The following is a 144,179-nucleotide window of genomic DNA, read 5'->3' on the forward strand; positions in this document are numbered from 1 at the left end:
CTACTACAGAAAATGACAATATTTTGAAATAACTTTTCCATTGAGACCAACTTCCACTGAGCTTAGGAACAATTGCATAGCCTGTCCCTATGCTGTACTGTGGGTAGAAATGAATGATGTGCCAGTGTCCTCAGCCAACCACACTCCACTCAATCACAGTTAGCAAAGTATTAAATCTGACATAAGTCCAGCTGATAATGAACCCAAATACACTGACGTCAAGAAGGCAGACAACTGTCCCACTGTTTATGATGCTTCATTTTTGCAGCTCAGCAGGGTTATGTCCTCCTACGTGTCAAATGAGTGTGCAGTGCACACACCATATCAATACACCCACCTACAAGAGGAAGCCAAGCCATTGGATTCATTCCGTGTATCTACAGTCACTAAATATTTGCAGTGAGTGAAAACACATATTCAGATTACAGCTTTCCCCTGCTGAAATTCATGTTTAAATAATTTTCAACTTCCTTTTTAATTATATGCCTTGGAGCCTGCTTTCCAGATTGAATCTGTACTCTAGGCAGGCTGGATCTGTGCTAGAACAGCATGTGTCATTTCAGCAGGTATCTGGTATGAGATGGCACCCAGAAAGCTGCCTTCTGCAAGGGAGGATGAAATGCAGGAGGAAAAGACGAGGGGCTGAGGACCCAGTACAAGCTAACAAGGTGAGCAGATTTGGATATCTATGTTTGTGCAGAGCAGCAAATTGCCACAGGTGAGGTAAGCCTCTGATTCTCAGCTCCAGTCAGCAATGACAGCTTGAAATGGGAGGGTAACTAAAGCCAGCTCAGTCTTTTGAGGACAGAATTTGCCCTGTCGGTTCAAATTCAGAAAGGCAGATGCAGAAGCTGCTGCAAATGTCCTGAAATTTTGGCCTGTCCTTTTAAAACAATGCAAGTGACATGAGTAGGGCCAGCTGAGGAAGTGAAGAAGACAGAAAGACTCTGACAGCCAATAACCCCATCAGGGCTTCCCATTACACAAATTCTCACCAAGTGAGACAACACTCAGAGGGACAAAGAAATCAGTTAATTGTTTTCCCTTGAATAAATCACATGCATCTCTTGTCAAATGAACCACTCTTTCCTGTACGCCTTGAAAAATCACTTTTTATGATTCCATGATCACATCTTATAAAAAGAATCACATTCAACTGTCTCTGCAATATAACTACAGCTGAAGATTGAATCTAATATGTCTGATGGTTATGGGAAGCAAAGTCCTAAATCCCTTTATCATTTCAATTTTCCATGTATAATTTACATGAGACTATTATTAAAGGATGGCTGTTGGTTGTCTGAAGTTTAATTTCCAGAAGTATTGTCTTCAAAGCTCCACTTCCAAAAAGCAACAAAGAAATTTGTTTTCCCCATTGAAAACTTCTCCTGATTCAGGGAAATATTGGAATTGTTTGTTATTAAACCTTCTGGGTGAAAATTATCTTCCACAGGCAAGCAAACACAGTAGGTACCAACAATATGCACCTACAGACTTCCAGTTACTCAGTGTGGGAGCAGAACTGAAGAATTTCTTCTTTTGGTCGCAATTATTTTTTCCCCTTTGCTTCTCTATAGCTTCCTCTGTAAGAAAAGTAATATTTGCTGTCATAGCTTCAGCCTCACTATGTAAGTTAAAAACATGTCCTGTCTCCATTACATGATTACAGGCAGACTTTCAGCTCTGATAGTCTATGAGCTAAAGTCGAGGAACGTGCGCCAGCTGTTACAAAACAGTTTTCCTGGAAAATAGCCACAGGACCAGCAGTCAAACTAGGACATTCTACATACAAGGAAGAATAAAATAAAAAAAAATAAAAAAAAAAATAAAAACAAAAAACGTAGCAGTACAACACATGATTTTAATAAAGTCAGGAATGCCATGAAATGTCCAGAAGAAAACATGTCTATACTAACCACTAAATTTCATTAAATCCATGAACATTCACTGCAAGAAGAGCACCATGGCACTGAAACACTCACCCCAACATCTTCACTTTCTATTAAAATCTGCTGTAGAAATTCAGGTGTCTTTCTGTCCTGTTGCAACTTAGATACTTGCTCATCTGAGTATCTGAGGACATCACAATATGGGATGTCTCACATCCATCACATGTTCTTTGTTCTCTCATCATCTCCCCATGGAGGGGGAGTATGCGGCGCCAGGCCTCTTGTTTTCCTAGGGATTGTTGGGGTTTTTTTCTGGTTTTGTCTGCACATGTTTCTGCAGACTGGATAAAGCAAGGTCACAAAGCATTTGGAGTGGAAGACTATGAGGCTTGTGATAGTCTTTAGCTTCTTAGGCTTTTGTTTTAACTTATGGAGAGCTTCCCTAAGGCTTTGTTTCCCTCCCAGACGAGTTTTATCCAAATGGAAAAATGCTCTCTTGAGCCAGAGGAGCAAAACAATCAGTGTCCACCACCAGAATGCCATTTATGTAGCTTTCTAGAAACTTCAGTGGAAAAACCCTGGGTGTTACCTAAAAAATACAAGAGAGGAGTCATGGCTTGGTCCCATTTCTGATTAGAAATTACTAAGTCATATGATCCTCACACTATGAACCATGAAAACAAAAAGTACTGTAGCTTTTATTTAACACCCAAACCAACTTTTGCAACAAATGTTCACACTATTTCACTTCAGGAGAGAGCTCTGCTGACTAAGACCCAACTCCCATGCGTTTATAGGCTGGGCATTCAGAGCTAGGAGCCTACTCATCCTCCCAGAAATCCAGGCTCTTATGCCAGTGTCTTCATGCCAGCATGAAGACAAATCATATCAACACTAACCACAGACCTACATACAAATAAGAATGAATTTAAGGACATACTAACCATAATATTATGTAAAATTCAGGAAAAGCTGTTGCAAGATGTGACAACACTGCATGGCCATGATTGCTGGCATAGATCATGAGAGGAAGGAGGATGTTTAGTCAGCTTGTCCAGGATGTAGTGAGAGCTGTTGGCAGCTGGAAGGACAGTTTTGGGCAGTCAGGGAAATTGCAGGTGGATTAAACATTTTGGAGGGTCTGGGTATCACAGTTGCAGGAGATTGAGCAGCTGAGAGGACAAGGGGTCTGTGAATACTCTCATCATGGCTGGGAGGGGCTTGTCTTAGACTGTCTCTGGATGACCCTGTGAATTTTAATGGCAAAGCCAAGCCATTCTGACACACAGAACTGACAGTGCAGAAGCTAAGGCACATGGGAGGGCATTGCTGCTTGTTTAGGTTTGGCATTTTGGGGATTCTGTTGCAAATTGCCCAATGGAACTACTGTACCCAGTGGCTGAGGTCCACAGTGTGCTACTGAATAATAAATCAAAGAAAATGAAGTGTGTTTGTGTTTGTAAACACGTGAATTAGTTATTTTGAAGATTCAAAACAAAGTTAATTGTTCTAGAAGCAAGAAAGCTTACATTTAAGACAATAAATACAATGTCAGACCATCAAGAATAGCGGGGAGAATCACATGTTTAGCACATGCAAATCAAGGTTTTTAATGTTATCAGAGGAGAAGGGCTTTCGAGAAATGTAAAGTATCCTGATTTGACTTGAGCATAAGTATTCCCTTAAAAACACTAACCAGTTAGGTAAAAATCTACAGAATACTATTTTGCACAAACCTTTTATCCTAGATACGAGTGAAATGGGAGTAATTTCATGATGAGATGTACTCTACCCTATGTTCCCTAAAGAGGAGTCAGTCCTAACTCAAACCTTCATCCATGAAAGCACCCCTGTTATAATTTATTTTGTACAGGCATGAGCATTTCACCGTACATTGCAAGCACCAGTTCAAGCCATGATATTCCTGCTGTGCTTCTAAACATTCTTAGATGTGTTTGGACAGGGCAATACAGGTTAATTGTAACTTTACCAGTTATATATTGCAAACAAAACACTGACAATAAAACATGAGACAGAAAATCAATATGGTTACAGACAAATTAATTATCAATGGTATATGGAGTTAAAAATAATGGAATGAGATCATCCACTTAGTTGTTTTCAATGGTCTGTGCCTCTGTGGTTCTCTTTTGAGTTTAGAAAATTATCCATAGGTCTGCAAAAGCAGAATAATTGCCTGTTCAGTCAAGCTCCTTTCTCCTTCTGCATTGTAAACTCAAACACACTTCACCAGACTCAGTCATAGTCCTGTGCCTCAGATTACATCAGTTCCTGGCTTGCTGGGTCCTCCCAGTGCTCTCATGCCTTGTTATTTTAAATGAAATGTGTACATCCAATTTCCAAGTTTTTCCCACTTCCTGCTCAGGTGCCCAGCAGCGAAACCTCCCTAACTATTCTGCTGACCTTCACCTCCACAAAGCCCTGCTCTTTCTCATTGCCTTCCCATCATTTCCGTGGCCTGGGTTTCATTCCCATGCATTCCTTGTTCTCTCCTTGCTTCTTTTGGCCTATCTCCTATTTTGCATCCTCCACATCACCCAGGCTTTCTGAAGTTCTTCAAACTCGTTTGAAGGGCTTCCATATCTCCATCCCACCTGCAGCTCCCACAATCTCCTCTGCTACATGCCTTTAGGTCAGGTTTCCAACTGGAATGGTACAGTTACAGACCATCCCTTTCCCAAGACACAAGCAGATGTCTTTGGGCCAAATCCGAATCTGATATGCATCAGCTTGGCTCTCCTGATTTCAGGGGAAGGCTGCAGGCTCCAAGCAGCTGAACAGCTCACAGGCAGCTTCGCCCAAGGGGATGACTGCACCACATCACACTGAGAAGTTCTCATTACCCCAGTAATGGCTATGGCTAGTTCTGCCTAAAGGCCAAAGACAGGAGCTGGTATATTATGTTTTTATAGTTGTGGGTCATTCACAGTTCTGTCAGATACACAATAATCACAACAGACTTTGTTTGGCTGTTTTCAAAAACTTGGAATTGCTTGCGGGAAAAGGGTAAAAAGCAACAAAAGGACTTAATTAAAGCGTATTCACTGAGGTCACCGAGTTATGACACATACATTTGGTTTAAAAATACATTTTTGTTCATTGTCACAAAAACTGGCAATTCCGATTTACAAGGCCAATTTCTGCCTGCTGACTCCGCTGTTCAGTTTGGAGTCTCCCTTCGTGCCAGCATGTAAGAGCAGTGGCCTCCTGCAACCAACATTTACGTAGGACAAAGTGTGATTTTCCAGGTTCTCCTCCCTCCTGGATTACCAAACTTTAATTAACAGGACTCAGAGGTCAGTAACTCAGACTTTCCACATTAAGAGATGCTTTCATCAACAAATGATGGCTCTGATGGTGCCGCAGGCGCAGCCCTGGGACAGCAGGAGGTGATGACGGCGAGTCAGCCCAAGAGCAGCCCTGGGAGGCTGAGCTGCTCAGAGACAGCCCCGGCAGCACAGAGGCCCCTTCCCCGGGCAGAGGCTGTGTCAGAAGCAGCAGCGTGTTCCCGCAGGTGCCCGCAGCAGCCCCGCCGTGCCCCGAGCGCTGCCCGTGGGAGCGGGGAGCGGCTGGGAGCTCCACCCGCACACCTGGGCACAGGCGGGCTCAGCATCCTCGCTCCTCGGCACGGACACACTGATCTGCCCCGACAGGTTTCTCTCCCCAGCTGCAAGATGACTGGAATATTCTCAGATGATAGGTCTCTGAGCAAGATGAATGAGTTAAGAGCCAGGGCCAAGCCCTCAGCTGAGGAGACTTAGAGTCACGCTGATTTCATGCAATATGGAGATTTTGGGTGGTTTCCCCCCTGTACTTCCCTACAAAACAAAACTGTTGTCTTCTAGAAGCAAACTTGACTGGAGATTATTCTATTGATTTGGCTACCTTTTTTTCTTTTCTTTTTTTTTACTCCCTTCTTTTTACAGATTATAACCTGATAAATTTTAAATTTTAAAAATTCATTGCTTACATAACTTCCTGTGTGCCATCCTGACTAATGAAAGCCAGCAAATCTCAAAGTAAAACCCGCATGAACAATGGTGCTACAAATGAAGAAAGAAGACACTTAGCAGAAAGTTGCCAAGAGAGGCTGTGAGATGCCAGATAAAAGCCAGGGATGTATCTGAGGAAACAAGGCAACTGCAAGAGATAAGAAGGCAGATATAGAGATTTAAGCTCAAGAAATAAAGCAGGTTTTTGTAAATCTGGACAAAGATATAAAGACAAAGATGAGAGAGAAAACCAGGAAGAACAATATGGAATTTATCAAGACAACACTGAACAAACAAAACAAAACTTGAAAGTATGGTAGTAGAAAGAAAGCACAAGAGAGGGAAATAACATTTTATTGCAGTGCTGAGAAAAAGGCAGAACTCTGTAAGTGACAGGGCACAAATCATTAAAAGAACTGAAGTATTCTACAGAGACTTGGAGTCCTGCGTTTATAGCAACTAGCCAAGAAAAGAGTTTTTGCCTTCAAAAAGCACTCTGAATTCACAAATGAATGAAATGCGTGGCCTGACCAAAGCGTACAGTAGGTCAAGGCACTGGCAGGCAGTTGCCTTTGATAATCCATGCAACAGCCTGTCAGACAGCAGTGTGCTCTTTCTGATGTCTGTTTAGTGTCCTGTATAAAAAAGAGCTGTTGGTTCGCTTGCAGGAGATACTTGTCTCTCTTACAAAGAATACCAGGGTGGTTGGCACAACCAATTCTCTGAGCAAAGGCGCTGAGATGACTGGGCACAGAGATTTTTTTTTTTAATAATACGGGCCACAGATATAGAGATATTGTGAATGAGCAAATGCAGAATCACAGTTACAAATATATAGCATGACCCCCACTAGGAAGGTCATTGAAGACTGTTTCAGAAAATTTCAGCAAGCTGCCATGAAGTGCCTAAACCAGCCTACAGCACCAGTCTTCCACATTTGATTGTCAGCCCCCAAATATGACCATAGCAGCAATGTGTGGGATCAGAACAAAGGTCTGCACCTTTTTTTCTCCAGCAGTGCCCAAATACAGGAGCATGTGAAGGATCGAAGATCAAGGCAGCATATACAATATTTCTGTAGTCTTCCAGTCCCTAGCCCTTTGTGCCTCAGCAGCCTCCTAGGCCAAAGTTGGCTTCTGTGTATTCAGGAATCCTCAATTTCCTTTCTGCAAGCTTGCAAAGCCTTCCCTTTAAGGCATATAAACCTTTATAAAGAGATGAATCAAGGAGTGCTTTGGCTTACCTGCATATAGGATGAAAAATCACTTCTGACCTTCTCCAGCCATCATAATTTCATCCATCCCCATCAACAAACATGTTTTTACGAACCTCAAATATCTTTTTCATGGTCTGCAGAGATCCTTTCTTAATTGTTTTCTTTCCATATGTTGCATCTTCCCTGTAGACTCTCTCTGAATAAAAACCACGATGAACCACTTGAAAAAGTAAATACCACCAATGGTCTTTGTATCTAATCTGAGGACCAGTGGAAAGCAGTTTTGTATCCGTGTTAATGGGGTGGGGGGAGGGGTTTAATGATAGAGGGAAGCAAAATGGAAAACATCTTTTTCAGAAAAAGAAGGCAGGAGAGATTTGAGAGTACATTGAAATTAACTTATTTGGGCCTGACATATGTGTAGAAATGCAATGCAGGTGTAATAGCATTTCTGTAATATAAATATTCTGTACAAAGAGAAGATCAGAAGAGGTCTCCTCGACTCTTATGAAGCCCCATCATGCTGAAGAAGCGCAGCAAAACAGGCAGAAGATGCCAAATCTCCGACCAACCCATCTTTCCTACTGTCTTATCACACCGGTCCAGGTTGCCACTGCACCAAAAGTCAAAGTCCCTTAGGGAATAGCAGCAAGATCTGCTTTCCTCTGAGCTACTCGGGTAGCTTCATTTCCCTCTTACTCTATCTGGGAAGAGGTGATTTTGCACTGCCCTTATCTTAACCTCCATTAAACCATCTTTAACTCCACAGTGCCCCTTAATTTTAGTAAGATCAGCCACAGATTAAGACACTATTCAGTACTGGACTGACCCGACCCTCCACTTTTGCCTCTAAGAATTAAAGCCTGGGGAGTGTTTCACAGGTATTTAACAGCTGGTACCTGTTACCACCCCATCACAGATACTTAAGAGGCCAATCTATTTGTTTATAGTATTCATTTATCCTAGCCTAAGCAGTCAAGTGCTAACCTGCCTGGGGAGAACACCAACAGTGGCAGAGCACTAATGGACAAAGAAAAACCCGAGAAAACCAAGACAAAACCTTAAAGCTTCTTTACCATCACTTACAATCCTTTGCCACCAGCTCCGGGGTAATTGCTAACACCGTAGGTATGGGCTCCATTTTAGGCCAATCGGGCAAGCTGCAAGGGGTAAACACTTGGGCTGGATCTCGGAGCTTCTGCCGATTTTTGCCACCTACAGATCTGGTCTGAGATCTGCTGTTTTCCCGCGACAAACGCGAGAAAGAATATGTCTTATGCATCCTGCTAGCATTCGAGCAAACATCGTGTTTAATATTAGAAGCCAGTATGCATGTGGTTGCTTAGGAATGAGAAACATCCTTTTGCTATGCCCTCCGATATGCACAGGGTTGCTGTGGGATGTTTTTGTGCATTCTACTTGAGCAGTTACCAGGGTCTAGAGTCCACGGGAACATGACATTGTAATCTTGGTCATGTTTTATTTATGGGAAGTAGCGCAGCAGATAGGGTGTGTTAACAAACAAAGATGATTGCTTCAGGGGCACTCTCTCGTCCTGAGGTAATTAAGACAAAGTAGTTTCACTGGTTGGGGGATTCATACTGCAGACAACCTTTCCCTTGCTAAAATGATCTGCAGCAACCAGGCCAAAAAGGCTAAATCAGAAGCAACGTGGGTAGTGTTTTATCTTTGGTGAAAGGTGCATCATTAAATGACACTGACATAAATTATACTTCTTAAAAATCCATAGAACATTAAAAGCTACTGAGAAGAAAATGTCATTCTCAGAGATGTGCAGATTTTCAGCTGGAGAAATATCCAAAGAATTACTGCTACAGCCCAGCATCCCTTTCACATCTTGAACTGAAAACAGTAACTGTCACCAAGGCCACCCTAACCACAAACCCTGAGAGATGCTGGCCTGACAAAACATGTAAACTCAGAGTCAGGCTCAGCTGTCAAAGAATCTCAGCATCACAAGGGAAATCTATTCCACCATCAAAGGTCACAACTCAGAGACCTATGGCTGCTCACATTTGTTGGTTATTTGCAAAGTGTATGGCTGTGATCACAGCCCTGCAGTACTTGCTCCAGAGGAACAGAGAAACACACACAAGGCACAGCACAGGTTTAACTGGGAAATACACAAAGCCCCTCCTCTTTGTCCATTGTCTTTTCTCTCTTCTTTTATCTCTAGCCCCATCCCTTCCACTGCAGCATGTCCAGTTACAAAACTTCCCCCTTCTCCCTCTCCACAGCAGGTCAGCTTCTCCTGGTTAAGGGCAGGTGCCTCGGCTGGCCGGGCTCAGGCTGATCCCATGTGGTCTAATGCAGTCATGCTGTGCTCACACTGAAAGTGGAGAACGGCCTTGCTCCCTGAAGTTTTTAGCTGGCCCACTGAAACCAACGGGACATTTTTCACTGATTTAGACAAGCTCTGGGTGAAGTTTCTTTGGTGGAAAAACCTAATTTCTTACACCTTGAGATATAAAAACGATGCCATAAAAACATGTCTCCCAAAGGATGCCCCTGTGACTAAGGAATAAGATCAAAACCCACCAGAGCAGAACTTGGAAGAGATGCACAAAATTTCTGGTAAGTTCATAGAATATTTTGTATGACCTTCAACAAATAAGTTTACCTTTCTGTGCTTCAGATCCCCATTCGCAAAACTATATAATAGGTTTTTCTCTTACTGTTTATACATGCTGCCCAAAGATATTAGGTCTCTCACAAAATCAGATGTAGCGAGCTCCAGCTCTGCTTTTCTGGGACAGTTATGAGCATTTGGGGCATTTCAGAGGCATCAACCATAAAGTAATTATAGATTAATTCAAGATTCCCCTATTTCCTATTTCACTAATAGGCTACGTTTGCTGTATAGAATGCTTACAGCATTGCTGCTGTCTTCTGTCACCATTAACCCAGAAGAGTGGCCTGCTCAGAGCAGAGACAATTTGAAAGGAAAGAATAAATACACTTAGTGAAACCCTGACAGGTACCTTTCACACCTTTCCAGGGAAAGACATTAATTGCCCCCTTTACTTTTAACTGTCCTATGTTGATATTTTAAAATAGATCAATATAGTAAAAACCAGTACCTTGATTGCTTGAACTGTATGTTTAATTAGGCTAATTTGCATTTTTATCTGAGTTAATTTAAGGGCTAAAATCAGGTCTGGTGAAAGAGGGGAGAATTCTTCCAAAGGTTATGTTACATTAGCTTACACCAGGTCTGAATCTGGTCCACAAGATTCAGAAAAAAGTCTTTTCTTATGTTTGATGAAGCTTGGGTGAAGGCCAGGTTGCCATTGAACTTCCTTGTTTAATAAACATTAAAAAAAAAAAACCAAACAAAAAATCTTGCTCTTTTAAGATGCCATTAAAGGGAGCCATGATCACTGATTTGTGAGGAAAGGTTTGCCAAGGAAAGGTTCTGCTGGTGGCATAAGGTGAAATTCCTTATGAAGATGCAGTGGATTTGTTTCTTCTTCCAGATACCATGGAATCACATGTAACCACAGAGGGGGAGAACACCTTTACAACATTCTTTTTCCTACTTGAAAAGCGTTGCCTTCCTCCTTACTTTGGCTCCTTCTGATCATATTTGAAAAATGATCCAAACTATTTCAGTATTTCCTCATCCAACACAGTTTCCTTTGCTCCCTTTAAGACAGCCTTCCAGACTTCCTGGATTTTTCCTGATTCATATAAGCTGAACCCACAGCTGGATGTTTAAAGTCCTCACTGATGCTGGGCAGAGTGCACATCACACCATTTGCAGGCTACTCACATTGATGCATGCCATGGTGGTATCTGGGTTTTTTTGCAAGAGCATATTGCTGTCTCCCTGTTACTTATGATCCTTCATACCCCTTTTTTTTTCTCTGACCAATGGCTGTTTAGTAAATTAGTCAAATAGTAAGATCACTTTGAACACCACCATCAGCTTTACACAGTGTTGATTTTTCACAACCTGGTTTGGTGTGCAAATATATATCCTCAGTCTATCACCCAAGGATGTCATGAAATCAAATTTAATTGCACAGAACTGGCCCTAGTACTGACCCCTTAAAACCTGCTCTATTTTGAGAGTGGCTCCTCCAAGATGACTTTGTTCCCTTCAAGCTGTATGTGTCTCTCTCCTCCTGAACAGAAAAGGTGCCTTGAAAAGAAAATTGGGATCATGTAGTACTACAAGTAAACTGAGATATGATATTTGGCTGGTAGACACAGAGGCAAGCTGAACAACACTTTACTTGTAGGTATGCAGGTTGTTCTGGTGTTCTTTGCACTCAGAGGATCTGAATTTATTTTTCTTTAAGCTTCTCTTTCACTTTAGCAGCTATTATGTGGGACAACTGCAGAAGCAGATCAGCAGACCCCTGGGCCAGAAGTGCTTCACAGATCAAGAAACTTCACTTGAGGCACAATTACCTGTACAAATTACATCACATTAGCAGTTTAGGGAGAAATCAATGTCCAGTCTTGCTGGGCCAAAGAAAGAAGGACTGAAACTTCATCTGTGGGAAAACAGCATGGTGAAGAGAAATATACTGGTTACATGGAGGGATCATTCATCACCAGGTTAAAGTGGTAGCATGAAATCACATTGGAATAACAGCTAACAAAAGAAGCAGTCTGAGTATGGAAAATCATGTGAACTCTCTGGCCAAGGTTTTTGCATATCAAGACAAGTATATACTTCTGGGAAAAATTGCTTGAGAGATTACATCAGACTGAAATGACAAAAAAGTTACTTCATTCTGCTGGCTGATCATTCACATACCTCACAGAAGTTCCTACTGACATGCACAGTTGGCTTAATTTGCCAACAGTTACTGCTTTCCACACTACTCCTTTGGAGGATTGACTTATTGGGAACTGACATTCAGTATTGCAAAGCAATCAGGTAATGTGGTTTAAAACACCTCTTGCTTTGAAGAGTCTGAAAAACATGGTACTCTTTTTAAAAAATATATCCAATATTAAATCCATTTACCAAGCTGAGTTGGATTGCACAAATTGGAAAATCACTCTCAGTTGATAAGTAAATATGCCTCTCTGCCTTGGCACAACAGAGCAATGCTGATTTACATCATCACATAGCCCACTTTAGTTTGCTCCCCCACAAAGCAGAATTAGAATGTTCATTTCTCTAACTTACTATTAAAAAAGGAAAAAAAATCAGCTTTTAAAATCCACACCTGGGAAGACAATCCATCTTCATGGACACGTCCCCATCTCCACTGGTCATTACCACTGTTCTGCATACATCTGCTGTGGAGTATCTCAGGGTGATGGAAGGACAAGACATTCTACAGCCATCATCACACATATATTGTAGAACAAGGTGTGCCAATTGCAGTTGTACTGCTGAAGTCCTCTATTTTACTCTGATTAGCTTGACCTGTCAGTAGAGAACTGGTTAATCTACCTGCCTTTGCACTAGAGGGGACAAGGAGCACCTATGCAAGCTATACTGCCACTCTTTTATAGAAAGAATAAACTATGGCAGTGGAGTAAACTGCAAATGTTTCGCATATCAAACTTCAAAACTAGTGCATACATAGCAACATTTCCATCAGAGAACATTTTTCACGCAGTGACATGAATTTTTGACTAAAAATACATTTTCCTCAACAAGAAAGTTCATGGTTTTTGTCACTTGTAGATTGGGCATTTTAAACAGCTACGATTTCATACTATTACTTCAAGTCTTTGCAATAAGCCAAATTGTACATCTAAATTTCAAACTCCTGCAGGTAGAGAGAGGTATCCACCAGGGTGTCATTCCAAGAGTTTCATAGGACTACTGGAACATTTACAAGCCATATTGATCTGAAGATAATTCTGCAGCCTTTCACATCTAGTGAATGGTCAAAATACTGTCTTTGCCACATGCTGCTTACCCTGAATTTGCATTATCTGTTGGGTACAGTGATGGACTTCTCCATCAGAAATATATAGAGTTAGGAGTTATGTCTCTCTTTAATAAAGATGAGGTTAAGCCACAAACTGAAACAGGATGGATATGGTATTTCAATTTCTCTAAAATGTTCAGACACTAAAAGCAATAATTTAAGACATTGGAATATGAGCAGAATAATATCTATGAGAGCAGGATAATATCTATGACGATAATTTTTTTTCTAAAATAGCTTTGGACCACTGCCTTATTTTCAATATTCATTTAGAAATGTAAAGCTTGTTAAAAATCAGTGGGTCTTAGAATTCAAGTTACCTTTAAAATGCGATTGAAAATCCCATTTCACTTAAGTATTTTGAAATGTCTAACAATCCTGATTCATCAATGATCCTCCAACACATTCCTTATATCTGAACATGATTACCATGTGAAACATGATTTCTTCCCCTTGTTTATATCTCTTAACATCTCCTTACCTCTCCTCTTCTAATTCTGTAATTGTGTCATTTTGTTCTGTCAGCCATTTGGGAATATTTTACTGGAATGGTGCTTTTTCTCTGTGAAGCTGCATTATGTTACATCGTTGCTAAGAATTCAAAGTATTCTGTAATAAGCGTCTGGATTCTGATTAGATTGCTTCAGCCACATCCTGAATAGAAACTGCTATTGCTATCAATATCAATTTTCCTTGGTTTTGCTTCTAGTTCATATTGGAAATATATTACATGAAGACTCTACTCCTTTGGCCTCTTTTCTCACTCCAGCAATTCTTCTCACCATCACATGACAGAGAGTTAAATGAGGAGAGTTTGTCCTGAGTTCTTTGTTCTGTGCTTTATGTCTACTTGTCTTTCTCAAATTATCTTCAGTTTGTCTCTCTACAGCTCACCCTGTTGGGAAGACCTATTTAACATGATGAGTGAAGTCCCACGTGTAGTTTTATGAAGTTTTATGTAGTTTTTATCCATCTTCACGTATGAATTAATAAATACAGTGGGGGAAAGAATTATCAACATACCTCCTACTGGTACTTTGCTACTGTGAAATTTAGTATATACCAGATTATCTTGGGTAGTCATTGAACTTTGCTTTATGATCTATTGGTTTCTAGTGAAAAATAGCATTTTAGATGTTTTAATAGCGTCTAGTAGAATGTTATATAGACATTGTCCACATGCAGTGGCTGCTCCAAATGTGATTTGTAGAGGGGAAACAAGGGTTCTTCATTTATCATTGTAATATTCATTTTAAATCAGCTTTGCTAAAGTAACTGGCAATCTTTAGAATGTAGTGTGGTGGACAAAAATGAGCTCAGTTACACTTGTCTGTTAATTGGGAGAAATTCAAACGAAACCACTATTACACTCTAGCTTCTATAGGTACACAGATATCTAAGTTAGGTACAGAGAGATATAGACACTGTTTTTGCACACTTACACACATCTAATGTGTTGCTCATTGGACATCTATTCTTTATGCTTAAAACATTTTTGAAGAGCAATGGGGGTTTTTTGTATTATTGCAATTCCTAGTCAGTTTTCAGGAACAATTAAATCATCATTGTTTTCTTTCACATTCTTATTAGTTTTTATGTTCTCTGATGATACCTATGATTTCTACCATAATCAGCACAGCCACTTGACAACCCTATCAGAAAATACACAAGTGATCTTCACTTGCACCAGAAGTTTGCCACAAATATCCTGACAAAATAAGAAATAGTTTAAAAGATACACATAAAAGGAAATCTGCATCTAACTTTGGTGCAGAGGAAGTAATCTATGAATCAATACCTTGTCTGCCTAATGCAATGGTCTCCTCATTAGTTTGGGAAGCAGAAGAATCAGAACAAATTTTTAAACTAGTGTCACCCTCAAACTGCAGTCCAACAAAGCCCTGAAGTGTGTGTCCACTTTCAGTAAGTTTAATACCTGTGGTTAAAGCCATGGGAAAACGGACAGTGACAAAACTGGATGAAGAATCTTTTTTTACCAGCCTTTTATTCTTTTTTTTTTTCCCCCAGCGTACAATTACATTTGATTCTGTTTTACGTAACAGCTTGTTTAGGAAATGTTCTGAAAGTAGTCTTGCATTGGTAAAGCATTGGCAAATGGAGTGAACTGGTCCTTTCCATCTCTAACATGTGTGATCTGAGAGAATGGTCTGTCAGACAATGAAATGCATGTCATTGAGTAGCTAAAGGTCAGTGTTTAGCTGAGCTAGGAGAATAATTCAGAGCAAATCAACTATTAGGCAAATGTTGCTTCTTTTTTGCTTACAAGTTGTCTGCAAATAGATCACAATTTTCTCAAATATATTCATTATTCAGAATTATTTCCTGAATGATTTTTGTGTGTAATTATTGGTCTGTTCACAGCCTTTCATTTTGGGTGCTTGGTTTTCAAGCTATTTTAATTGGGTGTACAGATCACATGGCATGTTTCTGTCCTTTGGTAGGCTAAATGTAACTCTTGGACTCTCTGATGGAAAAATCTCAGCTATGGTCTTGTAGTTCAATGATCACTGCCATTCTGTTATATGTTGCTATCATTTATGTAGGTTTCATGTACATAAGACCACTAAACCAGATTTGAGTCCATGGAATACTTAAGCAAATCAGTAGTAAATGTGTTGAATCCAAAGAAGTAATATGGTGTACAACCAGTGTAAATATAAGGAACTTGAGCTATCAAATTTCCTTTATAATATTTTTTCATTATAATTACAGTACTGAGTTTAGTTACCTCTCCTTTCATACCAAAGTTTGATTTCCATTGGTTTCACTTGTATTTCACAAAGATTTTTCTAAGCCCTCTTCCTTTACCAATTATAATGGAGTTCTTGGATTACACAAGCATGTGTGAAACAGGAGTATCCAACCCAAGGATGTCACAAAGCAGCTCATTTGGATTTAGTTGTTTGCAGTTTTATTTGTGTGATTTCTCACATTTTCTCTGTCAAAAGGGCCTAATCCTACTTTTTCCCTCATGCCAATGTGTGTGGGTAATCAGAGCTCTGACAGACATGATCTAGGAGATCCAATGGTGATGCGTTACGGCATTACAGCTTCCAGGAGGTCCAGAATTCTCCTTGCCAGGCAATATAGTGATATAGTTTCCCTAGCAGAGGCAGTAGACAGAGACCCCTTGTACCTCCAAACCCTCCCAGCCACAAGCTGCCATGCACAGCAGTGGTTGCTGCCCCTAAATCTTCGAACACCACATGAACATCTGCAAGGCCTGCAGCGTCTTTACAGCTGACAAAGTGACATGGCAGTGTAAAGCTCGGCTGGAGTGAAGTCATGTTTATGGGGTGTCAAAAACACCCCATTCAAATGCAAACTGTACAAAACTTAGAAGTAAAATGTAACAGCCCTTACAGCTCACTTCAGAAGGCATCCAAAATGAACTTGGCATTTGGGAAATTATAGCGTGAACTATTGCCCAATGTAATTGTCAGTGTCAGGTTCCGATTTCATTTTCACTGTTTTTTCATGAGTGCAACTTTTCAAAGCCTGTAACTTTTATATCACTCTGAAGCCTTGATCCAGCAAAGCACTTACATACATACCTAAATTTAGATTGTAGATTCAGGGAGCTTGAGATCAGGAAGGGACCATCTGTAGGAGTTCTTCTGTAGCACACACCACTTAGCTTCCCCTCCTGACATCTGAGTTGAGCCAAATACTTTAAAGTCCAGGAGCAGTTCCTTTGAAATGAATTTCAATTACCCGCCTGCTTTGAATCAAAAGCCTGTTACATGGTTTGTTGGACCAGGGCCTCCAGGAAACCAGAATCTGGTCTCCAACACTCCAAATCTTTCCTATGCTTTCCAATAATGGTTTGAATAACAATTCTCTTATTTAAGATTTCCATGCATTAGCTAACAGGTTGGCTTGAGAAAGAGCATCAGGACAGTGAACTGCCTCTAGCTGCCAGCTCTTATCCTCAAACTGCAAATTGTGCAAAATTCTGCCTTTAAATGTGCATGTCTTTGCCCCTAGCTGAGGAGCAGGAGCAGATGTTCAGCTGCAGTTACATTTTGGTACTTCTCACATAATACAATTTGTGGCCCAAATTCAGTCCTGGTTGAACTGGTAAGTGTTCTCCCTATTTGCATTGGCATCCAAAAATCAGAATATGGTAACAAACCTGAGTGCATGCACCATACAGCTACATTTATGGAGAGGGACAGAAAAAAACATGAGCAAAGCACTTCTCAGCACCTTCAGAAAACTGAGATAATGGCCCCAAACATAACATAATTTCATATGAGAAATGTAACTGTTTCAAGCATCATTCTACCACTTTCTCTCAAGACTCCTATTCAGGAAATACCTTGCATTTTATTTAAGTCCAAGGGATGTAAGCAGGACTTGAGCATCTGCTTGACATAATTCAGGTTCTCACATATCCTTCTCAAAAAAGATTTATCTCCTGATGGACTCCCATGAGAACTGACAGAAAAAATGGCAGGAGCTCTGTCATCTGTACTGAGGCTTCAACCCCTTGCTCCTTTCTTTTTTCCCCCTTCCCACCCCTCAATGTCAAAAAAACAGGAAAGACAGATTTGGAGATCAAGTCAAATGTCCAATTTATTTTTATAACTTGAAACTGGAACAAACGTTGTTTAGAACGAGCGTACAAATGAAATGGTAGACACATGCTGAACTCAACATTGTGACAATACGGGGAAAAAAAAGAGGCCAAAAATCTTGTACAGAGAATAAAAGGAACAATAAATATTTCACTAAGCCATATTGAAATGACCTCCAGCCATCTCAACATTTTATCCATAATAAAAAAAAAAAGTGCTCTCGTTTTTTAAACAGAGCACAAATACCAAGCAATAATAAATAGTTCCAAACTTGTAGTAAAAGACAAAACCTCCAAGTAAACAACAAAAGCTCATACAATAAGTAATAGAAAAAGGTAATAAAAATATTTTGCCTTGCCGGTACAAATGCAAACAACTTAAACCAATGTTACTTTGCTTTGCAGTTCTAAAATACAAAGAGCACCATAAAAATGAGTTTGCCTGTGATAAACAAAACCTTGGACTGTCTTTTACATAGGACTGGGATGAAATGCTGATTTTTTTTTTTTTTACCCTTTCCTTAAAAATGTTTATTTTTCTTTCCAAAACCAGGTTCCTGCACCTGTCCTGTTGCCAGGGAGTCAACTGGAGTTTTGCTCTGGACTTCAATAGCAGCAGGACCAGACAAAATGAAAGTAATAAATTCAACCTTAAAAAAAAATTTAGAACTTCTTAAAGTGTGAAAAGAACTACGGCAGCATTCTAGCTATGTCCATGTTATATTGTGCTTATGGCCTAGTAAACTACGGCTCTTCTAAGCAAGAAGAAAAGGAGGGCCATTTCAGTATCACTACAGTCTGCAGAAACACAACCCTTGTGCTTTTGGGTGACTTATTGTTAGTTTCAGTGATCTAAGTCACAAAATTAGACATCTGCTGGTGTTAGCTATCCTGGATAATTAAAAATGACAGGGAGACTGAAACTCCAAAACAACTTACAATAAAATGAAAAGTGAAATTCTTTCTAAAATCAATGAATTGTGGACTGAAAATGTGCAGTTAACTTCCAATCTTTGTTGCTCTGACGCAAGTCCAAGAAATTTTTCTGAGTTCTGTGGCACGACTAGATTTTTACAAAAGCCAGAGATCTGAATTTTCACAAAAAAAGTGAAAATGTGTCTTTAAGGAACCACATTCCAACCTCAGTTATGCTGGAATAATCCAGGACTAAGAGTGATGAATAATTCCTGATTTATATCCGTTTAATTGAGATACAGAATTTGTCCAGAAGACTTAAGGGTGTGACGTTCAAGCCAGGCTATCTGATAAGGAGATGGACCAAATTCTCCCTATTGTCACACCCATGCCTCTCCAATTGCTCCAGTGGTTCTGCACCCATGAAAGCAGAATAATTTGGCATGGCAATATATTTTTTCCTTGTTTTTATTTTAAGTGTTACCGTCATTTTCTGCAAGAGCGGTGATCATTTTCTCCTCCCCTTCACTAAAGCATTAGTGCCTCTTCTGCCACGTCTTCCCCTCGACCCCAGCGGGAGAGAGTGTGAGAGAGAGAGAGAAAAAGAACTGCAAAGAAGAGAGACATCAAAAGGTACAGGATTTCATCCCAGTCCCTCAAACATTCAGAAATTTATGGAATGTACAATTAGAAGTGAACAGCAGCAAAGCAGCTAATAACATGGACTGGCAAGACCTGTACACGGAGTCGGTCCTGTTCTGACAGGGAAGAGGAGGGCTGTGCCTGGACTAATTTTACTTCAACCCGATTACAGCTGTACCAACAGCAGGCCATTTCACCATTTTATGTCAAAGTGGATGCAGCAGCTCTCACTTTTTGCTATAAAAAGACTTTCTTCCAGAGGGCAGTGGCAGGGTGTGAGGAGCAGTGAGTGGGGGTTGGCTAGGAGAGGGAAAATGTATTGGACACCTTCTTGTTTGGAAGGAGGGGAAGAAATCTCCTCTCTCTCTCTCTCAAATCTGCAGGGAAGCTGTGGGATGTCACCCCAGACACCTTTCCAGGAACGGAATTTCTTTTCACACAAATAGGCAATATCCATCCAGCCTGGTTCAACCATACCTGGTAAAACCTTGATGCAAGGGGTCCAGGCAACTTTGAAGTTATTTAGAGCCCTGTGGGAACAGCACTTTTTTGTAGGCCATTTCTGACAAAAAAAATATATACACAACTAAAATTGTTTGTGAACAACAACAAGAAAAAAAAGTAAAATAAAAAAGCACTTAATTATTTTGTTTTGTTTCTTTTACTCAAAGGTCGTCTAACAACCCCCTTTTTTCCTGTACAATAAGGACTTCACATACAAATTTTTTTTTATTTTTGCAATATTTTATCCTGCCAAATTAAAAAAATATATTATGGCAGCCTGTTTGTTTGTTTTTATTTTTATTTCCAAATTCACTAACAAAAAGGTACATTAAATCCCTTTAAAAGGACAAGCGTACAGTTAAAAAATTACAAGCTTCAGTAAAAATACAGCAAGTGCCTACATCATATGAATCAACCAATATCAATATCCATTCCAGAAGGGGAAGGGAAGGGGGGAAGGGGAGAAAAAAAGAGAAAAATAGGTACAGGTCAGAAACGTGATTTTTTTTTTCTGCAAAGCAATAACAATATTAAGCACTTTTTTCTACATACTTTTTCTACATGGTGTAGCAATCACCTTTTAATCCCCGAATACAAGATTCTATACATTTTTGAAATAAAAATTCAACACCCAAAGCAGAAAAAAATTTACTAAAACTCAAGACTTTACAGTTACAGTGACAAGAACAAATTTATAGACCCACCATTTAAATTTTACTGCAACATTTTCAAGGAAAAAAGAAAATTTTTTTTTTCTTTCTGGTTTTGTAAAATGCCCAGGCATTCTCCATTATTACAAATACTGGTCCACTTTTACAGTAATCAAGAAATTTTAATATATATAATATATACTAAAACCCCGTCACCAAAAGAAAACAATATACACATGGCCATTATGGCATTTTTTTAATAACCTATTAAGCAAACTTTGAAAAAAAAAAAGATTGCTCAAACACACATACACACAATTTCTTTTTTACCCTTGTATGTATTCAATACTGTAAACGTATTTTAAGACAGAGTGCACTAAATTTAACTTTTAAAAAAAAATTAGCCGTTGTTCCTGAATTGTTTTTTCTCATTCAATCATAGCAACTTGTAATTTGTGTCATTTGAGTTTTAATTCAGCAGTAAATCATTTCCATTCCATTTCCTAAGCAGCGTTGTCCTGAAAAAAAAAAAAGGCTGAGAATAATTCAGCTAATGTATGTCCGAAGTTGTGCTGGGTATACATCTTCATTTGATTGGGTCTTATGGCATTTTCATGTCCACTATCTTCAACCAGTAATTTTTTTTATTTTTATTTTTTTAAGTAAATGTGGCTCTTTTTTTTTTTTCTAAAGAATGTACTTTTCTTGTTTTACTTTTTTTTTTCTTTAAAAGTCTTTCCATTTCACAAAAACATTTTGCATTTGTCTCAAGAGACTCAAATAGGAAGATCAGTTTTCAAGGCACTCACGTCAAATTGAATGGCAGTAGAAAAACTGTCCAATAAATTATTTTTATTTATTTTTCTTTATAGTGCCAGTATTGTGAATGCCATGCTTAGCAACACTGACACTTAATCTCAGCTGTTCCCTTACAGTTTAACCCACCTTTGGGCCAAGTAGAATATGATGTAATTTCTTGTTGAGAAGCCATTTTTCTCTTAACCACAAACAAAAGATTTAAAGTGCGGGTCAACATAATTAAACCTCTAACCATAATTGTCTACTGTTTGCTAATATCAGTTGAAAAAGGCTTTTAAAATTTTGGAATTTGAAAGTAGAGCAGGTGCATTTTTCTTTGCTTTAATTTTTCTCTATCATAATGCTTTTATCTGAGTACAATTCCATTCTGTTCCTAATTAAGTTGGAAAAAATCTTACCGAGTTCAGTAGGAGCAGAATCTTGCTGAGAAAGGTAAATCAACCAGAATTTTTTTTTCCTTCTTTATAATAACATCACTGTACAGCATCTAAGATGGTTCTAATAATTCTATTGATAACGCCTATGAGTTGAGGCTTTTCATTGAGAAATTCACACTTTCCTATCTTCTAGTAATCAACTACAGCAAATATGGACTAAAGTAGATGTTCTAAATTCAAATTTATGATTTTGTGGTTTTAAAAGAAAAAAAAAATATGGCATTTGGCTCCTCTGAGGTTTGAAAATAATATTAAAATGCTCAAGATGTACTTTTATTGTCTCTGGGAAGAATCACGGGAGGGGAAGAGGGAGGGAAAAACACTCCAGAAAGTGACAAACTGGCATCATTATGTTGCCATAGCTTTTAACAAGAAGAAACTATCTGATAGTAATGCACAATTAAGAATGTTTCTAGGTTTTGAGTGCAGCAGCCTTCTGCATCTATGTCTTTTTTGTTGCCATAATTTTAGTGCTGAAATCCATCTAGAAAAGGCCTCTATCTTCAGTGACATTGTCAGTGCTACGTATTTGATCCAATTTCAAAAGAAAGTGCTAATTTTAAAGATTGTTATCCGCTGTACAATTTTGTTTTCCCTAATCTTCAAGGTTATTTAAGAAGAGAAAAGAAAAATAGGAAGGAAGGAAGGAAGGAAGGAAGGAAGGAAGGAAGGAAGGAAGGAAGGAAGGAAGGAAGGAAGGAAGGAAGGAAGGAAGGAAGGAAGGAAGGAAGGAAGGAAGGAAGGAAGGAAGGAAGGAAGGAAGGAAGGAAGGAAGGAAGGAAGGAAGGAAGGAAGGAAGGAAGGAAGGAGAGAAAGAGAGAGAGAGAAAGAAAGAAAGAAAGAAAGAAAGAAAGAAAGAAAGAAAGAAAGAAAGAAAGAAAGAAAGAAAGAAAGAAAGAAAGAAAGAAAGAAAGAAAGAAAGAAAGAAAGAAAGAAAGAAAGAAAGAAAGAAAGAAAGAAAGAAAGAAAGAAAGAAAGAAAGAAAGAAAGAAAGAAAGAAAGAAAGAAAGAAAGAAAGAAAGAAAGAAAGAAAGAAAGAAAGAAAGAAAGAAAAATATTTCAGTTCAAATGCTGGCTTCTTTACAAGAAATTACACACATTTAGCTTAAATTTCAACAAAGCAGCGGCCCAAAAATTATAATTTTAAAAGATATGTTTCTCTCCTACAATGCAAGTAATCTCAGGCTACGACTGGGTAAAATTAAAAAGGGATACCCAACAAAATTTTAAAAGAAATTTAAACAGAAAGAATAAAAAAAAGTACCTGCACATGCCAAAAAATTACAAAAACCCAATAAATACAGAAATTATTGCACAGTTAAAAGGCTCCACAATTTTTACTGCCTTAATCAACCCTCGGGTTTAATAGAACTTTGTAGACACAGGTTATATTTAAGTGCCAGAGTCTGGCACCTTACCATAGTTATGCTAAGTTATGTTTACGGAGGCAAGTTAGGTCATCTTTTCTCAGTTGGCAATAGTTAAACTGTACAAATAAAATGTTACCTAGACCCCTGAAATTTAACCTAGCGGAGGTGGGGACAGGAGGGGATGGGGTGGGGGTGGGGGGGGGGGAACGGGGGGGCCTTAGCTTCTTTCTGCCTGCTCAATTTTGACGTCATTTGTCAGCAAATGTTCTCCATGCCACTTTTTCATGTGTTTCTCCAGGGTGCTGTAAACACTGAAGGGCATCTGGCAAATGTCGCAGCGGTAGACCTCCTTCCCTATCTGGCCATGCGTTTTCATATGGCGCGTCAGCTTACTGCTCTGGGCACATGCATAGTTGCAGAGCTCGCATTTGTAAGGCCGCTCTCCAGTGTGGCTCCGACGGTGTACCGTCAAATTGCTGCAGTTCTTAAAGACCTTGCCACAGTACTCACATGTATCGCTCCTGCGTCCTTCCTTCGAACTGGGTCGCCCGGGGCCGGGTCCACTGATGTGGGGGGTGCTGCCTCCGCTCGCCGTGCCGCTGCGCCCTGAGAGCCCCCCGTCCAGCATGTCCCCCGGCGGAGTGGAGAAACGCAGGCTCCCGTTCTCCGATGAGTGCTCGGAAGAGGTCGCGAAGGGGGATTGTCGGGAGTCTGTGAATCCGAGGAACGGATCCTTCATGAAGTGCCGCGATGCTGCATACCCTACCAGCCACTGGGAGTAAACGTTTTCGGAAGGTATTATCGTTGCTGGTGGCAAGTCCAAATCTTTCTCTACCTTTATTCTTTTAGAGGAATTGTTTAAACTGGGGCTCGTGATAGGTGTTGGCTTGCGGGGGAACAAGTTTGGGAAGGGTTCACCCGGGCCAAAGTTTCTTCCATTGACCGTACCTTCCTCAGTGCGGTCCAGCTCTCCTACCACTGAGTCTTCGTCGCCCGGATCTCTCTGACAGAGGTCTCGAGGACACAAGTCTCGCTGGTCAGAGGACCTTTTCATGAAGCTACTCCTCTTCTGTTTCTCAGCTAACATGTCGTTATATTGCTGAATGGCACCTAGACTTACATTCTCGATGACTTTTCCCAGGACGAGGGATTTCTCATCTGGCAGCGACTTGGAGCCGTTTTCTCGGTTGCGACTCAGCTCTGAGTCCATGCTAAAGCTTGATTCTGGTCGGCTCTCATTTTCAAGCTCCTCTTCCTCCTCCTCCTCCTCTTCCTCTTCTTCGTTGTCATGGCCCAGGGAAGGATCGCTCTCATTCCTGAAATCTGCCTCACTGGATTTCAGTCCCTCTCCAGTGAGCTCACTTGTGCCTGGCTCGGGGGAACTAGTGGTGGACAGGCCATCATCTGACCTGCCTGTCATGGAGCCAGCTTTATGCATATGCGTTTTCATGTGGCGTTTTAGCTTGCTGGCCTGGGAGCAAGCGTGGTCACAGAGCTGACACTTGTAGGGCTTTTCTCCTGTGTGACTGCGCCGGTGCACGATAAGGTTACTCTGGAACTTGAAAGTTTTCCCACAAAATTCACAGGACTTGCTCTTGGCCTGAGGCTGGGGAGGCGTAGTGCTGCTGGGGGGCATGGGGGGCAGTGGCGGGGTGCTCAAAAAAGGTGATTTAGGGCTCGGCTGGAAAGGATTCAACAGACGATGCATAGGGTTGGTGCGACTGGGTGAGACTGGCGGAGGGGTGGAACTGTTTCCTGCCAGCTCTCGAAGCCTTCTGGAGAAATCCATCGCTGGGGACTCAATTGCCATGGGGTTTAAACGCATAACTCTGTCAAAGGCACTGGGATGCTGGGCGACTAACCCCATTTCTTCGGCACTAAGGCGATGTGGATCCAGATGATGACGAGGTGGTGGGCTGAACAGCGGAGGCGTGTTTGGGAGCCGACCCTCACCAAAGCCAGGGTGTTCACGCAAGATGGGTCCTGTCATGCGCAAAAGGTTGAAAGGGTTGTTGTCTCCAAGAAAATTCATCAGCGGGGACTGTGCAACAGTCTCCGGTCCCAGAGGAGGAGGGATGGTGATGCGTGGAGTAAGGGAACTGTTTGAAGGGCTTGTTTCCAGGTAGATGCGGAATCCATGTGTGTTCTGGGCATGCTGAAGCAAGAACCAAGCGCTATTAAAAGGCTGCTTGCATGTTGTGCAAATATAGCTTGAAGGCTCATCTTTACCTATAAAAGAAAAAAAACAGAAAGAACACTTAAAAAATAATACAGCGGAGAACATTAAAATGCAGTTGGCATTCACTTTATTTTGCTAACACATTTCCTCCTTGGCATTTCTGAAAGAAGGATTTAATTGCAACGTATTGACTGATATAAATTGTTGAACAGCACGTTTACTCACCACACTTATTCACTTAACATGTATGACAAATATCACACATACGCATTTGTGCTATATACATTTACATCCTCTAATTTGCAAATAAAACCTTCTTTTATGACGTGTGAGGATCCAAATCCTTTCATGTGTTTATTCCACAAAGAGGAATTTATTTCAAGGGATTTATGACTGCGGACAAAAACCAAGAAAAATGCAGTGTGGTAGGTTTTACAAGGCACCTGTAAGGACCTTCAGTGTCATTTTCACTCTCTCATTTTATATACTTCATGCAGCAGTCCCCTGAGATCTTGCTGAATTTAATTTATACATGCTTAAGTCATGCCAGCACTTCCATTTTTAAAATACTATGTAGATATTTAGCCACAAAAGTCCTATTCAAGTCAACAGGAGCTTGGAAAACATACCCTTGCATAAACCACTTTGACGTTCTTTTTGCCAAAACACCAAGAAGCCACTCAAATGAAACATCCGGTAATCAAAGCCGACAGCACAGTTGCAATTAACAGTAACAAATGTCGGGCCGTGCTTGAACTGGGTCCCAAGAATTTCTGAGCCTGAGCCTGCCCTCCAATGCAGAAATGCTCACCAGAGCCAAAAACATTGTTCTGTTTGCTTTTCTAGTCTCTTGGAACGACTGCATAAAGGTGGAAAGCATTCCTTTAACCTTGATTCAGCTTTACATAAAGGACAGGTGTGGACAAGTCTGCATCACAGTCATAATTTTGCTAGCTAGAAAATTCCGGTCCTGGGCACAATATAAACTATGTGCTATCTGCAAAAAGCACTTCCCTTCTTGCCCCCCTCTCCTTTTTTCAATGCCTCTGCAAGACCCTGAAAAATTCATAAATATGTTTCAACTTCAAAATCATGATCAAGAGTTTGTTTTGTTGTTTGTTTTTAAATTATTAGTAGGCTTCCTGAAAAAAAAACTGCCCATTTTCGAAAATCTAAAATTAATTCCTTGGTTGCTTCTTTGTTTATGATAGCACATGTTTTGTCTAGCAATGGCCTCACTGAACCTAAAGGCACTAAACTTTCTGAAAGTTCAATATTTTAACCAAGCTTCCTGACTGACCCATGATGGAACCCTGATTCAGCCCCTCCACAGGAGCTCAAATCTAAAGCTGAATTAACAGACCCTTTCTAGATGGGAGGCTGCCATTCCCAAAAGCCTGTTGCATAAGCTTGAAAATGAAAGAGTTTATAAAGAGAACAGAACCATGTATCGAAACTACCTTGTAAAGAAGAATGACTCATAGCAGACCAAAAAAAAAAAATTTACACTTGGGCACATCAAGAGAAGCTGATTGAATTCCCCTCTTCTGGCTGTTGCAGGAATGACTGTTGCTAACAAAACCTACAAAACCTTAGACAAGGAGGCTAGAAGATTATCTGCCTACCTATCAGCCTGTCAGTTTATTTAATCTTATCTACCAATATACATCCATAACAGCATAAAGGAAAAAGCATGTATCAGATTGAGACTTATTTACAAAGGCAGGTGATAAATGCAGTGCAACTCTTCATGCACTTATTGATTTAGCAGGGCAATTGCTGTGGATAGCAGCTTTGAACTGTGATTTCAGTGAAGCTGTCTCTTCACAGCCAATAAAAAGTGTACACAGCACAGTGGGCATTTCTGCCTGGCTGACGTGGCCCCCATGCCCTGGCCCCACTCTCTGTGTCTGTACGGGCCAGACGTAGTTGCTTTGATTAATTTCTAACAATCGCTATTGGAAGAAAAAACAAGTTTGGGAACTGCCCTTGGCTTGGAAAAAAGTGCCCGTCACTGCTATTGACATTAATGAAATACATACAAACATGGAAAGGAACTGATACATTACCCCTTAAAAATCTACTCCCTACAGAGGCAGTTGGGAAGTTTTATGTCAGCTTTGCAGCCAAAGCAACAGTAAATGCTCCCATTATTACTTCAAATATTTAAATTTCTGTTTCTTACAGAAATATGATGAAAATGTCTAGACCTTTAACTTTTCTTGCACAGCAACATGTGTACTATAAAAAGTGACAGAAATCACTGAAGCAGACCAAAGTATATAACATACTCTGTCAAAAGCTTTTTTAAACAATATGTTTTACCTCAGCTCACCCTAGAATAGATTTTAATAAAGCCCCTTACGAAGTGTGATCTAATAGCAAATGAAGTGCAGCATCTTACAAGGTCATATATCTTCAAATTAAAGAGTGCTCTGCACCCTTCACCTTCACTTTATCCACTCTAATTAATCAATTTATTACCCACAGCTGTTCAATTCTTTCATTTTTAAAGTCACGGCATACATTCTTTTTTGTTGTGGAGCTTTTTTCTTTAAAAAAAATAAAGTGACTGAGTGTCTGTGTGTATTCTCTTTGCTTAGCTCAAGAACTGACAGGAGGAAGAAAGCAGCTGTGCATTAGGGGACAACAACAGCAACATGTTTACTTCAGAAAAGGCACATACATAAGAAGAAAAATTCCTGAGCAGGCTGAGGATCAAGGCCAACCTAAAACTGAAATGGCTGATTAAAAAAATTACCCTCAAAATGGCAGCTGGCTGGATGCTTGCTATTACATGTTACATGGAACTAAGATATTTTGGTTTGTTCTTTCTCTCCAAAACTTCACCTCCATGAAATTCAAGAGAGGAAAGTAAGTCCCTGTCTTTTTAGTTTTCTTTCAAAAAGACAAAATTAGTGCTACTAGTGATCTAAGATTTATAAGCTAGCAGTCATAAGTCTTCCCTCCCTTCTTTGTTTTGTTTAGCTTTTCTGTTCCTTAGGCTTCCTCTTCAGGAGACTTCAACACAACAGTAAAATTGACTGTAGGCTACCTGGCTACCAATCTGACTGATTCATGAATGTTCATATCTGGATACATATATATATATATATTTTTTTTTTTTTTGCAACCCTCAAAGACTCTCTCCGGACTCCCTGTTTAAAAAAAAGATAGAAAATAAAAAAAAAATGTTAATTACCATATTATCACTTCATGGTTATCTTGCCTAAAAGTTGCCCTGAGCAGTGTAGATGCTCACTTTTAAGAACAGAACAATGTCAAAAAGTCTTTGAAGATCCACTCTGAACATTTTTATGTTCAAAAATTTGCTAAATATTTTAAACATGCCCAGAAACAGCCATGTATTGTGCAAGAATGATTCTTATATTTAATAATGCACCTACACTATAAAAGTCTTTGTTATAAGGCTACTTTTGATACGTAGCTATCTTAATCCCTTGCCACCTGCACTGATGTCTGTCTAAATATCCATTTTATGACAACTAGCTATATAGTCTTTGCCATATGCAGTCTTTATCACTTTAGCATGTGCTTGACTTTGAGCATGTGAGTAATCAACATCAGTGAAACTTAAGCATAGGCTGAAGTGCTCTGTTGGATAGTGATGAAATTATTCATGTGCTTAGAGTCAAACACAAGCCAAGACTTCATTAATACTGTTGGATGAATTGCACATGGTTTCAATCCTACAGTCTGTAACTAGGCATGAATTTTGGGGCTGAGAGCTGAAGTATAATTCTTTATTTTTACAGTAGTCGGTAGATAAAGTGTATGTACAGAGAAGAGACATCCAGGTCACAACTCCTGAGCAATCAGTTGTAGCTTCCAGGCTGCAGTAAAGCCAAACACATACTGCCAGTGCAGACATGATAGAGGTTTGTAGGGCTGAATCTTAAGACCTACTGAAACAGTATTTCAGGTATTCAGAAATACCATTTAAAGGCTAGGAGGGATTATGAAATTAAAGAATGAGAGGACTGGGATAAACCCTAACGTTTGACCTCATCCAGTTCCTGACCTAAAGGATAATAGAGTCATAGAACGGTTTGGATTGGAAGGGACCTCAAAGTTCATCCAGATCCAGCCCTCCTGTCATGGGCAAGGATACTTTTCACTAGATCAGGTTGCTCAGACTTCCATCCAGCCCAGCCTTGAATACTTCTATGCCAGGTGCTCCAACATCCTGCTTCAAAGACCACCAAATGGAGAGTCTACAATCTTTTTAAAGTCTACCTTATTCCTTCTCTCCTTTACCATCATTAAGATTCCCAAAGTGCTTAATCTAAATCTTTCTTCCTGCAATTTAAGATCTTAATATATTGTCCGACCCAGATGTACATGCAAAACACAGGAAACAAGCTAATCTGCACCTCACAGTTATTATCCAACCCAAGGATTTGCAGCTGACCTCTTTGTTTCTTATAGCACCCCCTTCTCCCAATTTGATTTGGACATATTGAGGGAGAATTCACTTTGTATTGGAGTAGTCTGTGGCCATGTTGACTATTTTCAGTGTGAAAAAAAGCTGTCTTCTTTCCAATTTGAATTGCTGAGTTCAACTCCCAACCTTGCTGTATTTTTACCTGAGTGATTAAAAATCTTTCTAGTATCTTCTCCTAAAGCAGGTAGTTATAAACTATGAACTTATTGAACACTCTTGCCTTTTCTGCATATTATGACAAAAGATGTTTTTTTCTAGAAATATTAAAATGTGTTCCCTGATTAGTGCATGACAGATTATGTTCCATTCAAAATGTCAAAGCAATAATGAGCCTTCTTCTCTTTTATGAAGACCTCTAAACAAAGCTGAATTCAGACCCTGCCTCTGAAATTCTTCCTTTACAGGGGACAGTGAGAAAACACAGGTCAGAACAAGACTAGAGTGGGTCTGTAGACATCCACCCCACTGCACCAGTCAGCCTGAATCCCTGACTTATCTGTCCCCTGCAGCCTGACTTGTATCATTTAGTGATATGCAGATCTTCCTTGCCCAGTTGGTACATAGCTTTCTATATACCCTGAATGCTGAGCGCCTTTACCCTGGAGATAAAAATTTCCCTCAAAATATCCTCAGTTATTCTGGATACCATCAAACAATAATCAGTGTGAGATAAGAACTGTTGAGAATTCATTATTTTCTGCTGAGCTACAGTGACATCCAGTGCCTTGTGAATCCTCCCCTCAGCATGCCTGAATAATTCCATTAACTGTAACAGGGAATGAACTCCCCCTCATTTTAATCACCCACCCATAACCCCTGCCAGGACTGCAGTGAAGACCTGCAGTCAGGTCCATATAACCACTGCCATTCTTTACCTCTAGCAGTACTTTCCAGATAATGTTTCTGGTTCCATTTTACAAAGTTACAACAGCAGCAATAAAAACGTTAAGGAATTTTAATGCTGGTTTACTGCACCTTTAGAAGTTCAGGAAAAGTAGAAACTTGCAAGCTTTAAAGAAAGGACACCTTTTATTGTAGCACTCAGGAACAGACATGTATCAGGTTCCTACAATCTTTCCTCCAATATTACTCTCTTCTCCACTACTTGATTTTTAATGAACATTTAAATAATTACTCCTTGTTATAATGACGGTTACTCTAATAATACCAGTAAAGGTAGCATGGATGCTCCATAAAAAACACACCTTTAATTGAATTATTATTAAATTAAAATGCCATAATTGAGAACACAATTTTAACAAGTCTCCTTATAAGACCAGCTGACATTAAAGAGAAGGGCATTAAATACTGGAAAGATTTAGTGTTGCATGGTGAAAAAATATATTGCCATAAGTGGTTTGACAGATCACCCAGACAAGGGCCAAATGCTTTTCAGGTGTCTGCAGTGTGGATCTGCTATGTGACCTATATCAGTTCATGTTTAGTGCTTGATTGGATCTGCAAAAATATCTCTAATATAAGTATTTATGCTGAAGGCGTTTTTTAAGCCATATTATAACTTTAAATTTTCCAAGTTAGCAAGAACTTTTACTCACCTATGTTTGTAATAGAATAAACATTACCTGAGCACATACAATATTGAGAGTTTTACCCTCCCTCCCTGCATTCACTGAGCTGTTTGGAAGTGCTGCTACCTCCATTTCAGAAGGACTGACAGTCTCAATAAAAAAGACAGAAATGTAAAGTAGGGTCTAAGTCTGGGTGTGAATCACCACTGCCAGTCCAATGCCAGTCACTAGCTTTAAACAACAAACACAAAGGTCCCATATCTCTCTCACCTCTCTTCATATTAATTCTGTTTTGATGGCAGCAAGAACTGAGGATGAAAAACAAGCACAACTCCTCCATCCATCCCCAGAGCTAACACAGTTCATCCATCCCTATACTGCCTCATCTAAAGAAAGGGCTCAAGAGAATCTTGCAGCACATCCTGCTGAGGGTTATGGGGACTATCACCAACAGTTCATAAAGTTAGTGTCAATTGGAAGCTAAAGTTGGTATTTTATGACTTAACAAGTCGCCTGCAGTCTCACAACCCACGCACCTCCAATTCTACACTCAGATAAACAGCCCTTGTCTCCTGTAAATCTCAGCCAACCTGAAGTGCATCTCAGTCAAGAAAAGCAGATGAAAGTTTAGGTGTAAAAGCCCAAGCATGAGAGGCCACAGAGCCTGTCATCATCTGGAAATGGGGAATCTCAAGATGAGGTCAGTAAAAGGAAAGAATGTGAAAGGGAAACAAAAATGAAATGTTTTTAAGAGGTGGATGGAAAATCAGGGGTGTCTGAAGAAAGAAGTAATCGTGAGATGTTACTTCTCGTTTACAGAATCCTATTTCCTCCCATACAAGACCCTGCTCTCTTTTCCTACCTTGCCTCTTGATAGCCTATTTCCTCCAGTGCCATCTTCAACAGAAGAAAAATCACGACTTCATGCAATATTCTTCTCCCACACACTGCCTGTATGTTTTACAGCTTTCCCCATCCTCTTTCTACCTTGACTAGTGAGACTGCAAGTTCTCAACAGAGATTATGCAAGAAGCTTTATGCCAAGAGAACCTACACACCCCACAAGACCCTATCATTCTCTGCACTGATTTTGATTAGTGATGTGAATATTCTTGAGAGCATTTTCTACCTGTTGGAAAATATCTACAGTAGTACTGGTTGACACAAATATTAAGAAATATTAATATTACACTACTGTTAGCAATGTACTATTAATTCTTCCTATGCTAAAGACAACTGTCCAACTCCAATTTGACTCCTTGAAAGTCTTAGCGATATCAAGATGATACACCTCACCAAACTCTAATTTTAATTACCCTGCTATGAATTCAAAGTAGCTGTGATGATCACCAAAGCAGACTTTTTCAAATTTTTCCAGATAGATAAACTATATCAATTTGTCACTAACAAGGATCTTAACTAGACTTGCATGAATACACCAAGTTGCAATGCATTTGGTTTTTTTTCATTGAACTTTCCCCAGAAGCATATTATATGCCCTCTCTGGCATTTATACTTATAAAAAAGGAGGAGGCTGCAGGCAGACTACAGCCATGCCTAACACAAACAGATGCTTCCTGCTTCTTAATGGACATGGGCGACCTTTGGCTGAAGCAGCTTGTGTTCAATGGTCTCATTTTCTGTGAGACTTAATCATACCTCAGATCTGTACTGCCAGATTCACATAAATGAACCAAATGCACAGCTCAGTTTAACTTTTAGTGCATTACGAAATGGTAATATTATATTTTTAGGTATAAAATGTCAATAGGCATTTTGGGCAACTTCCTTCTGGATGTCCAATTTCTCATTCCTTAAAAGAACTTCTGGCTTACTGAAGTTAATGTTCAGCCTACAGAAGTATAAGAAATGCTTTTACTTAGTGCAGAAAAGGAAAGAAAAATGCATTGCAGAAGTTGGAACTTGTGACACAAGGATTTTTTACCCAGAAGCACTATTTAAATGGAAGATAAAAAACATGTTTGTCATCTCTGAACACCTTCTCCTAATTGGTGTTAAATCTAAAATGCAAAGGCAATTTATAAAGCAGAGGAAGGGAGAAGTGTGAAAAGTAAGGAGCAAACAGGAAAATCAATATTAAAAGATCAATAGTGAATGAGTTAACTTTTAAATTAGCCCTTTGTGATACAACAGTTTCAACTAACTCCACCTTTAGCATCTAAACAGCTTTGTGTCTTTTAGATAGCTTCTTTGAACCTAAAACATCAACTAGCAGACTGAACGGATGTTTCACAAACCTGCTGCATAAAATAGTGAAAACTATCAGCCAAAATGGGGTTGGCAATACAGAGGGGCACCATATCCACTCGTGAGATTAAAAGACCATAGGACTACCTGTGGTTGCTGGCTTAATATATAGGATCCCATTTACAGCACTCGTGAAAAACCCTTGTACTGCTCAAGGACACTTTCAGGCCTTTTCTTTGCATAAGGTATTCAAATGCATTTGAAATAATGTCAGTCTTTTCTACAACATATGAAATATGCCAGCAGCTTCCCTTTAAATCAGTTTCCTGTAAGCAGTTTTGTTTGAAAACTGGCAAGTGCTGGGATTTTTTTTTTTCCCACAGACTTTTCTAAGGTGCCATTTTCTCATCTTATAGTCAAGAATTCTCAGTAATCTGAATAGGAACTAAACGAAGGGTACATGAAGGAAATTGTCCATGTTATATCATGGAAAAACAAAGAGTAAATCGGGAAACAATAAAAAAAAGCCAAAAGGTGAAAACAAATTTTCCTGGTTTTTCTACCCAGGAGTACTCTGTCTGTTTTACTACAACTATTTCTTAAGGCTATTAGGTGCCTATTCATAGTTAGTAAATAAAATAGCATTTTTGTTTTAATTCATTGCTTCTTTAACAAATGCTAACTCCCATCTCTGCTTCTTTAAATCCACAAAATCTCCACATCCAAGCCTAGGAAGTATTGTAAAGCCTGTAAATCTTGTTTTAATGGAATGTACATTTAGCTATGAGGAGATAATTGACGTTATGGAGGGCCTAGATGCTGAATTATATAGGTTATCTAATACAAAGGGGACTCATTACCGAAGCACTACAAACAAGTAGTAATATATGTATATTGTTCTGAGTGGCGTTATAGCAAAAGTGTTCAGGTCTGCAGGGATTTATAAAACACAAGAAAACAGCAGACATGCACTTGTAAATTTGTCTCATTTGTCTCTGAAGTTAAAGGTTATTCCCTTGATCTGAATTTGTAATAAAAACATGCTAGACTAAGGTTTGTAGAGAATGTTTGAATATGTAAATTGTGTATAATGATAGGCAATTATAGGGTAAAAACTGGACCTTATGAATGTTACAGAATTGCATGGAGCATCAAAGTATTTTCCTTCAGATGAAATATTTATCTTTTATGCATGTTATAAGCACTTTTTCAAAGGTATTCAGCAACCTATTTGAGCAGAGAGTTGACAAAAATCAAACCATTACAGCCAACTAAGACTGTGGGCTTATGCACAGGAGAAGCCACAGCTTTTTACAGAATATACATAATAAATCTCTTGAACTAATGGTTCTGGAGATGGATCCTCAAGGACAAGTTCCACTGATTTCACTCCCTTAGATGAAAGCTGGTCAGATGTTCCCGGATTTTTTTTAAAACGATATGGGGGCGGAAGTGTAGGGAGGGAGACTGCAGAGAATAACTAGGTAAGAATGTGAATTTTCTTGGACTGATTCAATGAAGCTCCATTTTCCCTCCAGTTCATTTCGTTGGCTGCTGTTTTCAGGGAATAATAATAAAATTTAAAAAAAAAAAAAAAGAAAAAAGAAAAAAAAAAAAAAAAAAAAAAAAAAAGAAAAAAAGGATGTTTCATCGAGATAGAAAGGAGTAAAGCCGGGAGATGATACTACAGTTTATGCTACTGAAGATAAGGTTTTCTCCTTCTCTGAGCACGACAGTCTGTTCAGGTTAACCAACTGCAGTGTTAGAATAACTCCAGCCGACTTGTCACAGAGTACAAAAGTCATCAGCAACTGAATGTTCTTTTCTGCACCGCAATTAAGACGAATCAATACGACGTGCCACAAATGGTATTTTACTCTCAATAAGAACTCGGGCTGAGTTTATTCAGAATATTTTAGCGCTTCCCCAGGGGATTTTGGTCCGACGCAGATGGCAAATAAAGTACTCAGCCTAGGGCTAGAGCACATTATGCTAATTCTAATGTCAGATGTACTTTAATATACAGCTCTATTTAATCACCCCATTATTTCACATTTCCATATGAAAAACCTGCGGCACTTCTGCAGAGCTTTCACTCTGCGACAATGCCAGCTTCCTTCAACTAGCTCACTGTGAAAGAGAAAAGAAGACTGGTCATTCTCGCCAGTCAAAATGTTACAGTTTCAAAGTTTCAGTATTCCTGAATTTAAAGTGGGTCTTCCAGTGCAATTAGCAAATCGCTCGGCTAGAATGCTGATATGTACAAAATGCTAAGGAGGTGTGATTGAAAAAAAAAAATAAAAATAACAGCCCTCCCTCTCTAGCTCATCTGCTCGCGCATGCAGACATAGGCAGGCACATATCTCAAATCCGCTTGCAGAACAGTAATAATAAAAATAATGAAAATATTTTCATAGTGCAATTCAACCAATATTCTCAACACTTGTCACTAAAACGTTGCTATTCCCGGCTGTGTGGCTTCCGTTACTTAGAAGAACAGACATGGCTGGCACAGCTGCCAACCTACAGATGTCTCTGAATAAAACCTTCCTTGTGTATCAATAATTTTTGCCTGCAACAAACTACACCTCTAATTAGGTTTTAGAAGCCACACACCTTCAATATGGGCCACTACCCAAATTATCTGCAAATTTACCTTGATGCCCCTTCTCTGGTGACCACAGAATTTGAACCTTGAATGTAAAATAATTTAAAACTGGATTTACATTGAAAGGAATGAAGGAAAAGACTTTGCTGTGGAGCAGTTTTTCAAGCCGTGTAGGCTCTCAATGTGCAGACAGGGAAAGCAGAAGCAGTCCTTGGAGCACCTCTTCAGCATCCAAGCTTTCCCTTCCGAATAATTCTGTGAAGGATGCTTAATTCAGCATGTATGTACAACCACCAGTGAAACGAGTTGCATGGTCTCAACAAAATCTTCCCTCTGTTTGGCATAACTGGAGCTGCATGACAACCAATACTGCTCATCAGGGAGAGCCAGGTCAGGCCTAGATTATACAGAGCTGTTATTAGAGGAATGTATGAAGCATAAGTCGATAATTTTTTAATCATTTCATTAAACCTAAATCATATTTCACTGGGAAAAAAAAATGTATTTAGAAAAGGACATTGTTTTTCCTCCTCCAACCACCCAATCTGCATCCTTTAAAAATTGTTCAACAATGCATGCAGCAGCCAGCACCTGGGGTCACATCTCACCTGGTTTCACTGCTATGCATCAACATTTAAAGATACAGAACTGCACTCTGTGCCTTGACACGACATATGCCACAGCTTCCCTGTCCTAATTTGAACACAGAAGATGATATCCTTCACAATCAAGGCAGAAATTATTACATTTTCAATCTTTCTTTTATTTTTATATGCATACACATATATAAATGTATATGTGCATGTATGCATATATGTGTGTTTATATATGTATAAATATATTATTTGGTCTCTGTTAGACTGTCGATGCATTACGCACAAAGGATAAGGGGGGCTTTGCACAGGGCAGAGATCCATCCTTCCTTAGCTACTTAAACTAGATCTTCAAACACACGATCTTACCATGGGAGAAGTATATGCAACAGTTTCAGCTCGCTGGAAGTTTTGTCTGAATGATAAACACAGCCCAAGTTAATTTAGTAGATTAGGGCAACGTTGAGATTTGTTTAAAGTGAGGTCTGTCACTCTGAAAATGAGCAGTTAAATTAAAAATAAAAATAAAAAAAGATGATGAAATGAATGTTTAATATCCCAATGCAAAGCCCACCAAAGTCAACGTGAATCTTTCTACTGGCTTCAATGGGCTCTGGAAGCAAATCTTCTTCCACATTGGGATTTGTTAGTCTCAAGACACTCTCTTCAATGTAAGGATAAATCTGGTTGTGGTAGTGTAGTTAAAATAAGATAACTGATTTCACAGCAGCTACAAACCTAAAGAAATCAGCTGTAAATATTTTAGAGGAATAAATGGAGACACAGATAGTAAAATATCTTTTGTATCTTTAGTTAAAAGGAAAAACAGTAGAAATATAAGAAATACATAAACCAAAATTAATCCTTGACAATTCTGTTGCTTTTTCTTCTGCTGATACTATGTTGATTTTAGGAAATTAAAAAAGGACAATAGCACTTCTCCCTAGGTCTATCCTTTTTTTTAGTTTACTTCAGATAAACTGACTGCACTCTTAAACTCCATTTTTAAGAATTCTTTTGTTGAGACTAGCAAAACCGTTTTTAATAACCTATTTATCCTTGACAATACACAAATTTGTGGAATCTCATTCAATTTCCATCATTATGGAAATTTTTGAGTGCTAGAATGTTTGCAGACACATCTACACTAAAGGGTTCCTACAGGACTCAGAAGTCCTGCAAAGGAAAATCCAGTCTGAGTGAACAAAGAAGCAAAATGATCAGAAGCTTTAAAAGCCTGAATGGGGAGGGGGCACAAGGGGGGACAAGGGAAGGAGGAAGGTATAAAATACTCAGATGAAAAATAAAACCCGTTAGTTAAAGAGGTAGGGATCTTGAGGGTAGCTTTAGACAAAGCAGTTAAATTGCAATCTATGACTATGAAGTTGCAAAAGATGAATCTCCAATCATACTTCCTGAAGTGCAAAGATAAAAATACCACTTTTTCTCCTTAAATAAGGTGATGTTTTATGTCACTATAACACTGCGGAAAAATAATGCCGATCTTGGCTGAAAAGAAGATCCTAAAAACTTCCTATTTTATTTCTATACAATCCAGATTGGTCACCTAAGAGAAGCATAATTAAACAATTCTAAGCATCCCAACCCCCTGGAGAATGTGCTGCTGAAAAATATTTTTAGAACAATCACTGTAGTAATTCTTCTTAGTTGTAGAAACACTCCAAATCAGAAAGTCAATTTTTCCTCTATTTGCAGAAGTGTGCTGGTTTTCACTGGAAAGGCGCCTGTGTTTTGTTTGGCTGCTGTTCATATACTGCCTTGGCAGGATTTCCTTGGATTGCTTACAGTGAACATTGCTCTTGCATACAGTAGCACTCCCATTTTAACCGTCCCAGCCACACGTTTTCTAATAACACACGGAGAGCTGCAAAATCCCTATAAGCACAGCTCTTTAAAGCAGCAACAGAAGGGGGTGGGGGCGGAGGACCGGAGAGGGGGAGGCTCTGCCCGTTCAAAATCCAGCGCTGCAAACAGAGGATAGTCCTTTTAAAAACAACCAATGTGAATTGTGTTTAAGGAGCAGCTTTCCAGGGAAAGAAAAAACATCTCCGAGAAGATTCAGCTGATTCACCGAATCTGATCTGCACAGGCTGGGCTCTGAGCATCACTGAATTGGGTCCTAAGTACCGTTTACATGCGTCTTTTTTTTTTTTTTTTTTCCCCTGTCCTTCCGAGGGGTGTGCATTTAGCTTAACAATTCGTGGGATTACCTTGCATGTTTGAGACCCTGCACCTGAGCCTGTGTTCCTTGCGTGTCCCATTTTTTTTGCCTCATTCTGGAGAGGCTGGGGTGCATGGAGAACACAGGGCTCCACTGTGAAAACCAAAGGGGCAGGAGAGATAAAAAAGGAGGACATCTATCTCGCTGCAGTAGTACCAGGAAACAAATGCAGCATTTCTACCTACGGCTGAGAAAGAGAGAAAGCCAATAACAAAACCGTTATTCAGCTCCGTGCCCTTTACAAATAGGACTGACTTGTTAGTGGACAGCTGCGGCTCAGCCCCCCTCCACACCATTCCAACTTGCTGCCTTTGCCACCCTGCTTTTGGAGATCAACAGCAATTTGCATCTCCATGCATCTCATTTCTCGTTAAGTAAGTTGATTAATTTGGGCGAGGGAAGTTGTCATTCAAAAAACCAGAAATTTCCACTTGCATAATTTCTCCCTTTCAAAATTGGCCGACCTCCTCCCCACGGATCCAGCCCCCACTTCACACCTCTCTTTCTCCGGGTCCCTTTCTCCCCCATTCCCGCTCCCTCCCTCCCTCTCTTTCCCTCTTTCTCCCTGTTGTTTACAAAGGTTTCATTATGTTTTCAACTAATCAGAAAGGCCTACTAATACACAATTAACATGTGACTATAAAAAAATAGCTTCCAGAAGAAGGAAAAGTAATTAAGTAGAGAATGCTTTTCAGTAAGTGCTTGCTTTAACCCATCGTCAGAGAACAGAGTGTAGGTTAGTCCACAATGGATGGAACAGATGCCAAGGGCGAAATGTTAAAAGCAAATAAAAACGGGCATTATTTTCTTTGGGAATAATAACTATCAACGCCACAAAAACGTACATCACATTGCAGTTGTTTATATCTGACCTCCTCCTCTTTCCTACACTTTTCTGAAGTGCCTTTTCTGCCTATTTCATTAAAATAAATACAAAAATAAAGGTATCATTTATTGCACTTTTGCTTCCAAAGTGACAAGAAACCAAGTGTCTTGGTTTCAGTTGGAATAGAGTTCTTTTTCTTCCTAGTAGCCAGTATAGAGCTGTATTTTGGATTTAGAATGAGGATAATGTGGTTAACATACTGATGTTTTAGTTGTTGCTTACCCAAAGTCAAGGATTTTTCTTCTTCCCATGCTGCCCCACCAGTGAGTGGGCTGGGGATGCACAAAAAGCTGGAAGGGGAAACAGCCAGGACAGCTGACCCCAGCTGACCAAAGGGATACTCCATGCCATATGGCCTCATGTTCAGTATATAAATTACAGGGAAAGCTGGCTGGGGGCTGCTGCTTGTCTATAATCTGGCCGTCGTTCTCTTCACAATAAGCAGTGGGTTTATATTCACATCACCTGTTTTTCTTCAGTTTTACTTCTCTCTGTTGTTATTATTTTCATTTTGATTACAATTTTTCTTATTCTTTCATTTCATTTCAATAATTAAACTGTTCTTATCTTAACCCACAAGTTTTCCTACTTTTACCCTCCCAATTCCCCCTCCCATGCCACTGGAAAGGAGTGAGCAAGTGGCTGTGTGGTGCTTAGCTGCCAACAGGGATTAAACTCAGTGACACCAAATAATCACCATCACTATCAAAATAGCACAACACTGTAGTTTATTAAAAAAATTTTACTTCAAAATATTTTAGGCCTGAATGTACACATAAACTAAGCACCTAGAAAAATCTGCAGGAATTCTGCCCAAGTAATGACAAGGGGTGTTGAACCCTTCTCAAGATGTGCTGTGTTATTACAACACATAGGAACTACAGGAAACAGTTTTAAAGGGTGTAGTGTTTGCAACACTTCAGTTATTAACTTTATATCTGTCTGTTGACACTGTCCTCAGGCTGAGAGCTGCCACACAGGTTGGAAGCCTGCGGACAATAGAATATATATGTGTGTATGTATATTGGGGAGGGGGCTTAAATGAAAGTGTTATCTAAATAGATTCAAATTTTTTTTCTTTTTAAATCCAGGGATTGTCAAAATATGTCCAAATGTTCCCTGTGTTCTTTATGCATTCAGTCAACGTCCACAATAAAAATGGTTCCCTTTGGAAAAATATGTATTCCTTTATATGTCTATCCTCGAAGTAGAGTGTTTGGGATATTATCTGTTTCCCTCCCCTATATGAGTTCTAAAGCAAGCAAGACAGTTGTGTAATTTCAAAACCAAATTCTGCAAGGAGCTCAGTATTTTCAGCAAGATATTAAACACTACTTTGGTCCCACTGAAATCAAGTAGGAGCTGAGAGGTGTTGGGAGGAATAGGTCCTTCAAAGTCACAAAGGACTACACGTAGTAACAGCTCCTTTTCCTTATATTCCTCCCCCCCACCCCATGAATTTATATTCCAAACTATGTATCACATACAGAGTATTTTTTACTATCCAAAATCCCATTAGTTTCATTGGCACTTTAGGTAATAAGATTTGCATGGTAAAAATTCCATTTCTATTAGATTGGGTCCATAGGACTCACCAGCCTGATATGATTGTCAGAGGAAAGGGAGGATGTGTGGGTTTGTTACAATATGAGGATTTGTCCACACAGAATTTGGCACCAGTTTAATCAAAAGGACTCAGTTTAACCAGTGCAAACCCCAGTGTAGCCGCTGTTTCTGTCAGCTTAAAACTGGCTGTATCAGGAAATTTCTCACTGTGCATTTATATAGGTATGCTAAAACAGGTCAGCTGAACTGGAGTGGCAATCAGTTTAAATAATCTATGCCCTGAAGTAGTCTGCATCATCTGTCTGGAAGATTCTTTAGCTGAATTAGTGGAAGGAGGTGTCCTTCCACCAGACCCAAATGATGTTTCACACAGAAGAGAGAGATGATGGCCTCCTGGGATGAACCTCAAAAGATCTGTTTCTGGACAGAGTGAAATCAGTGATATTCTATCAGCCAGACTGCTGCTCTTGTTTTTGTAATAAACTAAACCCTCTGGGTCATGCCCACAGGCAGGAACCCATTTTCAGTCATGGCAACCAGCTGAAACTTAGGGAAAAAGTTTGTGAATCAAGGTAGAAAAAAGTTCACAACTAGACCCTGTCCAGACCTCCCAGCTCCTAACAATCAATGATTTAGAGTCTTTCAGTGCCAGGACTCAATCCAGATCAGCATTTTTATAAACCACCCACCAAATCTTCCTGATTTTTCTTTATTTTCCACACCTCTATTTGTTGTGAACAAAAACCTACATCCTTTGTAGGCCTGCTGCCTGATTCAAGGGTTATTAAACAGGGACACTTGCACTGTCAAGTGCAACCTGAGCAGGTCACAGCAGCAGACCATCGCAAGGTACTCCCTAGAGATGGACAGAAAAATCACGGTGTCTGCTTTTACACAATTCTTTCTTTAAGGAAATCCTTACTGATCCCACAGGAGATTGAATGTAACTAACAGCAAATGGAAAACTTTACCATTGGGCACAAGTTAGATACATAGCTCCTTTCTAGACCATCCTTCCCTTAGTTTGTTTGCTCTTGATTTCTGATTGACTAAAGAGTTTCTTGTCCTGTTCCCAGCTTTGTTAAGGCTTAAACAAAGGAGACATATTCACCAAATGCTAGGAGATGGCTTTGTAAGTACTTTTCTGAGTCTTGGCAGTTTTCCACCTCTTAAGAATACTCTATGACCTGAAAATGAGTCATGGTCTGGAATTTTTTTCTAATACTCATTTCACACATAGTTCTGTTACCTATTATTCATGGCTATAGCTCTCATTCTGAAAATACACCTATTTGTAGCATCAGGCTGATACTGAAGTCTCTTTGTCTTCACGGACTTTGAAACCTCACTCCAAACCTTCTGAAAATGGGGCCTGGAAGGGCTGTCACACTACTGAATCATCCCCAATGTTCCTTGACACTTCAATCATAACTCCTCTACCTGCTCTTTATTTAACTTGCTCATATATTTTTAGTTCTTTTCATCTTTCCTTTTGAAAATATCCTGTCAACATTTTAATCACTTTTGTTGTTCTTCTCTGAATTACCTCCAATTTGACAACACCCTCCAATTAGCAAGGTGCACAAAATCATAGACCATCTTGGGTCTTTGTTCTGTGGAAAAAATAGTTTCCCATTTAGTCTTGCTGTGGATCACATTCTGACTTCAAGAACATCTTGGGATGGTGAAACTAAGGACTGAATTTGGCCCATGTACTTAACTGAGAAGTAAGATTATTTTCCACAGTTCTGTGTCAAGGACCCTGGATGAAGAGCCTTCTCTCCTCTACCCCCGAGTCCAGAAGACAGAGCTGGGTGACAGAGAGGTTGATTGACAGCATTCAGTCTGGACTGTTTTGCCTTTATCACTCAGACAGATGTTTAACTCTACACAGAAGTTATTTTCTAACCAAAACATCATGGCATGCCAGATTTACAGAAAAATTATGTATATGATATATAAAACTATATGGGATGCAAAGCAGGAAGAAGGGCCCTGGACCTGCACAAAGCAGACAGCAATCAGGCTGACTTATAGCCAGAATTTGGTTGAAGATTCCAAATAATCATCCAGGAGTGTCTGACAGGGGACAGACAGTGAGGCTAGCAAGGAATTGTTTGCGGATCTCACTGGGGTATAAGAAGTAATGAGATTTAATTGGGCTACTGACAGTATAGGCTAATTATCAGGAGAACATTTCCTAACTCTGAGGCCAGCAAATCCTTGCAAGGAGCCTCAAGACAGCAACATCTCAGATGAGGAGGAGCACTTCAGAGTAGACAATGATAATGTCCCATTGCCAAAGTCAGGCAGCATTATGAAACTGGCATTTTCTGCTTTCTAAATTTATAGTTGTGATTCACAAAAATGAATCGAGTTGATCCAAGCACCTCATTTAGAAACACTGGACTCAGCATGAGCTGCACACACCCCCTCCAACCTCAACAGAGGCTGTGCCTTATGGGAGCCTCAGTGTGCTCTAGAAATGAGTGTTATCAATTTCAGTCTCTGAAAGATCAGGTCAAAACTGTTAATATCTCATCAGTCACGCGAAATGCATCTCCTTTCCAACACACACCTACAGATTTATTATTAGGGTACTTCAACTCTTTTGTATTTTTAAATCAAGCTGATTCACATACTGTAACATTCATTACATAATTAAAAATATATGATGGTAAAAGGTTTTTTCCTAACTCATTAGGAAAAACATATGATATATATTTATAAATTACATATTATCATCTTTTTAAACCTAATGATGTGTGCTGTCTCAGGCAAAATGACCTGTTACTCAGACTAATTGATGCCATTTCATAACTACAAGCATGGGGTATTTTTATCTAAGCTTGGTCAATTGGCTCTATCCATAAAACGTACTTTGGGTTTTGCTGGGAAGGGGGATAGGAGGGAAACAAGATTGAACATTTGAGTCAATATTTATCCCTTTGTCAAGATGGATGAGGAATGGATAAATCTGGTATAAATGCTTTGTCTACTGAACCTGGCAATATGGACTCTGCTCAGCAGACCTATCTAAGTCAACAAATATTCTCCCAATTAACTAACACGGAATTCTAGGTATGAGGCAAACAAAGTCCTGACTGCTGCAGTGAATTGCATGAACTTTCATGAAGACAAAGATTGACTCCTCCAAGAGGTGAGATAAACACTCAAGGTAACTGAAGTGTTGGGAGAAATAATAAAATAATATTGGGGTTGTCGATCCAAAGATATCTGTTTCTAAAGCCACTTTCTCTACCTAAGATCCCCTGCAAATAGTAGCCTTCAATTCTTCCAAGCCCAAATGCACACACGCTTGTTCTCAACTGTACTGTGATGTTAAAATAAAAGAGAAATTGGAGTAATGCATAACCCTTGCCTTACTAAAGACTAAAATGGAAAAGAGGCATGAAAGCACCCCTAATTCTCTAGCCCTCAAAGCATGGAAAGGAACTTGCATCTTTTTACTCCTCAAATCAAAGAGGACCTATATCAAAGTGGTCACTCCTGCTTCAGCCAATGGGTCTGACCTTCCTCAGAGGCAGGGAGCGCTTTGTCACATCCCCTGCAGAGAGTGGGGTTCTCTGAAAACACAAAGCAGCAACTGGTGGAGGCTGGAGCCATATTCCACACAGCTCTACACTGACAGCTCTCCCTCTTTTGGGTACACTGGTGTGTTTGTGCTAGGTTTTGGAGCTGGAATCAGACCAAGCTCTTCTGCACACCTGGGCTGTGTGCTGAGGAAAGGCTGTGGCTGTGGCATACACAGTTCCAGCAGGACAGGCTAGGGCTGGGAAGCAGCATGAGGACAGCAAAAAGTAACTGCCACTGAAGTACTGCCTGTGACAAAGCTACCAGGCTCTGATGGGGGAAGGCAAGTGGTGGGAAGGGTGACATCAGAAAGCTCTCCAAAGAAAAACACTGTGGAGCTCCATTGAAGATACAGGGAATGAGAGATCTGCGTTCTTCCCTTCAAATCTCATTCTGTGAAACACACAGTCCGTTCATATCTTTCCTATTAATTATAAATCCCTCTTTTGCCAATTTCCCCTTTGTTTTGCCTCCTATTATCAAGCTCTCTTATGGAAGCTTCTGTTTAATTTTTCCACCACTGACTACCAGTCAGAAACTAAGCAGACCAAATTTTTGCCCTATTGTAAATCTACCAGAGCCTTTTACTAGAGATAAATGCCCTGCAGATGCAATAGGAAGCAACAGCATGGTATATGGAAAGATCTGATTTTCATTACTAGAAGGATAGACAGTGCAGATATGGGGTGATTATTATATAATCCACATTTCTATAATGGACAAACAGGAGTCAAACTTGTGTACTTCAGTAATAAAGGGTTTACAAATGGACCTCTTCTATTCATGTAAATAGCTTTCCCCATTCTATTAAGATCCATCTACTGTATGGAGCACTGAGCTAACTGGCAATCTTCAATTGCCACCTCGCGTGTCTGCATTGCATAGTACAATTCCTCCTAGATAAATATCTCGGGAGAAGCAGGAAAACAATTAAAACTAGAAGGTAATAAATGATGAAGAAGCCTATGAACAGCGTGCTGGCCCTCTTCCCAGTCTTCATTCATGCATCAAAAAATCCCATAGCTCTGAGTCTTTGAGAGGGCAGCTGGGCAGTAAGGATGTCCACGGTAATATAAATGGGAATTAGATATGATCGAATGTGCTCATTGCATTTTCAACAGCACATGTAATATTCTCCCCCCTTCCCTCCAGTTCCCCCACCTCTCACCCTGCTACCAGAATAGATGACTAATGATCCTGTAACCAAGCAACGGGGCAATTGAAGAGTTTCAAAGTTCCAGTACATGATAATTTAGCTATGATCATCTGGGTGATCGGGCTCTGACTGGACACATCATCCCTGAGTTAAATACTTCTGCTCTCTCCAAATAGTTTTACCCTGGCAAGGGTTTACAAGGATAGGTGGAGGTAGAATTTTGTCCTCAAAGCTTGGCAGCTCTGTTCATTACTTCTGCTGCTCCCTGACACATGCAAGAGGATGATGACCACAGAGGAAATGAAGATGCATCTACTTGACAGTCACCTGAATAGCAGCAATGGAGGCAGCCCAGTTAATACAGCCATTGTGATACTCCATCAGTGATACCCCAATGAGATTTCGTCCCCAGTGAGCAAGTGCTCATACAGAGTACATCAGTAGGTACACTTAGTGCAGTTTAATCCACCACTGTTATTGTAGTTTGGTTTTTTGTTTGGTTTGTTTTTTTGGTTTTTTTTTTTTTGCATAACACAAGGACATTATTTATAAGAATTAAGTCTCTGGAAACATTTTAAAATACCTAAATCTTTTTCATGGGTCTATTCCAACTGCAGTAGTCCTTTCCACTGGGGAATGTATTGTGAGATAATTGATTTTGATGCCACCACGTGTGCCCTTGCTTTAGACTCAGGACACATAACTCACGTGGGTCAATTATCTCATAGTACAATCCCCAGTGGCAAAGTCTATGGCTTAAAAAGATCCTATGCTAGAAAAAGTATACCATTATCACTGGCTGGCATTTGTTTCTAAAGAAAAATGTATTGGTAAAATTGTTTATTGCTGGCCCACATATACATGCAGATAGATGTGCGTGTATAAAATATATATTGGATATAAAAGGAATATGTTAAATGTATATCTATTTGTACACATATGTCTGTACCTCTCACCACTACAGTATCTTTGATGTAGATGTAGAAAAGTATAATCAGGATTTTTAACTCTTGCCTTGCAAAAAGAGTGTCTCTCATAAGGACATTCAGCTCTAGTCATTTGAGTAAACAAGGCAAATATCTGTAAAAGAAATGCATCCCAGATTCTGCTAATTGTTTTTAAACTCTGAGCTTTATTAAGCCTTCTCAAATCCTAGACTATCCTGATAATACTGAGTTAGCATTCACGTATCATCCATTATTGCCAACTAGCCACCACAGTTGAAAACTATTAGTAATTAAATGTAACTCTATTACATTGAACCAAGATTAAGTTTTCTGGCTGATCATTGAATGGGGGTGGTCAGACATGCATCTGTACATCTCCATTTAGCCACAGACCCAAAAGAATGTGGCAGTATTCTAAAGAAAATTAGTCATAGGTAACTAAACCCCCCACAAAAGACTTGGCAAGCCACGCTAAGATCACACTGCCAAATTCCAAGGGAGTGAGTGCTTTCCAATCCTCAGCAAGTATAGAGGCTAGACTCTTTGGTGACATAGAGTTTAAATCAGTATCAGGTAGGGAATTTGTGCAAACAGTGGCATCTTTACCAGTTTGGGATTCTAGGCTGAGCAGTAAAAGGTAGCTTGCAGATAAGGAGATATGGAAGGAAAATCAGTTAGCTGGAAAACATCACATTCCTTTTCTTTAGCCCAGCTCCTTGGTGCCTCTCCATAAGCAAGCACATTCGGGTTCCAACCTCAGGTTTTAAGTTACATTCAATTTCTGACCCCAGGTGAATGTTGAAAGTATTCACATCTTGTCACTTACAACTCCATTGTTTTTTACCACCTTAAACCCACAAAATATAGCCTCAGCTATTTGAATACCAAACCTCAAGTCAATGTCAGACCCAGTGAGAGATTTGCCAGAGGGACTGAGATCTGCTTAAAGTAAAGACAGCAGAAGAAATTAGGAAAACTATCTTGGGAATGTGCATCAGAGGGACACTTTAAAGCTAAATGAGACCTATCTCCCTTTTCAAAGTCAGGCTGAAAAACAGAGTTTCAAATAAGAAAACATACACTTTGGGAAATTAAGAGGTTAGTGCAGATGGAGTTTTTAATCACTGCTTCTTAATGTAGGTTTATTGGCCACTTTTAAGTAGAGAAAAGAATGCTTAGCAGAAATCATCTCCAGCACGAAGAGCTTCAACTATTAACAACCTCTTCAGGGTGAATAATTACAATCAATAAATTCACCTTCTTCGTCCATGTTAGAATTACTGTGGCTATGAATAGTGTAAATAAGGTGCAGGGATTTGGGTAGTAACCCTGCTTACCACACTGGTCTCTCTGAACTTATATCTCATTGTATTGAGCAGTAATTTACAAAACTAGAGAGATTTTTTTTTAATTGTTAAAAAAAATAAATAAAAACACAAAACCAAATTAAAACTCCCTCCAGATCTTGTGAACTACAAGAGTGAAGGAGGTCAGGTCCTCCTGGAGGATGATGTTTAATAAAACTAGAAAGAAAACAAGAAGGGTAAAAAGAACACTACACAAGAGTGTTCAAGAGCAGAGAACAGAGCACAGCACAGCTGTCAAAGCACTGCCCATTCTCTTCCTTGCTGAGGCACTAACTCCAAACAGTTTGCTGCAGCAAAGAAGTAGATTTAATGAGACAACAGGGTGGGCAGGGCTGTGGTGGCAGGAGGCCTGGCAGACCGTGTGACATGGCACACAGCACCCATGCCAGGAGCACAAGAGCTCCCACCTCCTTACAGGGTGCTGATCCCCTGCTCCCCAGAGAGGTGCCAGTCCCACAGCAGCCATGCAAGCAGCAGAGCCACCCACTCCTGCTCTCCCTCTACCCTTTCTCCTCTGAGGCAAACCCTGGGAAGGGTGCTTGGTGCTCCAGAGCTAGTCTGGTGCTGGAAATGCTGGAGTGGGCTAAAGCAGAAGAGGAATGGAGGATGCTCTGTGGTTCACGCAGTGGTGTTGGGAGGTGCCTCATTCCTGTCTTACAAAAACCAGTTGGAAGCTTCCACAGATGTTGACTGTGCTCCCTAAAACAGGTCACTGATAGTCAGAAAGACCCCTTCCTAAAAGGACTCCTTGGCAGGAGCCAGGGTAAAAAACTCAAGTCCAGAGAGCCCAGGGCAAATCACTGGGAAGTTTCAATACCTCTGGTTTTGACCCAAAATGTGCCCTCCTAAGTGTCAAGAGGGGTGACCAGCATGTCCTATGTTTACTAATATGATTTCTGCTTGATTTACAAAGCTCTCAGTCTCTCTGAGCAGGTTCTGCAGTCGTGCACGCTGCACTTGGAACGCTGCAGGCCCATCAATTCAGCCTGACTCAAATCCTCACTCTGGAGTGATGCTTTGCACCGGGCTATTGTCCACAAACCATTATTTGTCGAAAAACAAACAAAAGGAGAACATTGGAGATACTTTTACATTATACTTTTCTGATTCCTGAAAATGTGAGATAATGAATAAAAATGTTCATTACAGAATTATTCACTTTTCTTTGTGATTCACGTCCCAGTAATTACCGTGACCAGCCTAATAAAAACTGCTACAAAACGAAGGTCAACTAGCAGTTAGAAGTGTTCATTTTCATTTCAATGTATTCATCTCTGGCTCCTAATGGCCTCATTTTCTCCTATGCTCTTTAATAAATACCACTGAATTACAGGTTAAATAGCTAAATTAAATTATTGCAATTACAGCATGCGGAGCACTGAAACTGGTTTACCTTTCCCAGTTCAATTAGAGGGGAAGTTTCAACAGCCTGAGACTCCTGATTGCTGTCAATATTCTGAATCACTAGGAATCCTTACTAAAGGCCAGGTTATTTGGTTACAGACTGGGTAATTTCCACACCCCTCTTCCCTCCTGTATAAAAAGGAATGACTTGAGTGCTCTCAGCTATAACAAAATGAGGCAATCAAAGTATTTTGGGGGAAAGTAACCGCAATGCATAATTGATTCTTTTTGACTGAAGAGAAGGAAGTCTTGAAGTGTCTCAGGCTGAAGGAGAGTATATGAAATGACAACCTCCTTCCTCTAAAGCAGAGGCAAGTACATTTTAATAAATATGAATGCTTAACCTGCCATCGGCCCACAATTATTTTACATGTACAAATTAAAGATGTTCTTCATTATTTAAATATATTCTAGCATTTGTTGATGTTGCCCCTTCCACAGGCTTAATTATTTAACATCCCTTTATAAGAATGAATATCTTAATAATAAGGACTGTTGGAATATAAATTTTAAAAATATAAAAAGGTTTCTTTCCAAAAGATCCCAGAGCATGCAGCGATATTTGTTGTGGAAGAGCTCCCCCTTACTTCTTCACTCTCATCTTTGCAAAAAGCACCAAAAAAAGCTATCAAGAATGGGGGATTCTTTGCTGCAATGATAACAGGACATGAAACACAGGCACTCTCAAATACAGTTAGAACGAGAGACTGAAATATTTTGACTGCTCTGTGCTATTGCTATTTCTAGCATCAAGGGAGAGGGGATCTCTTTGTCTTTCACCAAAATCCACATGTTCAAAGCCACATGTTCTGTACTGCACTTAAACAGAGAAATTATACTGTCACTGGGAGAAAAGTGACCTGGACTATGCAGGTAAAACACTCTACAGGCTTGGATTATTTCTTCTTCAGATACCTACAGGAAGTAGCAAGAAAGGGAATTACTTTGTGCCAAGTTGAGGAGCCACATTAAAACATCTCTACAGCCAAAGTGAAAATATATAAACTCATTAAGGTAATTGGAAGCATACACAAAATCCTGTTATTTTATTATCTCATCTTTGAGATGTTTTGCCATTACAAGAATTTAATTCCCGGTAATCAACTGGATGTAAGCAAGAACAGAAAACAGCCAAAACACTGAAATGAAGTTGGAAATTATTATGAATGTTAAAGAAGAGGACACTGATAGGGGCACAGCTGTGAATTAAAAATGCTACTGAGTCCTTGCATGTGCCACATCAAGGGTATGCAATATTAATATCATTTTGCCAAATGGATTTTAGGCTGGGATTTTCTTGCATGTGGATCCTGCTGCAGTTAACCTTAATGAGCCACAATATTACAATGGTGAGTATTCTCAGTAGTTTGAGCAGAACTGTATCCTACTGTATTTTCTACAAAATATAACCCACACTTCTCATGAATTTGGGTAGAGAGACAGATTCCCCATGTGAATTACCAAGAGAAGATCAAACTGCCAGCAAAGTAACCTACAGCATGGGATCCTGAATGCACGTTACAGCAATGCACGAGTTAATTAGTGGCAGCACCCAGGGCCCTGAAGGAAAGCACAGTACAGTGTGTGAGTGACTCAGCAAAGACAGAAACACAAGTAGAGGGAAAGAATTACCAGGATCACTTCAAAGTCCTGAGTAAAGAGTACAAAAGGGCTCAGTGCTCCTGTGAGTAGAGGAAGACAAGAGGAGTTCTGAAGGTGTGAATTTCTCCGATTCATCCCTCTAAGCAATCTTGAAAGGTTTGTTTCTCCACCCACCCTTCCTCAACCTGAGAGCAGGGTTCAGTTCACATACAACCTTGTGAACTGGACCCTGCAGGGCTTCAACAGTTCTAGACAAAACTGTAGCAATGGAAATGAAATGAGTGTTTTGTGATAGCTGACAAACTAGGTTACCTCCCTCCAACTGTGAAGTGCATCCACCCTACGAGGTATGTTTCCACCACTTTCCACACAGATCTAAGAGGGCATCCTAACACCCCAGGGCTGAGTGACCCATGTCCGGACTTTCATATCTTATTTGTAACCTAGCTGGGATACTCAGGACATGGAAGAGACAGTTGGAAGGCTTTTCTTATGTCTATCATGTTTAAAAACCTCTTTGATGATAACTGTACCAGCCAAACAATTTAGTCAACATGTAAAGCCCACTTCTTCTCACAGAGCCCCACAGATCCTGTCTTACAGATCTGACACGGTTAAAGTTAAAACAAGTTAGAAGACAACAAACTAGAGCTGCTCAGAACATTTTTACCAAAGATTCTTGACAGCTAATATGACCTGTGTTAAGAGCTGAGTTTCAGTGAAGTTTCATCAGAAAGACTGAGAGAGTTGCTAACTGGTGCTGAGCCTCATGTTCAACTCCTCGTGTCAGACTACAAACCGTGTGAGAGAAAAATGCTGAAATATTATTGGTACTCACCCAGAAATCATCAGATATAAAATACCGTGTGTTTGCCTAACAAACTGAGAACAAAGCTTAATTTCTCAGAAATCTCTACATTTGAGTTTCATTCCAGTAGAAAAAAAACCCCACAATTTCAGACCTTTATAATTTTGCAAAATGAACATTTGTTATTTTCAATTCTTAGGATGCAAATCCTTATGAAAAACCTACAGAAGTCACCAAGAACTTTCTGGTGGGTTTAGCAGACCACAGTTTCATACATAGATCATGTGGGGTTTTTTGAGACCACTAGTGCAGGTACCTGAAAAAGTGAAAGAAGATTAATTTTTCTGGGCAATTTCAAGCTTTTATATCACTATGAAGTTCAGGTTTGCACAGCGAGAAGCCAAGGAAAGAATATTAATGAATTAGTAACAGATAGGAAACATAAAAAATATATCTACAATTCCTCGAATTACAGAGACCAATCAAAGCTCAGACAACTTGGAAACATGAGCTAACACCAATTTCTTTTTTACTCTTTGCTTTTACTCAGCAAAGCAAAGTTTGTACCCTGTAGGGTGAAACTTTTATTATACTCCCTAGGGAAGAAGCACCAGCTTGCTGAAGTCACTTGTTCGCTTCTGGCTAAATCACCACTCCCTCCTTCAAGGTGAGGAGAGAGGGCAGTATCACCATAAAGCACTATCGAGATCCCAACAACTTCAAGAGACTCCAAACCAGCCTCTCAGGGCCAGTGGTAAACTGCTTTGCCTGAGGGAGGGTAGCAATAAAATCTGGAGATTTCTTCAGGGCTGACAACTGTATCACTGCAGTCAGATGCAATTACAGAGCTGGAGCAGCCAGCAGGAAAGGGGGTTGACAGTGACCAAGAAGGTGGAAAGGCCTGGGAGAAAGCAGACCAAACATTAGTAATGCAAAGTCAGTGCCTACATTGCTAAATCCATGCGTTACACAAAGGACCTCCTTTGGCAGCCACTACTAAAGATGACTAACATTTGCTCATGCTGACTTCAACGAAAATTAAGTGCCTGAGAAACTGCTACCTAGGGTGAGGAAGGGTACATCTACATGGTACCTGGCAGGCTGACAAAGGCTCACCCTGCCTGCACTCCAGCCTGGCCAGGCACAAGGCAGCACCAATGCAGAGGACCTGTAGCTGTGGTTAGCACAAGCCCAACCTGAGGTAACCAGCCCTGCAGAGAAGCGGGGCTGGGGCTCCACATCCTCGCTCCGGCAGCTGCACCGCTTCCGCTGCAGCTTGGCTCCCATCCAGTTGGCTTGAAGCATGGGCAGAGCAAGCTCATGTCTGCTTGCAAAATACTGCTCACACCTACCTTCACACAGACCTGACTTTCGCCCAGGAGGCTGAAGAAATGAAGAAAACTCACATAAAGCGGCCATTATGGATTCTTGGCTTCTTCAAAACCTGGAGACTCACACTCTAGAGCCAACCCTAGTTTGCCTTCTTAGCAGGCTCCAGGTATTAAATACTTAATCTCAACAAAATACAATTAATTGCATTTAAATCTTTCAGGTCCCCTCTTCTTTTTTTCAAAAATGTATTTCACATGTTCTCAATTACAGTAAAAGTTAAAACCCACTATTTGATCCAAAATGCTCCAGTATGTCCATGCCTAAGCAAGAATTGTAGATGTATGTCTGTCAAGCATTTCAATTCTGACTACCTTGGGCCAAAATACTCTTACCTTCTGCAAGATAATTTGATGACTGCTGACCTGGATTATGGGCCTAATCCAAACCCAAAGCAAACCACTTTCAACAGTAAATTCATTTTGTGTCTTTTGTTCATGTAGCAACGTGACCAGACCAGATTTCTAGAGGCTGGGAACTTATTAACCAAGTTTATGCCCAAGCCCTTTGTTTTTTTCCTGCCCATAAAATGGTCATACGCACCTGTGAGGGCTGATTAGGAGAAACCACAAAGATGAACTATGCTACACAATCTCAGGCAAGTTGCAGCATTTTTAAGGATTATCACTCCACTTCTAAACCACTAAAATTCTATACTTCAGAGAGCAGAGCAATCAAGAAGCACTACACTTTCTGACCCATACATAGCCTAAACCCTTAGAAATCTACATGTTAACGTGATGACCAATATAAATAACAAAGCTGGACACTTTATCCTGGTGCTTTCCAATCAAACCAGATCGTTACACTCCTTTCCAAAAATAATGACTAACGAAATGACTAAGAGGGATGGGTAACTGAAAAGAAGAGGCTGCAGGAATGACACAATACTGTGAAGTATTAATTCTGTCAGGAACCTGGCGCTGCTCAAGTATTTTTTTTCCTTTCTCTTTGGGAGCACAATGCTAACCCAGACTGGTCATTTTATTGCATAGGAGAGGGGAATTCCTCCTTGCAGAAGGAACCTCAGGATCACAAAGGAAAAAGTAAAGTAATTAAAGGGAGAAACAAAATGTTAAAGCAAGCCTGTGCATTAGAACTTAAAGTAGGACTCAGAAAGGTGGCAAATGACAACTGCATCAGAATCTTCTCTGGCTGCTTATGGTATTAAGATGTAAGTGAGAGAAGTGAGACAAGAGCATGGCAATTGCAAAAATGAATGGACTGTGCCAGACTTTCTTTTGCTATCCTTGCCAAAATGCCCTGTTGTCTCCTCAAAAACAGCTTAATGGCAGTCAGGGAGCAAGCAACCTGACCTAAATGCTTACTGAATCAATAGCAACTGATTCTCCTGATAACTTCCACGGACTTCATCTATATCCTGCCCTGAAAGAGTTCATTTATTCCCTCACTCTTTGATCATATTTCTTCTTAGAGTGGATCTCCATGGGTTCAATTTCTCTGAACATACAAGTCTCTTCACAATAATCCTGTTTAGGTTCTTGCACTGCTTGCTTTATCCACAAAACTGTTTGCCTGAGACTTAGCCTTACTCATCCCCACTGCAGCCACAGGTCACAGGGAAATGGTGTGGTGGGGGCAGCAGCAAGAAAACACAGTTTCCACTGTCTTCCTAGTTCATCCCGTGAACTACAAAACTACCCCTAATCTAATGACTTGGATTTCATTGTTTATTGTTTGCTCACTCTTCAAATTAGAAGTGCTCTGGACTCCTTGGAATTAAAAGTTCTAGCTAAGTACTTGCTGCTGTTGTTGTTGGTATCATTAAGATTATTCACAAATAGAAGTGTCAAGGTAGATTCAGAACAAGTTCTTCTGAGGGCCGTATACCTTCCAGGCATCCATCCATGCTGTTACATAGTATTAAGGTGTGAACAGGGAAAACCATGTACCCAGTCAGTGCTGTGTTTAAGTGGCCTGCCAATTCCAGCTAATCACCAAGTTATTTACTTCCAGTTTATTAGGCTGAAACTGCCACTAGCTGTTGGCAGCCTCTAATATGTACGTCTCACTTTCGTGGGGTCTCTTCAAGCACTGCCGTAATAAAAAAGCCATTTCTTCCAGTTTCAGATGCAAGAATTAACACACAAAGCACCTCACAAGGCCAAGGCAAATTCTGATCTCAGTTACAAATGTGCAACCCCATTGATTTCCAGTGGCTTAATTTGCAATGGTCTTGAGCTGCTATACCTGAGAGCACAATTTCATCCACTGTTTTCACAGAGAGGAGTAACAGCAGTAGCTCTTATGTATTTGTGGGTATTTTAAACACAGTAACAGTTGGATAAACATCAATCACTATCAATGGCCCTCAGACTGATTTACATCACATCCCTGGACGAGCAATTCATCAAAAATTAGCCTAAATTATTTGCATTCATTTTATATACTTCAGTAGCTTTTTATTATTTTAGTATTTGAGCAGCTCAGAAACTTCCATATCTTTTCCCTCATAATATTCCCATCCGAGAGTGAAGAGCTGGAATTCCTTACTGAAGTGGGAGGCTTTTCATGGAGAAATTAAAGAACTTTTCCAAGATCACAGGGAAAATTCAACAGAGGCTTGGATTTAGATTTCCCAAATCATAGGGAATAGGACAGGAAATGCAAGAATCTTCTTCTCTTATCAATGCTTTTCACTGGATAACAATAAAAGCATACATTAAATTCTCGAATTCTCTCACAATATTTTTAAACTTGGATTTTCCTGTTTTAACTAGATACAGGGTCCTTACACTGGGATCACTGGGGATCCCTAGACAAGAATGTTATATTTTCTTTCACCTGTAAAGAGAGCCTGTTGTTGGTCTCCTAAAGCTGCTTTTTCCAAGGAACACTCCCTGTGCGGTGTTTTCCTTTGATTTTAGATGCATGATTAAACCTTACAGCCATACCTGCAGTTGTGTAAGGCCAACAGAGTATTTGTCCATGCAGAGCAAACATGAGATTCCTGATGCTAAGCCTGAGGTGTGCACTGAGTTATAAGCACCACGTGAAGTTCCCAAACCCATTACACCTTCCCACTGCCAACATGAGGGAGTTCCACAATTTGCCCAGGGCCAGGCACACCTTTATTCAGAGGAAAACCTGCTAAGAAGCAGCCAGAGAAAACCAATACTTACTCATAACACATGTGTGCTTGCTCAAGTGACCACTTCCAGAAACAATAAAATACTGCAGACAAGCCCTGTCCTGCAAAAATTACACACTCATTGCTCTTTCTGCAGGCTGAGTTCATTGTAATGAGGAAACTCACCATGTTATAAAAGATATCTCCCTTTAAACATTTTCTCAAAGATATTTTCTCCTACTCCATGTAAAGATGTAGGAGCAACTAGACAGAAGAACAGATAAAAATAAATTGCAAGATATATTGCTGACTGCATGGTCATCTGTGCCCCATCTCTTGACTTCAGTTCTGACTTCTCCACAGAAATTAAGTTTGCCATGCACTACAGGCTGACCAATAATTATATCAGCTACATGAATAACTCACCAGCTTAATTTAGGATAGTCATATTTGCACCAATTCTATTTCCTCCCTATAAGAAAATAAAAGCTAAGAAGAGGGTGGAGTAAGAGAAGTTAAGGAAGATGAAAAGCAGATTTTGGGTTTTATCAGCTTGAAAATATTTCCTAATAGGGAGAGAGTCACCATTTACTTTATTTTGGTCCACTTTCTGATTTCCAGTCATTTTGTGAGTGATATCTTGATATCATAGCACAGTCAGGTAAATATATAGGTCAGGGAAAATCATCCAGAACAATCTGAATAGCTAGGTTTTACACCAGTAAATAGTTGCTTTAACTGAAAAGTCTCACCACTCAGATCAGTACTGTCTTTAACAAAAAATAAATTATATTTGGAATTATAGTTTTTATAGTTACACTCCAATGAAAACAAAAGCTTGAAAAAACAGTGCCTTCTCTGTTCTCGCCTTGCTGCTGTATGTAGAGCCCCACTGAGGTTCCAGAGGAACAGACCACCAATAGCAAAGACACCAGTATCAGCTTTGGTTTGGTTTTGTCAGGTGTTGTTTATCAGGGGTTGAGTTAACTTCAGAATCAGCACTGTGCATGCAATGCACTAGAAACTGAACTTACCAGCCCTTGGACAATATACCAACACTACTCCCTGAGTGAAAACTCAGAGACAAAGTCCTTCTTGTCATCCATTCACAGTGCCTTCCCCTGAACTGAAGCTTGTCAAGTACTTCTGACAATTTGAGGATAACACTGTCTTGCGTATAGATATTCCACAAGCAGAGAAAAACCGACCTGGGATATTTTATTTGCTACTGTTCACTCTGCTCATGATAGGTGTGTGACTCTGAACTGTGTTTGGCATCTAACATCTCTCTTTTGATAGATAGCAGTCTCTCAGCAGCTTGCTGTCTGAGCCAGTGCAAGGAATGCGTAGCACACGTTCATCAAACTAACATCTGCTTTCAGTTCTCATTTATAGATATGGAATCCTTTCAACTGGACATTAATCTTTCTCTACAGCAGCAATTAGGTACTTGAGACAGATCAGAACAAATCAAATTAGCCTTATTTATTAAACAAAAAAAATCCTAAGGAGTAAACAAAAAGCATAGCAGACCATCCTATGTGCGTCAACATAAAAAGAAGATTAAGATACTGACACATAGGAGTCTAAAAGCTTTCAGGCGCTATTTTCAAAGTCTCAACTGTAACCAAATAGCAGAGGGTTCTACTGCAGAATGCCTCATGGATTATTTTAGCAATAAGGTATAAGTGAAAGGATTATCATGAATGTAATGTTTCCCTTCCAAAAATTCTAAGAATGCAAAAATTAGTCTCATGTGCACTGCATGACTCATGTTTTTAATGTTGGAGCTTCATTTTCACTCATGAAGAATTCAAGCACAGGGAAATGTTACCACAGAAATTCTCATTCAATTGACAAAGGAAAATCTTTCTTTTGCTACAGTTAAACACAGCCTAAAAATTGCATCTTTAGAGAGACTGGCTTGGTTCAGCTTCAGGCAATGGACATCGTGCACACGAAGAAGAGACATCCCTGACGGATCAAATGGATTACCCTGAAGAGCTCAAATTCTACAGATTTGGTTAAAACCAAGCAGAGCAGCTTCTTCTTGCTGGGTTTCCCCAGCTTAACATGGCAGATAGCTTTAAGCAAGCAAGGTGGGCAACCCAGCCACATTTGCATGGAAATTAGTAGCAAAACATTTGTAAGTCACAAGATGAATGGACTGATCATGAGGAAGGTGCACAGCTATCCACCAAGCACCTGATACTCTCTCCCTCTTTCCTTAATCTGCTTTTTTCCAAAAGTCACTTTTATTTTTTGCTAAGGAAACATTTCAACATATTCATTAGAGAAAACTAGCACAGCCTAAGTGAAGAACAGTTCCCACCATCTAGATTACATGTCTCAGCAGCATTCCGGGGTTGGCTTTTACAATGGGAGCTAAATGTTAAGCAGATGAGAAGTTTCATAAAAGAATATATTGGAGAACAGGAAACCGGGTTTTGCCATCCAAAACCAAAATGATCCTCACCTGCTATTGCCATAGATCGTAAAGCTGATCATCTGCTCTCATCCAGAAAGCCCCATCCCACGCTGGGCTGCCTTTGCTGCTGGAGAGCACTAGGGTGGGACAAGCAGGTCTGGAGGAAATGTGATTCTGCTGCACGCCTTGAAAAGCTGTGCTGCTTTATCGCCTTTGTTCTCAGCATCTGTTCAGGGTATCCATGGGTGGGATGCATGGGAAGGAGGAAGACACTTTTTCCATTGAACCATCCAGCCTCTCTTTCAATATCCAGATCCACTCATGCTGATCCTTCAATCTCCCTTTTCCAACTCTACATACACCTGACTAATAACAGCAGAGATACCATCTGGGGTTAGCTCATTACATGTTTATTACTCCTTTGTTTATTTCTTCATAAATATAAACTGTTGCTACCTGTGCAAGTCTGTGCATCTAGCCCAGTTCTGGTGAGCCTTAAAAGCCCCAAATTGAAAATAGCCTAAAGATGTGAGAAATCACAGCTAGCATCACCGCCAGTTAGCCAAGGTATGGAGAGAGAATCAGTGCAGCATGCAATATGTAGGGTTGGGTTTATATTTAAGATTTCCTGGCTCGAAGGTACCGTGTTAGCTGGTTAGATGTGGTTATAAATGGAAGCACCTGCTGACATTAATCACGGTAATTTGGCAATGTGGCTACCAATGCAAAATTTCGAAAGGGACAGGCACCTTGAAAACCTAAGTCCAGTTTATCATTGGCCAGATCAATTCTCTGTCAGAGAAAATAACCTTTCCTCTGCATGCAAATGTAGATCTGAGGAAGAGAGGGAGGAAGGGACCATGTTTTTTATTTGATTGGATTTTTCATTTGGTTCAATGTAACTTTAAGAAATATTAATCTGCTCCTTCATTTAATTTCATCTGTACCACTGGCCAAGAGAAATGCACTAATTTATAAGTTGAAGCAAGCCTTGAGATAATGTCACCCACCATTCATCCAAATTTGTCACTAGCATCCCATTAAAGCCATAATTATTTTTTAATTAAAACTAAGGAAGCTGGCATGTGTGTGCCTACTTTATACATCTGTTATGGGTTAAAATAGCTTTTAAAAAATGTTTCTTTAGACCGCAGTCTTTTGTGGCCATGGCCTATGCCAAAGAAAACGCAAACTTGCTTATTTTCTCCATGGGGCGCAACACTGCCTATGTGTGCCTGAACAGATTCGACTGGCCGTGAAAAGAATTCTAAATAAAACACAAACATGGAATTTGGCAACGCCACAGAAGCAAGCTTAAGACTAATTCCAGCATGCGGACGGCTCTCACACAGCAAGTCTGGCTCCACTATAAATGAAACCAGGCTCTGTAAAATCGCCAGTAAAGTTTGAGTTAGGATTTAAAGAGACAGCACTCTTATTCCAAGGTTTGAAGAGGAAAAACACACACGTGCACGCACACACACATACCCCAGCTTATTAAGGAAATTCATGCTGGCTCAGTAAGTCTGTACATTGCAAACTGTGTTTATTTTCAGCAGTCATTTCCATTTTAAAAAATGTGAAGTTAAAAAAAAAAAAGCACTAAAAAGAACAATTTCACTTTGGACTTGTGTTTTAGAAAAAAAGTGTTGTAATTATGATTTCTGGGACCACTGGCAGTGACAGCAATGAATGAAAGACCTACCTGATGGAAAAATTGAAATGTAAAATAAGAACGAAATGTGAATGTCTCGGGCAGAGCAGGGGAAGGGAAAGGTGCAGATGGGCAAAAGCTCTATGGACAGGGTGGCCTGGGACAGAGCATCCTGTTCCCATCAGACAGCCAGCAAGCAGGATGGTGACTCACTGAGACTTGCTGGGAGGGAGCTATATGCAATACAGCTCCATGCTGCTGTGTAGATGGAGAAATCTAACCCTGGGGCAATGAAATCCCCTGGGAAATACCTCCCCAGCAGTGCCAGCCAGTCCCAGAGAGCAAAGACATCTGTGAAGAAAGAGTGAGGAGAAAGTGAAAAACAGCTTTCACTCATTTTTACCTATTAAGGAGAATACAAATTTAAGAAATCTCAGTTTAGAGATTTTAGAGACACAGCCTGACAAACTTAGACAGAAAGGGCAGGGAGCAAATTATTTAAGCAGTGATGGTACTGTCTCCCACACTCTTGCTCTCCCTCAAAGCTCTGGATTGTACCAGGTCACTGAATTAAAATTGTATCTCAAGTGCCCACCTCAAACCCTAACCACTGGGGTTTTTCTCAGAAAGGAAGAGCAGAAGGGAAGATTTGCTGGCTAGAGAGCTCTAAATATGGGAAGAGCTCAGACATTTCTGAGTGTGCTCAACTGCACTAATGGACGGTGACAGTGGTGATAGAGGCAGGGGCAGCACGGATGCAGCTTTTGCAGCACTCTTCATGGAAAATGGGCAAGGAAAGTGTAAAGAAAATTAGGAAGGAGTTTAAAGCAATCTCACAGGATCGTTTTACAACTATTCTATGTATCTATTGATAATGATAGTGAAGTGTTTGGCTTCAGTAGACTATCGAGCTTTTAAAAGTCTACCTCAAATTTACAGTGGAGGAATTAGTTCCATTTGAAGAGAAAACAATAAAAATAGAGAAAGATTGATGTTTTTTGAATTAGGTTTTACAGGAAGGTAAAGTTACTCACTGTATGTCCACAATGGTCCTGGTTCCCAGTTTAATCAACAGTTCACACAGTTTTTATAAAGGATTTGATTAACCAATCCGTAAACACTAAGATCTAATTTTTAGACATACTTTATGTTATAAGCCTGTCTGTGCCATAATAAATTAACTTACTCTCTCCCTATTCAAACAGAAGGGATGAAAAAATTACCCAAAACTCTGTTAGAAGATGCAAACTGAAAAAAAATAATTCCCCTGCAGGCAGAAGGCACTGGTGCTATTCTGAGGTCTTATTATGAGATTCCATGAATTTTTGGTTTTTACTCTCACTGCCACGGATAGTTTTAAATTATATGTATTTCCCAACTCTTACTTAAATCTCTGTGAATCCTGGAATTCTACAGACTGTGTTCACTGCTGGCAGAATAGTATTACACCACTGAACTCAGAAAACTCCTCACAGGAAGATGCTCAGGCAAGCATCCCTAGGCAGCCCCTAACCCATCTCTCAGTGCAATGTTGCCGTGGTACAGCTCACCCTGGGAGCTCCACGTTTGTTACACAGCCATGGAAGAGATGGAAGCATCAGGTTTAGATCTGTGTCTCACGTGAAGTAATCTGGGTCAATACAGGACATGTAAGGAGACAGCCTGACACACAGGAAGGATGGGATGCTCTTCTCACATTGCCAAGGGGATGTACTGAAAATAAAACATTTACACTTGGCTTCAAATAGCCAGGTGACGTTTAAACAAGAAGTAAAGCTGCAGGTATGCTGTGCAAACTAGCTCTTCTCTAACCAGAGGCCCTTTATTTTAATAGCAAAGACGGTAATTTAGAAAGCACTGTTTCATAGCACAATTCCAGTGACTGTCTCCCCATCTCCTTGCTTAGTGCCTGCATTAACCTCATTCCTGAAGTCCCAGGACCTCTGACTCATACAGCTGAATTCATAAAAAATGCAAGCCTTTGCTGTGTGGGAGTTTTGCCTGCTTCCTTCCAAATGCATGTTTTAGTGTCTCATTGAACCTGGCTTACCCAACCTGTGCTATGGCAAGTTACATTAGCTGGAATGAAGGCCCAGAGAAATGGCTTGATTAAAGGCAAAACCAAGAGGACAATAAAGATACAAAAGGCAAGTACCATACACTAGCCTACCAGATTTCTGTATGTACTGCAAAAATGCTTGGAAAAAGCCTGTCCAAAAGAAGGCAAATGGCATAAAAAAGTATGTTGCTAACAGTTGCTCAGCTGTTTGCTGCTCAGTGGAAAGAAGGACCAACATGCAGAACACAGGAACCCAGTTGGGCACACATGAGATGCATCAGCATGGCTTCTTTCCCATTCTGAACATAAAGCATCCCATCTGAGCATAGAGCCCTTCCTTTCATCTATTTTTATGAAGCTCAGAAAACAAAAAGAGCAGAGGTCCTCTGAACTAGCTCTGGCAGGACACATGGTAATTTTTTTTGCAGTTCTCTGACCTAAACCTGAGCCCACCCCAGAAATAAGTGATCCAATTCTTTTAAAACAAATGAAATAAAATTAAGTGATTTCACTACAAAATGTACAACACCTCATTGCTCCCTCCACCTTTCCTACTCTGGCTTGTGAACTTAAGAGCAATTCTCATCTCAACTACCTACACCATACACCATAGCTTGCCCTACTTCCTTTGACACTGAACATTATATTTGTGCACGAGAGATTTATATCTGTTCTCACAAACTGAACAGGCCAATTCACTTCCTGGCTCAGATACACAAACACATCCGCAAGAATCTGACAGAAAATGAGAAGAAAAGTGATGACAAAAAGCTACTGCTGAAGGGGCAGGAGGAAACTCCATCCTGAATATGCCAGGTGAGGCTGCACAAGTGAACTGTTTAGCATATGTTATGTACAAATGAATGGCAATTTGCTGAGAGAAAGAAAGAATAATTGCAAACATTTATGCCTTCTGCACATGTATTTAAAAAAAAAAAAAAAACAGCTTTTAGGAAGCTGGTGCATTGCCCAACCCAAAGGCAAGGCACCTGACAAGCACTACCCCTAATTTTTCTCGCTTTTTAGGTGATTGCTTCCTTCCCTCTCTTCCTGCAGTTGATTTCTTCTCTTTTTAGGAAGTGTTCACCAAGAGGCATTCAACTCTCTGAAAATGGATGGGAAAACAGTGGCAGCAGGGAAGAGGCTGATCCCACCCTGTAAGCCATCCCTGGTGATTACTCTGCTGCAGAAACATGAAAGCCTTTCCCGTCCCTTTGCTGAGCATGGATACACACCACGCTACCACTTCCAAAAGAGGTCTGCTCCTCCTTCAGTCAGCCAAGGTGTTTCTGGATATAATGGCTGCTGAGAGTCATGATGGTGCCCAAACCTCTCCTACTGTGCCTGATTAGAGTCTTTACTTATGCTGGTGTCTTGTGGAAAGTACTACCATTCAAAAAGAAGACCCTAATTTGTTTGGGTCTTCTGTCAGAGCAGCACAAAACATGTCATCAGTGGTGCCTCTTCAGAACCAAGCTATTCTCTCCCAAACTACCAGTACTCCCAAATGTTTAATGAATCAAGGGGGGAAAAATGGGGTTATTAATGGGAACAACAAGACACAACAAGGCACAAAGAAAGAAGCCCTACAATGAACAAAAAAACCCTACTGTTCAATGAGATAGAACAGAAAAGTCCTTCCCTTGCTTTCCCATAAGCTCCCTTTTTACTTCATCTCTCACCTGATACCGCCAAAGCCTGTTTGTGCTTTAACAAATATGGATCTCTTGCTGTGTGCTCCCCTGGTCCTTACCTATACTCTGAAGTCACCTCTCCTAATCCAGCCATCACTCAGCAAACTCCAAAAGGACATTCATTTCATTCCAATAACTAAATTATAAAATCACCTTCATCCATCTTGTTCCTATATTTTTAAATTTCATTGTGGCCAGAGAATTGCTGACTGGGAATTACCCTTCCCCCACTCTCACATACAGCCTTTAAAAATGCAAAATCTAGCCCTCTATTTCAATATTTCTGATGTCAGTGACCGGTGTCGGCTCTCCCCATACAGTAACTGCTTTAAAGCGCTGCATACAGCACTGCATTAAAAATTAATTACACATGCTATTTTATTGATAGTGCATAATGTAATGAGCACCAGCTGTGCTAAACATCCAAACTCCTTTTTAAGACAGCTATAAAAAAAGAAAGAAACTGCACTTCCAAATGCTTCTCCTGTCAGAGGAGAAAAACAGCAACATCTTGGATGGATTTGAAACAGGATTCTTTGATTTAGCTCTCCATTTGGAGCGTTTGAAGAGTTCAGACTCTCGGGCTCAGTGTAGTGGTATGCAATCGAGTTAACTCTCTCAATGTTGGAACCATTGTCCTTACTGCAGGCAATGTTGCCTTGAACCTTTTCGTCCCAAGACTACCAGGTTCAGTTCCACCCATTAATATTGCAATTAAGGGCTTTTCTTTTTTCCTGGGATGTCTGGAAATGGCAAGCATCCGCTTTAAAGCACCTTTAAATATCACTATTGCTCCTGCTGGTTCTTAACTTGACATAATTAGGACTTACAAAGTTATAGTGATCAGCCATCTGTCTAGAACAAAGCCACAGCCATGCTCACATTGCCAGCGACCCTGCCCCATGCAGCACCCTCATTTTAGTCACCTCCTTGCAATTTTAAGGTCTCTTCGTTGCCTCTTGACAAACACACCATTCAGTCAAAAAAAAAAAATCTGTGTTTGATCCGCTTATTTTGAGTTTGGATCTGATTTTAATATCTAGTGAGACAGGGAGCTGCATAGACAGCAGGTCACATATGATTTTAATACTTGGATAGATGAACACAGAGATTGATAGATAGGTGTAAAGATGGATGCGTGCACTCAGACTGATGCATTACTCTTTATAGTGTATACATCTCTCACACATCCCTGCGCTCTGTAAGTACTGTCTACAAAGTCAATTCTACTATACCATGCATTAAATATTTCACTAAAATAAATAAATACATGTAACCATGACTCATAGGGACATCTTTCCTGAATGTTAGCCATTATTTTATGCAAACCTCTTCTTTATGCAGCAAAATGAAAAGATACATTTACAATGGCTCTCAGAGAAACTATAGACCTTTTTCTGTCATTTGACACTTATACCAAATACCTCTTTCTCCTCTAAAAAAAGCACCCAATGCTAAAGAGAAATCAATTATTTTTTCACCTTTTTTTAATATTTTTTTTTATTTTGACATTCTACTGAGCAAAAAAGGAAGAGTAGAGGATCAGCCATTGTCCTGGGACATGATGAGTTAGAAGGTTTTTGCTGGATGAGTTTGCATTCTCTGCTCTGATTACTGTTTTGTTTTCCATTGATCCTCCTGTGTTAATAAAACCCAGTCTGGAGTGAACAAAAGCTTGCTTCTTGTTCAAGTAAGAAATGTGCCGAGTGCATACCATATCATTAACATAAAAGTTTTTGAAATAATACTTCTTTCTAGACAGACTGTATTAATTGCATCAAGCTTTTTACAGCAGGGTGGTCTAATGTAGCTCTTCTCATTGGCTGACTCCAGTTATAAAACCAACATAAAATGAATAAGGTGATATAATAGATGGAGGAAAAAATATTCTTTTAAAACCTATGGTTTAGTTACAGTGACTGCTTTTATCTTTACTGTCACCTTCACCTCTGCCAAGAAAACACCAGACTAGTTAAATGAAGCAGTAAGTAGAATTTCAGTAGCCAAGTAAATTGATATTAACTTTACAAGATGACTGTGATTTTCAGAATGTCCTAATGACTAACACAGCTGATTCCTTGAATTAGCAGGAGCTTGTTCCTCTCTTCCAAGATACGGCCGCATGCCTTCCTCTATTTTAGACCTTAAATTTCACAGCCCTGTCCCTTAATCACTGCTGTCCATGCCCACTTGCTGTTTTTATACATGCAACTAAGTATCATAATTGCTTTCCACCTCCTTCCATCAGCCTACATGTGGGAAGGAAGCAGTTTCACTGGTTAGATTAATATATGTGTATTGGACAGATTTAATTATCTTTACAGGGGTATATAAAACCCTCACTTATAGGCCCAGGTCCAAAGAATTTGGATCAAGTACATATCTGAATGCAGGCACAGGGGATAAATTACTCTCTGTGCCATTACAATCCCCTTTGTCTTATGCTGATTAAGATCCTCTTCCTAGGGCTTTTGCACCATAGTATCTTCAAGGCAGGGACTTTTTTCTTTAGAGAACACACTGTAAAGTGCTGTGCACTTCTGCATTGAGATTTTCAATGCTCATTTCTCGTTAACTTTAATGGGAAATGGGCATCCAAATCTCTTAGGCAGCTTTGACAATTTAAGCCTTAATGTACAATATTAATAAATCAGCATCATAAAAAGAGCCTTATGAAGATGTATAGTGAAAAAATAGCCCCACAAAAAGCATTGCAGTGTATGTGTGCATGCACACAGGCATATACTTTTCCTTACATAATTATGTCTCTCAACAATCATTTGCATGTCTCTGTTATGCAAAAAAAAACTGCGTGTGTTTTACAGTTACTCTGAGCAGTTGCAATTCATTGGAATGAAATAAAAAGCAGGCTCAAAAAAAGCACCCTAATCTGGCAAGGGGTAAAGCAAAATGAATGCTTTGCCCATTTATATTTTAGATCCAAGCTACACAACCCTGTGAATTTCATTACTCTATTCCAACTTCTAATTAAATGGGCACTAAAAACATTTGAACGAGAGAACCCAATTCAACTGACAAAAGCTTCTGGGGCAAAATATATAAATAAATAAATAGACTGAGAGAGATTGTACCAGTGGTAGAGGGTTTTTTTAAATCACATGAAAAAACACAGACCTTTACTTGCAAATTCCTCGTCCTGGGGTGCCTTGAACACAAAGAATTGAACAAAGACTGAGAGGACCACGATCAGCACTGGCTGAACAGCGCAGTGGACATCCAAGCAGACTTCCCAGCACCATTTGCTGTCATTGAAACTATCAGCAGCATGTTTTCTAAAGATCACTAACAGCTCTGGATGAGGCAGCACGACTTCCTCTGTGCATGACTGAACACTACTCAGCATCCCAGACAATCACTTGTATCTAGGTAGACAATCATTCTTATCTAGGTTGGAGATTTTCAAAATCTGAAAATGCAGTTTTCACACATGTGTAACCCAAATCCCACCAGCAGCCCGACATTTGGATTCTCCAGCACAAACTTCTGTGAGGGACCCTTGAGGGCCTGGTTTGTGAGTACCCAGCAACGATATTGGAGTATCTGCAACTTCAAGCCATCAGAGTCGCAGTCTGCCTGAGAATTGCATGGAAAATCTCCAGGTCCTGAATTAAATAAAGGCTGAAAAACAGGAAAGGTAAGAAATGATGAAGGATGAGGGGAGGCGGGAACTGCTGATGGCTTTTGTTCAAAGAAGTAACCAATTCCTCAGAAGCAAGAACAGGGCTGACAGAATAAAAGGCTAATCAAGTCAGAGAGACAAGCTGATCTCTAAAGCTGGAGCAAGTGACTGTTGTAAATGTCTATATTAAAAAAGAGGGCACAATGCAGGGATTGTCACTAGATTATTAATCAACACAAAGAACTCACTTTTCTATCATTTCCACAAAACATTTTGGGTGACAGAAAGATCCCATAACCCTTGCCGTGGGGTTTAAGCTATGCCTGGGCTCACATACAGTGAATACTATGGGAGCTAAGAAAGGGTTAAGTAGACATAATCTCCTTTTTCAAGGGAAGAAAATGTTTCTTTCAAGCAGACCTTGACCAACTACTGTCATAAACATGTAGCATGCACTTTGATAAAACCTATTCTCTAAGTGTTGCAGACTGCAGCAGTAATTACAGGAACCCATGATAACTGGTCTCCCTCTCGACAGAGCTGGCATCACTCTCCCAGCAAAAGGCAATTCCAAAAACTCACAGCACAGAACTCCAAAGTGAGAACTACAAGTACGCAAAGTACAAAAGCCTCACCTTCCCCACATTCTTTAATAAGTTATTCCTTGCTTCCTTTTCTATTTTTAGGTGCGCTTGCTTCCATTCCCACTAGCTGCTGGCATCAGAAGCAAGAAGGAACCAGGGTATCCAGTTCAGTGTTACAACTACATGCCTCCTGGAGGCATGTACGTGCATACTACCAGTGAAGACAGAGGACAGCAAAACGTGAGACAAGTTCCAGTTTGGTTTACTGGTTCCTGGGAGGAGAGAAGGCAGGAAAGGCTTCTGACCCTCTGATCCAATGCTCACCATTTGCAAGAGCCTGTCTCGACATCAATCTCAGGCCAGTTGGTCAAGTCTGCCAAGACTGATGAAGCAGAATTTGATTAAAACAGCATCCTCTGCCACACTGCATGCAGCAGCTTGGATAGGAAATTTAACCAGACCCTGGATTTACTGATGACACCTCACCACACAGCACATTGCTACAAGCCCAGTGCCTATGCACTAGTGAAAGGGGATGGGTGCAGGCTGAGCATCTTCCAAGCAGCACGGCAGCCTTCTCTGTGTGCCCTGAGCCTCACCCAGGATCTACACAGCACTCTGCAGAGCACTCTTAGCCTCCTCCTGAGAATATTTTATCTTCCAAGACCCAGGATATCCAAGATACAAATTTCAATTTCTTGCAAAACCTTATATCTCACTTTATTACATCAATGAGAGATGTTCAGGAACATTCCCATGAGATACAGCATACTGTAGCCAAGTGGTACCAGGGCTTCTGGAAGGAAAAAGCTAACATAACAAAGTTTTGCCAGCTTCAGGTGAGAAATGAGGAGCCATTTCCCAAAGGCTTTATTCCTGAAAGACATTGCTGCCTCTCTGAATCCTTTGCTTTACTTATCCAGCATCATCTAGGGAACTCCTTATTAAAACTACATGCACATTATCATGAATGAGAGCTGTGGGGTTTGGCCCACCACAGTGAGAGTCCATAAACATTTGTGGATTTTGCCACATCTGTATTTTCTTTTATACCCTCCCCATTTTCACCTCACCAACACACAGTTCAGCATAGACCAAGCCTTGCAACTGAGCCATGCTCAGAAACACCCACTGATTTCAAAGAGATCACTGGGTCTGAAATGATGGGGTCTGGTGACAATATGTCCGCGTTCTCTTTGGCTAGCTTGGTGTGCCTTCATTTTCACATCACTTTCCCCTCCTTGTGGTGATAAAAGTCAGGCATCCAAAAGGAATAAAGGAAAAGAAAATCTGATGGGGTAAGAGGCCAGGGATGCATGGTGAGTTACCAAGGAGCATTTTCTCAAAGCAAGGGAGAAAACAGCATGGAGCACATACATCCTGCGTGCACATGGATGCGGAGGAGAGCCTTTAATATGAATGATTGAGGAGGAAGGGCAAAAAAGAAGGAAATAAAAATACCTCAGATGTTAAATGTTATCCAATTAAGCTTAAAATAAACAGCCTAGAGAGATGAAATCTTGATACTGGGGTATCACATTCTGCAAGGAGTCTCAGACATTTGTTCACAACATGGCACAAACGGCCCGGCAGTGGCCGCAGGTGACAACTGAGGGTGGGCAGGCAGGAGGGGAGGGATGAGGAAATGGAGGGAGTCGCATGCCCTTTCCCACTCCCCATCCTCGTCCAGGGTGGAGAGGGAAGGCATTTTCTCTGCCTTCCCCATGCGACCCAGCAAAGGCAGCTCTCTCACAGCAAAGACGACATCACTTGGCAGCACTACTGACCTTCAGATAGCGACAAAAAAAAAATATTTCTATTACCTGACAACTGACAATGACATCCAAATGTGCCTGACGTCTCAGTCTGAATCTCAGTCTGAGTCCCGCCAACTGAGACTGCACGTGCACCACAGCAGGGCAGGCTAAGGCAGGGCGGGAGGGAGGCCAGTGCGCGGAGAGGTGACGTGATCACGGATGTGTGAGGGTGGGAGGAGGCAGCTATGGGAGCCCCCGGCAGGTTTGCAGGCCTGGACGGCCCTGGAGAAAAAACAATAGAAAAAACTGTCAGTCGGATCTAAGTTTGAAGGGACAGAGGAGGCATCAAACAAGCGAAGTGGGGGCTGGCTGCCTAACGCACAACACGCTTGGTCTGAACCCCTCTCTGGGCCCGGCTGAGGCTGGCGGGCTCACGCTGGGTGGGGGAAGAATAAGAAGAGACCTGGAGGACCTGCAAACCCAGGCTGAGGGCCTGTGTGGGCATGGAGCGGGGTGAAGGTGGGGGATGGCCAGCCCTGGCACGGAGCAGAGCCGGCGGCGGCGGCGGGCTTCGCCACCAGCGCTTGCTCAGGGACCAAATCAAAAGGGGGATAATTGTTTTATGGCTGTGTTAATGCACTGAGCTGACACAAAACTGTGCAGGCTTTCTGCCGAGCCACTGCTGAAGCGGGCTCCACACACCAGCCCGGACAAAGTGCGCTGACTTAGAGCTCAAATGGCTTCAGTGAGGTGCCAGGAGCCGAGCTCCCAGAAGGAAGCCTTGGCGGCCATGTGCTGCCTTCCCGCTTGAGCTGCGGCCAGTTGTGCATTTTGCATGCCCCGATTATGCAGGATGATTCCCTACTGAGCCTGCAAGGAAGGGAAACAACCTTTTTCCTGGTAGCTAAAAGATGATATTGTAACCTCCAACCTTATTATTTATTTTTAACCCTTCTAGGAACCCCTCACCTGCCATTTAAAAGCTGTATTTAAGAGTTTTCTCCTGTTCCACTGGAAATGTTTTCTCCTCCTGGCACTAGTCCAAACTGAATTCTGTGGCTTTGAAAAACTAAGATACAAGTCTTAAATATCGACATACACCTGCACAAATACAGACACACACACACACAGAATCGTGTAGAAGTCAAGTTTTTGGCTGGCACAAATTAGCAGAGTTCAAAGGGAAGCTGAGTGAACGGCACCATTTTCCATCTCTTGGGAATCCCAACCGCTCCATTTCAAACTATTCCTGCCACTTAGTGATTAACTAAAGGGTAGCTACTAATCAAGGCCGGTTTCTAAATGAAGATATGTGGTGGAGTAGTCGCCATTAAAAAGTTGGCATTTGCCAACAGTTACCACACAGTGGTAGATCAGAAACCACAGTTTCCCCCTGTATATAGGTCAGGAAATATGTGTGCTAATTGTGGGGTACCTTCTGGCAAATGCTTTCTTTCTAAATGGCAGCATCTCTGGCTGTTCATGAGTGTGCACCTTGCAGATAGATGCAAACACCATGGCAGCAAGTAGAAATATTTATCTGGGCTCCCTCCAACCTTAGAAAGGGACCTTTCCTTTCCTAAAGGAACCTACATTGTGGCAGCAGGGAATAATATTTATCCATGCTCCTTCTGACCCTAAACATGCAACATCTTCCAAGGGAGTCTCTCCACCTTGAGAGTCCCTATTCAGAAACTAGGCCTGCATGTTGATCTGACAGTTACACATGTGAGGCAAATGGGGATACTTCATCCTTGGCACAACATCCAGCGCTCCAGTCTGCAAGGACTGCATTTGATTTTGGCGTTTATCTTAAACGGCTAAGAGACCACCAGTGCAAAACATTTGTGTGAAGCTTTTGCCAAAACCACAAGTGAAGAGTCTAAATTCCCTGTGTAAATACTTGAGCTTCAAGGATCGAGGATAAAATTTGTGCTGTTTTGTGAGGACTGGTTTTAAATAGAAGCCATCTCTGTGGCTTGTGGGACAAGGAAGGACTTTTATTTTATTTTTTGAGCTCTGTTTGACTTTTGTAACTCTTTGATCTCTCTGGAAGTACTATACAAGCAGGTATGATAACTGCTACCCAGATCATAACTACATTGCATATCTGGCAAGACGGTGTGCTGTGCATGTGGAAACTGATGTTGGACATGGATTCTATGTGTGTAGGCACCACTCTATTGCCACGGTAACAGATATGAATAATGTTTGCTTTCTTCATGGAATAAGGAAAGAATAATACAGATTCCCTTCAATGACTTAACAATTGTATCTTATATTCCTAATGTAATAAAAATTGCTAGGTGGTGTTGAGCTGCCTGGGTGCTTGTCCTTGCTTGGAAATTCATGAGCAAATTCGTGAAGTTCTTGAAATGGGGATTTAGAGTAGAACCACAGGGCAACTACATCTCAAGTTACATGGAGATGTGTCTGTGGTCTCACCATGACTAAGGGCACGGGTCTTGGAGTCACTTGGCCCTCTATATATCATGATGCCTTATTATGGGTTTTGAAGGAGATAATCCCACAGAGAAACTATATGAAGCCCACCAAATGCATCATGTGACTCCACAGCATGAGGTTTTAATGTGAAGGTCCGTGGGTCCTGACACACAACACTGCCCTGACAGTAACAGCCTCCTCTCTAACCCTGGTGTGTCCCACATGATCATTGACAATGAATTTAATGCATTTTGCACGGCCTTGAGGTATGCAAGAAGATGCAAATAGTTCTTATCCAGGAAGGCCCTCCCAGATCTTACTCAGCACATCTCTAGTGTGGAAAGGGAATAAAGGTCTCAAACAGGAGACTTCATACCATCTGGTCAAAGGGGTGCTGTAAGAGCCTCCCAACAGTGCTACCAGGGGCAAAACAGCAATCTGTTTTAACAAGGTACATAGCAATTTTACCAGAACTGCATGAACCAAATGCCAGTGAATAGATGGAACTGAAACTGTCATTCAGAAGGTCTTTTTTTTTTTTTTGTCCTCAATCTGGAGAAGAGAGCCTCTGGGGAAACCTTATAGCAGCCTTCCACTACCTGAAGAGGGCTGACAAGAGAGCTGGTAAAGGACTTTTTACAGGATATGTGATGATAGGACAAGGGACAATGGAATTAAACTGACAGAGATTAGGCTTTAGAAATAAATTCTTTACTGTGACAGTGGTGAGAGACTGGAACAAGTTGCCCAGAGAGCTGTGCTCAAGACCAGGTTGGATGGGTCTTTGAGGTGTCCCTGACCATGGCAGGGGCATCTGTTCCAACTCAACCCATCCCATTATACTATGATTTGATGTAAATTTGAGGAAATCTAAACATTGCTAACCTAGTATCACAAAAGAAAGGATTTGTAAGGGAGAAGAAGAGTGGCCCAAGAGAGACTCTGGCAGATGATCAGGGATTACCATCAACACTCCCAAGTCCAGCACTAAGAGACAAATATTGTGCAGTTGCTAGACCAGGAGACTTAAGTCTGCCCCTACAAGCAAAGTCAAATCAGGTGATTCCTCCTCCCCTTTACTACCACTTCAAGGTTTACTTCTTTGTTACTAATCAGTACAGTCCTACGGAATCAGATCAAGTGGAAAATCATATGGATGGAAATCATATCCAGTGGCCTCAAGAAAAGTCAGGGAGAAAAGGAGAGGTCCACCATTAGGTACATGATGCCTCTTCATAGCTATAGAAAAAATAGCACTTGTGTTCAAAAATAATCAGCTCGTATTTGCTAGGAACATATTCCCATTTCATCTCTTCAGCTCCTCTCTGTGGGATCCTATGTGTGATTTTTATCCTTTAAATGGTCTATTTAAAGCTGAAAATGAAGATGGGGGCTCTTCAACTTAACTGTTACAGGTGACAGACAAACACAAAATGAAGAAAGATAAAAAGAGAGATAGAGAGACAGATGGATTAGATAGACAGATAGACAGATAGATAGATAGATAGATAGATAGATAGATAGATAGAATCTTAAGGTGGTGCTGAGAGTTTTTTGCTCAGCCCACACAGCAACAGGCAGGTGAGTGGAGCTGATATCTGGAATTCTACATCTAATCGACTACATCACATTGCATAGAGGTTTCAAAGAGAAAACACACCTGCAAGCCCCTGACTGCCACAAAGGGCATAGCCACAATCAACACTAAAGGGAAAGCAAACTGCAGGAACTGCATTGCAATCTTAGAGGCAAATATCCCATCTGGATGGGGAGAGCAGGCTCACACATGCAGCATTGTGTAGCTCGGACATCCCTGACACAATGTGTGAGGCTTGATTTTCCTCTTGGGTCAGCACTGGGAAATTACTCACCTGCACTGCAGATCTCAATTATATATTCTGCATTCATTCTGCACGGATGCAAAGGAGAGTTTTGCACATAGCATGAGTGTGAAACATGCACAGGGACTGTCACCATGTAAATAAAACATCTGCATTGCTGACGGTAAAGGAAGATTTTGTTCATGTGCATTAAACAGGCTCAGCATATCCACAGAACCTGTACATGACAGTAGCTCACAGGTGATGTTGACTCCAATGCACCACTAAGAGTAATTCTTTCTTCTCTGCTATTTTTAAACTTGCAAAGAAGAAAATAAGGTAAATTGGACATGACCCCAGATGGAAAATGGAATAGCCTAGGTGAACCTGACAAAAGCCACAATCAAGGCATAAATTGCATCCTTTTGTTGCCCTCTCCCAGAGCTTAGGCATGACTGGCCATATGATATGGTGTATGTAAAACACCATGCTCCTCTGGCACATCTGCAGAAAAGTCCCTGAGCAAAATACAAAGAAGGAGCCAAAGCAGCATTCAAAATGTCCCACCTCATTATGGCTTAGACCAGGGGGGCTGTGTGCTTGGCTGGGTGGGTGCCTGGGCGTGTATCTGTGTACAGGCAGACAGGCAGGTGCACAGGCAGACATGTGAGCTGCTGAAGAGGGCACGAACCAAGTTTTTCTACGTGTCTCTCTGTGCCTGTCTGGTGACAGAAAATCCAATCAATAGCTGGTTAGAGAATAAAGCTCAGCTCCAATATTAAAAAATTCTCTTTCAATAAAAAGAAAAACATCTGTTCAAACAGCGTACGGCTACAAATTTGAAGTGCAGGCTGAAGCATCATCTCTGCCCTGTGCCCATCATGTTCAGGGAAAATACTGCAGATGTTTTCAGGGGGGTTTTACATGAACCATTGCAGTAGGTTTCCAAAAATGATAGACAAATCTATCCAGTAATCTCTCCAACAGATTTTTTTCCAAGCTTTTTCAAAAACAAGTTGTCTTATGTGTATCACACCCTCTCCTGTGGACTGTTCCCACTTGACAGTATTGTCTCTCTGCCATGTCTCTTTTTGCAATGACCAACACGGTTGGGAAGCAAATACACACAAGCACACACGTGTACACACACAGAGACACACTTCCAAATACACACAAGCACGAACACTTCCAACAGCAACCAGCAGAGCAATGCTCACACACCCTGCCAGGGGCAGATACATTGAGCATCCCCCAGGCAAGGCAGATACACACAGCATCCCCCAGGAAAGGCAGAACGACTCCCTGGTGTGGGCAGACACAAAACTGCACACACTCACACCCAGAGTCCAGCACTCAGCCAGACACACCTGCACACCAGCCTTCACCTCTCCCCCCAGCACACGCACGGAGATTCGGGAGCAGTTTCCCCACACTGATTGTGATGCTTAGACTAAAACTTTGCTCAAGCTGGGAATGCAAAAGTTGCACCAGGTAGAGAAGAAGGAGAGCAGGGCAGAGATTTCTTGCTGTATTTTGCTCAGGGATTTTTTCATTTTGGCAGACAAGGATTCCCTTTGAATTGATACATTTCTTTCTCCCAAGAATTTGGAATGATAATGCATAAATGAGTCATAGATCAAGAACGGCGACGTGGTGAGCAAGGAGGAGAAAGAGTGTGAGTGAGGGGCACTGGCACAGAAATTTGACAGTACCCCAACTCCCCCCCTTCCTCCCCCCATGCCAAGACATTAATTCTCACAAGTCGGAGAAAATTACTATGCATGAATGCAAAAAGCATGATCAGGAGTAATTAACATGGCTTCATATGCAAATTTTATTAATGCAGAAGTACAAAGTCATTATGCAAATGAAACTTACGTCAACTCTCTTGACAAATATTCATTTCTAAAGCTCAAGTTTCTCCCTTCTAATTTTTTTTAAATTTTTGGTGTAAAACCAAAAAAAAAAAAAAGTGATGAGGACTGCTTGACAAGTTTGCAAAGTTGTTTTTCAACCGGAGAAATTTTATTCTTGCATTGTTGATATATTTTTTGTTGTTGTTGTTGTTGTTGGCAGGTACACGACAGCTCATGGAGGAGAGCGGGAGGATGGGGGACGCGGGCTACCAGCAGCAGGCAGCCAATCAAAACGCCAGCGGCTGTAATGAGCGCGATTGATGACTGTTTGGCTTTACTGCAGGGTAATGAACTAGAATCCAGTCTGAGGAGGGAGAAAATATGAATATTCATGAAGCTGTGCTCCTGCCTTTGATGATTAAAGAAATTTTTAATATTCAAATAAGCGCTTGCCAAGTGATTAACAAAGAACAAGCACGCAGGAATATGGAAATGGAGCTGTGGAAGATTTGGGAGTCACAGTCTGTGCAGAAAAGACAGCACAAAATTTCATAAACAAGATAGGCAGATAACCTAATTCAAATCTGAGCAAATAAAGGGGGGAAAAATCACCTTCTTTTTCATCAGTTTGGATATTGTAACAGTCACTTTGTTTTACAGTGCAAAGCAGAATAAAATCAACCGATGCAATAAGACGGGGGGAAATATCCAAACCCTGAGAAACACAACCCAGCAATTACAAAGTAAGAATCCTGGGTGAGAAACCAATAGGAAAATGATGGCTAAGTCCGCTGTCTGCTGTGGGCTATTGCTTTTCAAAGCAAGACCCTGCCTGATGCTGAGAGCCTCCTGGCTACTCAGAATCGCCAACTTGTTGTACACAACGGGCAGGAGTCAAAAGTACCCTGAAATCACCAAGACCAGTCCCTGCTGTTAAATCCCTTTCCTTGGATAAAGAACGCACTGCAGGGCTTGACTGCTGTCTGGGAGAGGAGGCAGTGCAACAGAAAGAAGAAATATTATTGCCAGGGAAAAGGAAGCAAGAAAAAAAAACCAAAAGGAGGATGCAAGGAGGTCTCAGCTGCCCACCCTGGTAATCAGTTGGTAAAAAATGTGTTTTCCATGTCTGAACCAGAAAGGTCCTCCACTCCCCACAGATTTCTGAACAAGGATACAAAAATTCAGTCACACTATAAAATGTCTGATAAGTTCAGGCTCTCACAGTTTAATAGCTTCACTAAGGATTCGCACTGAAACACATAGTAACAATATTAGCTGCTAAAATGACTTGCAGTTAAAATACATCTAATTAGCAGACAGCTAATTTTTTTTGTCTTTCTTTGAAAAGCAGTTAACTTCAGGGCTACATTATACTAGAATGAAATGTGGTTGAGTCTTTCTGTTACTCAAAAGCCAGAGCAAGGATATCTTCAAACTCTTAGGGCACTGGAAAACCAACTCACCTTTTTGTTATTAGATCCTGGGGTTTCACAGGACTGTTTGCCTTTTCTGCAGACCTTTAAAAACTCTGGTTAATTATTTCTTTTTTAAAAATCTAAAGAAAGCATAGGCTAGGTACCGTTTAATAATTAACTGAAGTCTTCAGAATGCAAAATTCAAACTTTACTTAAAATAAAAATAATAACAGTAGCATCATGAGGACAATGCTACAAAATGCAAAAAATGGCCATGATCAGAACATTCGAAGTCGTCATGAAAACACAGTATGTAGTTAATTGGATTTTTCCCTCTATATCTTCTCCATTTTTGGAAATACAAAAATATTCACTATTGATGTATCACAGAAAAGAACGGGAGGAAAAAAAAAAGGAAAGGAAGGAGAAGGAAAAGAAAAAAAAGAGAAATGCCTAAATGTAAGTAAAGATAAGGTTAAACACCATGCCGGGGTATTGCTGGGAGTCTTTGCCCTGAATAATGCCAAGACCTTTCGAAGATGTCTGTTGTCTCTGGGTGCGTGTGGGCGGGTGAAGTGTGATATTACATAACTCACACGCGGCAGTGGCTGTGCACAACCGTACTGATTAAAACGCCTGACTGTGAAACTCAGATCTCCATTTCCTGGGCTGTTTGTAGCTCGTGTCAGACCCTTGAACACCGAAAATGTTATCCTTTGTCTACAAGATTCCTTGGCTTTGTTTTAATCAGTGCATTTTCTTTTTTAATGACAGAGGAGCAAGTACCAGCTCCTACAGTTGGTTTCTTTGAAGCCCTTCTTAAATGGCCATTAAATTCTACCATACAAATGTGAATACTCGATACTTATTCCATATTTTCATTCTTTCTTTAAAAGTACCCCATTTACATATTTCTGGAGAATAATACTTCTGCAGGGCAGGTGAACACACATTTCTGCATATGGAGTCAATGGGAAAAAGCATTTAGAGTCCATATTGTAAAAATCAGCCCCTAAATTTAAGTGGTTTGAATTGAGCATGCAGCTGTGGTTGCCTGTCAGTAGTTAGATGCTGTAATAATAATAACAACAACAATAATAACAATAATAATAATAATCTTTTCATTTCTCTAGTGCCTTCCACGCAAAGATCTGGAAGCACTTTACAAAGATAAATAAACTGAGTTTGGAACACCCCATGTGGTTAATAAATATCCCAATATATCTAAAGAGCATGCAATTCTTCTACTGTGTAAAAGTCCATGTTATGTCATCCACATATTTGCATATGACGTTTTGGAGACTTGGACACCAAGGGCACGCTGGAGAGAATTTTACTTACCTTGACACTATGTGAATTCACAGAAGTAGCCCACACTATGCCTGCAGGACTGTTTTGTCAAACACCCTCTTTTAGAAAAGGGATGGGGATTGTCACTGGCCCCACTCAGGGGCCAGGATGAGTGGTCCCCAGGGGTATCCAGATGCCACATGGCAGCATCCCTCTGAGCCAAGTCTCCACAGGGGCTCCTGCAGGACTACCTGTACCCCCCTCCCACCTGGTGCTCATCTAAACTTGTTCCTCACCCCTTGTCTGTGCTATGAACATGAAAAGAGAAAAACTGAAACATCTTGGCTCACCCCAAATAAACACACAAGAAAAAGAACTCGCCTACCCCCAGGCTGCATTCATCACCTCCCCCTACTGTGCCCTGTGCCCACCCCACCAACACAAGCCCTTGCCCCAGAAGGACCATATCCCTTTGTGATGAGAGCAACTGGGTGCAAGATCAAGGGAAAACAGGGCAGGATTCGGCCTAAAAACATCATAAGGCACGAGTAAATATGACATATCAATAGATATGCTAAAAATGTAACACAGGGAACCCGTTACCAACCTCCTCATCTCAGGAGAGTGGTCTTGCTGACCACTGGGCTGGGAAATAGCTTGGGGTGCACACCCCAGGGCATGAGCAACACAGGCTATGACATATTCTGTCCTGGAGCTCAGCTTTCCCCTTCCCACTGACTGCCTGCCTGCTCTGTTCAGCCCAACACATCCTCAAGCAGACCCCAGCTCTCACGCTGGGAATGTCGAGTGTCTGACATAAGGGTGGCTTGCTCTGAGCTGTAATGTCCAGAAGCTACCACAATAAACTAACAAATAATAATAATCACCCTGATTTTTGAAAGGTTTTTTTGTTTGGTTGGGTTTTTTTTCCCCAAAAGGCATAAAGGGTAGGCAATAAACAGTTCATCAATTTTCCCATTTTTTTTTCCCCAACTCTTGTAATTAAGTCCTGAGGAGTTTTCAATGGTTGTAAAAATCCTTGTGGGTACTAAAAATTTTAGACCTGATTATATCATGAATATTTCTATCTACCAGAAAATATTTCTGATGTAATTGAAACATATAGCTACCCCAACAGACAACTATAGCAATTTAACTGGCCCTGAAATTAATAAAGGAACTCAGTAGATGGAAAGAGCTGCTCCCAAAGGGCAAAATATAGATATGCAGCTAGAGCAAAAAAAATGTCACTACAAATAATCAGAGGGCTTAACCACAAGAGGACTGTCAAGAGGTTAAAATGAAGGAATTTAAGTGGCCAGGGAAGAACCACAGATAAGCAGGAGTCATTAACACCAGTGGACTTCTCTGCCTTGGCCATGGGGAACTGAGTCCCACTCACACACTGGCAAATGCTGCATTGCAAACGTGTATCCTCAGGGTGAATATGGCCTCTGGAGAAGAGAACAGCAGGATCTGCTGCTTGGGAAAGTATCTCTGCCTCGCTCTGAAGTTTGCCTTCTACTAGTAGTTTTAAATTTTGTCCCTAAATTTCGTGCCTATCTCTCACAATAAAAAATGATAATAATAATTTTTTTAAAACTTGATGGAATTAGGCAAAATGAGGCTTTAGCAGCTCTTCAGCTGTTTGGCAGCAAAATCAATTCCTGGAATGGGAGGGAACTTGGGGAAAAAGAAGCAGATGAAGTCACTCTGCCCCTCTGTGCCTCAGTCTCCCCATCTGTGAAAATCGGCTAATGACATCCACCTGATTTAGTTAAATGTCCTGGAAACTAAAAAGGCTCTGTAACAGCAATATATTAAGCAGCAGCACTGTTAACTGCTTCACTGCTGGAAATGCAAAGGAGAACCATCAGGTGATGCCATGTCCCTGCACAGCACAGATGGACAAACTTAATATACAGAAACAATTAGCTTTGGGGGAGAATCACAGCTTCTGGTTTTTTGGCTCACACCTTGCCAAAAGCAATGTAAGTGTAGACACTGTAAGTGCTGAATTTCAATGTGAAAGATAGTCTACCTGCCTAGTGTGAATGCATACACCAGACTTAAAGTAATATAACTTTAAAATAAGTGGGGGGAGGGAGGGACATTAACAGGAACATTTACGATTTTCAAATTTTTTCTTGTGCATAGAGCACTTTCACACTTAGAAGAGCAATTCACAAACACCAAGCAAACTTGAAAAAAGCAAAACAGAGTGAGTGACTGGGGAGGGAGGGAGCAGCAGAGATTTTTAGAATGAGGATTCCTGTTGAGTTTTGGATCTCTCGGAGAAAACTTCTCCAGCTATGGGTATAAGAGTAGACCCAAGTCTGATAACAGAATCTGTCAAATTAAATGAGCAGAGCAATCATCTGGAGATGGTAAAACAATCTACCAAATGAGAAGAACACTGAGGATCTGAAGATTCAGTCTTCAATTCACTGGATACCAGCACAACTAAGCAAATAATACTCTCTGAATGGAAAAGAGGCTAGGAAATTAACTAGCTTTTAAATAATGAAAGAAAGCAGAAAGCAGAAAGTTTCATTTGCACAAGGAAGCATGCTGGAAACTTGTGCCCAATCTCTCTGCAAAATACAACAATGAAGTTTTACCCAAAACTTGGATCCAAATAGAATTTGGCCAGTCACAAGCACATATTAGACAGGATAACTGAACCCTGCACCAGGAGAAGTAAAACACAAGTGCAGTATAATAAGAACCCTGTAATCCTTTCACTCTGACACAAAACTAAGAACAAAGTACAAGAAACCAAGAAACATTCTACATAAAGAATTTTTTTCTGAGGTATATATTTTCTGGACCAGATTTCCCCGTAACTCTCAATTTACCCATTATTTGCACAGAATAGCATCTTTCTCCATAACATAAAAACATAAGACACAAAAAGGCTTTTTATTATCAAGTCTGCTTGAAATGGAAGCCGAATACACTTACCTAGGAAAGTGTATTCAAAAAAAACCCAAACCAAAATTATACAAAAACAGACATCCTGTACAAACAAGGTGAGGTAAGAGAATTCCTTCAAAAATCTACTGTTAAGATGAGGAAGCAAAATATCACCCCAGTAAAATAAAGCTGAGTAGACTTGTTTTGTTTCTGATGAAAATGTCAATATACTCAAATGACAGCTTATTGCTTTATATCACAGTCTAACCAAATCTTTCTATAACCTCCTGCATGAGAAGCAAAATCTCTAAAATGTCACCAACTAAAAAACTGAACAACCCTGTAATTAGTTTCAACAAAGTCATCCTTTTAACCCTAATTTTCTAGATGTTGATGGTATTTCCATAGTAAGTATTATGAACCTTCCTTAAGGACAACTGGAATCAAATTGTAAAATCATAAGCAGCGATCTAGTAGTTCTTCCTTGAAGCAAGCCCTTTATTTGCCTGTAATAAATTCAAATCCAGTCTTCAGTCTCTTAATAGGTGATCAGAGAAAATATGCATGCACACCTAAACCGCTACAACAAACCTTATTTTTTAAATAACACTTCAATCGCTAATATAATAAAGATCGTTGTAACCCGTTAGCACTGGTATCATTATTCCTTATGATTCAATATTCTAATGACTGGCTGTAACAGAGGTTTATGCTCTGCAGAGGTTTATACCACTATTTAATGTAATTAAGCAAACTGGCAGCCAGTGCCTCTATGGAAATATCATTTTTATCACACAGTATTCCCACCAGAAATTCAGAGGGATCATAACATACAAACTTTGATTCTGTTTATTTTTTCCCCTGTTCTGAAACTGATCTGGCATTTCTTGGACTTAGTACTAAGTGAAAGAAGGAATTAATTTGGCTTCTGTAGACATGTTATTATTGACAATACTAATAATCTATGACAAATGGGCCATCCCCACTCCTCTCTTTCATCAGACATTGCAGCCTGCAACATCGCTTTGCAAAACCCCAGAGCTGGACTCTTCTCCTGCCGGGAGCCCTATGAGTGTACCAGCAATGGGGTTTTAAGTAAGCCATTAAAATGCTAATATTCAGCAAGGGCCAGATCCCTGTTACCACTGAAAGCAGAACTAAAGCTTCTCTGGAGACAGGATAAGGCCCTTCCAATGTGATCAAAGAGTAAATACATGCAAAGCTCTGATGGGAAAAAGGATCTTTTTTCTAATTTTAAAACTAAACAGGGAGAGTCCACCAGGCTCATAATCCATGTTACAGTCACATCTGGGATCACTGACATCTGGGATAACAGCAGTGAGGAAGATGGGTCCAGGCTAAAAAGTTGCCACCTGGGGTCAAAGAGGAGCATTTAATACCCGGGATTCGGTGAAAATTGAGTTATTTATCTTTTGGGCTACAGTCCCCCCACTCAACAAAACTCTGCTGATGACAGCAAATGTGCCACACTATATATATTTGTTTTATATACGTAGATAGATATAGATATATACATGCACTGTGCATTGCTTTGTCACATTTGCATTTACCCCATCTTGCAAAGGAAGCTCAACCTCTCACTCAAGGAGGTTTATAGGGCTATCCAAGAATGCAGGGCCAGGAGCAGAATTCAGACCAAAAACTATAGTTCATCCGCTGCCTGTAACAGCAGAGTCAATTTGATTAAATAAAGGCTTAGTTACCTCTCCTTTCCAGCTGTAAAGCTCTCTGTAGAGGGAAGGAAAAAAAAAAAAAAAGGAAAACTTTGAAAGAAAACCCACCCCCATTTGTGGGGGGAATGGGACATGGAATGATAATGGAAAAGGGAAAATGTCTGGTTCCTATTATTTCTATCTCCAGCATTTTCACCTCCACAAACAGCTTAAAGAAGGGCTTCTGGAACAGAAGTTCAACTTTCCTTAATCTGGGCTCTTAACTGTCAGGATCTGGTTAGATTTTCTCCTTCTCCATATTTTAATGCTTTTATTATATATTCCAATGGGGAGTGGGGGGAGTGAGAGTGGGAATCTCAGTGTCACTCTAAGAAAGAAGTCACCGGGTTTTGCGATCCAGCAGCTTCCTTGGCAGCGGGAACTGCTGGTTGGCATAATCCTCTCGTTTGACAAAACTACTATTTCTGGGCACAGGCTCAAAAACAGGTAGGAAGCAAATGCTGAGAAATAAGGAAGTAAAAACAGCCAACAGATTTTTCACTACCAAGAACGCCAAGAGTAAACATGATTTATTTAGCTGTGTTTAACATGTCTCTTCTGCACTAGACTGCAGAAATCTGCTTGCATTTAGAGCAGGAGGAGGAGGAGGAGGACGGGGGGAGGGGATGAAAAGGGAATCCATTACGGCTCTCCGCTGGTACTTTCTGAATTGTTCAGTCACACAGTTTTATGGAGTACAAGTATTTTCTAGCCCAAAATATATTCATGTGTCAGAAGAAAGCAGCACTAATCTGCTGTTAATTAACAAGCTGCTGCTAACAAAAGATGAAGGATCCAATTCATACAAACAATATTTACGTGGGTGTCGCATGATTTTGTCACAGATCTTTTCTCTTTTCCCCTCCCCCCACTTCTTTCCCCCCTGTCTCCTCCTCTTCCTCAGCACCCCGTTGCAGGGATATAGCACAGAGGAGTCCCAGCTTCTGTGGAACCAACACCCAGAGTGGAGGTGAGGGCACAAGCCGTGTTCCAAGCCAGCCAAACTCAGACGAGGTCTCACCTGAGCCACCCAGCTCTGAGGTTCATGCCTACCCACACAGGGAAGGGCCCTATCACATGTTCACAAGTGAAATTTTCTTAGATCCTTCATTTATGAGGGAGAGGCCATCTCCTGGCACTGTGCCCACAGTGACAATGCTGCTGAGGCTCCAGGAAGTGGCATGAAGCTTCCCATCCTCCATCCATCCTCACCAACCAGTGCAGGCAGTGAGAGGGGATGGGAGACACCAACGCCTTCCCCAGTGCCTGGCTGGTGATTACATTTTCGTTTAATCCAAACTTTGCCAAGGAGTTTGAGGATGGGGGGAGCGTGCTAATAGCACAGAGGCTCAAAGGGATGAGGGTCCATTCAAAAATGCCTGTGCACACAGAAAAGGATAGCGCTGTGAGCAGTGAACCACAGGGCAGCTCTCCCATCCACAGCCCTGCTGACCTTCCCTGCTCCCCATTGGAATTTTGGACTGTAGCACCTGTGGCCTCATCCAGCAGGGTTCTGAGCACAGCAGGCTGCCCCAAGTCCCTGCCGGATGCAGCTGGGCCCTTTGGAAAATAAACCCATTCACCATCTTTTCTGCCTCATCTGAGAAATGAGAGTACATCTCTCCTGTGGGCGTCTTAAAGCTGGTGCTGGCAAAGAGATGGGAGAGTTAACAGCAACAGCAACTAGCACTAAAAATTCCTGGACTTGTTCCCCTCTCAGGAACAAAGCTGGGGCTGCAGGGTGGGAGAAAGGGTTGATGGTCCCTTGTGCTTCACCCATCAAACCACGCCAACCTGTCCTACAGAAGGGTTACAGGGGACAGGGTTTAGGCTCTGTTCTGCACTGTCATCACACAGGGCTGGGAGAAGCATAGGGACAGGAGGGTGGGAAACAGAAGTATTTAAGAGTGATTCTAGAAGTGCCAGGGTTTTCCCCTCATAGCACGGTGGGGTGGTATTTCTGCTAGCACAGTTCTCTGCACACCCCAGTTACAGTCTCACCCTTAGGGCCACAGCTTCCTCACAAAGAAACAAACTCTACTGGAGCATACACACATCTGCCCTTCCAGGTTTTTTCTCTGTACCCTTACCCCATTCCCCAAATCATGGGGTTTTCACTGCAAAAGTCACAGCCACTCAGTGCATTCTTCAGGCACCCTGGCCAGCACCCAGCCCTACCACTGGCTCCTTCCAGGACCTGCTCTGGCAGGAGCCTCTGAGAGGGACCAGCCCTGAATGCAGGTTAGCACTGACTCTTCCACATCATCTCTTAAAAAAGCTAATGAGAGAGAAACTGATCCATCTGTATTGTATTCTCCACTCACTACCTCTCAAAGAAGTAAACCTTTTCAGACAGCAGGGAAGTCTCCCAAAAGTGAAGACAACAGCAGTTCCCAAGCTTCCCACAGAGGGAGTGAGGACAACCAGTGAATTGCCCCACCTAGGCAATGCTTGCTGCAAGCTGCTGGCTGCCTGGAAAAAAACCCAGCCCAAGCAGCCTCAAGGCCCCAGCCCACAGACCTCATCAATCCAGCTCATCAGTCCTTCCAAAACAAGCAGGTGCCCTTGCCAGGGGGCTCCAACCACACTGCATCCACGACCTCCCCTTGCCGAATTATTTCTAATGAGTGTTAATTGTCAGATAGGGAGCATTGAGGAGTGAGGGTGCTTTTCCTTACCCTCAGAGCAGACATGGTAAGGCTGAGGCCAGTCTAAGACAATGCATTGTCAAAAGCCCCCCGAAGGGATGGGTGCTTCTGGTGGCCAGTAAAGATGTCTTTTGCTCCTGTGTACTAGCACTGCTAACAGAAAACCATCTTATGCATCCCTTTGGAGAATCAGCTCCAATCAGGAATCCTCATTCAGCTTCAAAATCAAAAATAACTTGCGTCATCTTAAATGATGAACTTGGCACAATGAGGATAACACCCTTCAGCAGAGTCTGGGAGCTGGAGTGGGGTCTCAGGCGTTTTTAGGGAGTTTTGGGGCTTACTGTTTTAACTTCCTTCTTGCTAAAAGGCCCTGTACCATAAACATTAATCAAACACTATATTCTGCCTTTTAGTCTTGAACAATTATGAGTACAGTTTTGTGATCTTTAGCCATATTTACTGATACTCAAAGGCAGATTCTATCTTGTTAGATTGTTATAAATGGGACCCCAGGGAATCGGCACACAGGCGGAGGCAGATGTGAAAGAGCCTTCTCGGATCTCGGGTGTGCTTCAGTTTTCTACTGCTGAAATCACAAATGTTATGGAGAAAAAAACCCCAACCAACTTTAGATTCCTCTGCCAGATCATTACAAAGAAAAAAAAGACATTTTGCTGAATTTAATATTTTTTTAAGGTTAACTGTTAAATTTCAAAGTGTGGTTTACATGTGCTGGCCACTTGTATGAACAAAAGTTTCAGGGACAGACCAAGAAAAGGTTTCTGATTATAAACCATTAAAGAAAGAAACCCACAAATTCTCTCTCATTCTCCCGTACTTAAATATGTTGTTTCTGCTCCAGACCTGTTTCATAATACCATAAAATAGAGGCATGTTTCCGACACTAGATTTGAGAAGCTGTCACATTAAAGGTAAACTTTTAATCTGCTAGAGACAAACAGCACACACTTTTACTTCCCAAGAAACAGCTCTTGTGAAATGTTTAAACAAGAATTTAAGAGCTGTGTGGTAAAGCCACATACATACCGGGGTCTCAGACAGCTACTGGGTTTGAACTTCTTTTCCTTGTTGTTGTTTTTTTAATTCTTTAAATAACCCACTAAAAAGTAGTCTTCTAGGAACAAGGTAACCAAGATGCATGGTAAAGTGAACCTCTAGGCTTGCTTTTATTTCTAGTTAATCAAAATGTTTTAACTGAAACACAGGTCTGAATTTCTAGCTGTCCATCTCCATCTTTTTGTTTTCTTGGGACTCACAATCAAATACTTTCAAGAAGTTAATTGTGTCACAATTAGTAACACATTAGTCCTCCGATATTTTTAATAGCAACCCAGGTTTTTCCCCAAGGCACTTAAAAATGGCAGGCTCGGCTATATTCTCCCTTTTTTAAAACTCCCATGCACTTTCTTCTTTAAAAAAACTCCCACATGCATTTCACTTGGTCTGAAAATACCAGCACAGATCTTAATCCTGCCAACGCTTACAGACATGCTTAACTTTGTGCACATCAGTAATCCCGCTGACTGCAGGGGCCGTTGGCGTACCTACAGCTCGGTGCAGGCTGGGGATGGAATCCGGCCTGCGCCCAAGCCAATGGCAAAACCCCCATTGACGTCAATAAGGTTGTGCTTTGACATCCAATTTGTTGCAGGATTGGGACCATCCTCATTTCAAGGTACTTTCCCAAAATCTATTTTGGCTTAGTTATTTTGTTTGGGTTTTGGTTTTTTTCCTCTCTTTTTCTCTCTTTCTGCTCTTTCTCCCCCTCACCTCCCACACTCACTCTTGTGGGGCCCCATATTGAGACCACTTGAAAACTTCTGCCTTTCAAATCCCTCCACGAGGAAAACCCCCTCGCTGAGACAGGAAACATCCTTTGCAGGTAAAGCTGAAAGAAACTATTTTACTCCACTGTGTGCATTTGAGTAAACTAATTAAAACCTGGGAACTTGGGCTCCAACCAATGCCAAGAAGCAATCATTAATATGATCTGAAATGAAATGGGAAGCTCCAGACATTTAAAATCAGCTGTAGGGGAAAAAAAAAAAAAAAAAAGGGGAAAAAAAAAGAAAAAAAAAAAAGAAAAAAAAAAAGAAAAAAATAAAAAGGGCAGCAAAAAATGGTTTTAAAAGGCTGAAAAAGGACGGGAAAGAAGTGGAGGAAAGAGGGACAGGATGTTTTGTAATTTTTGTCATAAAGTCAACTCAATGCAGCTTGAACTGCACGGGGTTAAAACACATTGGGGGGATGCTATACAATGAGGGGATAAAGCCCTGCTGAAAAGCAGGGGAGGGCGAAGCAGCGGCAGCCGGCTCGGAAGCGCTGCGGCGCTGTGAAGAGCGGGCAGAAGTGAGCAAACCAGCTGAACCGCTTGCAGAATTAATCAGTAACAAAGAGATTGGAGCTGTTGGCGGGCTTCAGCCCTTGAACCTGGACTCTGCTCTATAAATTTCAACTTGGAATGGCTCTCTACTTGTTGAAAGACAGGTTGGCTCCAGGCCAAGACATAGGGGGAAGGAAAGAAAAAAAAAAAAATCCATCTTGCTCAGGAAACTTCCCTTCAGTTTCTAACTCGTTTTATGAGCTAGTAATAGGGCAGTCTAGAAAACGGGAAACAAAAAGTGGGTCTTGAAAAGAAAAAAAATTAACCAGAAGTTGGTTTAATACGGAAAATAAAACAAGTAGGTGCTAAATTCAAATCTGGATTTTGCCTGCACACAGTACACAAGTACATCAGCTCTAATAGAAGACTTCAGAGCACCTCAGCAATAATTCAAAGCAGAATTTTACAGTTACATTAGCTGACTACAGGTTTGACTCTGAAAATAATAAATGTCTTAAAAGAGGAAGAGGGCTGTTTAATCCTTGTCTGCAGTCTCATCTTGTTCTCTCCTCCCCCACCACTCCACCTTGTTTAAATGACCATTACAAAAGAAGTGTGGTATAAAAAACATGTAGAACCATCATTTATTCAACAGCATCTCTTTCCTTTCTTATTTTACCCCTCTTCTAACAGGGGTGTGCGGGAGAACCGATGCTTTCCTCAAGCTCTCCTCACTGCCAAGGCACTTTCAGCCACAAATACCTTGCTGCCGCCGTGTTTTCCCAGCATGTGCAGACAAGGAGCGGGCTGGAGCAGAGTGAGGGGCTGGAGTGCAGAGGGGGGAGCTGTCAAAGTGGGAAGAAAGAAGGCAAACATCTATTCAGAGGCCAGATGCGCTGAGCAAGGTCAGCTGCAGAGACACAGCCCTTTGCAGCAGCTATGCAATTACATCCAAAGTCTGCACAGCACCGAGAGTCCCACAACCTGCATGCAAGGGCTGGACTGGAGGATCTAGGGCAGCTGGAAGAAGGTCTATAATGATTTTAATTGCTCTTCCGAGATGCTAAAGGGTAGATGAGATGCTCTTTAGCTAGAGCAGAGGGGCTGATGCTCTGTACCGCTTGCAAGAATACATGCAGATAAATACCCTAATGAGAGAATGGAGAGAGAAATAGGGTAAGTGCCAGCAGTGATCAAAAGGTGAAATAAAGTAGTGAAATAAGATGCAGCCTAATCACAGCATGGAGGACAAGGATACAAAATCTTGTCACCAAAAGTGGCTGTTAAGGTAAATTAGATTAATCACTCCCAGCTCTCTTCCTCTCCAAACTCCCTTAATTTTAAAGAAGGGGCTGACTCCTGTGAGGCTGCACACCATACAAGACTGCTGGACATTTAAAGCTACATATGTAGCATGCCTGCTACAGACACGCATCCTGTGCTTCCACTTTCCAAGAAAACTGGGATCTGCTACTTGGTAGGTCTTTTCCATCTGCAGCTTTTATGACTCTGCTGAGGGACCAGGAGCAATGTCCCCCTTTTCTTGCTCAAGAAATATGCTACCAAATGCCAGAAGAAGGAGCAAGTTTAAGAGCTTTTGGGCTTAACGGTTTGGGCTGATCACACTCGAATCATTCTGCAAAGGCGTACATGCAAAGAGAAAGAAACAACAACCACTAAGTAACCACTTCACATCTGCCATTAACATTATTAAACTCCTTACAAACAGTATCTACCCCACCTTCCCCACTACACACAAACATACACACACCCCCGAGCTCTGCAACACAGCAACTAGGAGCCAAGACGGCTCTCCTCTCCTCACTGCAGCAACCACATTCATTCCTGTTAAGGGGTTAACGATTCATTTCCACTACTTCTCTCGAGAAAACCTACAATGAAAACATTGGCTCACGAAAGCGTTCTCACTGCCAGAATGCCACAGCGCGAGTGAAAAGTCCGTTTTGTTTTCATTACATCTCTGGGATTTCCGGCTTAACTCCTGAGCTTAGACACCAAATCCCTAGATACCCCACCCACCCAGTTTTTCTTCTTTTTTTTTTTTTTTAAATAACATTTCTACTGCACGGCCCACCAATTACCATTTGGAGGGTGGGAGGGAATGGGGAAAAGAAACCATGCAGAAAAGGATGTTCTTGTTGGAGAGAGCACATGCCTCTCCCAAGACAAGAGTTACCCAGTTTCTCCTGGCTTCTAGGATTTTCTGCTGAGAAACACGGTTTTAATTCTATACCTGGCCTTTCTCTTCTATTTCTTACCCTCTGGGCTCCCATCTTCCCACTCGGCCACCGAAGCCAGTGCTGAAAGTCAGCCCCAAATCTATGCCCTTTGAAGTTATGTGACATGACATAGAAATCCAAGCCTTTCTTGTACAAAAAGTATGATTACTTCACAGGGCGTTTTTTTCTCCAGTTATGATAGAAAAATGTTCCAATCTCAGAAAAAACCTAGAAAGGTTCAACCTTTATGTCACAGCTGATTTGGTCTCTGTGTGTATAGGCAGCACAGTTCAAACACTGACTGAGAAAGAAAAACAATCTATGGAAAACACATGAAGAGAGGTAACCTCATGCCGTAGCAACACTTCTGTCCTACTCAAGCAAAGGAACCGTTTCTGCGCCTTTATGTATTTATCCACTGTGGGAGAAGAACTTCATTGGAGAGAGCTTTTCTCTTTTATAGTACTTCCACACACCCAGCTTTCCTTTAGCTACATCCCAATCCAAAATTCCCCTGCAAACACATACAAATTCTTTCTTGCAGTCAACACTCCACCAAGCACAAGCGTATTGCTATTTGTCGCATCCACATGAATGCCAAAGCAGTCCACAAGCTGGTTGGGCACTACTTTTACTTTGCTCTTAAAAGTCGCTCACAAAGTTGTCAAGAAAAATGAGTAATGGCTGGCTGAACAGTGCCTTTTCACTATTCGCCGTTACTGTTTGCTTATAAAAAATCTACCAATCTTTCCATGGTTAATAATAACAACCAGATATGCATACAGTTTTTGGACAGAAGTAATTTTGCAAAAGGAATTAAATAAAGGCAAAAAGCCACTTTGTTGGGTGACATTTTGGTGGGTTCTAACTCTGAGTAATCTGCAGTTCTTTCATTGAATTAAAAGAGGCTAGCAGCAACACCAACGTGGTACAAAAAAAGCAAGTTTTCTCTTAAAGAGTGACTCCTCATACGCATTCACCCCCGAGGAAGAAGACTGGCCGTGTGTACTGAATGACCTTCTTAAATCCCCTCTCATCAGCCTGCAAAAATGGCACTTCTGTTGAAAAGGTTTTACCCAGCATTGTCACTCTTAAAACTGAAGATGACTATAACTAGGATAGATTAGACAGGGAGAAAATAACAGCAGCAAGCTCCGGTTTCTCAGTACGGCACTCAGTACAGCTCCCCACTTGTGCCACCTGGTCAATCTGGCGTGGTCCTGCTGGTTTCAGGGGAATTACCCTGTGAAACAGGGGAACAGCAGGGTAAACTGGACCCCCACCACTCCTGCAGCCTTGTGGGAATCCTGCTAACCACATACAGGGCACAGAAGACAACTTTGAAAAACAGGATGGTGAGAAGAACAAAACAAAAAGCTAAGACCAGCAGGGAGAATCAAGGGCATAATACGCTCAGCATTTTTTTTTAATCTGCTTTTAAAACTCTGTGTGATTGATTTCACTCTTTACTGGCAGATGCTGGGAAAGCTTGGGTGCCTGGCAGGGCTGAACCCTGGGCTGGACACAACTGGGACAAGCTGAGGTGGCAGCAGGGAGAGGGTGGTTGGTGTCCTCAGGCTGGGTCTGAGCAGAGGGTGCTGGAGTGGGGCCCCAGGGTGTGGTGGAGTTCAAGCAAGGGGAAGGAAGGGTTTTGTAACTGTCAGGTTTCTCACCTTTAACTCTTGCCAGGGTTACCAGGGTCTGTGCTGCTGCCTTGGTGAGAGACACTGGAACTGTTGCCCTGTGGCTGCAGCCCTGGGGGTGGCCTGCTGACAGGCACCCTCCACGATGCCCTCTTTTAGGATCGCCCACAGCGGCACAGTCATGTTGCTTGGAGAGCCCTGTGCTGGCCTCCACCAGCAGTTTTAAAACTAAGTCATCAACATTTCAGCAGCCCTTGTTCAAGCTTGAAGCCTCAGCAAACCAGGGGAGGGCAGCTGCCACTGCAGGCTGCTCCTGTGGGCTGGGGTGCCCTGGCCCCAGAGGAGAGCCAAGCTCCCCAAGCGTGCTCTCCACCCCCATCCCTGGGTGCAAGCAGGGCTCTGGGTGAGATCACCCTGCTTGTTTTTCTCTCCACACCCCAGCAAGGACCTCAACAAGGTCCCAGGGGCAGGAAGCTTGCTCGTTAACCCACTCTCAGGGCACTGTCAGTTGACACCTTCCTTGTGTCATGTGTCCTCCCCTTACTGTTCAGCAACACCAATTAGCAAAACGTTGCTAAATACCTGCTGAAGCAGCAAAGGAGTAGGAGGAGGTGACCAGGTAACTCCTCTGCACTCAGGAAAATCCTAGCAGATTCGAGGGAAGAAACAAACCTGGGAAAACCTCATGAAAAGGATTGCAGCTGAATTTCTCAGACACTGTCACCACATACTTCTAGAAGCCTCCTTTTCTTCACATAGTGTTTTCTCCTGGCCTCGCTTTTCCAAGTCACTCCTGCAAGACCCACTACCCCAGCGAGGTTCTGGTAGCAGCACCTGGTGCCATGACAGCCTTGGGAAGGGAACAGCCACCAAGCCCGGGGACAGCTCAGCTGCAGAACACCTCTTCCCAACCTGACTGATACTGCTGTCACAGTCCCTGGGATGTTTCAGCTCGTGTTTCCCTCCCCTCACGTGTGAAGGCATCACGATGGCTGTCTGAGTCCTGCAGTTAATATGGGTGCACAGGTCCATAATGGTACATTGTAAGTGAATGTCTCAGGGTAGGCAGCAATAATAATTAGCTGTCATGATTTGAAAAAAGGATAATCCATGCCATTGAGTTAACAGTCACTCACACAACACACATGGATTTAACTAATCTTAATTTGGAGAAAAATAACAATTCTAAATATATCAAATAGCCCATTTCATGGCAACCTGCAGCGGTGTTTATCTCTGGTTTCCAGCACATGCGAGTTATTTAGTTTCTCTCACTGGCAGTTTTACCATTCAAAAGCCTGAAATGAACATTCATGGAGCAGGGGTTGCAGTTAAATCCTGCCTCTGACAGGGAGCCTTTTTTCATGATGTACATCTAGTACAATGTATGGAGCCCAGCACTGGTAGCTGGGACCGGATGAATGAGGAATTCCAATCAACCCCCTCCCCTTTCCTAGCACTGTCTTTGCAAAAATTAGCTCACCATCTTAATGAACCTCTGCTGCTGCTGTAGTTATATGTTTGTGAGGGTCTGCTGGCCTGAAAGTGCAGACCTGCCCGTGAATCTGGAGGAGGTCTGGTCCAAGTGGTGCCTGCCCTACAGAGGCTCCAGCCCCTTTGCTGGGGTTCTATGAAACCACTCATCATTAAAATCAAGTTGACTGGTACTTTTTTTTTAAATCTGGGTCGTTTCAAAGAATCCTACTAACAAATAGACCACAGAGCCATGGGGAGGAGATGAGATACCATCAGTCAAATGACAGTGAGAGCACCTTCCCAGGTTATTCTTCAGCCAGGACAGGTCACCTGGTTATGTCCAAGATCTGATAAATATGAAAGATAAAAAGAAGTATAAAATACAACAGTGGTCTATTTTTTTCCAAGATACCTGCCAGCAGTGAAATAAAAGAAGCAGCGACCGATAACTGCTCGCCAACTCATTGGCCTGGTTATGTTTTGCTGTGCAACAATCTGGTACATCTCTTCGATACGATCACGCCCTCTGTACAGGAGGCAGAACTGATTTTCAAACAGGTCAGCCAATAGCAAAAAAAGAAAAATAAAACTTGTACAGGGCAGACTGCTCCTAAGCGAGTCACCTCCTCCCAGTGCCAGCTAACATGCTACCGCACATCTTACGGACAGTGGTAACTAAATGAAAACACCTTCAGAACTTGGATTTGCAAGTTACCAGTCAGGGAAAGATGACAGATTTCATTATCAGAAGATCTTTAAAAGCTGATTGCAGAGACAAAGTTGCCTTTGTTTCTGCTGGAATATAGAAATGTGTGTCAGAGACTTGTGTTGCATACATAAAAATTCTCGTGGACTCCTGAGTTCTGCCTCAACGTGTCCCTCAAAGCAGCTTAAGGACTATTGTGTGGTCAAGAGTCATTCAGTGACTTGGGCAAGAAGAGCTACCAAGAAAGTAAAAAAAAAGACAAAAAGAAAGAGAGGAGGAAAGATCAGGTGTACCCTGTGCCAGGATGAATACTCAGCGCGGTTTCTGCATCCCAATATCCTCAGACCCAGAGCTACAAGATGTACAATGGCAGAGCCAAGCTCAGCACTTGACATGCCCTCAGAGCATTCAGCCATGGGAAGCTGTAAGGTTTGGTGGCTTAGTCACACCACAGAAGGCTGTACAATTCATTCTGACCAAATAAGAAGGTCTACAAAAATAACACAGGATCAAGGAGAGGAGCTGAAACCTCTTCGAGGACAGCAGTGGCGGCAGCATATTTCAGGGAGCCAGAGTGGCGAGTGGGTGATTTCTGGTTTCCCTCTTCAAATATAAAGACTCAATTATCTTTGAACAGCTTGCTTTACACATGAATTGACACATTTATTTTACAATAAATAACTGAAAGTTATCTATGTTTCCTTTACTGTTAATCTACACAAAGAAATAATAAACAGAGCTTGTCTACAAAAATGCAACTACTGCAGTCCTCAGAATTCAATTAAGCTAAAATAATTAATGCTTCCACCATATTAAATTACTTTATACATTTGAGCCACTGAAGTTTTTTTTTTTATTATTCTTTAATCTTTTTCGCCTTTTTATTTAATAAAAAAAAAAGTTAGTTTCAAAGGGGGGGGCTGGCTAGGAGGGGGAAAAAGAACACGATTTGCTGTTAAAATGTAATGGTCTCCTTTAGCTGACACAGCATGTAGAGTGTTTTGTGCCTTTGATTAAAATAACATTTTAAATGCTTTGAACAAACATATCTCCCCATACTTCTAAGGGATTATTTTACATATTTCTTGGTGGAATAAAGAAATTCATTCTTCCTGTCGCAGTACAGAAAGGCTAAGAATATCTTTCGTCACATATAAAGTAAAAATACTGTAGGCTGTTGCATTATTACAAAAAAAAAAATAAAGGGAGGGGGTGGCAGGGTAGGAGAAAGCTGCCTTAGAGATTAAGTTTCCCTTTTATGAAATCGTATTTAGTCTCTTTTTTTAACAAATCTAACAACAATGCTCTACAGCCGCTCACTGGGAAATACCTTTAATGTTAAATGCAGATTCTGATTTTCTTGGCTAATGCAGAAAGCCTTTCTATTGAAATATAAATAAGGGGTTTGGTATATCCCACTAAAGCCTTTCCAGTGAATGACTTCTGTGGGTTTTTCATGGCTACCCTCCATGGCTGTAATGTGAGGCTTTTATCCTACTATTGAAAACTATCCGCTGCTATTAAAAAAAAATATGGAAGGACACTGCACCTTTTTATCTCAGAGCTGGGCTCCTAATTGAGAAAGTATTATTACGACACTGTTTTGTGGATGTCCCTATCTCCGTGCACTGCTGAGAAAATGCCAATCAAATGATAAACCCTTTTATTTTTCTCAATTCAGAATCTTTCCTACATATTTTTCATTTGATATTCAGTTTAGTCTGAAAGAGATTAGGTGCTCCAGACTGGCTTTTAATTTTTTTATGCCTTTTCCACATGTGAACATCTCCTTCACGACCTCCTACCCCAGCAGATTTTCTGCATAGCAAAAGCATTGGTTATGCTGTTGTTGACCCCCAGAACCTGGGATGGGACAGCACACTCTGGCAGCTCTGGGAGTAGCCATTGAGATACTATGGACTGAACTTGGGCAGAAATTAGTAAGAGATGAGCTCTGGGCTACAAGTGCAACAGAGCTCTCCTAAACCAACCTTAATAAGCGCTGCACACCCTCTGCAAGGGGCTGAGGGCCATCAGCTTGCACAGAGCTCAGCAGCTATTGGGAGTGCCCAGCACCGCTCAGGCAGCCTTCAGCAGACTAAGGAACATCCTGAATATTTCTCTTCTGCTCCTAACAAATGGAAAGGAAATCTAGCATTCAAATCTGCTACACCATGATGTAGTCATCTCTACCAATAAATGTATTCACAACTGCAAAAGGATGAGGAAAGCTGAAATAGGATGAGGAAAAGACAGAGTCAGATCTTACGGTAGGTTTGTTTACAATGCTACAGCACAGGTCTGCCACAGCTAATGCTCCCAAAGCTACCAGCTGCCCCATGTCAAGGTGGTGGCTGCACCCAAAAAAAGATTCCTGGAAGAAAACAGTGTAGTCAATGGGCATTGTATGCCCTGTCCTAAAAGAAAGGAAGTCTGAAGACCACAGCATTTTAAAGCCCACACCCTCACTGAAGTGATGCCCAAGCCTGTCAGAGATGCTGGGGACTGGATCAGAGACCTCCAGCACTAAAAGTGGAAAACTCTTAAGCTTCAATTGTAAAGATAGGAGCCTCTCACTAGTCTTCTGGGGATCCCCTCATGGGAAAATCTCTACCATAGGCGGGATCCTGGACTGTCAGATCTAATCCCATAGGACAATTCCTAGAGACATCGGGGTAGTGGCAGCAAAGACAAATTGTCACTGGTCTTCTGTATGGGATGCAGTCAGTTTGAACAAAAAAGGCCTGTTTGAGGGGAGATCCTGCTGTGTAACATAAAACCCCCACTCACTAGCAGGGAGGAGAGTCATCCTTTCACCACTGCAGAGGGGAAAAACACCCTGCTTGATGGAAGCAACCCCATGCCAGGCACTCTGCAGGAACCTCTGCATACCACCTCACCTAGGTGGATAATCATCACCTGCCTGCCCACATCTGAGCGGGGGAGGTCCACTGAATGAACGTTAACTTCACCACATATGAGAGTTTTAGAAATAGAAATGCCTGCAATTTGCTCACCCAGGCCAGCCTGTGCTCTTGTATCCTCATTCAGAAGATCTATTTGGGGTGTGCATGAGAGTGGAGGTGTTGCCCACCCACCCCAAGCCATCTAAGGAAACCCAGAACGGGCAGCACAGGCAGCAGTGCAGGCCAGGAAGCTGACATCTACCCCAGGGAAGGAAAAATAAAGGACATAATGAAGCCCTGCTTTAGCCATCACAAAAAAATCTTCTTCCCACTACAAGTCAGTGGGAAGAGGATTTTTCCAGTGACATCACTAGCGTCAGGATGCAGTCTTTCCCAGTGAGTCTGCACGTGAGAAAGGGTATCTGGAACAGGACTGAACTGAGCACCTTACCAAAGACTCCTATCCCTCTGCCACTGCTACTTGCTTAAGGATGCTCCTGAAATGTTTTCTGACCCCAACTTTCTGCTTTTTCGCAGATGTACAGGCTCCCCCTTAGCTCTCCAGGCTGCCTGAGAGGCCCCTTTCTCCCGCAGTTGGCCCTGCACAGACAGCTACAATGAATTAAACAGGGATGGACAACCCTGTAGAGCCATGAGGATCCTCCAGATGGACGGCTCCTATAAAGACGTGTTGCTGAAGCCTGTTTCATGGCACTTTCTAGAGGACTCTAGTTAAAAGATTACCTAGGCAAGTTGACTGAGTGTAAAACGTGCTGTACCTGCAATGTTCTCCTGCTTGGGGCAAATTCCTTTTGTAGGCGTGAGAAGACGGTCTTCTTCATCGGGTGTGACTTGGATCCCGATTTCCACTGGCTCTGACACTTTCCTGAGCTCGGCGCGTGAGGAGGGGGGAGGGCTGCTCTTATCCATGCTCTTTTCATAGCAGACACCACCAGTGCCATTGCACTGTTTTCTCTTGTGCTCTATAAAAACCAAGATGTCTCCCAGCGGGAAGTTCATCTGACACTGTCCACAGGTTAACAAGTCGGGGTCTGTCCCGCCTGCGGCGATGCTGATGCCGCCTGGGTCTGCTATTGCCAGGCTCTCGTCCTCGTCGGCCAGTGCCGGTTCCACATGGTCAGCCTCTGCTTTGCATGGACAAGGAGAAAGAGGGAGGAAAGGGACGAGGGGAAAAGAGAAAGAGATTGCTTTGAGTGTTTGAGACTCTGAAGGATGCATCACCAGAGGCCCAGCCTCCCCCTACCCCCCCTCAAAGGAGCCAAGCCTGATTAGATCTTTCTTTTATTTTTCAGCTTTTCCGCTCTCCCAGAATGATTTCAATATATTTTGCAACCAAGCCTGCCTGAAACAAAATGGAAAGGCTGACCTGGCATAGCTTTCTTGACAGCTCCTTCCCACTGCTGCCAGCACTGCAAGGATATCAGCAAAGAGCCATTTTGCAAGCATTCGAGCCCCGAGTCACATTCTGAAATAGTTCCTCTCTTTTTATCCCACCTTCTCATTCCCTCCGCGTCTCCCAGCCATCTGGCCAAGGCCCCATCCAGCAAAGCTTATGCACCCAAGTTTTTCCTTCTTTTTCAGAGAGAGGGGGAAAGCTTTTATGCACCAAACTGGCAGGACCAGGCTCCCCATGTCATACAAAATTATTACACTACAGAGTTACAGGCAAGATTAAATTTTCACCCATTAGCAGAAATTACAAAAAAAACTGCTTGCAAGACTGGGATAAGCAGGGTATGGTCTCATGAGCAGTTAAGGGGTTTCAAAAGTGTGTACAGTGGGAAAGGGAATGAGGCACTTATTTAACATATTGGAATATTGGCTGAGCCTGAAATATTCCACTCTATTTTTCCAATGGCAAATAACCCTGCCATTGCTATATAGGCTAATAAAAGGGGGTTTTGTTTAAATCTTGTCCACGGACCTGTTGAATTTTCTACCTTTACCCCCAAACAGTGGGAAAGAACTTCTGAGTGACCTGAATCAGTTTCTAGGAAATATGCAACTTCTCATTTCACAATTAATAAAACCCAGTATGTTTTAAATCAGCATTTAGAGATCATTTTTACATTATAAAATAATTGTGGATCACAATCCATTTCTGGAGCAAAACATGTTTTTTGGTTTGTTTTCTCTTGTTCTGCCATGTAACTGCCAAATCATACAAACCTTGGACTTTACTCAGGCAAAATTTCCACTGACTTTTGCCTAAGGCTGGTTTGCTTCTGCAAGGACTATAGGATTTGGGCTGAACTAAACAGAGGAACTAACAGTATGTAAATCAGTGACTGAGACCACTAATCGAATCAGGATTAAAGGAATAGGAGGAAAAATGTTCTCTATTAGCCCAAGCAGTTTCCTCATGGATTTCCTGGGGAAAGTAAGTAACACAAATGTCTCAAAGAAGTAAGACTGTGATAGACAGAAGTTCTAATTCAGACCTGGACTCTTCTCCATTCTGAAAACAAAAGGATTTTTGTCCCACTCTTCAGCAATTGCAAAAAAAAAAAAAAAAAAAAAAAAAAAAAGGAAAAAAACAACAACGAACACATAGAAAAAGGGCAAGAGGTAGAAAGTGGAATGCATTGCCTGGCAACAAAAATGGTTAAGCCTTGAAAAAAAGGTAGTTTAGAAAAAGAATCGCTCCCATTTTTGCCTTCCAGAATAAATAACTGCTCAGCGTATCTACCAGCTGTATTACAAGTTGCATCAGAGCTCTCTAACAGCGAAGCAGAGCAGCAGCAGCAGCGCCAGTGCCAGCAGGAAAGGACAGGGACCCCAGAGAAGTGCCCAAGCATGGACCATCCTGCTGGAACCAACGATGGGCACAAGAAGGCTTATGTTTCCCAACTCACTCATTCTGAAAATCATTAATTACCTTTTCCCCTTAATCTAAGTTTAAAAGGAGTTTGAAGACAATACTGACCAATTAATTCCCCAATTTATATCATGAAAAGATGTCTCCTAGCCTTAGTGGAAATGTAACTATAACCCTGTGCTGAAAAGGCACTGCTGGGAAGGGAGCAGATACCTGCAAACAGTGTGTCACGATGCAAAAGGTAATTATTTAGTGCTGCAGTTCGCCTTTAATGATCTAACATTGAGCAATATTGTTTTTATTGAAGAGAGCTTGCACCTTTAATTACCAATTACATATACATCATTTTAGAGCCAAAAGAAAAGCACTGTGAAAAGGGTCTTTTAGAAATGTGCGTGCAATTTGTAGCCAGAATTCCTATTAAGGGGGAATACTGTGTCAAAATATTTTAAAAAACCGTACAGAGAGGCACTCACAGGCTCGAAGATACACAAGCGGGAGATGGGACAAAGAGCTGGAAAAGACAACACGAAAACAGGAACTGAACTAAGGGTTGTAAGAATAAAAGATGGCACAGGAGAAAAAAATGCTTGGTACTAGTTTCACTAACATTCCTGTAAAGCCTTTTGATTAAAGTCTGTGTCTTAAATTACAATGACTGAATTTTGGCATTTGTATATATGCAACAAATAAAAAGAAAAACACAGATCTCAACTTTATTATCTTTTTGATGTGAGGATTTTTATTGGGTTTTTTTGCCTGCGATTTAGATCGTGCTCTTCAGAAAATGTAGCAAAATTGCTGCAATTGATAAGGGTCCTGACCAGGCGCCTGTGGAAATATGAAGGAGGTTTGAACAGCTAAACTGTTACAAATTCTTTCTTTTCAGTTCTACACTTCATCTGAATATTAGTTAAATCCACATATGCCTATTCGCTTACACTCGCTCACTCTCTCTTTCCAAGGACTCCGCAATGGCACTTTTTTAAAATAACATCTGGTATTCCTTCATATTTTGGCAGTCGTCACATCACCAAAAATCAGCTTTTCGTTTTCTTGGTACGCCGAGCCCTCATGATCAGTAGTAATTGGGTTTCAAACTATCAAAAGATTTTTTTTTTTTACTCAACTCTATTTCTGATTTGAGCTTAATAAATCATCAATCATGAGACCAGCTATTCACCCAACAATGCAGAAGCTATATTACATCCCCTTATTCACAACATGGAAAACAGACATAAAAGAATGAAAAACAAAATACTGAATAGATCTTCAAATGCATTTTATCCATGTCAATTTGCATTTATTTTTTTTACTCAGAATAAAAAAAAAAAAAGAAAGAAAGAAAAGGCTTCCTATTGACAACTCAATTAAGCCATTAAAAACCTACATTCAAGTAACATTACAGGAGAGATTTAAAACCCACAAAGGGAAAGAGAAAAAAGCCTGCAAGTCCAGCCCATAACGCATCGGGTCATGCCTGGTTAATACAACAGCCAAGATCTTAGGCTGTTTAAGGAGCCCTTTAATACCAGTGGGGCAATTTAGGCCAGTCTCAATCTAAAGTTCTGACTCGGCTTGTGTCTGTGGGTTTAAAATGAGTCGCTTCACATTATTTGAATTTAACTCTGTGGTTTTATTGCTGTTGTTGGTAGATGGGTTTAGAGGTAGGAGGGTGTTTCTTCACAAGTATTTATTTAAAATTAATTTATACTTTTTAACAAGAAGAAATTAGGCGACACAAAATAGGAGAAGGGAAGACATCTCATGTCGCTTACATGAGAAAAGTGGAAAAAAAAAAAAAGCAAATGAGCTATTTCCAGCCAGGACTCATGCCCTGGTTCTTTCAGGCGTGTTAAGGAGTGCCCAGTATTTTCCCTACATCCAGAGATTCCTACACAGAGGATTGCCTTGGCACTGCCTGCCTAGGGAGCACAGTGAATTGGCGACGGGCAATCTTTGGGGACATGAGTGACACAGTTGTTATATGATGGCTTTGTGAAATTAAAGCAACCAGACAATCCAAATCATTTGCTTTACTTAAAAAAGCATTATACTTGCTGACTGGACTCTAAGCAGCATCTCCAAGGTCTCTGGCTGCCTACCACACCAAAATACAGTGGGCAAACCCCTTAATTCCATAAAGGCACTGTCACAAAGCCACCAGCACTCCTACTCCAGCGTGGTGACATCATTAGAGCATATGTGCCCCATGCAAACAATGCTCTCATGCCCAGTATTAAAGTGAACACACATGCTAACTACTTTCTGCCTGTCAGTTGTCTCAAAATCTTACCCACTAATAGTGGAAAGGACTGTTTTGTTAAAAATCATTTCCAAGGCTTTAAAGGACAGAACCATGGAAGTTTGTTCACAGAGTTTGGGTGAGGCTGGGTCCAGACAGCGATCATTTATTTTCTTGTCTTTTTATTGCTCTGCAGAACCAGGGTAAGAAGGGATCTAGAAGTTGCCAATCTATTCTTTTCCTTATTTTTCTTGTTCTACAGTATCAAAATGAGGCAAAGGGGGCAGAGGAAATGTTTTGGTGTTGGGCCAAAGTGTTGCATGTGAAACTTCCCTGCCATGGCTGGTTTGCACACGAATCACTAACGGGGTGGTGAAGGTGAGTGTTGCCAGTGCCTTCACTGCTGAGGTGCCCTGCCTGCCCCAGCACCATGTCACAGCCACTGCCCACCCCTGTGCCCACCTGGGAGACAAGACACGGGCTACCCCAGGGACCACCCTTCGCTGGAACAAGCTGGGGGTGCCCAGAGTCCACCATGGGGACACAGTTGCCGGTGGTCAGGTACAGGATATTGCCTAAAAACGTGCTGCAGCACGTCGAGTGCGCTGTTCTCCTCACACTGTCACTGCTGTCTTGAAGGCACAGCCAGAGAGAGCTCAGCCTAGTTGGGGAGTGAGCACAAAGGACAGACTTGCTCTTCAGGGTGTTGGCCCAAAGCAGGCCTGAAAATGATGTCCCTTCAATCAACTCCCACATGTCACATTTACTGTAACATCGACATGCTTAACGGAAATAGCTCGAATCACACGCTCTCTGGCTGGGTTATCACCGAGATCGGTGTCAGGACCCTTGCTGCACAAAGACTAACGCTGCTCAAAGCGGGTGACACGGCTCCTTGCCGTCGAAGTTTATCAATAACCTGCTTCCAGAGCATCCCAGCAGCTCTCTGCAGCCACAAGGTGCAGAGTTGAGATTATGCCTACACATTGCACCAGCATCGCACTCAGCGGCACTGGGCACCAATTTTTAATTTTTCTGAAGACTGCAAAACAATTGTTTGTGGTATTTAATTTTTTTCCTAAATATAAGTCTGAGGCTGAGTTCACCAGAAGAGGCAAGTTGATGGAGAAGCCCCGGAAACACAGGGGACCGCAGCGTGCCTCACTTTCCCAGCGGCTCTCCGGAATGTGCAAAGTGCACAAAGGCAGCCGGAGCAGCGGCAGAGGCTGTGCCCCTCCGTGGCCCCGGTGCGGCCGCAGAGCGGACCGGTCCCGCACGGCTCAGCCCGGCAGGTGCGGGCCCGGGCAGGATGGAGCGGCCGCCCCGGGGCCCCGCGAGGGGACCGGGACGCGGCGGTGCAGGGATGGGGTGAGAAATGACCCGGTCACTCCGAGGCTTCACACCCGCAGAGGGCTGCGAGGTGAGGGGCTGAGCTGCAGCACTGGGACCTCAGACACCTCTTGCAGCAGACCGAATCTCTCAGAAAGCAGTTTAACCCTCTGTATACACCTGAGACAGAACGAGCCCAAGCACTGCCACAAAGAGCCAGTCAGCACATCAGGATTTAGGGAAAAGAAGAAGGAAAACGACACAATAACCATGCCGGACCCAAACAGGACAAAAGACAATAATATCCGAGAATCTGCACAAATCTCCAACACTTGTCAGATGTTATTTCTTCAGAAACTATGTACAGTGTTTCGGAAGGGAGTAGTGTGTCTCTTAATTAAACTATACATTCATAAAAAAATATTTACTGCTTTTGAAAACAGAAAATGTATAGCCTCTTCTATAGACTGCAGAAGCTGTAAATCTCTGCAGATAAAATGGGATGTGATAACGTGATATAAAAGCATTCTTTGTTCCCCAGTGAATACATTTGTTTTATTTAAAACTAAACGACAACCAAGGAGAGAAATGAGTGCTTGGTGCCACAAAAGGAGAAGGAGCGGTATTTGGGTACAGGCTTTCAACTGGCATAGAAAAGAATACTGGAAGCAGAGATTCTTACCCAAGGATTTAAAAGGCATGATCAAAATTAAGTAATTAGTTCTGAGCATGTATTAAACACACAACAGCACTGTCCTTTTCTTAAATATCAGACTCAAAAGAGACTGCATTTTTCAATTGTTTATGGCACACTGTTGCTCATATACGATTTTCTTAAGCCTTTTTTTTTTCACTTTCATTGAAACATACTCATTATAATATTCAGTGAATTTATGGCTTCTTCCAGTGGCTTAGTAAAAGGGGTCATAAAAAAGTTAAGTAAACCAGTATGTTTTTTTTCCTCTCCCTTAACTTTGGATTCCTTTTTTGTACTGTGCTGTCTAGTGCTTAGTCTTTGGAAAGTACCTTGGGCATATCCAGCACACACACAAATTATCAGATGCTCCAGGAAAAAAAACAAAACGGAATTTCTTGCACTGAGGCAACTACACAAAAGACTTGCATATGTCAAAAATACAGAACTAAGTCCCTGTGAATGCTGCACCATTAATCAAATCCCCGATCTGGTGTCACTTTTGCCAGTAAAATGATTATATTCTTCTAACCCCCGTCTACTGGCGCGTGCCTGCAATGCATGAAGTGTGTCCCTCTACTTTAATTTGTTTTCGAATAGCCTGCTTTAGGCATTTTTTATATATCCTTTGGAAAAAAAAAAAAAAAAAAAAAAAAAAAAAAAAAAAAAAAAGAAAGAAAGAAAGAAAGAAAGAAAGAAAAAAAGGGGGGAAAAAAGAAAAGCAAAGAAATAAGATGCTACTTAAAGCTCCAGCAAGGATCTACAGTATTGAAAAAGCAACAGCTTTTTGAGGAGGGCAGACAACAAGAAAATTTTACTGATGTCCAGGAGCCTCTGAGGCTGCAACTGAGTGCCGAGAAATGGTGTGCAGTCTGTTCAGATACATTTTTAAGAAGTAAATAAACACCGAGGAGGAAGGTGCTATAGTACAAGCAGCTGAATGAATCATACATTTATCAACGCATGCAGTTATTGATGCCTTTTCCCTCCCTCGTTAAAAAGATACATACATATAAAGCCGTCTACAGATGATGCTGATGCTTCACCAGTGCTTTAGTGGCACTGCTAACTTTAATGCATGTGGGTAAACCCCAGCCACTCTTTATTTTTCCACATACTTTCTCTGGACCGAAGGGAGACTAAATTCAACCAACAACTGCACTGCAACCCTAGAGAAACCAAACTGCGACCAAAGACTAGGAAATGCTCTGGCAAGGAGGCTGAGAGCCATTTTGGGGTAACAGGTCTCTGCAGGGAGGCTTTTCCACCAGGCTTTGACCTGAGGGAGTGGGAAGGTGGGAGGCAGAGGAGGGATCGCGGGGAAGGGGAGCATGGGTGTGTGTGCACTTGGTGGGCAGAGGAAGGGCATGAGGAGAGACGGATAGCTGTTTTTCTTGATAAAAGTTAACAGTCATGCAATGGAAGGAAAGCCACAGTAAGTGAAGTCTGAGGTTTTGGGAGGGGAAAAGGGAAGATTTTTCCCATGGCTGTGCAACACTAGCATCAGCAAGGGCCCAGGCACTGTGCTCTGCAGCTTATCGGTCTGTCAAATGAGCTGGCTGCTGTCTATATGCTTCCAACTAGCTCAATTCAAACATTAAATGAAGTAGAGAAATCATCAGATAAATTACTGGTCCTCTCTACCCAAGAGTGAAGGGTTTTTGTACAGCTGATGACAGCCCTGATCCTTTGTCTGACCTAATTTACTTCTCTTGAAGGTTAGAATAAAGTGCATTTTCCTGTCACAGGATAACCATGCACATATTGCACCCTGAAAATAAGAAGACGCTTCTGCTATGTTAATAGTGCTGTAACTTGATGGACTTTTCAGGATGGGTGAAACAGATATCCAAAGCTTTCTGTGTGTATGCCACTAAATTATATGTTTGGGCAGGAAAGTGTCCTGCTAAAGTCCATCCCTGACACGCAAGCCGACTGCAGCAGAGAACAGCACAAGCCCGTCGGAGAAGCCTGTCAGATGCTCAGCAGCAACTTCTACATGACAGATGTGATTTTGTGTTTATTTCTCTAGAAAAAAAAAAGAATGCTTATTTTCATTTGCAGGAATTACAGATAGTTTGCTCTAAGGACCTGAGGATCAAAGTACAGTTAACTATCTCGTATCAAATCCTCTCGGTAGGAGCACACGTGGCTTTCTGATATGTAATCGAAGCCAATTTCTGTACATGTGTGTCTGCTTTGTTGCTGCACACATCTTATCCTACAACTCCAGCTTCTTCACTCTGTGTTTTCACATCCACTGGAACAAGCATATGGATCTCCATGGGTTCCCCCCACTCCCCGCCACGCAGGAGCTCGCTCATGTGCAGGTATCATTATCCCGACCACTATCTGACAACAACAAATTGAGAATTTAAACATTGTCTGTTGACAATAAAAAGCACCGTTAAAAACTAATTTTAATTAAAAACTCCTGTCCGCCCGAGTCAATTAATCAGCCGCGATTTAGTTAAAAATAGATTTGTCTCGCTGTCAAGCCTCTCTCGGCTAGCTCTATATGGATCTTCGCATGAAAATCAATAGTACAAGTTTACGCCGAGCGGCTTTGGCAGCGCGGTGCGCGCCGGGCGCGGCGGTGCGGGCTCCGGCGGCGCATCCCGCGCGTCCCGCGGCGGAGCCGGCGTGGCCATCGCACGGGCTGGGAGCTCCCCCTAGTCGCCAACCCCCGCCACTGGCGGCCGGGGCACACGGCAGGCTCCGGCAGCCGGCGAAGTTTATTTTGGAAAGTATTTTCCATCAACAAACAACACAAAGAGCGAAGAGATCCAGGTAGGAAACGCGGGAGACAAGCTAACATCGTGTGCGAGGCGTTTTTGAAGCAGAGAGGTTTGCTCGCAGAGAGCTCAGCCCTGGGAAGAGCAGCTGAAGTCAGCCAGAGTCTATAAATGATATAAAAAATTTGTGCTACTTCTTCGAGCGCACACTTTTCTAAATCATAATTATTACCAAATATGCCACAAGACAACCCTTTGTTCTGCAGAGAAACACACGTTTTGTGCAAAACAACGGCTCCCACCATTCCTATTCAAGGCAGCCAGTTTGTAAAATCTTGAAGAGTTTTATTTCTCGGTATTTAAATAAGCTTGACGAAATATGCTCTGCATCTGCCGACCAGAAAAAAACTGCAAAATGGTTTCTCACCCGCTACATATCTGTTTAAGCCACCGGACATATCAACTAAAAAGGACAGAACAACCCACAGCCATAACCTAGTTACTCTGCACCAGTTTAGAAAATATTTTTAAAGAGCAGAAACCATGAAAATGTGCCAGTAATTTTTTTATTTATCTTGTAAGTCCAATACAAATATATTCAAATGAAAGACAACCTGGAATTCAACAGCATACAACCTTTTTTTTCCCCTGTCCTATTTAAAGTAAACACATGCAATGTCTTTTAAAAGCACGTTAAGCTTTTCTGTGCACAGCCATGCAGGTATTATGAAAAAGTCATCCATCCTTAAAATAATAGTAATTTCCTCTCTAATTCTTCAGTCACAGCTTACACTCTCTTTGTATTAGAGTTGATTACATTGGTGTGGGTTTTGTTCTGCAGGGAAAGTGCGTTAATTGCACTAAATCTAAATGCATTTTAAGAGAAGCTCCTTGGAGCAATTTGCAAAACTTTGACATGCAAAAAATCATAGGGTTTTTTGTTATGATTTTTAATGACTACGTACAAAACAAAGTGATACAGGAAATTATTGCTCTTCCTAGGAAACCTGTTGACCAGGTACTGAAGACCTGCCTTGGGAAACCTGGTTCTCTGCCTGGAATTATATGATTTTCTTGTGCCTTTCCCTCTCAATCTTTGCTCCTGCTCTACAGAAATGTTCTTGCTTTGCCGCTTTCTCCAAAACTGCTACCAGCGATCTTTTAACATGCTTTTGCCTTTCACATTTCCTTTAAATGCAAAATGCAGGGCTGGTTTGAAAACAGATTTCTTAAGTTAAAAATGGAAGATCTTAAGCTGCTGGAAAATCAGCAAGTTGAACCAAACCAAAATAACATTTCTTTGCACAGAGCAGCTCAACACTTCAGCCTCCTCTTCTATACATAATCAGTTCTTTTGCATTGTCCACCCATTTAGATGAGCTTGGCTACCAAGTTTGCTCTGTCCACCACCAGTGAAGAAAGGTCCAGAGTTGCTCTTTTCCCTCCGTGTGCTTCACCTCTTTTTTTTTTGCACATACACCATTACAAGGCTGCCTGGGTGAGCCTGGCAAGGACAGGCAGGCCACTCCGTTTTGCAGTCTTAAAGACCACTGTGCTAATGAGATGCTGCAACTCTGGAGCACAACTACATTGCACTTTCTCTCCTTTTTGAGTCTGTTTGTCTCACACTCAGGATCTAAACATTTCTCCAAACACCAAGTGCATGAAACCAAATAAACTCCAGCTGAACAGTGTCAGAAAACCCTTCTCTCTCTCTCTGTCTCTCTCCCCATCTCTCTCCCCATCTCTTCCTTTGCCTGGCAGAGACCTCCAATCCATCCTGAAATGCAACTCCCCTGACAGATGCCAAAAAGGGAGACAGGGAGAAAAAAGCCCAAGCTAAACACGACATAAAGGCAAGATTTCTGAAAACAGTATCAATTCATCCTGGCTTTGGGGGCTTGGCTTGAGATTGACTATTTTGTTTTAAATGCTTTGGTTTCCTATTCTGTTTGCCCACTACTTTCCAAACTCCCCTTTAGAGAGGACACTGCCTGGCTGCTTTTCCCCTATGAATGACACTTCCCAAGGAGTGCAGAGACTGTGACCCCCTCTCCTGCAAGCCTGCAGCTGAGGCTCAGACCTGTGCACTGAAATGCCTTCGCTCCTGCTCCCCAGCCCCAACCCCAGCCCGATGCAGCTCCCCCCCGCCCCCCCGCCTCCCACCACCTCCTCCCCTGGATACCTTCTTTTTTTTTTCTGCCACTGTTCAGTATGCAGGCTGATTTCTCCGCCAGCTTCCTCAGGATGGAGAGATAGATAAATACAAGAGGGTAGGGAGGGAAGCTCGTACTGTTCTGCTCTCCATTCCTCCCCCAGCCTTCCCGCTAAACCCATTGTACATGCAGCTCCTCGGCACCTTTGAATACTCTCCTGCCTCATTATTTACTTTCAAGTAAAGCGATCGGAAAAGGAGATCAAATTGGAATAACAAACCTACCTGGCTCTCTTCTCCACCCCCCTTCCCCCCCCACCCCCAGCAGCAACAGCAGCGAGAAAAGAAATGTTTCACCCATTGAAACAAATTCAGACGTGCGCAACAAAACAGCTTTTCCGCACACCCCCTTTCAACACTCCACATCTCCTCGCAAGTGAGACAGAAAACAAGTGGGAGAAATTACACTGGGCGATTTAGGTGGCTGTTGATGCTTTTTCTTTTAAAAAGAAAATTAGAAAACAGAAAGGGGGGGAAAATAAGAAGCCACCAACAAAAAGGCTAAGACATTTTCCAAACCGGATGGCTAAAATAAAAAATGCAATTAACGAAGGGGAGGGAATTGAGGAAGGGGGGAATCCACCTTTTATGGTGATGCAAATCTGGCTCCAAAATAACAATGAATTAAAAACAACCCCCCCAGAAAAAGCTGAATATCAGATGCATCTTCATCAAGGTTCCACCAGCTGATGGGGGTGGAGTGAAGGGTACTTTTTAAAAAAATAAAGACGCATATTTAAAAAATGCAAATATATATATATACACATATATATGTATGTATATATGAAAAAAAAAATGAATACAGAAATAGCAAAAGAAATTCATATTTCGGAACTCAAACCGTCCCCCAACAGCCCTCTGGTATGAAAAGAAAATCCCAGTGGAGGTGGAAAAATTATATACACATATATATCTCGATTCCCAAGGAAATCTTACAAACAGAAATTTATCACCGGTAACAAAGAAAGAGAGGAGCTCGCAAGCACCAAATGCTCCTGGCAGATGGCTCCTATTCTTGGCTTTCAGGGGAGGGGAGAGAAGCCGGGGAAATATTTTATTTATTTATTTAAATTTTTTAAAATCTCAACATAAATATTCGGATCCGCCGCGGCTCAGGCTCAGCCCCGGGCTGGCTCCGTGCAGCCGCCGCCCCCCGCAGCACAACAACTTGCGGACTCGTCTTGCGGGGCCGGGGGGGCCAGGGGTCCGACCGGGCTTCCCGGGTGTGGGGCCACGGCGTGCCGAGCATTTCCTTACCACCCCTAAAACTTGTCCTACACTACAGGAGGGAAATGCCCCCCCCCCCCCCCGACCTCCCCCTTTCCCGTGCCCCGGAGGCGTCGGAGCAGCGCGGAGCGCTGGGGGCCACACGCCCCGGGAGGCGTCCCCACATTTCCCCCCGTCGCGGCACAAGCCCCCGGGGACGGGAGCGGCGGAGCAGCGGAGTGAGGCGCCCGCACGGGGACCTGCCCCCTACTCTGCCTGCAGGCACTCGCCCCTCTCCCGGAGCTTTAGGGGTGGGAACGGGGAGGAGGGGGATTCTGGTGCTGGGGGAGGGGGGAATGCCTCCTTCCCTCCCCCTCCCTTTATTTTTTCCTTCCCTATTTCTTTTTCTTTTTTTTCTTTTTTTTTTGGGGGGGGGGGGTAGTGGGGGGGTGGCGGGGGGGTGAGCATATGTGTGTATTTTCACTTACAATGGGAGCTTCAGCAAAGTGCAGCCTCCGCTCCTGCCCCGCAGGCGAGCCGGTGCCGCTGCCCGACCCGCATTTCGTGCACTCCATCCCCGGTCCCCGCCTCGGCTTTCCTCGCGCCCCCCGCCACCGACAGAAACTCCCGCCCGTACCCCCTCGGCAGCCCCTGCCCTGCCTCTAGCCCCAGCCGAGCTGGTTCTGCCTTGCCCGGCGCTTAGAAGGAGAGTTCTTTTCCCCGCCGGCGATGCACCTGGGGCGGGCAGGGCGCAGCTGGCCGTCTACCTGCCCCGCGCTCCAGTGCCGGGGGGCTCGGCCCCGCCGCCGCCAGCCCACCGTCTCCATGTGCTTCCCGCTAAATCCCCCCGGCCGTTCCGCATCTCCCTCCCTTGCTGCCCACCTTGATCCTCCTCCGCCCCCCCTCCGCGGCCCGGCTGTCACGCCGAGACAAGGCTCTCGGCCAACTTTTCCCACCGCTCCGTACTGCCCCCGAAGCGAGGAACGAGGAGCGGGGCCGCGGGCGACCGGCGGAGCCCCGGCGGGGTGGCCCGGGCGGGCCCGAGGTGGCCCGGCCCGGCCTGGAGCAGCGCGTCCCGCTCCGCCGCCCCCCGCACACGCACCGGCTCCTCGGGAGAGCCCCGCGCCGCCCCACGCCGCGCTCTGCCCGCCGGCAGCTCCTTCCCCGCTCCACGCCGCCTGCCCTCCCGCCTGCCTGCCCGCCTCACCTCCGCACCGCTGCAAAAACGCACAGCAAACTTCGGGCTTCTCCCCCCCTCCACCCCCAGCCCATCCCCCCCAGCCACACACCCCCCTCCCCTCTTTAATTCCCTTCTCCTCTCCCTCTCTCTGAAGTCATTTACCAGCTTTGGTTGCTCCTGGAGTTTCCCCCCCACACCCCCCCTCCCCAACCGCTTCCTCCCCTTCCTTAATTTTGCTTCTCGATTTCGGCTCGGTTTGGTTCCAAGTTCAAACTTACGTGTGATAATCTCTCTTTGTGACAAGTGCTGCGGGTTTCCCTGCTTGCGACGGGACATTGCCCTGGCATTTACACTGGCATCGCCTGGAGAGCTGCACTGGTTGGGGGGGATGTGTTGGGGGGCCGATCCTCCTCCTCTTTTTTTTTTCCTCTTTATTCTTCTTCTTCTTTATCGAGTTCTTCTTTCAAAAAAAATCAAAAACGAAAAAAAAGCCTCCTTTTTGTTGCTGCTGTGGTGCACTGGATGGGATTCCCTCTCAATTAAAAATCATCATCATCATCAGGAAAAGCTCTTTCTCGCTCTTTTTCTCTTTCACACACTGTCTTTTCTCCACTGCTTCTGCCACTTGGACTTCCAGATCTCTTCTTGAACTTAGGAGGATATGCACCGCCAGTGACACTTTTCTCTTTCCCTCTTTCCAGAGTGCTTGGCAAATTGGCAAGTGCGCTTTTCCACCAGGAGGGTAAAAAAAAAAAAAAAAAAAAAAAAAAAATTAAAATTAAAAAAAAACTGTAGTAAAAAAAAAGAAGAAAAGTACTAGAATTGGGATAGCCCCCACAAAAAAAAAATCGCCAAAAAAAAATGTTTCTCAGAGATTGACCCTTGCTGGGTAGATATATAGAGAGAATTTTTTTGAAAAGGGGTAGCCGAAACTGTGTCTCCTCTTTCCCAGTTCAAGTGGCACTGCTTTGCCCTGGTGCTTTTGGATTGCCAGTGCTCCTGCACCACTTTGCACTCTTCCCCCCTCGCCTGGCACTGGGACTGGAAGGAAGGAAGCCCCCAGTGCAGCTGGGCTGGTGCTGGCTATTACTATTATATATTGCAATGTGAAGATGGCGGAGTCCTGGTTCTCTGGGAGCGCTCTGTCTCTCTATGGCTGGGGCTGCCTCTGTACAATGGGATAAAATTCAAGTTCAAGTGCGGACGTGACGTTTAATCTGCACTAGAGACAAAAAGACCCAGAGAGTAGGAGCACTGGGGGCGACTAGCGGTGGCTTTTTAACATTGTACCCTGCAAGAGAACAAGAAACGCCACTCGCACACACCGCACACACCGCACACGCACACACACCGCACACACACCAACTACGGCACACGCAGGGCTCGCCGCCGCTCCGGGCTTTGTGCAGGGCGCTCTCAGTACGCGGAGCGCCGGCGGCCAGGGAAAGGCAGGGGAGAAGGAACAAATCCGCATCCTCATGCACGGCCAAACTTCTCCGAGCCCGGCGCCGGCCGCAGCGGGGGCGGCTCGGGCGGGGGAGGCTGCCGGGGTCGGCGGGGGGCGCGGGGGAGGCGCTGGCGCTGCCCGCCGGTGCCGCGCTGCCCGCCCGTGCCGCCGCCTCGCCGCTGCTCATCGCGGCCGCCGCTCTCCGCCGCCCGGGCTCGGCGCTGGGTCGTGCTCCCGCCGTCCGTGCCCAGGAGCGGAGGCTCCCCGGGGGTCGCGGGCTGCTCTTCCTTCCCTCCGGGCGCCGCCGCAGCTCCTCGGCGGCGAGCGCGTTCCCCCTGCATTTCTTTCAAACAGTTTTACAACAACACAAATATCTGTGTGGGTTGGGGAGAGGGATTTTTTTCCCCCTCCTCTCTCCCTACCCGAAGTGCGATGGTAGCGGGACACGCGCGCACACCCGATCCGCACACGCACACACGCTCCGACCTTCTCCCACCCCCAAACCCCCCTTCCCTTAAAATCCTGGCAGAGACTATTTTTCCTTGGAGAAATTAAGTCTCAGCCACGAACGGAGAGACGCCGAGTTCCCAGGAACTGCATCTCAGTGCACTTGTCCTCCTATTTCACACGCAGGTAAATGCCCACAACTGCGTGCATTTCTAACTTAGAAGATTCTTGGAAAACAACTTTTTCCCCTCTGCCTCAGCTCTCCCGGCCCATCTCCTGAGACTATTTCTCTCTCTCCCTCCTCCCCCGAAAAGTAAACAGTTCGGTGCAAACAGCTTTTCAGCACCAGGTCTGGCCAAGGCGAGGGCAGTGGGGAGAGGGGAGGCCTGGGGGCTTGGAGGCAGATGGAGCAGAAAACCAAGGAACCAGCCTGTACCCGGAACCCACTCGGAGACCCGCGCTGCGCTCATGTCATTTACTTTCCAAGTTAAATTAGTGTTTTTTCATATTAAATCGCATGAGAGTCTTGACGGGACCAGAATTCATCTCGGTGCCCTTAATCAGCTTTGAGAAGAATTTGGCTAAACAGCATCGCTCTCGCCTCCTCCAGCAAATCTGCCTCTCCCTCCCCACGCCCGCCCGCCCGCTCACAGCTCGCGTTCCTGCGCTGCCAGACCCCGCAGCCCGGCCCGGCGAGTGCCGAGGGCGGCGGGCACCGCAGCCCCGGCCGGTGGGCTCTGGGCCAGCCTGGCGCTGCCCTCCGTGCCCGCGCCCGGCCCTCCGCCTCTGCTAACGCTCGACAAACTCGTCCCAGACCATTAACGGCGCTTAAACTGCTGCGATTGTTCGCCCTGTGTGTTTGGTTTGTGCTGCGGGGTCCTGCAAAGGAAAATGACCGTGGTGATAGCAGGGGCCCCGCCGCTGGGAGGGGAGGGACGGGTCCACGGCCCCGGGGCCCCGAGAGGGAGCCCCCAGCCCTGCCCTGCGGGGCAGCCGTGTCCGCGTCGGGGTAAAGGATGCGGCACAATCGCGGGGGAGCCGGGGGGGAGAAGAGGCTCCTCTCGCTGACCTCCGCCCCCGCGGGAAGGGGCCCGGGCCGATCAGAGGAGATGGAGTTGCCCGCACCGCTCTCTCCGCTTTGATGCCGCCCTGCTCGCGGCTGGCGGGGCCGAGAGGCTTTGTGTGGCTGTGCTGCTGCTGCTCTCAGCGCGGCCCGTCCCCAGGCCACGCCGCGGGGCTGCGGCCGCGGGGCCGCTGTGGAGTGCAAAGTCCGGGCCCCGGCGGCCGCCGCCGTTCTTCGGCGAGCTGCAGGAAGCTGCACCCCTTGGGAGTGCGGCTTATCGGGAAGTTATTGGGCATCATCTGTTGATTAAACAGTGTCTTCCAGTGGGCACCGAGAGCAGGAGATACGGGCCGGCAATGATTGACCAGGCGGACTCCCCGGCTGCCCGGGGCAGCGGGGCCGCAGCAATTCCCCTCCCGTCTCTCCGGCTGCGGGCAAGGCTTCGGGGGGTTGAGCCCCCAGCCTGCCTCCTCCTCCTCCGAAAATACATCCCAATAGAGGAAAAAAAAAAATTCCAAAGTGATTTCTCAGTCTTCTCTTTCCTCCCCTGTCTGGCACTTGTGATCATTAGCACTGAAAGCTGTTAATGTCTTGTCTCACAGCTCCCCCTTTAGTCTCTCTGCTCTCCCTGTCTCGCGTTCAAAGCCAGATCAATAGCAGGCTCTTTCTAACCTTGACCTATCCCTCGACCTGCCTCCATCTGCAGCTGGCCCCGCGCTTCTGTCTCTTCCCCACCCGCCGAAGGAGCCCCCTGAGAGGGCCCAGGGTCCCCGGGGGCTGCCCGGGCGGCGGCGGCCCCGGCATCGCCCCGCTTTGTCCCGAGCTGCGCTGCCGTGCTGGGCGCCCGCCGCCGGCGAAGGGGGCTGAGCCCCCCCAGCCTCCTCTCCGCTGTCCTGGGGATGCGGATCAGCTCCGGCCTCCAACACCGGCCGGCTATCTTGGGGCGGCAGCTCCCCACGACAACAACAAAGCACCCAAAAACCCCCACAAAAATACCACCAAAAGAAAGAAAAAAGGCCAAGCAAAATGGGAGCATAATCTGCAAGAAGAAAACAAGCTTTTCGCTAGATTTACAAGTACACAGTCCCTTGTTTTAAATTAGGGGGGGAAAGCACTCTCTTGCACTAAATATCTTGTATTAAGATAATAATTTTTCTCTCTTCGTAATATGTAAGAGATTTGAGGAGTTCTCATACAGAAACATCAACCTTGTAGGGAAAAACAAGCTCATCTGATGTCAAATATTCCATTTTATCCTATATACAACGAGGCATGCTGAGTCGAGAACTCTCAGCACACAGGCTCAGCTTTTTCTCTTTCTTTTCTCCTTGTCTTTTTTTTTTTTTTTCCATCGAGCAATGTCTTTAGCTAAAATTTGGCACAGATATAGATGCATAAATAACATCAGCTTCAGTGTAAAGAGGAAGTCCCAATATCCTCATGGAGGATAATCTTGGTGTGCCACTTGGACATATTTCGAATGCATTTCCGCTTTCTCCCCATTTGGTCAAGTAACTTTTAAGTGGAAGAAAAATTGGAGCTGCAGATTCTGTGTGATGTGATTTTGGTTTCTGCTCAGTCTTTAATGTGAAAGCTTATGCTAACTTAAAATTTTTGATACAAGTCTGGGAGTTGGGGTAGGATGGGGGGAGAGAAGGGAAGGAAGGAAGGAAGGAAGGAAGGAAGGAAGGAAGGAAGGAAGGAAGGAAGGAAGGAAGGAAGGAAGGAAGGAAGGAAGGAAGGAAGGAAGGAAGGAAGGAAGGAAGGAAGGAAGGAAGGAAGGAAGGAAGGAAGGAAGGAAGGAAGGAAGGAAGGAAGGAAGGAAGGAAGGAAGGAAGGAAGGAAGGAAGGAAGGAAGGAAGGAAGGAAGGAAGGAAGGAAGGAAGGAAGGAAGGAAGGAAGGAAGGAAGGAAGGAAGGAAGGAAGGAAGGAAGGAAGGAAGGAAGTTTGAGACAATCTTGACATAAATTAGGCTGCTGTCCTCATTCTCTTTGAATCTTTAAATGTTGCTGCTTAGCAGGGAAAAAAAGGGAAATAAACACAGGGCGTTGATCTGTTCAGCTTAGTTAGCCGCTCCACCTTGTGAAACGGCACAGAAACACAGGATCTAACCAGATCATATTTACATACATATTAATAAAGCTCCCAAGGTGGCAGTTCAGCCTTCACATACAGAGCAAGGATCTCTGCGAGTTCTCATTTTAGACCCATAAAAACAGATAAAAAGAGGTCTTTTGGGCTTCCCTGAATATTTTTCTGCAGTGGTTTTATATCATTTCTGAAAATTACATAGTTAAGTGGCATCAAATTTCTGGGTGATATAATAACTCAAAATGTGTAATTTTTTTGTATCAAATCACTTTGCAGCCATAAACAGAGCTTCAGAACCTCAATTAGAGGAATGATTTGGTGGGGTTTTCATTTATGGCAAACAGTAAAATTGTTCTTGTTATCTATTCAAATATATATAAATTGCAACATTTATTCACTTGATTTTCTTTTCCATGACACTGGTGCATTTGAGAGTGCAGTGAAATGAAGGCTTAAAAGGATAATATATATTATCCCCTGCCCCATTCCCAAGACTTTTTGGAGTGAGGCAAAAGGGATGAAGATTTTGTGTGTTATCAAAACATTTGGTGTCCCCTTATTTTTGGTAGCTGTAACTTGCTGATGTTTCTAGGAGTGAATTTTGAAAATGAGATTTTTCTCAACATTTACATTCTAAACCATCCTTGGAGTCCCTTCCTCAGTGAGTTTTTTTGCTGTCTTTTTTTTGGTTATTTTTTTATTTTTCACTTCACAGAGTCCCTTATTCTAACTCTTTCCAAGTGTCAAATGTACTAAATAACAGTCCAAATGCTGGGGCTGAGTTTTCCCCACACCTATTTTCAATAAAAATAAACAAAAGCAAAACAAGGCCGCTCTCAAAACAAACAAAAAGAAAAACAAAACAAACAAACAAACAAAACCCCAAACACCAAACAAAAAACCCTCATGGAACCAGCAACCCAGAACAAAAGAAAAACCACTGTTTTAATTTTGAGGCTTTTTAAAAATCACATAAAATACAAGATCAGTCCATGTTTTCTTCCTTTTAAGCTTCAGACTTTCTGACAGTAGATATCCAGTTGTGTCCCCATTGAAATCACTTGCAGGACCTTAGGGACTTCAGGGAGAGACAAACCTGCCCCTACATTTGTAACTCGAGAGTCCTCCTAAAAGATAACAATTCTGTCCAGCACCTTCTCTCAATCTGCAAAGGACTCCCTTCACCTGAGAGCACATGCTGACAGGCAAAGATAGAGGGGAGCATGATTTACAAGCATCCAGCACAAAAAGGAGTCGAGCATTCCATCTGCTGTAAGTACTCCATCCCACTATGAATGCCATTTGTGCATCCACACAGCACTCGCTTTAGGACAAAAAAAAATTTGAAGGAAGATGGGCAAAACCCGCTGTTGCTGGGGAGGCTTTTTGAAAAAAAAAAAAAAAAAACTGGCACATCTTTTCTAACTACTTCAATCCAAGGATTGTTTGTGCCTTTGGAAAACAAATGTCATCATTGCTTGGTGCAGTAAGCTAAGTTTTGTGAAGCAGCACTAAATTCATTTTTAAAATTCCCTGAAAACTCCTTGAAAACAATAGAACTAGAGGGCTATTTTTGTCTGAAAAAGTACTTTTAAAACTTGGTTCATTATGGAAATGCATAACACAGTCTTGCATGAGAGATTCATATACAAGTTGGCTGGCATGTGGTGGGGACAAACACCTCTTCCTTCCACAGGTATTCCTCAGAACTTACACAAGCTGAAATTTGGTTCAACTCTCCTCTGTTTTCAAGTGCAAGTTTCAACCAATTTCTTCTCTTTTCTCTTCTCCGATGATTTTAAGAGGATTTGAAATCTTTAGATTGTTTAAAATAACAAAGGCCTCTAAGCTCTGAATGTTGCAATGAAATCTTCAGCTTGAACTAATGACAGAAACATTCCAGCCTGTCTCTTGTGAATCATGAAAATTTGAATCTGAACCTCAGAAGAGAGTGACAATCCGTTCATTCTTGTTCTTTTCCCCTCTACTTTTGTGCTACCTTATTTTATTTAAATATGGTATATCCATAGTAACAAATTAGCATCGTTGTTATTATTATTTTTTACTATTTTAACTTGTGCAACGAAACTCAAAGAGGGAAATTCATCAGTTTCTAGATTCAGTATCAGCCTCTGCAGTTTCATTATTCCTGTTGACAATTACGGATCACAGAAATGTGGATGCCTGGCCAGGGAGTGCTTGTATATTGCACCCAAATTACACATTCCTGTTCATAAAGAGTGGAGCAAAGTATGAATGTTAGCGTCATTGCTTGTGTCTCAGGCAACTAGTCACATCTTAATTGAAAATGATCAAATAACAGTATTCCCTTCGACAAACAAATGACAATGTCTTGCCAGGCTTGCTGAGGACAGTTGAGCAGGAAAGCCAGGGGCAACAGCTGGCACTGGCTGTAACTCACTGGGAACACACACATGTGCTCCAGCCCTGGAGTGTGCTCCCTTCCAGCTCAGTTCCTTCGAGGATGCTGCTGCTGACTCCAGGATCAAGCTTCCTGCTCTCCCACTTGTGATTTCACCTTCTCCCCATGCACCTCCCTTCTGGCTTCTGAGCGTGAGCTGCAGGTCAGTGCCACAAGGACAGTTCGGTTCTTTCCCTCTCCTCCACTGCTGCTTTGGAAGGTAATTTAGGATGATCAGGCCACCTCAGTGCTGGGTGTGATAGCACCCTAGTCAAAGGCCACCGAGAAGCAGAGCATGTACAGAGCAGCAAATGAAGTCTTCTCTGAGCCAACTGTTCCACCTGGACCCCACTACAAATTATTGTTTTCAATTACCACCTGTGTACTCCTTCCCATGCAACTTATTGATGTAAAATTACAACAACACTGGTATAAATAAGTTATGCTGTGGTTGTAAAATGGAAGAAATTTTGTTGTAGCAATTATGTTCAGCAAGATGACAAAATAAATTTCCAGTGCTGTGCTTGCAGTAACCTGGGGAATTTAAACCTCATAATTTCCATTCATTTCAGATAATTTGGAGTAATTTCTATATGTAATAACTTTGTAATGAAAAACACAGCAGTACTGAAGTGATTTCAACTCTTTTTTTTTCCTATGGTATACATGGCACAAAATAAATAATAAAAATAATATTTCCTTTTTGTATGTGTTCGGTAATTCTTTCAGCAAAATCATAAACTAATACCAGGACTAAATCTCTGTCCATGAAATGAAAAATAAATTGAGTTAAAGAAAGTGAAAAAGTATGAAAGGCCTTGGATGTTTTATTGTGACTTTATTAAATTGTGTCATCTCTATGCTCTATGGTATCCCCAGGGGTTACTGTTCTGGGGAAGGGCAGAGAGCTAGATAGATACATGTCCCTAGATCAAAAGCAGAGATTGTTGGAGGAAATTCATAAAAAAGTGCTTAATTCAACTCCTTAATTTTTAAAATGGAAACTGGAAGTAATAATAAAATAAAAAAAATATATATGAGAAAGGTGTGGTATGGTACAGGACAAAAGGCACAAGTTGCTTTGGGGCATTGATTTTCATTAGTGTATTTGATGGTAAGTTACTTAGAGACTGTAAACATGTGTAATCACAGAATGCGTTCCAATACAAGGGAATAGCATTTAATTAAAGATAAGAAAGAGTACTGTACATCACTGAAAAGCTGTATCTGTGTCCTACTTACCATTGCAACACAGGGCTATTATTACACAATAAACAAGAAATCATGTGCTCTGATTTGTAGAAAACAGTGTATTGTTTGGGGAAAATAATAATACCAACAATATGTATGTATGGATATGTGATATCCATATGTATGGGATATGTGTCCCATGCATCTCCAAGTAGTTTACAAAGGTGTATAATGATAGAAATTGTTGTCCTAATAATAAGAAAAAGGAGGCATAAAAGGTGTTCCTATAACCTTGAAAGGTCACCCAGCCAAGCTGCAGGACGGAAGCAAAAATGCAAGATTACCAGGCTGAAAAATGGTTCTCTTAACTGCTAAAACCCACCTCCCAACAGGACCTCTACCTCTCTTTTTAAACAACAGCAATATGAAGATGTCATGTGATTACTCTTGAGCTGTACAAGACAAGGGTCAGCTTGAATAAATTCCCCCAATGTCATACAGAGATGGTACTCAAGGTTTGCACCTGCACATCCTTGAATTTACTGGGTGAGTGCTCCTTACCCATGGCCTGTGCTGTAACCCTGCCTGAAGGCTGCCTGAAGATAACGTGGAATGCAAGAGGACTGAAGGTTTATGACAGCCCACTAAAAATCTTGTCTGGAGATCTCACAACAGCAGTGCTGGGTAACAAAAGCTACTGTCTGCTCAGAGAGGAGGAAGGAAAAAGGCTAGAAAAGTCTAGAAAATACTCTGATTTTGAAGGGACACATCAAGCCACAGGAAAACAATGCACAAATTTTCAATTTGAAGCTTGCCTGATACTGAAACCAGTGGTCATTAGGTACCTAAAAAATTCTTGAGACTCTATTGCAAGTCAGGATTTGTCATACAACACTTTATGTCCCAGGTCACCAGGAGATGTGGGTCCAGAGGCCATACCCCAGCAGATACTTTGGACAACTTAGATCTAGAAACACAAGAGGAAATGTAAGGGAAGTAAAAGACAGCCACAGTACAACAGTACAACAGCACACAGCAGTTGGCACCAAGGTTTTAAAAATACAGATCCCATCCCCAACCTTCGCACTAAAGAAATGGAAATGGAAACAAAGTTCTAAAAGCTAGAAGCAGGTAGAGGTCAACAGCAACATGTAGTGGCAGGGAGCTAAAAAACTCTGATCCCTTCATCAAAAGCAGCCTCAAAAGCAAGGACCAAAATAGAACCCACTTGTGGTCACAAAGTTGAGGGGCTGCATTTGAATAGTGGCTCCCGTGTCTCTGTATCTTTGTGTAATGATGTTACAGCTACTGAGAAGAGGGAGCTCTGCTGCTGCTCAGAGCCTCCACACCAAAGCCCAGGAATGTTTTTTGAAATCTATTTTTTAAACATATATATGTATATATATATATATGTATATATATATACATATGCTCATTCTATCTTTTGTGAATTTTCTGATCCCCCTTCAGAATACAGAAAATTGCACTGCCTTCCACTAAATTTCTCGAGCATTCAGTAGATACTTTCCCAAGGAATATTTTTTAAGAGAACATATTAATACCTATAAGCAAAGCAAACAATCACCTATTGAAGTACATATCTAAATTCTTCTGAGTCAAGTTAAGACAAATCTTTCCAAATGGCAATGCCCTTGCATATCAACTGCTATTTGAAGCATGACCCCTCCTGAGCCCTTCCTGAAAGACAAGGTGTCATATTGAATCTTAGCTGGGACAGGGCACAAGTGGATTTTATTTATTTTATTGAATATATGTAGATGAGATCAGCCTCTAAATTGAGATTATAAAAAAAAATCATTCTCTTTTATGTATTCAAATTTTAGTTGAGACACTGAACTCAAACTAGCTATCTAGAAACAGAAGTATACTGATAGGGGAAAGAAAATAGATTAAGATAAAAGCAGGTGTCATTTTAAGCATATTAGTAAGTCTCTTGCTTTTCAGATTATTCATGTGTTTGCAGAACCAGGGCCTTAGACTAAAGTACACCCAAGGCCATGTTTGCCTGCATGCACAGTGATGAGCACACTACCAGTGTTTGCCTTGCAAAGGAGCACATCGAATAAGAATAAAACTATGCCAACAAAATCCCCCTCACCCCATGCGCAAATTAAATTCATGATGAGCAGGCCTGAGGGAGGGAAGCAGCAGTGGAGGCCTGGCATGCCATGTTAAACTGAATCTCCCTTCTGCCTACTCCTCCACCTCTTTCTTTTCCTCCTCCTCGCCATGTGGCATCCTACTCTCCTGCTGCTTGCCTGCTACGCCTCTGCATCCCCTCCATGAAGCACCGCACGGTAGCAGTAGCAGCAGCAGGAGCACGCTGCCAGTCCCTGCCTAATCATCCCCCACTGTCCCTCCAGGAAGATCTGCTCACCCCTCAGCTCCTGCCCCACCCATCACACAAATCCCTTGGGGAGTCAGGCACTAGCACCCAGCCAGGACACTCGGGCATCTTCTGGACCCACTGCACTGGAGGACAGGAGTGTCAGGCAGCTGGCAGATGTTCTGTCCACTCAAAGCCCCCACCAAGGTGGCTCTTGCTGCCACACCTGAAATACTTCAGGCAATCCAGAATCTCAAAACAGCCTCCAACTATCCCCTGTCCTTTGCAGCAGCTCACTGGGATATTGAGCTGTTCTGTGCCTTTTTCAAGATGAAAGCTCACAGATTGACTTTTCAGGATTGGTTTCACTGTGGTTAACACTGAGCTGGTCATTCATGGCCATGGGTATTGCTTAATCGTTCTCTATCAGAGCCACATAGCTCAGGCAGCTCCTAATGGTTATGGGTGTTGCTGAACTTCTCCACACTTCCCTTTGACAACAGGGAAAGTCAGAGGAGGAGCCATGGGACCGGCAGGAGGGGAGATGGGGTGCTCTGGACCATAGGTACAGGCCAGCAGCACCCGTGACAATGCTTTCACCACTGACAAACCAAGCCTTATCTCAGAACCAAAGTACAGCGTATCTGTTGCTGCAGGCTGGAGATTGTTCTGAGGTGACCAACCCCTGCAAATCAATTTACAGTTTCAGTATAATATACTCTGATGAAATTATAAGGATATAAAATATGAACAGAGCAAAACCATTGAACCTAAGAGGCTCTGTGTACATCAGCTTTCTATAGACAAGATACTCTCATGCCTGTATAAACAGCCTTCTGGTGTTTGCAGAAGGGCTTTCCAGCCCACTGAGGAGGCCTGGGCATTGCTGTGGGCTCTGCATAGGCAGCCATGGCAGGCAAGCACTGCTCTTCCCATCTCAAGGCTGGATGGTCCTGCAGAGATGCAGGGTTTGGCAGCTCAGCCACACACCCTTCCTAACCCAAACTGCTGAGACATGAGACCTTAGAAACTCAGCACAGCAGAGGGTTGGGGATCTCTTCACTGCAGGATGTGACCTTGCCCTAGAAGTTGTAGTCACAGCCTTGCTACTGTTTCATTGCTGCCACCTTCAGATTTTATTAAGATTAAAATTTTTGTGAAAAAAAGTTCACAGTAAAAAAAAAAAGATCTTAGTCCTATATGCAGTGGGGAAAAAAAAAAAAAAAAAAAACCAAAATTAAGTGTGCCATAACTCCAAACTGTGGCAACCAAAAGGCTCAGCATTCCAGAGGAGAAAAAAAAAAGACACTTTGCTAAACACAATAAAAGGAATTAAGCCAGCAAATGCTTCTTCAGTCACATGCAGAGTGCTCAGTCTTACCTCATGAATCCAGAGTGTCTGTGGTTACTGCCTTGCTCTTCTCTACCAGCTTGAGCTTTATCTGCTTTTGAGAGCATGAATCCTGAAACCATTCCCAGCTGGCCAGCACCCACCAAGGCATAAATCTACAGAGTTGGGGGTCTCTGGCTGACCAAAAACTCATCTCCTGGGGCACAGCAATTCCAAGCACAGCAAAAGCCTTACGGGTTGTGTGAGAGGTAAAGCTTCAGCCTTACTTCTCTCACCTCTGAGAGGTCAGTGGGTGAGGTTCAGTGCAGGAAACCAGGTGGGAGGCCCAAGGCTGGCTTGGCCCAGCCTGGCATTGACCTTGCTTTGGCTTCTCTGGCCACTTGCACTGCCTGTGCAAATTGTCTGCTGCTCCCTGATACAGAGTACATGTGCTTCTGTGCTGCTGACTACTTCTTGGATGAAACCACACATCACCACAGGCATATTCCTGTGTTCTTGAGGTCTTAATTTTTATGATGAATATGTTGAAATGTTTGGATTCCCCAAGAGGCTCATTTTGTGGCCATTTGGGATATTTAGTATTCAAATTGCATGTCTCTGGGACATGTGCAATTCAAACCTTTCAACTCTGTCCATTGCTCTTCAGTGCCTGGATTAGTTGGTTTGAAGGCTAGAGGCCACTTGCATAATGCAGGCTCCAGAACCTCACCCAGGCTTTCCAGCAACCAAACCCACAGCTCCCATCTGAAATGTAGAAAGCCACTCCATCTTGACTTAAGGACAAGTCCAAAACAACCCTAAGTGAATCGATTCAATGAAGTGTTGCTTCCCTAATTAAAAAAACAATGCACCTTATTGCCAGCCTCAATTAGTTGACTTTCATCTTCCAACCCACTGATCTGTGCTAGGACAGAGAACTGAATCCTTTTCCCAATACTGGTCATTCCCAATTTCTGGTCATGAAACTGCTGAACTTTGTCATCAACAAATCAGTTGTGGTGCCTCAATAAAAAGTGCAGAATTCAGAATCCAAGTCACCTTCTTACTTCTTTTCTAAGCCTTTCCCAGCTCTCACAAAATTACACAAGACTTCCTTTACAGTGCTAAAAAGAAACAAAGCTGGTGTTCTCACCTCGCTTGCAGAGCCAAAGAAATCAGTCATCAGGAACCAAAATAGATTTATTGTGCATAAGAAACCTAGAGAGCTTGTTGTATTTATTTAAATGGACCAGCGAAGGAAAGGCATTCAAAATCCATTGCAGAACCAGAGCTGTGCTATAACCAGTCTGCATCAAAGGCAGGTTTTCTGAGAAGGATAAAAAGGCTCAACCTCGTCCTCCCTAATTAGTTCTAATCAGTGAGAGATATTCCTGCCACAGGCTAAAGGAATTGCCACATCTCTGCAGAGCCCTCTCAGCACTGCTGTCTCCCATCCTGTTGGTTTCACTGTACTAACCCTTGTCCTCCCTCTCCTTTGGTTATCATCTCCACTCTGTTTCAAACCAGAGATGCCCAGTATTTTTCTGTTTTCATTGAAACAGATATCAACCAGAAACTTGTGTGCTTTGAAGGCTCCTCTGAGGTATTAATTACATTTTTAAGAGACACATATACCTTTCAAAATCCTGCTGGCCAGAGCATGAGGCTGGGACTCATGAGAGGCAGATGCACTTAGTAACAACCACTATCAATGTCAGTATTCATTTTAACAAACATCTTTTTGTCCCCCTTAGATTCTAGCTTAATTTTTACTTAGAACAGAATGTTGTAATGTCCCTAGCACACAAGAAAATTATTTGTGCTAAGGACATTCTGCACAGGATTGTCTTCTTGGATCTTGCTTGTACCTTACGAGCACAAAAAATCTGCAGTTCCCCTTTGCACAATTCCGTCAAGCATGACTTTTCAAAGGAAATTAAGACAACTGTATTTTTATCTACAGTTGTTACATAGATGCCTAATCTCAAATTGTACTTCAAAAATCATATTTACAGAATAGATGCTTGTTTAAATATATGTTTTATGCTTTACCTACTATGTATTGGAATAAAAATGAAGATGTTTAATGAGACCATATTTTAAAGCTAGGTCATCGATGCTGTCTTACATCTACTGGATACAACGTCTAGCTTAAAATCTCTGCCTATTCCTCTCTTGTTATTGCCCAAAAATTCTCACACAGCCTTTAACACAGGTCAGCTGAGTTATTTTGATAGTGAGAAACAAGCTTCAGATAGGTAAGGTGTTGTTACTCATTTTCATTAAAAGAAGGGCACAGCTAATTCCTCTGAAATTTCAGCTGTCAGCAAGTGATGATTATTGTGTAAGTTATCTTTCTTTTATTGATAATTCTAGCATGTCAGTTACTTTGAAATATATAGATACCTGCATAAGAAGTGTCGGATATTTATACATCCTGATGCCAAACAAAGAGGCAGTCAGTCCCACTGTGATTGCACTTGAGCTCGTGTGGATGGAAGTACTTCAGCTGTAGGATGGCACCAGTGGTTTTAGATTTCAAGCCCATAGTCTGCAAGGAGATGTGTGAAAGCATGTGGCCACATGCCAGATTCTTGGCACAGTAGGCAAACCACAAATTTAGCTAGCTCTTAAAAGTACAGGCTGAAGAAATAATTTTTGATGATTATATAAATTAGCAGTGTAAGATCTATTGTAAAGTATATAATGCACTTTCTGAAACAGGAACTTAGAAGCTTTGGACCTAATCTGTGTCCATCTGGTACCTTGGGTAGGCATTCAGACCTGTTCAAAAATGAGTGCCCAAAGTTACCAGATCGGGGTAAAATATTTTATCCACCCTTTACCCTTTACACACAGTGTGCAGGAGCATGCAGTCAGGAGGTCTCTGATCACAGCATAGACTGTGTCTGGACCAGATTCTCTGGGCGATGTTATCTCTTCTGACATGGCCCAGGGAACAGAGCTGTGCCCTTTAGTCCTGTTTGAGTCCTGGACGTGGCCCACAGAGACTGTCTGTCTCCTTGAACAAGCAGAGGGTACGGAGGGTTTGTACTGTGACTGGAGGAAAGCTGCGCTGCCCCGTGCTCTGCCCTGGGTGGTGATCTTGAATGTCAACTGTTATAAACTCTGAGCAATAACATCTCTTGTTTCACAGATTTATTATCAACAGCCTGTGTTGCCCATTGACCTCAAGGTGGTTTTATTGTACATCACCATGCTGTGGTCACATATCTCCAGGTTACAAGGAATTGCTGCTTATCGCTTCTTTCAACGACATCCTAGCTCCATGACCCAGCTGTCTCTGGCCTGCCCGTTGATGTAAGGACAGATGTGGGGCCTGAAGTCTGTGGCCATGCTCTGCCAGGTGTGTGGACCCCCAAAGTGCCTTGTGCTGCTGAAGCCATGCTGTGGGTATCTAAAAGGCATTCCGCTTTTTAATTCCTTAGGGAGCTGCAAGATTGAAGCAAATGTTTTGTTTCTTTACCTCTCTTGCATCTTTGCCCTTGCCAGGCATTTTCCTTCCAGCCTCTCTTGTTGTTTCACTGCAGAATTCCCACACTGGCCCCCGCTGTCTGTGTTATTGGTAGACTGTTCCCTCCCGCCTGCTGCCTTCCTTTGCTGTATTGGTTTGACCTTTCCCTGGGATAGCTAGCTGTTCCCTTGATATCTGGAGGTGTTTCTCTAGGGCTAGATCTCCTCTTTTTATACATTTCTGTAAGAGCGACTCATGTCCTACAGATGATCTTGGTTCCATTTAGGGAGTGTTTAACATCTCCAGAGTTATAGATTTTGCAGCTCTGTAAGGCAGGTGTCTATCTCAGCTCCTGCTTCTTGAGGTGGGCTAAAAGATACAATATTTCTCCAGAGTCTCATTCTGTCTGCAGGGTCATGATTCTAATCAAACACCTTTATCAGCTATTCCAGTGTTTCAGGCATTATTCCTGGCAACAGCATCTCACTTGCTTCTTGTCCTTTAATTCCCAGTGAGACAGTAAAAATCTTTACCTTCATTTTCTCATCTTTATCTCTTATGGTCAGTTCTGCATACAGACTTGGTTCTGGCTTCCCTGCAACCATACAGGGTTGGGTTTTTTTGTCTACCTTCACATCACTTGTTTGCTCTCTTTCTGTCTGTGCTCTATAAACCTGCTTTTCCTTGCTTGCTCTGGGTTGACTACCTGGATTCGTGTGCCACATGCTGTGTGATCCCATGAGAGGACTATAGTATTTCTAGGTGTGGCTCTCTATTAAGAAAATTCCTTTGTTTATGCAGATATGCCACAGACACTGGCTTCCTGGTGCTGATAAAAGCTTCTGTCCTTCAATTCTTGTCTGCCTGTCCTGTTCCCAGGGGTAGGCTAGAATTGTCCAGCTATCATCCATCACAGTACCCTGAGCTGCTGCCAGGTGGGATGGCACATGCAGTAACTACAGCCCATTTGCTCTTTTGCTCTCTTCTTGAGTGCACTAAGGTGTCCAGACCTTTAGCAGCCAGCAGGATACAACTGGACAGACACAGTGGAACTGCCTGTGTGCAACGGGCAGGACTTGTGCAGTCCCACACACACATGCAGGCCTTGAGCTCTGTCACACATGGAACAAAGCAGACATGGCACAATTTAACTTAGCCAAAAATGCATGCAAAGAATTAATCCACCAAAAAAAAAAAAAACAAACCAAAAAACAAAAACAAACAAAACAAAACAAAACAAAACAAACAAACAAACAAAACAAAAACAAAACAAAAAAACCCTTAAAATTATTATTTCCCTCCTTTTTTCAACAAAAAGAGCAGACTATCTCCAGAATGAAGAAAATATGAAGTGAGTGTGTTTAAGAAAGAAGGAAGCTCAGAGAAATGACCCAGGGAAGAATATTGATTTTGCTTTGTTTTGCTGGAAGAAGGATAATAATTCCTTTTTCTTTTGTACTTAGAAAAGAAGAAAACTTTGCTTTTGTTTGCAGCAAATGTTCAGGATCCAAATCTTCTCTTCTTTGATGTAGTTGCTGCTTTCCTTTACTCAGTGCAGCTATCCCAGTATAAGACCAGCAACAGAATAGAGAACCAGGACATTTATTTTTTGAAAAATAGTTGAAAAAATAGATGAATGAAAATCCTTGCTCTCCTGGTGTTAATGGAAGTCTTCTTTGTATTTAGAACTGTGGAGAAAATTTGTCGAAGAGCACTTCAACCCAGTGTAAATATTGCCCCCTACTAGTACTGCCAAGATCAATGAGAAGCTGGATTATCTGCCTCATAAGTGCCATCATTTATGTTAGATCAATTCTGGAGCTGGTTACATGTATACACCTGATTTTCTCTTTTTTTTTTTCTTTCTTTTTTTTAAATTTCAAATCAGTGAATGCAATGCCAATGAAAGCTCTGAGGTTGAGGTCTCTGGAAATTTAAGTCATCTAGTTATCAGAAGACCTCACTCTGGTGTGGCATCATCCAATTCCTGAGGTGTTTTGAAGAGATATCCCCCAGACATCACCAGTCTGCTGCCCTCTGGTCAGCTGGTCTGACAAATATACTTACATGAGTACAAACTGCAGGACATGTCTGTACCCCAAGGTTTTCTCACTCAGCTTAATAGGCTGCAGAGCTCATTCCTCACTGTTCATGTAAGCTTAGATCCTCATTGCTGCGTTGGGTTTCTCTATAAAGAAGTGGGAATTCATTTTCATTGCATACTCACACATTTTTATTCATTTTCCACAAACATTTATAGAGGAAATGTTTTTGTTTCTTCTTTCCAAGAGTCTTCCCAGAAAGTCTTGCAGTATCTACCAAGAAAGTTGGACCCTGATCCAGCAAAGCAATTAAGCATGTGCTTAAAATTACAAACTATCCCTGTGGCTGAAGCAGTCTGTCAGAACCAGGACATCTTTCTCCTGCCCTGACTTTTCATTTTGTGCTTATAAATTACCAAAGTAAATGAAGACAAAGCAGTAACACAGGGTAAGCTGCAACAAAAGTGCACAAGCATCATCCCACACAACCAGCTCCAGAGACAGGAAACTGGGGCCTGGAAAGCACATTTTTGCTTTATGTTACTTCCAGATCCAAACTTTCGTGTCCACTTAGAACTGCTCCCCTTGGCCTCCAGCTGGACCCAGTCAGTTTTGCCCCAGCTTTGTCCCCTGGATGGCACAGCTCCTATGCATGTGCTCACAAGCTCCCTGCAACCCAAGAACTTCCCTTGAGGTGTTTAATGCACATAGACCAGGCGGAGATCAGCACCTATTCTTTGGGGAAATTCCTGTGAGATGGAATCCCTGCAGCTTCAGCATGGCCACAGCAACATTTTTGAGCAGCTCAGGATAGAGGTGGTGGTGCCAAAGCTTTTACAGGAAATCTGTGCTACGTGGAGCAAAACTGTTTCAGGACACCCTGAGGAGCCTTAAAGCAGTATGACATTTTGTCAAATTTAATCCAATTCCACATATTTTGCCAGTGCTTTCCAAACTTCGTTGTCCTACGAATCTGGCAACTCTTCCTTGTCTGCCCTTACAAAACAGGATCAGCTTTCAAAGAGAAATGTGCCCAAGCAAAATCTGCATCTTCCTTGCCAGCAATTACGGGAACATTTTCCATCTCCTTTGCCTTTCTCTAAGAACCTTCTTCCTCCCATTCAAAATTCACTTTATAGGACTTTCAGTCCTTCACCCTGATCTCCTCCAGGCAGACTTACTAGCTAAGGAATTTCCCAAGCCTTCTCTTTGGGAAGCTGAATCTCCTTCCAGAAAAGGAACACGTTTTGTAAAATGGGTTTTTACTTATTGCTGAGAAAAAAATACCCATCTTCTTTGATATGGATGAAGAGGTGGTTGCTCTGATTAGGATAAAAGAAACCAAATAACCCTCATCCAGTCCAATAATAACTGAAAGAGCAATGGGCTATATATGTACACTCTTACCAATGCATTCATATCTTGCCATCTGCTGAACAGAACCTGAACTGGCAAGCCATCTTGCTTAAAAGTGCTAAAAATTAAAGGAAATTTTCCTTTGGCTCATGTTGTCCAACGATTTGTCCTGAGAATCTGAGAACTAGGGCCACTGTTCTCACAGTACAGCAGCAACTCTGAAAATTCAATGAGCCAATGTTCTTCTAATAGTTCATATTTATAGTGCCTTTATTTGAAGAGGTTTTTTTCCTTCAAAGCCCATTGGTGAAGGGATTAGGTGGGGTGAAGGGAGAGATAACTATCCAAGAAAGTAAGAATATACATCTGTGAGTCATCACTTATCTTAGCAGACCAGTCCTGAGAGCAGAGTGCTATGGAAATGTCTATTTTAGTCCAATTAAAAAAAAAAAAAGTTTGGAGAAGTGAACATTTCTGCACAGATTGTCACTACTTTGTGAATACTCACTGAAAAAGCCATGAATCTGGTACAGCTCTACTGCAGACAACTTTGGAGGAAAGCTTATTCTCCGGCCGTGAATTATGCACAGATAATTATACTGTTCTTTTTTGGCAGCCCACTCTGTGGTTCCCATCTTGGCACATCATCTCCTGTTCCAAGTCGCACACCCATTAGCTCGAGCCTGAGAGCCCTTCCCCGGGTCACACGCACAACACCCTCTGAAGGAGTGGAGCCACGATGACAATTTGTCAGATATGATAACTAACAAATTAGTGCCTCGCATCGCCGTCAACGTTTGGGGTTTCTGATACAGTGCATGTAGAGCTATTCATTAGGCATGTTTGACAGAGGGTGGGAGGGGAGAGGTTGTTTTGTCTTCCTTCACTTTTAATTCTGACAATTGCAAAGACGCTGCAGGCTTCTCAGCTCATACGCTCAGTGCACTATCCTGGCTAAATCCTACTGAGGAGAAGAAATGAGCTCTCTTGGGTGACCACTCCAGTGTGTAGGAGTGAAGCATCCTTTTCATATTCTGTCAGCACTAGAGCAAAAGCAAAAATCTTTCAAAACATCCTTCATGTATATATTCAGATTCCTCATACTTTTGTTCCACTTTAGGAACATAAGATCATTGGAGACGTCCTAGTTCTAACAAGTATTGTGGAAATACATTGTCAGAGCCTTTTAAAATGTTCTCTTAGATACCTCATCTTAAGAGGCAGCCCAGCAGCTGTGAGATACTGTAGTCAGCTACAACAGCTACAATTTGTTGCAGCTCAGCCTCCTGGAATAATTCCTGTCAATGAATCATTATGGATTAGGCCATACTTAAAAGGTTAATTTATATACAACTGCTGGAGCTTGTATTGACCCTTCTTACACTGGTCTAAGGCTCTGAATGTTTTATTGCCTCTCTGTATAAACAAAAGTTCCAGATAACTGCGTATCCTTGACAAGATGTTCTTAACTCTTTCAGCAATGACAGCCTGTGTGAGAAAGCTCTGCTCATGAGGACACCTGGAGAGGTGTGTCTGGGGACATCCCAACACCTCCTGCTTGGGGTCACTGGTGTGTTTGCAAGGCAGTCCCATTACACCATGGCACCACCAGATTGGGTTTTGTAGTTTTGTATCCCTGATAAACATACAAGAAGGGAAAGCTGTGCAGGAAGAGCTAAAACCTTTCATTAGAGGAAATGGTGGGACTTGAGGGATGTATTTATTGTTCGTTGCTCTCATTTCAGCCTGGAAGAAGGAATAGTGCGCCTGGGAGGTTGTCCATTTCTATACAAGTCTGCCACGTTTCTCATGAAAACATGATTCATCCTTATAAACCTCATGTCACCTGATGCATGCTTAGCCACCACACAGGTAGGTGTTAGAGCCTTGAGTGTTATTTGTGAGTAACATTAACCATATGTCTTGGACATTTCTCCACTCCGTAGCCACAAGACAGTGGATACTGTTCAAGTACCCAAGGTATCCTTTAATTCCCAAACATACCTGGTGCTAGCATGGCTAGGGAAAACAGTAAAAACACAGTGCCATAAAAGCTCAGCAGTGGCTTAAATGCCTCCAGTTGCTCTGTGCAGTAGAGGTGGTGTTTGCAATCCGTCATGGCCCAGCCATATGTTATGGGAGCACAGGCTGACCTCAGCCATCCTCTGTGTGCGTCAGCTGCTGCAGTGCTGCAACCTGATCCTCCCCACAGAAATGCCTGCCAGTGCTGCAGCCAGGACCTCCACCATCCTGAAACCATCACGGCAGAAAAACCAGGTGAAAGACTCCCTGGGCTGCATTCACCATGGGTGTTTGGGGTTTGCAGATACTGCTGGAACCTGCAACCACATCCCAGCTGCAGTACCTCTTGTTGTAATGACTGAACCACAGTGTGCTACACAGACTGGGACCTCTCAACACACCTTATGTGCCCCTTCCATCTGAGTTCATTGTGTTATAGCACCCATCCATTATGTGTGCTCTCAGCCGTCCTTAACTCAGGCATCTGCTACCTGCCTGTGAAAGCATCCTCTCTGTTAGCACACCTGAGAGGCAAAGACATGGGATGCATGTCTTTGTCAAGCTTTTCATAGATGGAGAGACCTAGCCCTTCGGAAGCCTTTTCAGTCCATGTTTGCCAGAGAAGTTTCCATCAACTCTTCCTTCTGACATGTGCCAGGATTACAACTATGATCCACAATTTTTTCAATTCAACAATTTTTTCACAGCTTAGATTTTTTTTTTGGCAGGAAAAGTCCACCACCTTCTCCTCCCAAAGAAATCCCAGTGTGAACACTGTTACTGCCATCAGTTGTGTGACTACAGCTTGGTGCTGAGGTCCTCAAACTCCTGTAAAACAGATGATTCAGGGATAGTCCAAGGACTTTGTAAGCCAGTCTATCCATCTCTGCATATCTGGGCAGTGCTGCCACAATGATCCTGGTATCCTGATGTGCCAGGAAATGTTCATGGCCATCTGCAGATATACAGCTCAGAGCTAAAACTGAAAGAATGTTAACATAAAGCACTTTGAGGCTACTCAGGTTAAATTGGGCTACTTTATCAGTACTCATAAAGCCTGTGCTCACAGATTTACCAGTAGTCCTCCCTTCTGCCAAGACAGTAGATCATTGTTCTCCTGGTATGAAGGACAGAAGCAAAACCTCTGTCTCCCCTTCCCATGTACCCAGAAAGAACAAAAACACAGGGGCCTGATGTAAAATACAAAAACTATCCCTCACACAGAGCCTGTGTTCTTCTCCTCACAAACATCCTGAAGATATAGAAAAATATTTTTATCTCTTCAAAAGAAACATTTTTTCAAAACCCCATGCTAAGAACTTTCCCTGCTTCCTCTTTTTATCAGAGGGCTAAGGGCCCTTTTCTACCAATGTCACATGTCAGTGTCATGTAGTGAAGGCCCCTGTTAAACCTGGTTCCAAACCTCCCCTGGCAGGCTATCAGTACCTCTTTCCTGCTGTTTGCCCCTGTATTTCTCCCCCACCCAGAGAACCTGTATCTCCCACAGGGAGGGAAGCTGCAGCCTAGTGCTGTCCCTCCTGGGGGTCCCACTCATGTAAACAGAGAAATTAGGACACCTAAGGGACCTTTCAAGGTCCTCAGATGTAAGGAGGTGGCACACACTTTATAATGAAATGTACATTTAATATCAGCTGTTCACTTAGATCAGATTAAACCTGCCAGCTTGACTTAGAAATAAATTCAATACCGATCTGGACAAAAACAACTCGGTGTGCCCAGGGTGTCCTGCTGTGGACCTTGCTGTTGTTAGATACCTACCAAGGCTGGTTGAGCTGATGGCTGGGACAAGGAAGCCTTGAAATGTTCTGTCATGGGAGTGTGACTGAGCAAGCACAAAAGTGCCTCTTGATCCTGCTCCCATTTCTGCATCTCCCTCTCTGGGTAGTGGGGACACAAGCTGACTGCTGGGGTCAGTTTTGCTGCAGGAGGGTTCCCCCAGTGTTTGTTGCCACATCCACACCCAGCTCTTGCTTGCCAGAAGTGATTTATGATGTGGTGAGTTATTTTTGCTGAAATCAGAGGTACTTCTGCTAGGAAGAGAAAATAGATCTAAGTCCTGCCTCACAAAAGCAGATAAGAATCTATCTCCGTTTGAAATTAGGAGCTGCTTTAGAAGCCTAAAGCAGGTCATCATTCTCTCATAAAAAACTATGTGGAAAGAAGAAAAAGTCTCCTCCCATATCCCCTGGATAGAGATGCAACACAGAAGGGGAGGCTTGCTTTCCTCTTTACCATCCTGCCTGAGCTCAAGGCCAGGTTTCCCCTGAGAAGAGGCACAATCCACCGTACTCTGTTTCCACCAGCACGACTTCTCTTGCAGAAACCCTTCCACTTGTTGTAGATTATAAAATATTTATTTGCCCAGAGATTTGGACCTCTCTTCCTTATTTCACATTAGTGTGCTAATCGCTGGCAGCAGAGCAAGTCTCTCTCCCCCTCATCATGCGCGGGTGCTCTCCTCCTTCACTTCAATGGATATTTATTTTTCATATAAAGTAGACTAACTGGAAAACCAGAGTATCTGATTACCTGGGGGCAGTGCACTGTGCTGAAATGATGTGCAGCAAGCAGGCAGAGAGTTTGAAGGGTGGTCTCTGCTTTCCATTTTAAATGGTGTGGTTGCAAGGGGCAAAAAAAGATACCTCTATGGCACAGCATCCCTCTTAACCCAAAACCAGTGGGCATCTAATAGTTTAAAATGTAGCTCTGAAAGTTAATGTAAAGTTTACTCCATTGGTGGGACTGAAGTCATAGTGTCTAATATCAAATTTTTTCCATAAAAATGGCATGGAGCTCAAGGACAATGAAAACCCAAAGCCAAAACCACCTCCTTATCTCTCTCAGCCTAGACGATGCCTCTTTTCTGACACAAACCTCTTTGTGGGGAATTAAAAGGTTTTATTTGAGAATTCCTCTCATTGAATTCATTGAGTCAAAGACTAAAAAAAATTAAAAGTACTCAAAGATCATTCTGAAATTGCTTGGCATTTGTGATCCTGAAAATAAACAGAAAATTCACTGTATCATGAATTCTGTGTTCTCCTTCTTATCCAATAATCTTTGTAATTCTCACATGACTAATTACATGAGTGGACAATTACAAATTTAAGCAAGAAGATTGGCGTTTGTCTCCTAAAAATTCTTTCAAACTTTCACAGGGGGCAAGTCCTACCCCTTAACCCCCTTCCCCAAAGAAAGCCTTTGCAACTTTGAAAGTTGGCTGAACCTACAATATTATTGAGAATATTTTTCCAACATTACAAGAAAAATTGTCATGACAACATATTATTAATAACTAAACCTGCTGCTGTTCTTCCTCTGTGGCACCAAAATGCTAGAAACTACTTAAAGCAGGAAAGATAATAATCTGTTTAATAAACATGTTTGATTGTGGAAGACAGAGCTTCTAGATTTTTTCTAGTCAAAGAATCACCTAGTTTGTACTTTAAAAAAAGGACAAGAAGAACTTTGGAAAATAAGTTCATTTATTTTTGTCAAGCTTTTTTTTTGTTTCAATATTTGTGAATGGGAGAAGCATATCTAGAAGAATTTATGTTTATTTTTGCAATGTGCCTCTGACCAAGACCAGAGTGTTGGTTCCTGGGCTAGATAGTGAAGGTTGTTTGGCTTGGGCAACAGGATGCTTTGGTAATGAGAATTTCTGATGTTTTTTGCTTCAGTGCCTGGCTCCAACATAGCCCTGGTTTGTAACCACCCATCTGTGGCAGCTGCTCTCCATAAACCAATTCCTACCTCGGACCTGACCAACACTGGGATTGGTTTAGCTAAAGCTCCCCAAGCTGGAATGGCTGTAAGGTGCTTCCTTCCAGAGTAGACCATCAAAGTCACAGCTGTTAATGACTGACCACCTATGCAAATCTCCTAACCTTGGTCTCTGCACCAGGAAATGTGCTGACGGCCACCTGCAGCTCCAGCCTCTACCCTACACAGGGCATGAGGGCACTGCCTCCTGTGTAAGCTGTCCCTGCTGCCAGCTCTGGTGGCTGCAGCAGCCATGTGGGGCTTACACAGGGCTTGTCCCCGTACCAGACACCCTTTCAGAGTAGGACTGAAGCAGGCTGGCAGGGTATGAGACAGCAGTCTGCACAGATATCATTCAACCTGCACCTAGGTTGTGACTGAATATATGCCCTCAGGTCTACAGAGAGCAATATACAACCTTTCCTTTAAAAAATATGTTCTATTGGAAAGCGTTTAGTGTAGTACAAAGCCAGTAACTGGGTGTGTCTGTTGAAACTCTGAGTCATTTCTCAAGTCCACTCCAAAGCCAATTTGAGTCCTAACGGGCAAAGGAGCAGTTAAGCAATTACTGCACACTGCAGTCCACACTGCTGATAAAAGACAAGGACTCAGGTTGTCACAGCTCAGAGAAATGTCCATCCCCGTTTTTATGTTAGTCACCAGGGCTAAGGTTTTAATTCACACCCTTGTCAATTTTGTTGCAATAGGACGTAAAATAAAATTGGATACAGACTTCTTTCAGTCAATCCAAGTTATAATTATTGGTCAAAAGTCACAACGCCAGACACATTTATTGTTGGTTATCTCAGTAATCTTTAACCTTCCATGGCAAAAGATCTCCAAAGAGAAATAGAAAACAAACAAAGGTTGGGCATTAATACATAATGACTCAACTGAATCTGCACTAGCCTAAGACTATTTTCTTTTGTTTTAAATGCCCTTCCAAGATTATAAAGCCAGCTTGACATCTGTATCAGGACACAAGTGTTGTTAACTTCATAGTGATCTTGTCCATGGAGCATCTGTGGAAGTATTAGGTTCTCTGAAATTCATGAGTTTTGGACAACCAAAACCCAAATCATCCCCTACCACCGTGTGATAACTTCACACATTGCTTAAAAGCCTCTGTTGAACTGAAGATGTTCATTAAGTCTGCACATAAATTCCAGCCCCTTTTTTAGGTACTGAAAGGGTAGATACTTCAGACACCGTGCAAAAAAGCTCTGAGAATGTGCATATCACTGTACTGAATTCATATGCCACTTGATATTATGTGCACCAGAGCACATAAGGTATGTCCAGAGAGAGATCACTCACCTATTCTTTAAATATGCAAGCGGAATCATGAAATGTCATTGGCACAAACTGAATTAGACAGCACTCTGCCAGCAAGGCAGATGAGCTTGAGTTTAAGGCTCTAAGGAGACCTGGGTTCAAACCTCAGCACTGACTTTCTGTTTGACCACAGGTCAATTAATTGCTCAGATAATCTTTGTAAAGTGATGTGAGACCTTTGAGTGAGGGATCATGTAAGAGCCAGGTGGTACACACTTTCATTAATCTCTGGTGTGCCTAAACAAAATACTGAAAAAAAAGCTGTGTGAAAACGCGATTTAATTTCACAAAGATTAATTTCAATTTGTTCTGCAAAAGAATTACACAACCATGTTTTGGTTTGACTTCTGGGGTTCAAAAGAATCCAATGTTGGCCCTAATACTGGCAATCAGTAGGATTACTGAGACACTTCCAAAGATATTAAAAGTCTTTAATGAACCAAGTCTGTAGCTCACAAATTTCCAGAAAGAGAGAGAATGTGTGTTGGCTGTTAGGATTTTTTTGTTGTTATTGTTTGGTTGTTTTGGGGTCTTTGGGGTTGTTTGGGTGGGTTTTTTTTCGGGGGGGGTGGTGTTGTTTGGTTTGGTTTGTTGGGATTTGGGTTTTTTCTTGGAAAGAATTGTCTACTTTCACCTGGTTTTAAATTGACACCATGAGAGAATACTTTTGGCAGGTTTTTTAGTCCAAACCTGTGAGTCCTCCTAGCTCCTGAACAGTGTGGAAATAGTTTTAGAAATTCAGGCAGATTAGAGAGAGAAAGAGAGAAAAGGAGTGCACAAGGGAAAGAAAGAGAGAAATTTCTCAAAGGGCTAGCAAATCTCAGCAACCTTTTGACAAATGTGGTCTGAGTTCCAAGCTTGCAATGAAACCTGAAGCCAGGCAAGTTTCTTGTGATTTGGGGCTCTGCTATGAACATTTTGCACAGCTCTAGCTAAAAGGATCTGTCCTGCTGTGCTGCACTCTGTGCCCTGTGTGCAGTGCATTTGTCACTGTGCAGAACAGAGGAGGGGAGTATGGATCAAAGGCATCAGAGAAAGATGGGCTCAGCAGCATTCGAGGATCAAGGTGCCCCTTAAAGTTTTTCTACTTTTCTATTTGTTGTTAAATATTTTTATTTGGGGGCATATGAGGGGGGAGATGCAGAGAGAGCTCTGCAGCCTTCTAGTTCTGTGCTGCTGATCATTTCTGCATGTAGCACACTGAGCCTTGTCAATTAATGCCTTAGCACCCACATAGAAGTACATTTATGATCTTCATATGCAGAAGATCAATCTTATTCCTTTCCAGAAACCCTTGCCTGCTGGAGCAGACTAGCTCTAGAAGCCCACTTCTAAAACAGTATTTGTGATGCTGCAAAAAAAGGATTTGGATTAATTTCTGTTGCCCTGCTTATATGCAGAGATCTTCAGGCAATCAGAAACATCACCTGCAAATCTTCCTGACAGTACAATTTTGCCTGTAGCTATGAGGTTCAATCATACACAACACGTCTTCCTTCTAGTCTCACTGCTCCTAGAACAGTGGTGGGCACATTTTCTGTTTGCATTAAGCCTAATACATAGAGTCAGCATTTGGCATTGTTTGTAAGTTTATCATTACCTTTGTTCATATTGACATCAAAAGCTTCCTTCATGTGTGTGTGTCTATGAGCTCAGTGAAGCCTCTCTATCAATCAATCAAACAACCAGGCAATCAATCAACCTACAACTATCTGAAGCTAAATACAACAAGAGAGCATGTCAGGCAGATACCTGACTTCTAATTAGGTCTAGGTATTATTCTAATTTCTCTGACTTGTTCTGTACTTCATAGGACCTGGGGATGTATTTTGTCATTAACATGTCAATAAAGCAATACAAATGAGGCTGGAGGGAAATATCAGCTCCCTGCACCACAGTGTCAGCCTGGTCTCTGATGCATTCTTTTGCTGGGGGGTGGGAGAGGGAAATGCACTTTCAGACGTAGTTGATCAAAGAAATATCATATACAATAGATTTTCTTTTCTTCACTCCAGTGGCTGGGTGGCCCATTGCGATTGATTGAATTTTATGAATTAAGTGAATAAGTGAATACACAATGACAAGGAGGTTGTGCTACAAAAGCTAGGATGCCAGATTCCACATCCCTTAAGCCAATGCCATTTGGGAATAATCCCACTGACAGCAATGGAGTTACACTAGATTTCTTCTGAGGCAGCTTGGATCTGGCCTGCCTTGTTTTTTTGATTGCTGTAATTTAGTTTAATTATTTATGCTAACCCTTTGTGCCATACTTTAGATGTGCTGTGATATATTTTCTCAAGGTAGAGAAAATTTAGTAATATAGGTCATTACTGCAACATTAACGCTATTAAATCTTTGGAGAGAAAAGATCCCACTGCTGGCAGTGTGAAAATGATGAGGTATGTAGATTAGCACAGAGTGAGATAAAAACATTCAACTCTAAAAGCAGGGGGAAAACAACAATTCCTCTTCACATCTCACATTACTTGGAAATAGCAAAATCATCTTATTTCTATTTTCTGTAATATGATATTTGCAAAATAGAATCAAAGAAAAAAAAAGGAAGAAAGTTTAGGGATCCTAGAAATATATGACTGGAATTAAGAGTATCCATCTAACAACTCTTTCACAACAATGTACTTTCCTTCACCCTTGTAAATTTCTCCACCGGATTCATGACAATGAAAAAAAAAGACTATGAGAAACAATAGCTTTGATGACTGCAGAGCCTGGATTAGCAGAATTATTGTGCTGAGTAAATTATCAATCTCTATTCTTACATGGTTGCATAACTCAGATAACTTAAAGGAAGAGCTGTTCTGTTCATGAGATTTAGGGATTGTTTAATGCATGAATGAGCTGCTGCCATCTTCTGACTTTTCTGAGTTCTGCAAATTAAAAAAAATTCTACTGTAATCAAGTGCCCTGGGGAAAATACTTGTAGTGTTAGAACTTGGAGGTTCCTAGGGCTTCTTTAATAATTTTTAAATATGATTAAGTGCTTCAGGTAACTTTTACAAACATAATAAAAAAGATTAAAATTGGAGTTTGGATATATCAGTGGCTTACCATGAAGAGAAGCAAATGAAAACACTTTGTCTGAAAAAATGCCCTTTCTGGCAAAGTTAGACCCTATTTTGCTTCTCTACAGCAGTATGGACAACTCTACTAAACCACTGGATATTTTCCATGTGTAAATGGGGTGAAAACATGACGTAACAAGCTGAAAGTGATACTGAGATTAAGATGCTGTTTGACAATGCAAGCTCTAAGGGAAGGCTCATAGTTTACCCTTTCTGAAAAAGGAGCAAATGAAATGTCTGGCTGAAAAAAGCCTGGAATTTAAGCAATTCAGTTTCAATTTTTTCACATGACTCTTCAGTTTTACAAGAGACCAAGATGGAATCTCAGTTGTGAGCATCCACAGCCTTGGGGACATTTGAAATGAGGACACATATTCTGTACTTTGATTCTCTTTGGATATCAGTGCTCTTTCTGCTGTTATTGTTTTGAGGTTTTCTTGATGCAGTGTTTGCTCATAGAGACTGGATATATAATCCTATTCATTTATCAGCCTCAGGGAAATCCAGGGAAATTCTTTTAAGTTTATTGTGAGAAATAAAGACATTATGGGCTACTTTAAGTGAACTGTGACTACTGCCTGGCATATTAATTGCTTCTGGATTGCCTTCTCCTTCCTTATGGACCCTACTCAGGTAGCATTGCCTGAAGAGAGGCTTTGTGCTGAATCTGAAGACTGGCTATTCACATGTTTCAGGACGAGATATGTGGATATGTCTGGGGAGAGAAAACGTTTTGAGAAAGAAACTTTAAATCCAAGACAGGTCATTTTTGTCTCCTGCCTCTCACTTGTGCTCAGCACCGACCATTCTGAATGTTTACAGTTTATTTTCAAGATATTTCTTCACTCAGTCCATAGGTCTGGGTATCTGTACACTGATTTTGGTAGTGAAGCCACTTTTGACAAAGTGAAGCCCCATCAGACAACCTCTACCATCACACCTGACAGTGGACACACCCAACCAGGGCGAGCACATTCTGTGAGCAGTCATCCTGCTCTGGAGGATCTGAAGGATCCATCTGAAGGAGCTCCCCTGGAGCTCAACATGCATCCAAAAGGGAAATGTTGTAGATAATTTAATAAACCCAGAAATTCGCTGGGACTATGCCTTTAGTCCTAAGGAGCAGATTACACATCAAGAATCATAGATACAAGCATTACCTAGTCAGAGAGCTTTCCTTTAATTCCCTCTGTTAGATACAGTGCTGTCCTCTTTAATTGCTTTGGCTCTGAGGGAAAAGAACAATTGACGAAGTATGTTCTGATCTGAAAATCAATAAGAAAGAGTTAGAGGATATAACACATCTCTCTCCCATGTGCTCCTTTCTGCTCCAGCAGCAGCCCAAATCATGTAGAGATGACATAGCTTCTAGGGGTACTCTCATATCCATCCTGGTGCATATTCCCAGGTGAGATGGGTGGAAATGGAAGATTCCCTTTGCCCTGTGAATAGATAGGTAGACCAGGATCCAGAGCAGGTACAGGACAGCAGGTACTCAAGGCTACTTCTGCCAGGGGAGGGAGAAACCCCGGGTCAGACAGTTCCTCTGAGTGTGGAGTTTTCCATGGTCAAAAGCAGAAGCAGCTCCTTGCTCCAGCAATATAACAAAGCCCCAAAGTCTCCTGAGATGAATCTCCACACCCAGCAGCATCTGTCCCTGTCAGACCTGACCTGATCCAACATGTCTGTTACCCACTGTACCCTTTGCCCTTCAGTTAAAGAAGAGCAAAGCACTCTTCATGGTGCCTTTGTGCAGGAGGCTGGGAGCCCCTGGAGGCTTGGTGACCTGCTCTCACCCTGGCAGCCTGCACCTTGATGCCTACACAGTATTTACAGCTCTCCTGTGCCGGCCCCACTGCCAGCTGTGAGAGTGCCAACATGCTTCCTTTCTAGTGCTTGTGGAGAGCCACGAGACGAGAAGCCTTCTGCCTGTGTGTTGAACCACTGTTGGCTTATGAAGTGTATCTGACATCCAAAGGCCAGCTGTGCTCCATTCCATTCCTGAAATCTCAAGCTGGTGAATGAAATGAATGAAATGTAAGCGCTGCTTTATGAGCTTCTTTTATGTAGTCACCTCAGGCTGCACAGGTGTGCTAGGAGCTGCTGGGATGGGAGATGTGTGTACGTGGTTAAGCCATGCAGAGGCACTTCATCTTGGAAGCACATGATGAGGAGAGGAGAGTCTGTTCAGAGACACCACTGACCTGGGCCTTGAGGAGGTGTAAGGCTGGAATACTGACCACACCTGGCTGTCAAAAATACTCTCTCCTTAGCCATGGCTAAATTGCAGAGTGGGTAAATATACTTTAAAAATTCTCATTCTTTCTATATGTTCCAAAAGAAATTAGTGTTGTAGGCTTACTGTGTTAACGTACTGGCAGTTCTACCTGAAACACCTGTACCCAGGAGGGATATCAGGTCTATCAGGA

General features: G+C 42.2%; 1 protein-coding gene across 4 annotated transcripts; it reads right to left on the reverse strand.

Annotated features, from left to right (window-relative positions):
• Window positions 1-17,615: 17,615 nt before the first annotated feature.
• BCL11B (BCL11 transcription factor B) lies at window positions 17,616-113,579 on the reverse strand. Of its 4 annotated transcripts, none has more exons than XM_014872003.2 (4): window positions 112,592-113,579; window positions 98,650-99,018; window positions 70,496-70,711; window positions 17,616-25,208 (listed from the first exon to the last, which is right to left on the reverse strand). In XM_014872003.2, the coding sequence occupies exons 1-4, from the start codon at window positions 112,647-112,649 to the stop codon at window positions 23,197-23,199; spliced, it is 2,655 nt and encodes an 884-aa protein (XP_014727489.1). In that variant the 5' UTR covers window positions 112,650-113,579; the 3' UTR covers window positions 17,616-23,196. The 4 variants fall into 4 exon arrangements, with proteins under 4 accessions (XP_014727489.1, XP_014727490.1, XP_014727491.1 ...); XM_014872004.2 differs by having other exon boundaries at window positions 98,650-99,015; window positions 112,592-113,577; XM_014872005.2 differs by lacking the exon at window positions 70,496-70,711 and having other exon boundaries at window positions 112,592-113,551.
• Window positions 113,580-144,179: the final 30,600 nt, after the last annotated feature.

Source organism: Sturnus vulgaris, chromosome 6 (assembly GCF_052056855.1).
Source record: "Sturnus vulgaris isolate bStuVul1 chromosome 6, bStuVul1.hap1, whole genome shotgun sequence".
NCBI classification, from domain to species: Eukaryota; Metazoa; Chordata; class Aves; order Passeriformes; family Sturnidae; genus Sturnus; species Sturnus vulgaris.

Bases quoted from the DNA above. Each gene is read 5' to 3' on its own strand.
- BCL11B (XM_014872003.2), bottom strand. From the start codon at position 112,649: ATGTCCCGTCGCAAGCAGGGAAACCCGCAGCACTTGTCACAAAGAGAG. The intron at 70,712-98,649 runs GTACAGCACGTT...TTTTTTCTCCAG, and splicing joins CAAGCAGGAGAACATTGCAG to GGCCGTCCAGGCCTGCAAAC. The intron at 25,209-70,495 runs GTAATAGAAATA...TTTCTTTTATAG, and splicing joins ATGTCATTGTCAGTTGTCAG to GTAAAGATGAGCCTTCAAGC.